The sequence below is a fragment of the Hemiscyllium ocellatum genome, chromosome 9, assembly GCF_020745735.1.
Source record: "Hemiscyllium ocellatum isolate sHemOce1 chromosome 9, sHemOce1.pat.X.cur, whole genome shotgun sequence".
Taxonomy (NCBI): Eukaryota; Metazoa; Chordata; class Chondrichthyes; order Orectolobiformes; family Hemiscylliidae; genus Hemiscyllium; species Hemiscyllium ocellatum.
This window is the reverse complement of record NC_083409.1, coordinates 54,781,897-54,916,477: the sequence shown is the minus strand read 5'-3', so window position 1 is coordinate 54,916,477 and position 134,581 is coordinate 54,781,897. Positions and strand designations below refer to the sequence as shown.

Sequence of the window (134,581 nt, the reverse complement as noted above, 5' to 3'; positions counted from 1 at the left end):
CATGCATCTTTTGTCATATTTATCTCGTTGGAAACCAGGCATCAAAAATAATCTATCTGGCTGCCATGCTAAATGTGTGAGACACGAACAGGAGAAGCATGAATTTATATCATATTAGCAATGTGTTTTTTTAAAAAATCAAATGCTGACAAACTTTTTTTTAAAAAAGGCAGGGACTATACAATACTTGTTAACATTTGCAAAGAACGATGAGAAGTTAACAAATGGGGTGAGTCCCCTTCATTGGAACAGTTGGCAATTGCAGCTCTGTATCATTCTTATGCTATTCCTTATTTATTAAACGTGTAATGAATACCTTTTCCAACGACAGAAAGAAAAACTTTCAGGATTCCGTATTGAGCATTAGACCAGCCTACGTTTTATTTTGTTAATTTAAACCATCCAGAGTAGATTTAATACTAATTGATTAAAGAATAATTACAATATATTAATCACTGGTTATCGTCTATACACATGCAAATACGGATTTTCTTTTATAAACACTTCATGAGCAGGCAGTGGACTATTTTATCCACACAAATCCACTTTCTCGTAACTAACTCTTATACATTTCTTCTCTCTCTCTCTCACTCTCTCTCTCTCTCGCACATATATACAGTATAATCTCTCCCTCCCACCAACGCTAGTAAAGTGCCCTGCAGACCAAGCTCTAATTAAGATAAGTGGTTATAGCAGAGTGCCACTAAAACCATAATTTATTATAAATGAGGGCAACGGAACAAAGTGGCGGTCAGGCGGTTCTTTAATAATCACAAGAGGTCATTGCCCAGCACTTCAACAGAAATGTTGCTGAAAATGTGCGTGTCAGACCCTGCAAAATGAAAAAAGAAGCTAGGATTTCAACTCAACTGTTGGTAAAACCCGTTTTATTCAAAACAAAACAAGTGGACCCAGTTATTTATTTTAGTCTCTAAAATGCTATCATTTCAACAACGGAAACCGCAAAAATCTACTGGAAACGTAGCCAAGCACTTTATTCACAAAAGTTTAAGGCTGGGTCCCATTCTTGTCTCAGAGTAGATATCAGATAGCTTTTTCCCCCGGAGGGGAAAAATTCCCACGAATTGGCTCGCCCCAAAACTCTTTGTCAGAAAGTCAGGCTAGCGGCAGACGGATTGGCACCACAGATTCTGCAACGAAATGATGGTCAGCACAATTTCACATCTGCAAAATATTGCTTTCTTTCTGAAGTTTAAACTTCTCAACCAGCTTATTGGAGACGCAAATCCATGCCAATAATTGGAGTGAACATTTAATATGACACAGAGCAAAACGAGGGATTACTCTTTGAAAATAACTGATAGTGGTTCTGTTCCAAAGAATAACTATTTGCCCTTTGAAAGATAAATGCACCAACAGATTATAGTTGATTGTTTTGGGCAAGTATCCCACGCCAGGTAAAAAAAAATCCTCTCAGTTTAAACTTTGAGCACTTTCAAAGTATCAGGAGCTACAACTGCACCCTGACCTTGATTTTCCAACCTTGACTTTCGTATACAGTATTCTTGTGAAATGTGAAAGGTAAAGCAGGAATGGAATTGACAGATTGGACAGGTTGGGTCCCAAATGATCTTTGAAATGGTCTCCTTAAATCAACCAAGTAGCAGTAATTAAAGATTTTTATTCCACGCGACTTCTCTGCAACTAACAACATAGGTAAAGTTAACGTAAGGCTTCGATAAGAAACGATTTATTTGATTTCCAAAGTGTGATTTTTGCTATAATCCACATAAAGGCAGTCGCGTTTTAACAGTACACTACATTTTAATTTTAAAATTCTGGGTAAGTGCCTCATCGGGGTTCAAATTAACTGGTTGGATAAGTCCACTTCTACACCAATTGTTAGAAACAATTTCAACATCAATACAGCATTGCTTTATACTCCGCATTCCCTCTTCCGTGATAGTTAGCGAATATGAATCAAGTATTTAAAACTATTACAATTAAATAACATAAAGTAATCATGTAATTTACAAACGCTGCAATCAATAGAAAACTTGATTAAAAGAGGTTGAGAACAGTGAACGAACTTTGTATTTAATAAAGCACTCTTGACTAGTTCCAAAAAATTCACTGTTTGGCTTCGACCGGCAAAGGGCGTGTTAACGTTTCATCGTTCAAGCTGCGCGGACTATCAGCTTTATCTTGTCGCGTGCCTAACCTGGACATGTGTGAGTGCGGTGTATTTCCCATTAACAAGTTGAATACGGTTATGTAGATCTCCCATTTGCCATCAAAATAATACACGTTAAATAACAGGCATGGTGCTAAACGTTAAAACAGTAAAGTCGAAATGCTACATTTTCTGTTCCTGAATGAGATAGATGTGGTTTGAATAGATTTTTTTATTGGAACCCGAAATATTCTAGGTTCATGTTAAAAATATTAATGTCTTGTTTTAAAATCCAGTTATTTATTTGAATACCGCTCGTTGAGGTTTTTTCCAACTCAATGATCCCATGGTTATTGAGGGGCAATGTGTCAGTGGATTGTGATCTAAACTATTCTCGACGAATACTATTCAATTTTAACTTCGCAAAAATGATTATAAATTTAATTTTATGGATGTACATTTTCCTGCATGACCTTCCTAGCGCGACTGAGCTATGTCAATTTGCTTTTCAACAAGATTATGTTTCACTTCCAGCAACATCTTAGTTATAAGGGACATCAGATGTAAAATGGTACATCTTTCAGTCATCTGTATTTCTGGACCATTCGCCAATCCCTTTTCTTTCGATTCTGTGAATCCAAAGGTCGCTGCCTATACCCATTGTATTCAGAGTTCACATTTGTACAGGGGCCTGCAGATTGCATTAAATATAGAGACTAAATGTATTGCAAATTATTATGCATCGGCTCCGATATATTTAATATTCAATTGCAGTAGATTTTTGAGGGGTGAATGTGCGAGATTTTGGTTTTACATGAAATTACCAAAAAAAAATACAATAGCTCAGGTGCCTCGCGCGTGACTAATCGTTACTTATTCAAATAACTTGTAATTCCTTTCACTGGAGTGAACACAGCGCCCATGTGTTATGCCGCATGGTTATGCGTGCATATGTGTAAATTACTTACATGCTTTGGCAAATAAATAAAACCCTTCAGCTGTGAGGATACCACAAAACAGTTTCAAATGATTTTTGAATCAAAGATATCACATTAAAGTGAATATTCCAACTGAAATGTCGGGTAGATGGTGTGATCAGGTTAGTCACGTGTCCAGCATTACCATCTGATTAATATCTCCACTGTCCCAGCCCAATATAAATGTCTCCCCTTCACGCCTCACTGATCAGTTCTTGGGCTTGTCTCACTCATAGTTTCAAACGCCTTTTTGGAATATATCTTCTGTGTAACCACACAGGATTATGACATTGTAATTCTTTTTAATAGTGATTCACAGAAACATCGTAATGGCAGGACACATATGAAATTGGCATGATACAAACGAATGGCAGTACCGAACATCAGATTGCTTAAGCACACATTAAAATAAGCGTAAACAGGTCGTTCAAACTCTGAGCTGCCATCTTGTAAATACATTATTTGTCAACGTTAAGGTATTAACAAACGTGCTTTTAATTGTTACCGTGCATGCCGAGGTGCTCAGAAATTCCAGAACTGTGGACTTACCAGCACATAACATGTAGATTTATTGATTTATCTTCCCTTCCTACGCATTTATTCAAGCTGATTTTAAATTATTTTATTGACTAGCGGGTTAAACTTAATTGATTTCTAAAACCAGGTTGTGTTCTTTTGTGACTTTTTTGATTGGCGCAGTGCATCATAGCATAGATTTGAATGTCAATAGGTAAAAAAAACACCAATCCCCTGCTGATATATGCCACATGAAATTGAGAATGAGTTTAGTTTGACGTGAGATCACACCTCCCTATTTAAATGGCGGTGTGCAGTGTCGATCATTGCATCAGGAAGAACAGATATGCACATGTGTGAACATTCGCATAGAACGAGTACACAATTACAATATCTTACATTTTTACTTCTCAAGTCTTATGACAGTCTTATGACACAAGCCGTAATTGTTTCCAATTAATACGTTTTTTTCCCGTCGTCTTAATACTTCGCAATGTGCTTTCCTGATGAATAATCTCGAGAGAAAGACAAGCCACAGATTGTTTAACCTGAAAGTATTTAAATTTTAACGCTGAAGAGTTTGGATGAAATAAAACTAAATTCACTTATAAAATGTTAGATGTGTAAGTTGTGCTTTTATATGTGAGCATGTAATATCTATACCTGCGTCAACATGCACACATATACATCTATCTCTGTGTAAAATATGTGTCAGCATCATTGTCTACATGTTCAAATGTGTGTCAATATAGCGATAGTATCCATGCTTCTATCGCCATAGGTATGTGGGGTGGTATAGGTATGGATGGGGATTATATTATCTGACTATATTATCATTCTTAAGTGTCTGACAATGATTTGACCCTGATAAAATTATTTATTTAAATTATTTATGCTTTAAAAATACATTTTTCTTTGCAAACCGTGAGACACTGACAGGAAACAAAGTGTTTCCAATTATACCGTGTCCTTCATAATTTTCGTGTAGTGCAAAGCAAGCCAAAAAGGTATACTTTTACTTTTATCAGGCTGGATCCAGCTCACCACCGCGGTTCTTGGGAATCCAGTCTAAAGAGAGTAGTTTATGGCCCTCGGTCGGCCGCCCAGATCAAAAACCGATAACAAATCAAGATGCCATCCTCACAAGGTCTTAGGAGTAACATTGTAATTTACTCCCAGATTGTACAAAGAAAACACTGAAGCCAATTAATGCCAAATGCAAGGAAATAATACGATGCCATAGGAATGTTGTGCTGCGCTTCTTTGCAATGCACAACTCTTACTAATATAGCCGTGGGATTTAATATTAAGTTGATGTATACAATAGTTAAGAACCTAAAATATCACAGTACTGCCAGAGGCAATGTTTCCAGAAGAAAGGTTGAACTCACTGTCCAGCCACTTCTCCGATTACATAATTCGTTCCAACTTGTCTGGAAAGACTGGCTCCAGAAAAATCGGAAGGACTTTTAAAGTAAGACTGTCTGAAGCACCAATAAATGTTGGGGGAAAGGTACCTAACTAATTTACTCTAGCTAAACCGTCCAACACTACTGTATTGGTCCATTACAGTAAAGTGCTTGAGGGTAATAGTGTCTATAGATAGAAATACAACACCACAATCCTTATGTTCATTGTCTCTCCCACGTGTTTAAAAAACACAGTTTGGATAAAGTGTGATTGTTTCACCCTCGAAGAGCTCGTCACTTGAAGAATGTATGGATTTGATTTAACCCAATGACGTTGCGCAGATTGGTAACAATGGGACTCTCCGAGAAACGGTGACTGGGAATCATTCACTTGAAGATGATGCTGATGTTCGGGGGAGGGGGGAATGTTATTTGCATCCATCTCCAGTTATTACCTGCATTTACACAGCATCTTTAAGATTTGCGACCTGAGTTACAAAGCTGAGTCTAACCTGGTAGAACTAGATTTTATGACTGCGCTGCCAAGCCACTTCTCACGATCGCTAAAGAATTCCGAGTTTCCATTCGCGCACACATCTTTCCTTTTCGCTTTTAGAACTTTGATATTTTGAGAGCGCCACTGATGGGCTAGCAAGCATTTTATATAATTCCGGGTGTGTTCCCAACGTCCCCAGTAGGTTCGGGGACTCCTGAACACTAGTGAAAGCCGGTTTGGCGCCGCTATATAATTTAAAGCCAGCTCGTACTTGCTGATTTATCTTCACTGGCGATTCGTGCTCTAGCCTGGAGTTTGCCTGTAGAAAACGTGGAACTTACCAAACTTTACCCTAGCTTTTTTTTGAGCTAGTACTGACATTTTATTGATATAGGCCCTAATATATATTTGGAAGGATGTTGACTCTTCCACTGCGAAGACCAATCATACCTCCTGTTAGTCTGATTGTCTGGTTACCATTACGCGCTCCTGAATCATGCATGGACTAAATAAACGCCCTATCGGCCTTGCATTACCGTGTTCACCCGTGCAAGATATTTTAAAATTTAAAAAATCCAAATCATATTTACTTTACAGTGGCTTCTTTAAATATGACAATAAATAGTACGGCCCAATTCTAAAGATTCACATGAAGTTACCTCGAAATTATTGCATTTTAGATATCCACTGAAATGCATCTTAGATGTGAACATCCCTTTTCTTTGGAGTTCTGAATAATTGATTATTTTATCATTTACAAGCACGCCATTTACTGTGTCGGTTAAAATCCTCAATTTTAATTTGGATTTAAAATGAAATGATTATAAACGTCCGGTTATGTAGAATTTGATTAGCAATAGACGGTAAATGGGCGGGATTGAACAAGATGTCATATGACGAAAGTAGATTTTAAACATCCAGTTTAGCCTGTATGTCATGCATTTGGCACAGATCATTTCAAAATTAAGTCTGGAAATTTATATTTCCCAATCACAGAAAATGTGATAGAGTTAAGTGTTCTAACGACGAAAATGAACGGAATCCCGAGCTGTTCGTTCACAAATTAACACCCACCATCTGTCGTGGTAGACTGATGTTCTCACTGGTGCTATATTGTTACTTTGCTAAAACCATTGAAATACCACCTTGTCTCATTACCCAGGACGACAACTGCTAATCTGCGATAAAAAAAATCTGATTCTGTACAAAATTCTTTAATCTGTTGCTTGACCAACCTGAAAGACATTTCAATGCAATCTCATTTACTAGTTCAAAATACTACATTAAAATAAAATCTAAAAATAAACGAAAGCAATCAGGACTCCTGACAATCGCTGAATCTCGACCCTTAAAATTAAGCAAAATTTCAAATTAGGGCTGAGGATTTATCAGAAGTATCCAGGTGACTTAAGGCGGAGACTTTATGGAATACAGCGATTCTTTGCAATTTTTTTTCGAGAAATACTTACATTGATTTTTGTTTGGTTGACATGAACTAAAGTCATTTTCCTCGTACAATGGAGACCGCTAGTCTCTCTCTGATGACTGATCTCTAATTCTCTGCAGGGTTAGCTGATGCGTAAAGTCAATTTGCACCTTGCTTAATTAGGGTGTGGAATGCATTTTATCTTGTGCTCGTGATCTTCGCCCTTTTCTCGGTTCACTCCATCATTAAGTCATTCCTTTTAACATTATTCCCCAGAACCATGAAACAAAATGTTGACAATCTCAGGTCAACTCACAAGCCTTTTAAAAGAAACAAAGAAATTGCCGGAGAAACTTAACAGATTTGGCACCATCTGTGAAGAGAGTTAATCTTTCGAATCCGATTTGAGTTTTTTTTAAGAACCCTGAATAAATCATATTGCAGCCGAATCATTAATTCTGTTTCTCTGTAGAATACCGCCAGACCTGCTGAGTTTCTCCAGCATTTTCTCTGCTTGCTTGAGATTTCCAACATCTTTGAGCTTCTTCCAAAAAAAAGTTCGACCCTTTCAACTCTGATATCTGAGTTTAAGTTCCGCCTAGATTGATATAGAAAGTCTCCTCTTTGCTCAACCTGAGTGAAACGACTTTTGAAGGGCACTTGGGAAGACTCATCATAGTCGCTTTGGAGTTGAGAGAAGTCCAACAAACCTTCCATAATTCTCTATTATTTGGTGGATCTCACGTAGAGTCTGAAAGGTCAGATGATGTATGGAATGGGGTATTCTTTTGAAATGTTTTAGTTATAGAATATTGCTGAAACAATTTATAGTTCAGAAGAGACAATGGCTGCCATGTTTATATCATGCCAAAAAAGTGGTCCAAAAAAGGACAGCAGGGCACATCTGTTTTATCCAAATGGTAAAAGACTTGTGGAATATACCAGTTTCTTCCCACACAAAAAAAAGGTAATTAGACTATAGGACATAGTAGGGGAAGTATGGCCATTCAGCACATCCACTCCCCTCCACCATGGCTGATGGGCATTTAAATGCCACTTATCCGCACTCTCCCCATTTCCCTTAATGCCTTGCGGGATTAATAATTTATCAATCTCTGCCTGGAGACATTTAACGTCCCGGCCTCCACCGCACTTCGTGACAATGAATTCCAAAGGCCCACCACTCTCTAGCTGAAGAAATGTCTCCTCATTTCTGCAATAAAATTGACCCCCTCTAATTCTAAGGCTGTGCCTACAGGCCCTCCTATCCCCACTTGACGGAAACAAATTCCTAGCACCCACTCTTTCTCAGACATGCTTTATCTTGTAAGTTTCTATTAGATCTCCCCTCAACCTTCTAAACTGTAATGAATACAATCCCAGGATCCTCAGGCATTCACAGTATGTTAGGCTTACCATTCCAAGGATCATCCATATGATATATATTTACAAAAATATTCACACACCCCACCACTGAAACATACACCAACATGTATCACCTGCAAAATGCATTGCAAGAACTCACCAAGGCTCCTTTGACCACATCTTCAAACCTTACAACCACTACTACCCAGAAGAACAAGGGGGCCAGATCATTGAAACACCATGACCTGCAATTTTATCTCCAAGCCACTCCCATTTTCAGTTGGAAATATATTGGTGTTCCTTCACTGTTGCTGGGTAGAAATCCTGGAACTCCCTTCCAAATGCATTGTAGATGTACCAACTCAAAAATGGACTGCAGCAGTTCAGGATAAAAGCTCAGTACCATCTTCTCAAGAGCAAGTGGGGATGGGCAATATATGCTGTTCTAGCCAGCCAAGCCTACATCCCACAAATATGAAAGAAAGAAAAAGTTCACTCAGTCAATGATGGAAAAGCAACATTTCCTGAGATTCATCATCAGGGAGTCCTTGAATCCTAATCTTGGTTTGATCCTGCTCCTATTTTTGATGTTTCTGTCAGCATAGAAAACAGATGAATAGTTGCATGAGGGAGGAAAATACAGTGCGCAGGACTCAGTTGAAATTACTCATGTTTTGTTGCTCAATATAGACACAAGATTCTCTGATTGTTTGACCCACAATGTGTCTCATCCAATGTATCCTTCAATGCAGATTCCTTTTTTCTCCCAAGAGTAATTTCTTATGCTGCCCAGCCATCCTGCATTTTTGTGCTGTAAAAGTTCCTTTTGATCATCATTTTCATAAAACTAATCTCAGTGGTTTTTTTTGTATGATTCCAGGACATAATGAGCAGCTTCCAGAACTGTTAGTTTGAGGGTCGATCATGCTGCTCCAACTTCATCATACAAGTTTTTTTCAGAGGAAAATGTACCTTAGGTTTGAGCCTGATTTGTCTGCAGTTCCTGTGGATACAGTTTCAACACAGCTAGCTTTCTTTAGATCCAATATACCAGCTCTCTGAGTGAGCATTATGGTTTAGTGCCATTCTCCTGCCTTTTCCCCATAATTCTGCATATTATTTCTACTCAAATAATCATCTCATGCCCTCATGATTGCCTCAATTGAACCTGTGCCCACCATACCTTTATAGAATGCATTCTAGACTCTAACTATTCATATCTATGAAAAAGTTTTTTTTTACATGGTAATAGGTTTATTTGAATATTAATTTAAACCTGTACCCCCTCATTTTTGATTCTTCAATGTGGGAAATTTGTTTTCTGTCCAGACATCTCACAACTTGAAAATTTCTATGAAATCTCCTCTTATCCTTCTTTCCTCCAAGACAAAGTGCTCCAACTTCTCCAATTTATGTTCATAACTGAAGATTCTCAACTCTGGAGCTATTCTCATAGTGTCGAAGATATCTATCTCTTATGTATTTACACTTTCCGAAATGAGGCATTCAGCACTATATACAATGCTCCAGTCGAGGTCTAACAAATGTCTGATACACACTCAGCATAACCTCCTTGCTGATATGCTCTATTCCCTTGTTAATAAAAGCCAAGCTAACTGTATGCATTATTAACTGCTCTCTCCACCAGCCCTGCCACTTTCAATAATTTGTGCAGAGATACATCCAGGTATCTTTCCCCCACACACTGATTATCACTCTTTATTTTCTACAGTATCACCATTTTCTTTCTAACCAAATATATCACTTGAGACCTCCCTGCATTTAAGTTCGTCTTCAACTTTACCAAAATGTTAACGTTCTTTTGACTTCTACACTGTCCTCCTCACAATTTACAATGTTTCCAAGTTTTGTACTGTCCACAAACTTTAATATTTCTTTTCATATACCACTGTCTAAGTCACTAATAGCTATCAGGAAAAGCAATGATTTCAATATCACTCCCTGGGTAACCCCACTCAAAAACTTACTCTAGCTCAAAAAAAATCCATTAACCATTTGTCTCCATTTCCTATGAAATAGAAACTTTTATCTTCGAACATAGCATCTGATGGTCTTTTGAACACTCGGTTGCTCCTATAAGTCTAGTGATCATAACACCTTTTATGTTGTATGCCAGGTGATAATAAAGTAAACCTTAGTCAAAGCCAGTGTCTAGATGGAGTGCATGCTGGAGCTTTTCACTTTGTCAATTACCGGATTCAGACCGAAAACATAGTCCAACAGATGCAAAGACTCAGAAGCATGCCAATGCTACTGTATTTTGTTGCACATTGATCCCCTATGATGTCATCTCAAGCCAGATAATCAGTTCCTGCTCTTGCAATGAGTCACATCAATACAAGCTAATCTACCAATGAAATAGTTGTAATAGTTATAATAGTTTTGTCCAGGTCTTCAGAATTTTGCGTTGACATCCTCAGGACTAACCATTGATGGAGCATATGGACTAATCTTCATCACCTACTTGCTGTTCACACGTGTTATGACCACAATCATGAGGCAATTGTTTATGCTCCTATGAAGAATATCCAGACTTTTTGCAGTCAAACTTGAGAACAAATCTGACACCTGTTTCTCACCTCCCACTCCCTAGCTTACCTGTCCAGAAGGATGTCTAGCCTGCTGTTTAGATTAGATTAGACTTACAGTGTGGAAACAGGCCCTTCGGCCCAACAAGTCCACACCGACCCGCCGAAGCGCAACCCACCCATACCCCTACATTTACCCCTTAGCTAACACTACGGGCAATTTTAGCTTGGCCAATTCACCTGACCCGCACATCTTTGGACTGTGGGAGGAAACCGGAGCACCCGGAGGAAACCCACGCAGACACGGGGAGAACGTGCAAACTCCACACAGTCAGTCGCCTGAGTCGGGAATTGAACCCGGGTCTACAAGCGCTGTGAGGCAGCAGTGCTAACCACCGTGCCACCGTGTTACCTGGCCTTCCACTGCTATGTGGATTTCACTTGAAGCATGAATGTTAATATTGCATTGTGATCTTTTTAACTGACATCCAGCACTACTGTCTTATCGATTAGAGTTTGTCCCTAAGAAGAAGCTAAGAAAAAAATAATCCAGTTTTTCTTTGATCTGTAGTACATTGCAGTGTGAGGAAGTAGTGCAGGAATGCATATTCTTTTTTAGGATAAACAAAGGATGCACTGAAGGACTCAGCATGCATATTTGGTGAACTCCATTCTCAGTCTTGCACATCTTCTTCTAGTGGTTTGGCATGCCAAAATGACGGCGATGTGTTTAACTGCAGTACCTTTTGCATTTATGCCGATTAACTTAACAGCTGTCCACACGGTTGTGATGCAAAGCCATTTCTTCTGCTTCTTCTTTCAAGTTAGTTTTTTAATACGCTTAATATATGGTGGTTGGAGATCAGCATTCTCACTCATATGCGTTCTGCATGCTACTCTTGCTTTGTCTGGCCTGCGTAATCAACAATTTCTAGTGTGTGGCCACTGCCTTGCTTAAGTAGCTATGTGGAGTGCCAGGTGAGAACTGGGAGACTGTCAAAAATGAAGTAATTATTCATCATTATGTAATAGTTCCTTCTAAGAGAATTAGCCATATCCTATCTCTGACAAACCCCATAGATCTCAAAAACTGCAATCTTGGTCTCTTTATTTGAGGGATGATGTAAATATATTGAAGGCAGTTAAGGGGTGGTTTAAATCTTAGGAGATTGAGGCATGATTTTACTGAAATGTACAAGATCCTAATTCTTTTGACAAGATCACAGAAAAAGGTTGTTTTCTGTGTAAATCAGAAAATTAGTGATCACCCTTTAAGGACAGAATTGTTTCTCCTACCAAGGATTGTGCAATTTTGGAACAAATTACTGCAGAAGGCAGAGCCTTTGAACATTTTTAAGACAGCATTGGATGGATTCTTGTCAGGCATGGAAATTAAGGGTTCTCAATAGACTGGAAGATAAACTTCAAAACAACAGCTTAGCCATGATTTTATTGAAAGGGGCAAAAGTAGATACAAGGTCATAAAGTGAACTCTCACAAAAGGTAAACACTGATTATGATTGTAAATACTTTCTTGTGTTTGCTTTTTCCAATCAAGCCATATTTAGATTAGTGGTCCTGGAGAACTGAATCAAATGTAAAGTATGGTGAGAACCAGATGACTTTAAGATGCAGACTGGAAGCCTGTGACTAGTGGAGTGCCACAAGGATCAGTACTGGATCCACTACTTTTCATCATTTATATTAATGATTTGGATGTAAACATAGCCGGTATAGTTTGTATGTTTGCAGATGACACCAAAATTGGAAGTGTAGTGAACAGAGAAGGTTACTTCAGATTACCACAGGATCTTGATCAGATGGGCCAATGGGCTGACTGACATTTTGATTAGATTACTTGCCCTTCGGCCCAACATATCCACACCGACCCGCCGAAGCGCAACCCACCCATACCCCTACACCTAACACTACGGGCAATTTAGCATGGCCAATTCACCTAACCTGCACATCTTTGGACTGTGGGAGGAAAACGGAGCATTCGGAGGAAACCCACGCAGACACAGGGATAATGTACAAACTCACACAGTCGCCTGAGACAGGAATTGATCCCGGGTCTCTGGCACTGTGAGGCAGCTGTGTTAATCACTTTGCCACCGTGCTGCCCACAGGCGGAGTTTAATTTAGATAAATGCGAGGTGCTGCATTTTGGGAAAGCAAATCTTAGCAGGACTTATACACTTAATGGTTAAGGTCCTAGGGAGTGTTGCTGAACAGAGAGACCCTGGAGTGTAGGTTCATAGCTCCTTGAAAATGGAGTTGCAGGTAGACAGGACAGTGAAGGCGGCATTTGGTATGCTTTCCTTTATTGGTCAGAGCATTGAATATAAGAGTTGGGAGGTCATTTGCGGTTGTACAGGATATTGGTTAGGCCATTTTTGGAATATTGCGGGCAATTCTAGTCTCCTTCCTATCGGAAGGATGTTGTGAAACTTGAAAGGGTTCAGAAAAGATTTACAAGGATGTTGCCAGGGTTGGAGGATTTGACCCGGAGGGAGAGGCTGAACAGGCTGGGCCTGTTTTCCCTGGAGCGCCGGAAGCTGAGGGGTGACCTTTAGAGGTTTAAAAAAATCATAAGAGGCATGGATAAGATAAATAGATAAAAGTCTTTTCCCTGGGGTAGGGGTACCAGAACTAGATGACATAGGTTTAGGGTGAGAGGGCAAAGATATAAAAGGGACCTAAGGGGCAATTTTTTCACGCAGAGGGTGGTGTGTGTATATGGAATGAGCTGCCAGAGGAAGAGGTGGGGAGGCTGGTACAATTGCATTATTTAAAAGGCATCTAGATGGGTTTATGAATAGGAAGGCTTTCGAGGGATATAGGCCAAGTGATGGCAAATGGACTAGATTAGGTTGGGATATCTGGTCGGCATGGACGAGTTGTACCGAAGGGTCCGTTCCCGTGCTGTACATCTCTATGACTCTATGACCTCAGTGAAATGCACCCCAGTACAAGTATAATCTAGAATTGTGGGTTTTAACTATAGAAAACCAATCAAATCAAAAAGGTTGTGTGAAAAATTAAGGGATGAAGAAAGGAAAAAAGATTTTTTCTTACCTATGAACAACCACTAATTGAATTGGCACTTGATTCCAGTTCAAACCGGAAAGGTATTCGCAACAGATTTTTGCTGGTCTTATTTCAATTTTACAGGACCCAGAATAGGCTCTTAAAGAAGGCAACTTTAACAGTTACAAATGTAATCAGTGTTGATTTTCATTTTAAAACAACAGAGTATTAACTTTGTAAAAAATATATAGAACTACTTCACATTTGCAGATCACGTTTTCTAATGCAGGCAATTTGTAACTGTGTCCTACCTGATTTTAAAAAAATACACCTCAGAACAGTTTAACTAAACTGAAAGAATAACTGGATTTTATAGAGACAACACAATTGACTTTCAGCTTCTCTCCAGACTTGGTAACTGGGCATGGGAAAAAAAACCATGCAATTGGGGTGCTGCTCCTGATTAAACACTGACTTCACTGGAAAACATACATTTGTATGGACATTTGATAAAACATTGTTTTGGAGGCTGTAAATTAGTAACCAGGTAACATGACATGGACTCCAACAATACCAAGGGATTGATTGCACTGGTGGTACTATATTCTAACCAGAATAATTCACTTCTGAGGAAGGAACAAAATTATGTAGGTGATGGGAGGGGGTACTGTATGGTTGGCAAGAAAATATTGTACGTGAATCCCAGAATAAGATACATTTTAAAATGCAAGAATCCAATACGACAATAATCTTTTCAGATTTAATTTCACAAAATCCACTTAGATGCATCAATCTTGAATCAATTAATCCACGGAGCAATGTATAAATACAAAAATACAGATTTAAAAGTGAAGCCATGAATTAACAAAGTGAATTCAAATCTAGTGTAAATCCATAATGTATACATTCTATAATCAATATTAGTGTTTGCTTCCATTGACACAATGGAAGTTAACAAGAAAATAAGGGTAGATGAACAAACAAATCAAAAATTTCTCTATGTTGATGCAGCAGTCAGTCAAAACAAACATAACATTTTTGTTAGATGTGTTGCCATTAAGAATACAGGAATGGGCTTAATGATCTGAAAAAACTTAAAGGATGTTGTTGTTATTATACTAAGGACACAATCTTTTTTGCACTTCTGTGAACCTAACTTATAGTATTTGCATGTCTGATTTCTGTATTAACTGATTTTTTAGCCCCCCATTTAATTTTGCTCCCTTTGGAGTTGGTTAATACCCAACTTTTCTAAATTTTACAATAAACATCTACAGCTCAAGTAAAAGCGAAGTTGGTATATTTGTACAAACAGAGGAAGCTTGAGAATCTCAGCAGGCAATGTCTGTAGTGAACATACAGTTAACATTTCAAGTCCAATATGACTCTTTTCAGAAGAGGTCATATTGGACTCAAAATGTTAACTCCATTTATCTCTGCACAGACCTGCTGAGCTCTCCAGCATTTTCTGTGTTTGTTTCTGATTCCCAGCATTCTCTGTATTTTGTTTTAAATTAGATGCAACTATTGCAGCAGGTTGACTGTAGCCTTGCTAACAAACTCAAAACAAAAAGATAGAGGTTAAAAAATTCAGAACTACACAAAAGATAAATTATTTCACCTTTAAATACTTAAGCCATGTGGTTCTATGAAAACGTTTACTTTGAAAACCACAAAGAAAGTCAAGCAGAAGTACAAACCTAAACATAGATTAATTAAAAATTTAAAGAAAATGCCAATGATATCTCATCATGCAAATATCTATAAAAATTGTTTGCCTAAAATTAGGCACTCTCAAAGGCAACATTTTGACTGGTCAAATGTTAAGACATCATGGGGAAAACAAACTATATGACACACATTATAATTTAAAGAAAGTTAAAGTTAGTGTGTTAGAAGAGTCGATTAAGTATAGGAACACTTATAAAAGTGCCTCAAGTAAAAACGTTTAATCATCAGGTCCAAAATACCTCAATTATATTGTGAGCTGGCTTTCACTCAACTTAAATTTTATCAATGGTTGAGAATGGTGTAGTGGTCTTGTTACTGGAACACTAATTCAGAGGCCCATGCTAATGTTTTGGAGATATGATAGTGAAATGTGAATTCAATTAATAAATCAGAACTAATAGCTACCCTAAAGGTGATCATGAAACCACTATCGATTGTCATACAAATCCATTCCCTCATGTCCTTTTTGGGAAGGATAATCTACCATCACCACCATAACAGCAGTCATTATCAAGATTCCAGAATTATAGCAATGTATTGACTTTTCAACTGCTAACAACCAATGTATACTAACCCACTAGAAACAAATTAAAGAAAAATCAAACAGATTAGTTGGGGGATCAACTAAGACACCAGAAATGACAATGGCACACAGTCATATTAACCTTGCAACATCCTTCACAGTAACACTGAGGAAGTTGTGCCAACATTGGGAGAGCCGTCTCACAAATTAGCTTAAAAAACAGCCTGACAGCTGTTCTCACAGAATCAAACCTTGCAGGTAATGTCCTAGATATCGCCAGTACCAAGTGTGGTTATCTCCTGATCCACCCACCTGTAGGAATGACCACCATACAAGTTTTTGTGGGAATGAAGAGCTGTTTTTACAGTAAACATATCCCCCTGTTGTGTAACACTCACATTATAATGAATACTGTTGATTTAGAACAGTTCTAACAATTCTACACTTGGTATCCATAAAACATGGAGGGTCAAAAAGTGAACTGTATTCCACTACAATCTGTAATCTCAGCCCAGTATATTGTCCACTCTGTCATTAGCACCAAAATCATGGGATCTACCCTTGTTCAAAGAAGAGTGCAGCAGAGCATTTCAGGATCATCAGATACTCCTAATGAGATGAAGCAACAGCAGAGGATGCCAAGCAGAGTTAAGGGATTCCACAACCTATGGATCAGATCCAAGATCTGCAGTCTTAACACATCCAGTCATGCATAACAACAGACAATTAAACATCTCACTGAAGCTCTGAAATATCCTCAATGATGGTTCAGTATATCAGAGCAAAAGATTATGCTAATCCATTTGCAACAATTGTCAGTCAGAAATGTCAAGTGGAAGATCCATGTTGGCCTCCTCTCAAGGTCCCTACGTATCAGATGTTAGCCCTCAGCCAATCCATTTCACTCAATGTGATATCAAGAAATGGGTGAAGGCACCAGACAGTGCAAAGGCTCTGGACTTTGACAACATTTAGGCATCAGTAGCGAAGATGTGGACTCTAGAAAAAGCCATTCTCCTCATCAAACTATTCTCAAACAATTACAAAAACGATAATTAGCCAGCAATTTGGAAACTTGCCCAGGTCATGTCCCATTCAACAAAAAGCAGAAATAGAACCTACCCAATTACCACCTTATCAGGTCTATTCACTATTTATGGAATGCATCATCAACGGTGCTATCAAGTGGCAGTTACTCAACATGAACTGAATGTCAGTGGGCAGGCTATGTTCTGCAAAGTTTACTCTGCACCTAACCTTATTACACCCTTGGTGCAAATATGGTCAAAAAAAAGGGGGTTGAACACAAAGGGAAGTGAAAGTGATTTCCCCAGACATCAAAACATTACTTAATTGAGGGTAGCATCAAGGAATCTTAGGAAAACTGAAGTCAATGGGAATTGAGGGAAACTCTTTAATGGGTAGAGTCATATCAAGCACAAAGGAGACAAGTTTTAATTGTCCACGGTCAATCACCTCAATCAGACTGGGTGAGCTCAGTTTTTGGTTATTGGGGGAGTGATGATTGACAACCAGAAACTGAACTGGAGTAGCATCATAAATACTGTAGCTACAGGTGCAGTATGGGGCTAAGTTTGCAACGGGTAACTCAGCGTTCGCTTCCTCCAAGTATGCCCACTATTTGGAAGGCACAGTGGGGGGGGGGGGAGAGAGAGAGAGAGAGAGAGAGAGAGAGAGAAAACACCATCTGCAATTTCCTGTACAAACCACATATCTTCCTAGGGAACTACATCATTATTCCTTCATCGTTGTTGGGTCAAAATCCAGAAACTCCTTTGCTGATAGTACTGGTGTACCTACACATGGACCGCAGCTCTTCAAGAGGGCAGCTCTCCACACCTTCTCAAGGTTAATTAGGGATAGGTAATAATTACTGGCTGAGCCATAAATACTCCATAAGAAAAATACAAAAACTTTAAAGATTTGGTTTTTTTTCAAAAAATAATTGGTAATGTGGATTAAGCTTAGGAACACTTAAATGATTTTATATTGGGAAAACAAAAGTCAATTTCATCTCAATTCATTTCTGAAGCACAAATATACACACTCAATTTGCAATCTTCTCTGATATTCTATGGTTTACATTCTCTGACTGAGATTTATTTTGGTCCTTTGAAACGTTTTCACCTGAGATCTGTTTTTCTTCAACCTGTTTAACCACATGATTCAGTTGGTCTGCTTGAACAGCTTGCTGTGTTGACTCATCACTTGTATTAACCTGATCAGTTCCCTGGAATATTGCCTGCTGCTTTAATAAATTGTCCACTTCAATCTCCAGTTCCAGCCGCTCCTCGTCGGTCTCCATCTCCAATTGCTGCATCAGCTCCTCCAGTTTATTAGCTTTGCGTAATTCATTCTGTTGAATTATGGTGCACAGATGCTCAGTCAGTTGTTCCTTCAATTCATTCTTCTTGTACAGATCTAGTTTTGCTGCAACATATTCCACTTCTGCCTGATCATACCTCTTTCTGAGAGCAAGGACAGGACATATAATGAGCAAGAAGAATTTTGTTCATGGTGCAGGCCATGTATGCAAACATCATTACAATTCATTAAAATTGTTCCTAATCAATATAATACACAACACAATTCTGAACAACTTCTCTGCACGGATCCCTTTCTGTTTTTGCAACTTAGGAGATAACAAAATGCACCTTTGTGTCACTGTCAACCAACAGCAGATACACAGTGATCTGCTGACTTACAATTTAATTTTTCTCCCAAACAAACTCATTCCTCTAACCCTTCACGTGGTGCACCCATGTTCAACTTTCACTGTGCTATACCAGGAGGGGAAAGTACCTCCAGTAGCTCTCCAGTAAGTTGGTAAGGAGCAGTGTTAGTGTGAGACTACAACAGAGGAGACAAAGGAAGAGTACGCTGACTGTACTATTTGAAATGTGGTTTGAAGTGAACATTTGATACAAGAGGGACAGAAGTGCACTCTTGCTACAGGGAACTATTCAAGAGAGTGGAGTGAAGTAGGAATATCATAGCAGTAGCGGACAATGTAATTAGTGGAATAACATTCTCTGCAGCCGTGAAGGGCTGTTAAGAAGGCTGTGTTGCCTGCCCGTTGCCAGACATTGGAACGGGAGAAGAACTTGGGCGAGGGAAGTGAGGGATACAGAAGTCATTGCTTACATTGGTACCAATAATCTCTGGATTGCCATTTAAACCAAGAACAACCTAGCATAGGATAAATAAAGTCAGGAAGTTAAATATATGGTTCAAAGATTGGAGTGGGTGGAATGAGTTTCAGTTCTTGGGTAGTGGTGCCAGTATAAGGGCAGGAAGATGTAGTTCTGATGGGATAGACTTCTCTTGAGCCATGCTGGGAGCAGTATCCTGGCAAATTGAATGATTAGGGCTGTAGAGAGGGCTTTAAACTAAGTGGAGAAAAGAAAGTGGGGAAAACATATGCTTACGAAACAAGATGATATGCAAGAATTACTGCACAGTTATTTGGTTAATGATACCAAGAGTGTGACAGGAAGGGACAAAGTAGATAAACAGATGAACAGCAGTAAATACTCAAATGTGCATGGTTTTCGGAACAAAACAGATGAACTAACAGCACAAATGCAGGCTAATAGGTATGAAACAGGGACGAAGATAGTGGTTGGCAGTGGAAGGCAGTAATATTCTAAGAATCCTCAATTCTTTAAAAGTCCCAGAGGATTGAAAAACTGCCATGATACCTTCTCTTAAAAAAATGAAAAGATACAAAAAAAAGTTAACTATAGGCCAGTTAGCATGATGTCAGTTATAGGTTAAAAAAATTAGAGTATATTAGAAATGATGTAACAGAAGAACATTTAGAAATACATAAAAATGATCAAGCAGAGCCAGCATTACTTCATGAAGAGACAGTCATGCCTCACAAAATTACTAGAATTCTTTGAGAAGGTAATGAGCAGGAAAGGCTAGCTCCGATTGTAACACATTCAGATTTTCAGAAGACAGTTGACGAGGCACTGCATATTTTTTATAGAGGGTGGTTCGTATTTGGAATTGACTGACAAAGGAAGTGGGAGATGCAAATACAATTACAATATTTAAAAGACATTTGGAAAGGTACATGAATAGGAAAGGTTTAGAGGAATATGGGCCAAACAGAAGCTAATTTAGTTTGGGAAACTCAGTCAACATGGACAGGTTGGGCTTGAAGAGTCTGTTTTTGTGCTGTATGACTCTCTGACACTCCTAGTAAAAAGTGAGCTCTGACACTCCTAGACTACTTAATAAAAGTAATAAAAGTGTTGGAGGTGGTATATTAACTGGGATAGAGGATTGGCTAACTAATACAAGACAGTTAAGATAAGGAGGGCACTTTCATGATGGCAACATGTAACTATGGAGGGCCACAGGGATCAAGGCTGGAGCAACAATTATGTACTATATATTAGGGATTTGAACGAGGAAAGTGAATGTTCTACAGCCAATTTTGCAGACAACACAAACATAGATGGGAAGGCAAGTGATGAAGGAGGTAGTCTGCAGAGGGATATAGAGAGATTAATAAGCAGACGAAAATTTGGCAGATGGAAAATAATGCAGGAAAATCTGAGATTAGGTACTTTGGCTTGGAGAATACTATTTAAATAGAGAAAGACTCTGGAAAGCTGCAGAATAGAGGGATTTGGGTGCTCTCACCCATGAATCACAAAAAGCAAGCATCCAAGTTCAGCAAGTACTAGGGAAAGCAAATTTCAAAGGGAATACAAAAGTAAAGAGGCTTTTAAAAAAAAGGTACTAGTCAGACCACAGCTGGAATACTTTGAACAATTTGATCCCCTTATCTAATGAAAGATAAACTGACATTAAAAGGCAATACAGAGAAGGTTCACTAGCCTAATACCAGATATTTGGGTGGGGGGTGGGGGTGGGGGGAAAGAGAGAGATTGTCTTATGAGGAGAGGTTTAGAAAGTTGAGTCTGTACTCACTGGGGTTGAGAAGAATGAGATGCAACATTATTGAAACATACAAGACTTTTGGGGAGGGGGCAAAAATTGACACTGTTGATATAAACAGGTGGTTTCCTTTAGTGAGTGTGTCTAGGACCAAAAGGCATAATCTCAGAATAAAGCAGTTGTATATTTAAGACAGATGAGGAGGATATTCTGCTGAGAATAGTGATCTGTGGAATTCTGTACCAGAGAGGGCTGTGAAGACTGGGTTGTTAAATATCTGTAAGTTTGAGATAGACAGATTTTTTAATCAGTAAGGGAATTGAGGGATCTAGGGAAAAGGCAGAAAAGTGGAGTTACGTATCATCAGATCATCCATGTCTATACATGAGCGGCAGAGCTGTTGGCCTGTATGGCTTAAATCTGCTCCTGAAACTTACTGGAAGAGGAGATTGGGGGGAAAAAACAGAGGTATAAAGAAGTATGATATGTTATAACCGATGCAAAACTTTGAATTCTAAAACATATTCAAATAAACAACCTTTTAAAACTTAAAATGATTTGGCATCATTCATTAGGGCAATATCCTATTTTACAAACAGAAGGCACAGTTATAAAGTTTATTAAATTTTCTTTTAGGACTGTAGCTTTAGGGTAAAGAAAGAATCATATGATGTGTTCTGGAGTCTGCTTGATAATAAGCTTGGATTGTTTTGTTGTTGAGAGGCAGAAGAAAACACTTGTGCTTGGAGACAATAAATACTTCCCAAGAACATCATGAATAGGTCGTGTGTTTCCCAAAGTCCCAGAAATGTGTTACAGATAGCAATTTATGTACTTTTCGTGGTAAACTATACTTCTCAAATAAAAATTAAAGTCATAAATGAGCATGTCTACTTACTGTGTTTCCTCTTGTCATGGACACAGGCATTTTAAGATCTGTTTTTTGGTTTCCCCATAAACATATGAATATCATAAAGGAATTTTGTCTTTTGTGGCTATCAGCCATCTGGGAAGTGGAGAGCAAGAAACAAGGTGCACTTCTTCTAAGCAAAGGGACTGCTAATTCTTGATTTATCACACAAAACATAGGTGGGTAATCATGCTTAGATTGAAGATCAAGTTCATGAGCATTTCAACTGTAAGGTTTGCCTAGATTGCAGCTGGGGGAAGAGATCTCGAAGGTATAATTTCCTTGAAAGGCAGCTCTTGCATGAAAGATCACCTGCCTAGGTTAGTAAAAGAAAAGCAAGTCAATGGTAGCCAAGAATAATTTTAGAGTGGTTTTTGAAGGATCAAGTTTCCACTTAAGGGGGAAGTTAAATGGGAACTCTCTTTTCTATACCTTAAAATAAGTTAAATATGAAAAGAAAATAATGTTTAGTCAATACTATTTTTGTTATTTATTACTGCAAAAGTTTAAAATTTGACATTCTTGTAAGTAAGTGCTAAAGTTCAAATTTCTTGTTAAAAGTTGAGTTCTACAGAGATCATAACAGCTCAAGGTATTTCTACATGATTTGTTCTCATATCTCACCAACAAAAATGTGATAATTAAGGCCAAGAGCATTGTATTGTATTTTTTACAAGTTTTAAGTCTGTGTCTTTAATAAAGCTGCCCATTCACATTACTGAAATGCAAAACTCTGTTCCAATTTCCATCAAAAAATGTTCTGAAATAAATGTGGGTCATGAATCTAAGTTTGAAGTCCAAATCAATTCAATAGACCTGGATTGGTGTGTTGCTGCCACCATAACTAGTTTGACAGCATATCACTTTGCTTAGTTTTTCATATTGTGTGGTACAGATCAGTAAGATCTGTGGATATTATCTGTGCAGTGTCTCTGAATCAGAAGCTATTACCTCAAGTCCCACTCCATGATGTGATAGCCACAAAAGGTGCACTGACAACTTGGCCAAACTGCAAATAACATCAAACTATAAATCCTCCCAAAGTGTCGACAGCAAGCAGTAAGAGAGGATGGGTCTCCTGGGCAGCCAAGCTTGATGCAAACTGGCACTCATCAAACTACGGTTTCTATTGACAGAACAGTTACCTGATGCAGAAAAACCCAAGAATGGAAACAAGGTGTAAGTGAATGCCTTGTCTGCCACGTATGCCATAAAGTGTGAGAACTAAATGATGATCACAAACAAACAGAAATGACAATCATCTTCTCACTTAATTAGATATTGCAGTCCAGCATAAAAAAAAACTTATTTTCATTAAAGTTTTAAAGATTCAACTTTATTTGTTGAATAATCTACAGCTGATTTTAGGTCACAAAAGATTGCATCAGTAACCAGGTGGACAGCACTGTAAATCCTTTTGAGCAATGAGAGGTGATCCCATGCACACCTACAAATATTTAAAAGCTGAAAATGTGTTGCTTGAAAAGCGCAGCAGGTCAGGCAGCATCCAATGAGCAGGAGAATCGATGTTTCTGGCATGAGCCTTTCTTCAGGAATGAGGAAAGTGTGTCCAGCAGGCTGAGATAAGAGGTAGGGAGGAGGGACTTGGGGGAGGGGCATTGGAAATGCGATAGGTGGAAGAAGGTCAAGGTGAGGGTGATAGGCCAGAGTGGGGGTGAGGGTGGAGAGGTTAGGAAGAAGATTGCAGGTTAGGAAGGTGATGTTGGAGGGTTGGGACTGAGACAAGGTGGGGGAGGGGAAATGAGGAAACTGGAGAAATCTGAGTTCATCCCTTGTGGTTGGAGGGTTCCTAGGCAGAAGATGAGGCGCTCTTCCTCCAACCGTCGTGTTCCTATGGTCTGGCGATAGAGGAGTCCAAGGACCTGCATGTCCTTGGTGGAGTGGGAGGGGGAGTTGAAGTGTTGAGCCATGGGGCGGTTGGGTTGGTTGGTCCGGGTGTCCCAGAGGTGTTCTCTGAAACGTTCCGCAAGTAGGCAGCCTGTCTCCCCAATATAGAGGAGGCCACATCGGGTGCAGCGGATGCAATAATGTGTGTGGAGGTGAAGGTGAATATGTGGTTGATATGGAAGGATCCCTTGGGGCCTTGGAAAGAGGTAAGGGGGGAGGTGTGGGCGCAAGTTTTGCATTTCTTGCGATTGCAGGGGAAGGTGCCGGGAGTGGAGGTGGGTTGGTTGGGGCGTGTGGACCTCACGAGCGAGTCACGGAGGTGTCCCCGAGCTGGCGTTTAGCCTCAGAGGTGTAAAGATCGGTGCGCCAAACTACTACCACGCCTCCCTTGTCTGCCGGTTTGATAGTGAGATTGGGGTTGGAATGGAGGGAGTGGAGAGCTGCACGTTCCAAGGGGGAGAGGTTGAAGTGGGTGAGAGAGGTGGAGAGGTTGAGGCGGTAGTTGATCTCTTCATAGCACCGATCTTTACACCGCTGAGGCTAAATGCCAGCTCGCAGACACCTCCTCCTACTGCCCCCTTGACCATGACCCCACCTCCCACCACCAAACCATCATCTGCCAGACCATCCATAACCTCATCACCTCAGGGGATCTCCTATCCACCGCCTCCAACCTCATAGTCCCACAACCCCGCACCAGCCATTTCTACTTCCTGCCCAAAATCCACAAACCTGACTGCCCCGGCCAACCCATTGTCTCAGCCTGCTCCTGCCCCACTGAACTCATCTCTGCATACCTCGACACGGTCCTGTCCCCCTTAGTCCAAGAACTCCCCACCCACATTCGGGACACTACCCACGTCCTCCACATCCTCCATGATTTCCGCTTCCCCAGTCCCCAATGCCTTATCTTCACCATGGACATCCAGTCCCTGTACACCTCCATCCCCCAGCACGAAGGACTCAAAGCGCTCCGCCTCTTCCTTTCCCACCGTACCAACCCATACCCTTCTAGTGACACCCTCCTTCAACTGACTGAACTGGTCCTCATTCTGAACAACTTCTCTTTCCAATCCTCCCACTTCCTCCAAACCAAAGTAATAGCCATGGGCACCCGTATGGGCCCCAGCTATGCCTGCCTCTTAAGATATGTGGAACAGTCTATCTTCCGCAGTTACACTGGCACCACCCCCCACCTTTTCCTCCGCTACATCGATGACTGTATCGGCGTTGCCTCGTGCTCCCACGAGGAGGATGAACAGTTCATCCACTTTACCAACATCTTCCACCCCGACCTCAAATTTACCTGGACCATCTCAGACTCCTCTCAGACTTCCCAGACCTCTCCATTTTTATCTCGGGCGTCCAAATCAACACGGACATTTACTATAAACTGACCAACTCCCACAGCTACCTAGACTACACCTCCTCCTACCCTGCCCCCTGTAAAAACGCCATCCCATATTCATAATTCCTTCGTCTCTGCCGCATCTGCTCCCAGGAGGACTAGTTCCAATACTGAACAACCCAGATGGCCTCCTTCTTCAAAGACCGGAATTTCCCCCCAGACGTGATTGACGATGCTCTCCACCGCATCTCCTCTAGTTCCCTCTCCTCCGCCCTTGAGCCCCGTCCCTCAAATCACCACCAGGACAGAACCCCACTGGTCCTCACCTACCACCCCACCAACCTCCATATACATCGTATTATCCGTCATCATTCCTGCCACCTCCAAACGGACCTCACCGCCAGGGATATATTTCCCTCCCCTCCCCTATCAGCGGTCCGAAAATACCACTCCCTCTGTGACTCCCTGGTCAGGTCCACATCCCCCACCAACCCAACCTCCACTACCAGCACCTTCCCCTGCAACCGCAAGAAATGCAAAAACTTGCGCCCACACCTCCCCCCTTACTTCCCTCCAAGGCCCCAAGGGATCCTTCCATATACACCACAAATCCACTTGTACCTCCACACACATCATTTACTGCATCAGTTGCACCCGACGTGGCCTCTTCTATACTGGGGAGACAGGCCGCCTACTTGCAGAACGTTTCAGAGAACACCTCTGGGATACCCGGACCAACCAACCCAACCACCCCATGGCTCAACACTTCAACTCCCTCTCCCACTCCATCAAGGACTCCTCCATCGCCAGACCATAGCAACACAACGGCTGGAGGAAGAGCGCCTCATCTTCTGCCTAGGAACCCTCCAACCGCAAGGGATGAATGCAGATTTCTCCAGTTTCCACATTTCCCCTCCCCCCACCTTGTCTCAGTCCCAACCCTCCAACTTAGCACCACCTTCCTAACCTGCAATCTTCTTCCTGACCTCTCCGCCCCACCCCCCACTCCAGCCTATCAACCTCACCTTAACCTCCTTCCACCTGTCGCATTTCCAACGTCCCTCCCCCAAGTCCCTCCTCCCTACCTTTTATCCTAGCCTGGCTGGACACACTTCCCTCATTCCTGAAGAAGGGCTTATGCCCGAAACGTTGATTCTCCTGCTCCTTTGATGCTGCCTGACCGTTGCGCTTTTCCAGTAACACATTTTCAGCTCTGATCTCCAGCATCTGCAGTCCTCACTTTCTCCTACAAATATTTAAAAGGCATATACAGGGTACAGAATTCCCTGGTTAGGGAGTCTAGAAACAAGGACACAATTTGAAAAGAAGGGAATGTCAGTTAGGTTTGAGGTGAAGACGTTTTAAAAAAAACTCATGAGGGTTGAGAATTCTTGGAGTACTCTACCTCAGAGGGCTGTGGAAACACAGTTTTTGAGTATGTTTAAGTTACAGATGATCAGATTTCTGATTACCAGTAGTGTACAATATTAATGGGATCAGTTGGGAAAAGACACTGAAATGTTTGATCAGTCAAAATTGTACTAAATGGTGGGGCAGGCTTGATGGGCTTAATGGCATATGCCTGCTCCTATGTTCTACTTCCCACTCAAACCCAATGTCTTCTGAATTGGAACGTGTTCAACTCTAACTTGATAACTTAACCTGCTAAAAAGTCTTCTGTCAGAGACTGAGAAACTGACAATTCCTGTCTGAACTATGTTCCACCAATGAATGTCAAATCAAGTTGGTTCAAAGACTATCAGTGACCTTATCATCTTGAAACTCTTCCCTCCAGTCTCCAGTGTTGGATTCTGTTAACCCTACTTCCACCTCCCTCCAAGATTTCATTAACAGGACTGTCCTGAGAGAACAATTGATTTTGCCTGTTCTTATCCCACAGACTTGCTTATCTCATTTTTTTCCATCCATGCATACAGTCTGTTTCTAACCCTTTTGCCATTTTAAGAGTTTCCACTTTCCTGGCTCTAACCAGCTCTTTCACCTGTACATCCAAAACCTCTACAACCTCATCTGACAGGGATTGTGTAAGAGCTTTCCATAACTCATCCTCGAACTGGAAAACTTCAGCTTGCAACTTCTCCCCTTCCTGTCAAATTGTCGATTTCAGTCCCCATTTTTTAAACAATAAATTGGATTTGCCTTTGTTAAAAAGGTACAAATTTTCCATAACTTCTTTTAAAACAATGGATTTAATTTTATCATTTAAAATCAAACTTTATTTGGTACAAAACTGATGTGATAACATTAGCTTTAGCTGCCAAATAATCATTTGATTCTTGTCAGAATCTACAGCCCAGCCAATGTACCTGCAAGTGGAAGCCTTGGAGTCTATTAAGATTGAATAAAAAGGATGACCTGACTCAGTTAAGCTTAATAGTTACCCGGGAACAGTTTGACAATTTAAAAAAAAACACTAATTGCTGCGCAACTCTTAAACTGACTACTCAAAATGCACCCCTCCCTGGACTCTGTAGCCTGACCCCACTTTAGGCCTGAAATCTCCAACTCCCAAATTTTTCCAAAGAAGTTTCTCTACCTGGTATGTCACACTCTCACTTATGTGACATAAGTTACCCTTCTACTGTCAATAGTGGCTGTGCTGCTGATTATTTAAAAAAAAATCACAGAACATGACACAATCACTGCTGCAAAATCAAAAAGCTGGGTGGTTTCTACATGCTTAATTTCTGGATTCCTGGATGGACTCTTAACAAGAAGGCCCCTGACCAGGAATCTCCAGTGCAGAATTCCTCTGAAGGAAAATGGATAACTTATAACAAATGATTCCTGAAAGTCACGACATTCTGATTCCCACAATCTTTCATGCTACCTGCCTGGTCTGTTAATTGTTCTTTCTGCATCTCCATGCCAATTACAGCCCAACCAATCAGCACCATCTTTCTATTCTGGATAAGTCATGTCTCTTGCATCCTTGTTCTGATGAGTGCAAGATGAAAAGCTTAAACATTACTCAAAAAGGAGACTAAAAGTGAAATTATACACTACCAAGCATGTGTTTGTATTCTTACTTAGCCTGATAATATTCCAAGCTGGTCTTTTCAATACGATTCCGTAAGATGTTAACATCATTTGATAACAAGCTATCCAAGGTCTGAAGTTCCTTTTGGATTTGCTTCAGTTTCACAGTTTCTTCCATGGTTCGCTTTGACCTGGGGTGATCAGTATAATGGATTAAAATTGAAGAAACATAACTACTAACAAATTGTCATAACATGCTTTAGTTAAAAAAAAAATTAACAGTCTAACAAACTTAGCAAAATATAATTACTGATTGTTAAAGTGGACATTATTCATTACAGTTTTGACTGCAAGAACTGGAAGGTTACATGGTTGACCCAAATTTTGCAAATGACGTTGATGAATAGTGCATGAGTTCTTTTGTTCACCTGGGATCCTTGGCAAAGTACTGAGCTTCAATTTTATCAAAATTAATGGCACAATTTAAAAAAAGAACACTCATTCTTGGATTATGGGGATTGTTGGCTTGGGCCAGTGTTTATTGTCCATCCTGAGTTGTTCTTAAGGAAGAAGTAGTGAACTACATTCTGCAGTATATTTGGCATACGAAGACCCACAATGCCATTCCAGGATTTTGACCGTGCAATACTGAAGAAATGGCAAAATATTCCCAAGTCAGAATGGGGAGTGGATTGGAGAGGAACTTGCAGGTGTTAGTGTTATCATGCATGTGCCGCCTTGTCCTTCTAGATGGATAGTCATGAGTTTGAAAGGCACTGTCTAAGGAGCCTTGGTGAATTTCTGCAGTGCATCTTTTAGATTGCTCACAACATTGACAATGTGGGGAAAAGCAATTAACCTTTGAATCCCTCAAAATTTGGTGAGAACATGAATTCTAACGATATACAGTAGCATAAAAACATGTTAGCGTGTGGGTGGGGGGATTTAGGTAGTCAGTTTATCTTCCTCTTCTGAAGATGTCCTACCTTTCTGCAACGGCCTTTGAGAGAAGAGCTTTCTTGCGTTTATTCTTCTCTTCCATTAATCGCTGCTCTAGCTGCAGTTGTTCCAGCCTTGATCTCTCGCGTCTACAAATAAAATTGACTTTATAATTTTACTTTTTGAGTGGAACTAGACAATGAAATTACCTTGTTGAATAGATTATGCTCTGATCAAAGAAATGTAAAAATACAATTGCCAAGTAAATTCAAGGAATGATTCTGACACCTACAGTCATAGAGTCGTAGAGATGTACAGCATGGAAACAGACCCTTTGGTCCAACCTGTCTATGCTGACCAGATATCCCAATCTAATCCAGTCCCACCTGCCAGCACCTGGCCGACATCCCTCCAAACCCTTTCTATTCATATACCCACCCAAATGACTCTTCAATGTTGCAATTGTAGCAGCCTCCACCACTTTCTCTTGCAGCTCATTCCAGACACGTACCACCCTCTGTGAAAAAGTTGCCCCATAGGTCTCTTTTATATCTTTCCCCTCTCACCATAAACCTATGCCCTCTAGTTCTGGACTCTGTGACCCCAGGGAAAAGACTTTGTCTATTTACCCTATCAATGCCCCTCATAATTTTGTAAACCTCTATAAGGTCACCCCTCAGCCTCTGACATTCCAGGGAAACAGCTCCAGCCTATTCAGCCTTTCCGTTTAGCTCAAATCCTCGAAGCCTGGCAACATCCTTATAAATCTTTTCTGAACCCTTTCAAGTTTTACAACATCTTTCTGATAGGAAGGAAACCAGAATTGCACGCAATATTTCAACAGAGGCCTAACCAATGTCCTGTACAGCTGCAACATGATGTCCCAACTCCTGTACTCAATACTCTGACCAATAAAAGAAAGCATACCAAACGCCTTCTTTACTATCCTACCTACCTGCGATTACACTTTCAAGGAGCCATGAACCTGCACTCCAAGATCTCTTTGTTAAGCAACACTCCCTAGGACCTTACCATGAAGGTGTATAAGTCCTGCTAAGATTTGCTTTCCCAAAATGCAGCACCTTGCATTTATCTAAATTAAACTCCATCTGCCACTTCTCAGCCCATTGGCTATCTAATCAAGATCCCATCAAGGACTATAGTGTGGGAATATGGTGTTGACGAAGATGATCAATCATGAATATGCCTGGCTGTCTTGTGTTCTAATCCCATGAAACTTGAATTAATTCAAAACTTTCCTTCTTATGTCTTAATTTACACTTAGTCCAACTCTGATATATTGGTTGTGCTCAATGACCTAAATGAACCCCAGTTAGGCAACGCTTCAATGGTCACTCTTGCTTTCAATTCTCCCATGCTCTGGCCTTAATCCACCCTACCTCTGAGCAAACTTCAGTGGTGTCTGTTCTGCTCCTACTCCCTTTTTACACTTTTAAGGATTCACTTGATCGATCCTGTCTATACCTGATATATGCCTCCTTCTTTTTCTTAACCACACCCTCAATTTCTTTCGTCATCCAGCATACCCTGTACCTACCAGCCTTTCCTTTCACCCTGACAGGAATATACTTTCTCTGGATTCTCATTAACTCATTTCTGAAGGCTTCCCATTTTCCAATTGTCCCTTTACCTGCGAACATCTGCCCCCAATCAGCTTTCCAAAGTTCTTGCCTAATACAGTCAAAATTGGCCTTTCTCCAATTTAGAACTTCAACTTTTAGATCTGGTCTATCCTTTTCCATCACTATTTTAAGTCTAATGCAATTATGGTCGCTGGCCCCAAAGTGCTTCCCCACTGACACCTCAGTCACCTGCCCTGCCTTATTTCCCAAGGGTAGGTCAAGTTTTGCACCTTCTCTAGTAGGTACATCCACATACTGAATCAGAAAATTGTCTTGTACACACTTAAGAAATTCCTCTCCATCTAAACCTTTAATACTATGACAGTCCCAGTCAATGTTTGGAAAGTTAAAATCCCCTACCATAACCACCCTATTATTCTTACAGATGGCGGAGATCTCCTTACAAGTTTGTTTTTTAATTTCCCTCTGATTATTAGGGGTCTATAATATAATCCCAATAAGGTGATCATCCCTTTCTTGTTTCTCAGTTCCACCCATGTATTTCTGGGAATATCCTCCCTCAGCACAGCTGTAATGCTATCCCTCATCAAAAATACCACTCCCCCTCCTCTTTTGCCTCCCTTTCTATCATTCCTATAGCACTTGTATCCTGGAACATTAAGCTGCCAGTCCTGCCTATCCCAGAGCCATGTTTCTGTAATTGCTATGATAGCCCAGTCCCATGTTTCTAACCATGTCCCGAGTTCATCTGCCTTCCCTGTTCGGCCCCTTGCATTGAAATAAATGCAGTTTAATTTATTAGTCCTACCTTGTCCCTGCCTTCCCTGCCTGTTTGAATCACTTCTGTTCTCAACTGTACCCGTCTCAGATCGATCTCTTTCCTCACTATCTCCCTGCCCCCCGCCTTACTAGTTTAGATCCTCCCAAGCAGTTCTAGCACATTTCCCTGCCAGTATATTAGTCCCCTTCCAATTTAGGTGCAATCCGTCCTTCTTGTACAGGTCACTTCTACCCCAAAAGAGATTCCAATGATCCAAAAAATGTGAATCCTTCTCCCATATACCAGCTCCTCAGCCATGCATTCATCTGCTCTATCCTCCTATTCCTGCCCTCACTAGCTCATAGCACTGGGAGTAATCCAGATATTACTACTCTCGAGAACCGTGTGGGCGGCACGGTGGCACAGTGGTTAGCACTGCTGCCTCACAGCGCCCGAGACCCGGGTTCAATTCCCGACTCAGGCGACTGACTGTGTGGAGTTTGCACGTTCTCCCCGTGTCTGCGTGGGTTTCCTCCGGGTTCTCCGGTTTCCTCCCACTGTCCAAAGATGTGCGGGTCAGGTGAATTGGCCATGCTAAATTGCCCGTAGTGTTAGGTAAGGGGTAAATGTATGGGTGGGTTGCGCTTTGGCGGGTCGGTGTGGACTTGTTGGGCCGAAGGGCCTGTTTCCACACTGTAAATCTAATCTAATCTAAAAAAACCGCCTTTTTAAACTTCTGCCTAACTACCTGTAATCTCCCTTCAGAATCTCATCCTCTTCCCTTCCTATGTCATTGGTTCCAATATGGACAATGACCTCCTGCTGGCCCCTCTCCCGCGTGAGAACATTCTGCACCCTCTCTGAGACACCCTTGATCCTGGCACCAGGGAAGCAACACACCATTCTGCTTTTTCGCTGCTGGCCACAGAAACGTGTGCATGTACCTCGGACTACAGAATCCCCGAACACAATTGATCTCTTGGAAGCCAATGTACCCCTCGTTGCATTAGAGCCAGTCTCAATACCAGAAACTTGGCTGTTCATGCTACATTCCCCTGAGAATCCATCACCCCCTTTTTTTCCAAAACAGCATACCTGTTTGAAATGGGTATAACCACAAAAGACTCCTGCACGAGGTGCCTACCTCTCTTACCTTTGCTGGAGTTAATCTATGTGACAGTATCTGAGACGTTCCTCCGTTTCTATAACTGCCATCCATCACATACTGTTACTGTTGCAAATTCCACATTGCTTCTAACCATCTCTCCAACCGATCCACTCGATCTGATAAGATTCGCATCCAACAGCATTTATGGCAGACATAATCCACAGTAATCCTTAAACTCTCTTTAAACTCCCACATCTGACAAGAAGTACAGATCACTGTACTAAAGGCCATTTTTGCTCCTTCACAATCTGCAGACCCAGAAAATAACACTGTCTTATTCCTCTACAAAACACTGCCCCAGGTTAAATTAATAGTTATGGCTTATATTTTAAGTTTAATCAAGAGACATATCTCCAAAAACATATAAATAAAAAAAACCCACTCTACTCACTACTGCAGCCTTTCTATCGGACAGACTTAAAACAATGATTAAATTATCTGATTCTGTGCTGTGAACTTCGCCCAAACACATTCCTCCAAGATTAGTTGTGAATTTCACTGTTAATTTTCCCAGACGCACTCTGATGTCCAGCAATACATGAATTCAAAACAGCAAAGGCAGTAACTGTGCAGGTTCTCTCTCTCTCTCACTCCTGCACTGTCCTCACCATGTGCTTCCTTTGTCTATTCTTCTCCCTTTTAAAACTGCTGTTGTTTTGACTTTTTTTTCTAAAGTTAGTTGACAGAGTATTTTTAACATTTATTTTTACTCAATACTGATCAATTACTCAAATAGAATTTTGTGCTATTTTATTCCCTAAAGTATTTAAATATTAGATTTCTCACTGCATTATCAACTAGTCAGTTACCTGTACTTGAATAATTTTGATTGATTCATCGGCAGTCAAAGTGCAGACTAATTAACAGACTGGTGTGTCTATGTATTATGTTAGAGTGGTATCATCAACTATTTCTGATAATTCAAAATCTATTTTTTGTGCACCAAAAGGGAATTATGCAGTAATTCAAATTAAGCAAAATTAAACAGGAAAATGGATGGAGTACTAAAAGTTTAATTAAGAATTTGCTGTAATGGCTATTTGTGAACCAGGGCAGAGTTCTATCATAGAAGGGGCAGGAATGTATTTTTAAATAGCACTGCCATTAGCTTTATTTTGCAAACTTTTGCTGGTTGACCAAGTGGAAAATGTTGACAAATAAAAAATTATTTCCATTTTGGCCAACCACAGTTTCCATCAATAAATCCAAATTCAATTATGCATAATCCAGCTCAGACCAAAGCTCCGATTGCTTACCCTAAGAATATGCCTTGAACCTAGAACCTATTAACCTTTGTTCCAAACCAAAGAAAGAAAAACGCTCTAAGTAATATTTACTTTTGGAACAAGCTTACAGTTGAATAAAAATAATGAAAGCATCTGCTTCTTCAGAAACATCTATCCATGTTTAAAAAGAGAAATGAAACGTACAAAAGAAATATTCATTCCATTTTATTATAATTACAAATAATTCCCTTGAAATTTTCACTAACTGGTTTATGTAACTGCAAATGTGTTGCTGGTCAAAGCACAGCAGGTCAGGCAGCATCTCAGGAATAGAGAATTCGACGTTTCGAGCATAAGCCCTTTTTACTAGGTTTATGTAACTATCAAGCTGAAAATTAAAAATACTTTTACTGAGCTTTCATCACACTGAGGCTTCAGACCAATTGATATCAAACAAACAATCTGCTCTGGAAACTTTTGTTTTGACTACTGTGGCAATTTACACCATGGGAGCTGAAGAAATCCACAATGTTCTTAACGAAAAAAAAAACAATGCGCCTAATCTCCCAAATTATGTGGATTATTTTTAAAATTTCCACGATAGGGACCACAAACAAACATTATTTCGGAGCATACTCGACTGAAAATGTTAGCCTTCTTCATCTCTGTGGATGCTGCCTAATCTGCTGGAATCTCCAGTATTTCTTGATTTTTAGAACAAATATTATTTATTAAGTTATGCAGTATCTTATTAAATTATAACATCAGTACTTTAGTTTAAGAATGATATATTGTTAGTTCATTTTTCTGTAAACAGAAAAAACCATTACCTCACCCACTTCCAATGGTGCCAAGTCAAAGTATACCTCATACATCTACTGATTGTTTCTTAATCTGACTTAGGGTGGAGTGAAAGCTGATGAAGAAGGGAGAATGATGGAAAGAGAAATAAGTGAGATGAAGTCATGCACTCTACAGCTTGCTTATCATGCACAAGTTGCTAAAACTGCATATCTCAAGTGAGGGACTAAGAGAGCATTGGATGGTTATTTGAATAAAAATAATGTGAAAGGGTATGGGGTGAATGCAGAAGATTGGTATTCAGTAATAATGCTCATTTTACAAGCTAGTGTATGCATGATGGACAGAATGGCTGCCTCCCATGCCATAACACTTGTGAATCTATGATTATCATTTTTTTTTGGATGTGGATGGAATTTGGAAAACTGCCTACGGTAACAATGGTCTCAGGAAGAAGCTGCCATATTTCTTAAACACAAGTGACGGTAATCTATTTTAGTTCAAATTTACCCAGTAGCTTTGCAAATGGTGGTGGTGTGATGGTGGTATGGTCATAAACAGTGACAGGTCATTGGGGAATGAGTACAAAGTGAGATTTGGCCACCAAGTAGCTGATTAACTGATTACAAATGCACAAACTAAAGATAAACGTTTTTCACCTGATAACAACTATAATGATTGGCACCAGGGTAGCGGAATAGCTTGTGGGTGCGAACCATATAGTGAGAAGCTCCCAGTCCTTTGGACATGGAGGTCCTGGATGTGTATCTCTCTGTTTACCTGATGCTAAGAAATTCAGTTGTTTCATCCCACCAGTTCCTGTAAACCGTTAGTCTTAAATCAATAAGTGAAAGTCTTTATAATTTGTCAACAATTATCCTGTGAAGAAGAGAAAGAACCTGATGGAAAAGACCAGGGAAACAAAAGGAGCATCCAATCCCAATGCTTTCTCAGTATCGTCTGTTGCACCATCATCCATTAACTCAATTTTTGTCCGTGTCTGTCAGTGTGTGGCAACATTTCAGAAAGGGGTTAAGAGTTTTAACTAGTAGACAGTTATACGTTGATGCCATAATTGCTTCTTTGTTTAGATTTGGTCACAGCATAGTGTATAGGAGTTGAGCTGTACAGGACATTGGTTAGGCCACTTTTGGAATACGGTGTGCAGTTCTGGTCTCCTTGCTTTCGGAAGGATGTTGTGAAATTTGAAAGGGTTCAGAAAGATTTACGAGATGCTGCCAGGGTTGGAGGGCTTTAGCTATAGGGAGAGGCTGAATAGGCTGGGGCTATTTTCCCTAGAGCGTCAGATGCTGAGGGGTGACCTTATTGAGGCTTATGAAATCATGAGAGGCGTGAAAAGGGTAAAGAAACATGGTCTTTTCCCTGGATTGGGGGAAGTCTGCAATTAGAGGATATAGGTTTAGGGTGAGAGGGGATAGATTTAAAAGGGACCTAAGGGGCGACTTTTTCACGCAAAACCTGGTGAGTATATGGAACAAACAGCCAGAGGAAGTGGTGGAGGCTGATACAATTGCAACATTTAAAAGCCACCTGGATGGTTATATGAATAGGAAGGGTTTAGAGGGATATGGACCAAGTGCTGGCAAATGGGACTAGATTAATTTAAGATATATGGTTGACATGGACGAGTTGAACTGAAGGGTCTGTTCTGGTGCTGTACATCTCTATGATGAATATATTTGTAACGGACAGTTCTTGTTAAGCACAGGAACCTGGTATGTGTTTTCTGTTAACCTAAGTCAATCAAGGTAAGTACATCAGTGACTTTGGGTAGTTTGACAACATTGAACTCGTGGCAACTCTAAGAGTAGCAAGGTTTGATTTCCAGCTTTATGCGATATAGTGTAATTTACTTTATTGTTTCAAGAGAAAGTACTATTAATCAAATCTTAATTGGGGACCAAGTTTACTGTCTATTGAAAAGATGGACTTAAAGTGCAATCTTGATTAGTTAGAATAGTATCCTATTGAATTTCTTGATTTCAGCACTATCATGCTCCTTGGCAGAAACCAAGGGGTGCAGACCAGCCTTCCCCAATTTTCCGTTCTCACATCAGCACACTACATTACATGGAAGAATCTTTTGGCTTGGCAAGGATTGAGCACAATTGTAGAATATCAGTAGGATTAAAATGAACAAGTTCTGAAAAACATTGCAGAATTTAGGCTTGAATCACAAAGGATGAAAGTTGAAGGGGCAATCATTAAGGATAGGATAGGTTAGTTAAATCAAGAATGCGAGAGACAATTTGGTAGAAGAATCTATAAATATAGGTGTAAGATTAATGTTGGAGCCAGGTTGCTCAATGAAGCCAGGAATCGTCTTTATGCAAAGGGCATAGAAATTTAATACATTCTCCTCCAAAAAGACATTCAAAATAGAAAAATTCAAGATTTCAAAACAAGTTTCTGAAAACTTTGGATAGGTATCGAGGCACATGAGACTACAAAAGTTAAACATAATCAAGTTATATAAATCATGAGTTAACTAAATGGCAGAACAGACTTCAGAATTTGAATGACTTACTCCTGTTACGTTAGGAAGTTAAACTTGTAACCATTTTACTTCGATGCAGTTAACTCCTCTTCCAATCAAAATGCTACATAGAAGATATTAATGTGACAGTTTAACTGACCTACCAGTAGTTCCAAAGATACTTTTACAATTATTTCTAGACTTACTAACAATTCCACCCCTTTCATCTGTTCTGTTGTTAAGTCTTGGACTGAGTAGTCTTGGAATGTTGATGATGCTTTGGCTCCGTTTGTGTCCATCTGATGGCTTACTCTAGTTTCACTTTGTTTTTCACTCTCATTCTGAGCCTCCTTTGGTTCTAGTTTGGGTGATGAAGGCTCTGCAGTTTCGGGTGGTCTCATTTTCAGTCTGGAAAATTGTTGACCTGGATCAATTTGATTATGCTCCATTGATCTGCGACTATGCAACTGATGTAACACTCGTTCTCTTTGAAGTTGCTGACGACTTTTGTTTGTGGAGGGTGTTTGTTTAAATCTTTCTGGTTTTTCGGAGATCAATGGACCTGAAAATAACGTTTTAAAAAGTTATTTTTATTGCACCCACCATCTAGCCATCTACAGTAATTTGTCTAACTACTTGCTATTCAGATTCTGTCTCTCCTTAAATCTGGTCTCATGGTACCTGTATATAGAAACATCGAAACAGATCTTAGAAAATATGTGATTAAACTGAGTGCATGTAAATAAAAGATAAGCAAGACACATTCTTGATCCCAAATTCAAATATTAAACAAATTCCATTTGCTCCTGTTGTACTGCAAGTAGTTTACACTCACTCATGGAACAGTTCACGAAGCATCTATGGGCTGCATGTTCCAATCAAGCCCACCTCCCAGTTGCGAGCCATTTCAATTCCCACTCCCACTTGCCTGACATGACCATCCTGGACCTCCTCCAATGTTAAAATAAGGTCACATGCAAACTGGAGGAAGAGCACATCATCTTCTGCATCAGACGCTTACAACCTTATGGCCTTAACATAAAATTCACTAGCTTCCAAATCTTCCCAATGCCACCCCCCACCCCACTTCATCCCAGGTTCAGCCTTCCCACTTCACCTCACCCCCTTGACCTGACCTAATCTGTCCTTCCCACCTATCTGCTTCACCCTTCCTGACCAATCACAATCACCTACCTGCATCCACCTATCACCATCCCACCTACCTTTCCCCCAGCCCCATCCCCCCATTTTTCCTCAGTCCCTTTCCCCTCCCCAGTCCTGATGAAAGATATAAACACCATCAATGGAGTGCAACGAAAGTTTACCAGAACCATTTCAGGTTGTCCTATGAAGAGATATAGGGCAACCCCAGCCTGCAGTCTCCAGAGTTTTGTAGAATGAGAGGTGATGCAAAAATCTACAATATAATTAGATGGTAAAAAGGGTAGATGCAGGTAAGAGATTTCTCTTGGTTAAGTCCAGACCAGGGCAGCACAATTTAAAAACAAAGTGAATGCCATTTAGGATTGAGATAAGGAAAAATCTTTTTACTCGGCGGGTGATGAATCTTTGGAATTAACTCACACAGAGAGCTACGGAAGCTCAGGCTTAGTACATTTAAAATAAAGTTAATACATTTTTGATCATCAATGGTGGAAAGTATTATGGAGATTGTGTGGGTAATTAGCGAAGCAGTCCATCAGCCATTGTCATACTAAATGGCATAGCAGACTTGATGGGTTACTCCTTTTCCTAAGATGATGATTATTTTTATCTGATTTGCAATGGGAGTTGGACCATACAATTGTAGTAAATGAGGTTATCAAAAGTTTACATCTTCAAAGCCCAAAATACCATAGGCCTTATAATAAGAAGTTGCAAAGGTCTAATACAATCAATCTTCAAATGATACAGCACAGAAAGAATCATTTGCCCCAGTGTGGCTCTTTTGTGGAACTATTCATCATGCTTTCTTCATCAGCTTGTAAATCGCTGCCCTCCTCAACTGTCTTTCGAAAGTTACTTTTGAACTTGTTTCCAACAACATTTCAAGCAAGGTATTCCAGATCACAACTTCTGTTGTGATAAGTTTGCCAAACACATTAAGCCTGGGTCCTCTGCTTAATGAGCCTCCAGTAAAGACAGATACAACATACTTGTTTCAGATCTCAGCCATGATCGCAGTTTCCACAAAAAGATCTCCTTTTCAGTCATTTATCAACATATCCTTCCTTTAATTATCCTTTCACGAGTTACATTTGAGACACACTTTTGGCTCTCTTTTACGTTACCCACTAATCTACTCATTTTTCTTCTTCAGATCTCCCCCGAACTTTCAATAATTGTTTTCGTCCTCCCCATATTCCATATCCATATGGCTGATTAACTTTTTCTGCACCTAGTAGCAGCTCCAATTTGCATCATCATATACAAATGTACGTCAAAGCAAAGATATTAATAAAATATTTGGTTTAATCCATATGTCAATAAATGCAATATCTGCATGCTCAAAATTGATTCTTATACTAAGTTGCAATCTGTGTTTGGAACCATTTACTGGTGTTCTTTGCACATTTATTTTAAAAAGAGAGGGGAACAGTTCTAGGATAATATCTTTGTGAATTAGGAAAAAGGTGAACAGTAGGAATCTATTTATTGGACAGATAGAAAAGCAATAAGATTCTTAGATCATGATATTTAAAAATGCTATCAATTTTTGCTGAAAGATGATCAGATATCTTGGATGGTAGAATGGAAAACTTCCCAGCTGTCATTATCTAAACAGTTGTGAAATGAGTCTGAGAGTGCCTTGAAAGTGTTGAAGCATGTCCTAACTATATCTAAATTCACAGTTCAATGATTTCATATTAGGACTGCGGTGGCACGAAAGACCAACAATCACAATGCATGGCACAAGTGTATGCAGAGGAACGAAGCTTTAGTGGAGTACCTGCAGCCTGTCAGTCTTCACAATCTTGTACTTTTTTTGTAGATGCAAATTTCCTGAAAATTCCCATTGATGTTAGAGATGAAATTGAGACATGGTACATACAATACCTCTCTAGTACTGGACTACTGATTCAATCGTTTATGCAAACTTAAAATTGGCCTTTCACAAAGAAAAACAGATTCTATTAGTAGTCACATCATATATCTGGAACAATACAAAATGTAATGCATGTTAAGAACTACCTAGCACCTGCAACAGCTTAATATCTAATGAAGTCAAGAGTGTTAAAAATTCAATGAATCAGCCTTAAAAATAATTACTTCTGCAATAAGCTTTTAAAAACAATGCATACTTTGATATCCCAAAAATATTTTGATTCATGGTGCAATCCACAATTCCAATTAAGCTTCTTAAATCAGTGTACTCTGATAGATAAGAGGCACAGGATTTCAAGCTTTTAGAATCATAGAGATGTAAAGCAACAGACCCTCCAGCCCAACTCGTCCATGCTGACCAGATAAACTTAGTCCCATTTCCAACACTTGGCCCACATTCCTCTAAACCCTTCTTACTAACATACCCATCCAGATGCCTTTTAAATGTTGTCATTCTACAAGCCTCCAACACTTCCTCTAGCAGCTCATTCTGTACATGTACCACTCTCTGTGTCAGAGATTTGCTCCCTAGGTCCCTTTAAAACCTTTCCCCTCTCACCTTAAACCTATTCCCTCTAGTTCTAGACTCCTCCAGCCCTATGTATTTACCCTATCCATGACCCTCATGATTTTATAAATCTCTACAAGATTATCCCTCAGCCTTTACCGTTCCAGGGAAAATAGATCCAACCCGAGCAACATCCTTGTAAATCTTTTTTGAATCGTTTCAAGTTTCACAATATCCTTCCCATAGGAATGGGACCAGAGTTGCACGCATATTCCAATAGTGCCTAATCAGGGTCTTGGACAGCCACACAACCTTCCAACTCCTATCCTCAATGCTCTGATCAATAAAGGAAAGCTTCCAAACGCCTTGTTCATTACCCTATCTACCTGCAACTCTACTTTCAAGAAGCTATGAACCTGCAGTCCAAGGTCTCTCTGTTCAGCAATACGCCCCAGGACCTTACCATTAAGTGTACAAGTTCTGCCCTGATATACCTTTCCAAAACACAGCTCTTTTCGTGTCCACTACACCTCCAATTTTGGTGTCACCTGCAAACCTATTGGCCATACCTCCTATTTGCACAACAAAATCATTTATATAAATGACAAAAAGCAGTGCACCCAGCACCAGTTCATGTGGCACGCCACTGATCACAGGCCTTTCAGTCTGAAGCTCAACACTTCACCACCACCCTCTGTCTTGTACCTTCCAGCTAGTTCTGTATCCAAATAGCTAGTTCTCCCTCTTTTCCATGTTATCTAACCTTGCTAACCAGTCTAGGAACCTTGTCGAGCGCCTTTCTGAAGTCAGTAATAGATCACATCTGTCCTCATCAAGCCTCTTTGTTACTTCTTCAAAGATTTCAATCAAGCTCGTGAGACATAATTTTGGCACGCACAAATTGTACCCCTCATCAGTCCTTACCATTTCAAATACATGTAAATCCTGTCCCTGAGGATCCACCCCAACAATTTACCCACCACCAATGTCAGGCTCACTGGTTGATAGTTCCCTGGCTTTGCCTTACCACCTTTCTTAAATAGAGACACCACAGTTGCTAATCGCCAGTCTTCTGGCGCTTTACTGTGGCTATTGATGATACAAATATGTCAGTAAGGGGCCCAGCAATCAGTTCCCTTCTAGGGTACACCTAATCAGGTCCTGGGGATTTATCTATCTTTATGCATGTAAAGATTGTGACTATGCTGCTCCTTTAGCAAGGTTACATTGTCCTTAGTTTTTTTCCCCACCAGAGAGGTCATAAAAGACATACTCTGAAAAGTCAAAGTTGAAGGGTTTTAGGGCCAATTTGATGATCGTTAACAGATACTGCCTCAGGCAGAAGGCCTTAAAAAAAACGTGTGCAATGAAAGGAGAGTAGCCAGTTCTCCTAGCTCAACTTTTCAGTGGTTTGATTTGTTTTTTTTTAGTAGTCTGGCTATTCGCTAAAAGCAGTCAGGCAGTTTTTAAACTGCTGGATCAAAGAAGCAGGTCCATGCTGATCCTCTCTGACGTCTCTCCTGTAAGACCCAGTGTTTGATTTTTTTCCTTTTGTGCCAAGGGGGATTGTTGCAAGTATTGGAAACAGCATCATTAAGTAGGGATAATCTGTTGGGTTTTCAGATAGGTTAAGTTATTCTATATTCTATTCTCTTGTGTGTTCCATTCAGTGATCTTGTAAATAAATTGTTTTGTTTAAAACTAAGTTGTTTGGCCAGCAGTATCTCTCCTGGAATATTCACTTTACACTTGCTCAAAACAACTAACAAATTTCGAGTCTGGGCTACTTTCTTGAAATGTCTTGAAGGAGCCTGGCCTGGTCCATAACAAGATGTCCTGTACTCCTCCTCTGTCATATGGACATTTTTCAAGACGTTGTTATTTATTTACTTCCCCACATTTTCTATCTTCCATATCTTTCTCCAGAGTAAACAATGATGCAAAATACTTGTTTAGTATCTCCCCCATCTCCTGTAGCTCCACACATAGGTGGCCTTGCTGACCTTGGAGGGACCCGATTCTCTCCTTTGTTATCCCTTTGTCCTCAATGTTTTTTTTTCAAAATCCCTTTGGATTCTCCTCAACCATATCCGCTACAGCTATTTCATGTCCCCTTTTTGCCCTCCAGATTTCCTACTTAGGTGTAGTCTTACTGCCATTATACTCTTCTACAAGTTCACTTGATCCCTGCTGTTTAATCCCTGACGCGTGCTTCCTGCGTATTCTTGACCAAAACCTTAATTTCTATCATCATCCAATATTCCCTCCACCTATCAGCCTAGCCCTTCAACCTACCAGGAACATACTATCTCATTTTTGAAAGCTTCCCATTTTCCAGCCATCCCTTTATCTGCAAACATCCACCACCAGCCCCCATCAACTTTTGAAAGTTCTTGCCTAATACCATCAAAATTTACCTTCCTCCAATTTAGAACTTCAACTTTTAGATTCGGTCTATCCTTTTCCATCACCATTTTAAAACTAATAGAATAATGATCGCTGGTCCCAAAATGCTCCCCCCGTCACCTGCCTTGCCTTATTTCTCAAGAGTAGGTCAAGTTTTGCACCTTATCAAATAGGTACATCCACATTCTGAATCAGAAAATTTTCTTGTACACACTTAAATTGCTCTCCATTTAAACCCTTAACACAATGGCAGTCCCAGTCTATGATTAGAGTAGTGCTGGAAAAGCACAGATCAGGCAGCATCCGAGGAGAAGGAAAATTGATGTTCTGGGCAAAAGCCCTTCATCAGGAATTCCTGATGAAGGGCTTTTGCCCAAAATGTCAATTTTCCTGCTCCTCCGATGCTGCCTGACCTGTGGTGCTTTTCCAGCACCACTCTAATCTTTACTATAATCTCCAGCATCTGCAGTACCCTCTTCTGCCCAGACCATGTTTGGAAGGTTAAATTCCCCTACCATTACCACCCTAGTATTCTTATAGATAACGGAGATCTCCTTACAAATGTGATTCTCAATTTCGTGCTGATTATTGGGATTGTATTATCGACCCCCCAACAAGGTGATCATCCCTTTCTTATTTCTTAGTTCCACCTAAGTACCTTCGCTGGATGTATTCCCAGGAATATCCTCCCTAAGTACAGTTGTAATGTGGTCCCTAATCAAAAACACCACTGACTCCTCCTCTCTTGCTCCCCTTTTTATCCTTATAAAGCATTCGTATCCTGGAACATTAAACTGCCAGTCCTGTCCATCCCGGAGTATCATGTTCCCAATCATGCACAGACTACATCTGTCTTTCATGTTAGGCCTCTTACATGGAAATAAATGCAGTTAAATTTATCAGTCCTACCTCATTCTCTGCAGTGTTCCTGCCTTCCCTGACTATTTGACTTATTCCCTTTCCTAACTGCACTAGACTGACCTCTTTCCTCACCATCTCCCTAGGTCCCACACCCTTCACCCACCTCCCCACCCTGCCCACTTTACTACTACAAATCCTCCCCAGCAGCTCAAGCAAATCTCCCCAAAGCAAAATCTCCCTGCCCGAATGTTGGTCTCCTTTCAGTTCAGTACAACCCGTCCTTCTTATGCAGGTCAATTCTGCCTCAGAAAAGATTCCAATGATCCAAAAATGTGAATCTTCCATCGCTGCAGCAGCTCCTCAGTCGCACATTCATCTGCTCTATCCTCCTATTGCTACCCTAACTCGTGGCATCAGGAGTAATCTAGATAATACTACCCTCAAAAACGTACTTGTTAATTTCCTGCCTAATGTCCAATATTCTCTCCTCTCTTGACATTTTATTTTCTTATGTTGTTAGTTCCAATATGTACAACAACCTCCTGCTGCTCCCTTTCTCCATCGAGAATATTCTGCACCTTCTCAGAGATATCCTTCATCCTGGCTCCAGGGAAGTAACACACCATTCTGATATCTTGCTGCCAGCTGCAGAAACATCTGACTCTGCTTCTGACTAGAGAATCCCCTACTACAATTGATCACTTGGAACCTGGCATACCAGTCTCAGTACCAGAAACCTGGCTGTCAATGCTACATTCCCTCGAGTGTCTATCAGCCCCTACATTTTCCAAAACAGCGTTGTTGCTGGAGATGGGAATAGCCACAGGACCCATTCCCCATCTCAGTTGAAGCAAAACGCTCAGAGACATAGTATGGTTTTACCTCCTTTATCTTTATTCCAGGCCCGGGAGAGAGAGAGAGAGAACAGTCACCAATGTGCACAGAGACATGAGTTCTCTGTCTTCTCTCTCAAACAGCAGTTTCGTAATGAATTATGTAGTCATTTTACAGGGAAGAGGATCCAGATAAGGCAACATGCGTATTGATTGGGTGACCATTACAATCGAGTGTCAATAGACTTTACGCCATCTGTTGTTACACAATGAATGTTCTTAACGTTAACTGCCTTCACATCATGAATACTTTTCATCTTGTTAAACTGACCTTACATACTGAATGCTTCCAATACTGTTAACTGGCTCTACATAATGAATGCTTTTCCACCTTGTTAATCTATTACCCTTGCCTCCAGCACCCCATTGTTAATTGCAGGTTCTTATCTGATCTGAGTCAAGCTCAGCTGAATCTTGTTTCACAAAACTCAACTTAAATCTTCCCTACCTGCTTATACCCTACACGCATTCTCAACATGAGACTCCTGCACTACCTGCATCCCTCGCCTACCTTTCATGGAGGTCACCCATCCACTTGATTGTATCTTGGGTTTATCTCCCTACCTGCAACTACCATCCATCACACCCCCTAACTCCTGTACATTCCTCAATGCCTCTAACTGCCATTCCTCCTGATCCACGTGATCCAATCAAATTCACAACCAAGCACATAGCCAACACATCTACAGACAATCATTATAACATGGAAACTCTCCCTAACATCCCACATCCGACAGGAAGAGCACACTCTACTGAAGACCATCTTTGCACCTTAATCTACAGACCCAGAAGATAGCAATCTTACTGTTCTAGGCTAGCTTAATATCCATGCTTTTATACTTCTGAAGTTTAATCAAGAGACAGATCTCAATAAAAACACCATCAAAAAATAACCCAATTTACTCACTATTGCAGGTTTACCAAAACAAAGTGAGGTTACACTTTAAAACTAGCCACATAACTGCTGCCCTGCTGTGAGCTCCACCACAGATTTTTCTCCAAGGTCAACTGCGAATTTTACTGTTTCCTTATTTTTTATAGAACAAACTCTTATGTCCAGACATACTTGAAACTAAACAACAAAAGTAGCAGCAGTGCAGGTTCACTGCTGGGTCAGACAGCAGTGTAAGTCTCTTTTTCAGTTTGAATCACTTCCCATGTGGTCACTACCTTTGTCCTCCTTTTACCTTTTTAAAATTGCCATTGTTTTGATTTTCTTCCCCGCCAAAGTTCCAAAACAATGCAACACCTTATAAAAGAGCAATTACTGCTCTTAGAATTCAAGGAAATTAGCTCCAATACTGAAAGTACCTCAAAAAAAATCTCTCAGCCACAATTTTTTCCGTTCTCCATCTTGGACTACCCAGAATCCTTGTGACTGAGGAATATTTCTGTACTGTTGTTGGATGCATGGCTTGATTGAAAAGCAATTCAACATTGAAACAGTTCATGCTTTTAATCAGAAGATTGCAGATTGATCACTTCTTATTCTACTGCAGTGCACAAAACTGCAGGTGACCAACAGGATATGATAGATAGATAAGATTCCCTGCAGTGTGCACCAACCCTCTAATGAGTAACCCACCCATTTCCCTCTGACTAATACACCTAACACTATGGGCAATTTAGCATGGCCAATTCACCTGACCTGCACATCTTTGAACTGTGGGTGGAAATCGGCATGCAGGAAACCCATGCAGACACTGGGAGAATATGCAAACTCCACACAGGCAGTGGCCTAAGGCTGGAATTGAACCCGGGTTCCTGGCGCTGTAAGGCAGCAGTGCTAACCACTAAGCCACCGTGCTGCCCAAAAATATGTAGATATATTTTTCATGGACATTCAGGAGATAACTAAGGTAATGACTATTTTAGCTAGATTTTTTCACAGAAACTTAAGATTCTCCAGGTCTTTGGACTTAATTATTAAAGTTTTTTAAAAAAAAGTATTAAATAAGCAAACTGGTGACATCTAGTGGCTGAAACAAGCCTGTCCATCAATATCTGCTCACAGATTAGATTTAAAATAATAATAATAATAAAATAATAATAATAATAAAATAGTTTAGAGAATTAAACTATAATCTGAAAAAGAGCAAAAATAAACCACTTAAAAGGTAGGATTATGATGTTTGATGTGCCACTTCATTTGAATCACAGTAACCCTATTAATTTGATGACGTCGAATTAAAAGAACAAGAATGCAATTATTCAACATGGACTAAGTGAAAGACTCAAATTTATTGTTACAATTCATGAAAAGCTTATCCAAATCCACAACAATAATCATCTAAATCTAACTCAACTAGAGTATTTGGTCAAGTGAACCAGTCTTTTGTCATAAATATGTCCAAGTGGATTTCTAACAGGTTGTATGTTACCCTGAAGTAAGGGGAAGAGGAGAGAGAGTAGTTGTTAAATTCTTACATAATTGGATATCAAATTGAAACACTGCAAATAAAACAGTGACTATCAATCAAATAAAGTCCAAGTACAACTAGTACAGTGTTGTTCTCTTTCAGTAAGAACACAAAGAATTCTAGCAAAATTTATAAAATTCATCACCATTGATAGGGTAAAATTGGTGTACAAATTATTCCAATATGAAAACTTCATGGCAACATTTCAATTTATTTTATAACTTACCTACTTTCGGGAAATAAGTTGGTTAAAAATCCAATGTAGAATGTCCTGATAATCAAGACAACAATGGACAGCCGATTCTACACTAGTCTTCAGTCAGAGCACAGTAAAAGTTTCAAAATTCATTCGAGATATTCCAACAGTTTTCTGTTCTCTCTACCTGGTTTGGCCATCAAATCAGAATACATGGCTTATTATCCATTTACCTACACATCAGGATAAGCCTTACAGGTATAATTTCCTTCAACGGAAATTTATTTTCGTCCAAAAAAAATTTAGTCAGACTACAGCTCATTCCTGTCAAGAGAACATTCAATTTTCATGAACCCAAAAGTCTTATATTAGTCCTTAAATATATTGAGGCATTGATGTTACAAATTGCTTGTAAATGTCATCACTTGTCACACAAACCTTCAATGTCTTTGGAAATTGAAGTTCTCGTTTATAATTAACTTTTCTCTTGTCCGCAATAAACTTTAGTACAATGAATGTTTTCTGTAGGTTTCACTGGAACAAATGCCTGAATAGAGAAGGTTTAACACTTCACATCATTCCCTCTTATTTGGGCACAGAACCCATTCAAAAGTGAATGAGGTATTGATAACTGTATTGAACAGTTTAAGTTATTATTTTTGGAGTGTATATAAAGAACATAGGAAGGGAGTATCCACAACATTGAAGGAATGGCAATACATTTCCAAGTCAAGATGATCTGTGGCTTAAAAGGGAACTTGCAAGTGGTGCTTCCAAGTATCTTCAGCTCTTTTGTTGCAGTGGTGGATGTTACAGGATTGAAAGTTCTTTTGGAGGAGGCTTGGTATATTGCTATAGTGCAACTTGTGGATGGTACAAGTTACTGACCCTCATCATTGATGCTGAACAAAATGAACATTTGAGGTAGTAGCTGGATGCCAGTCAGGCAGCCTGCATTGCCCTGGTTGGTAGCAGCTTGAGTGTTGTTGGAACATCACTCTTCCAGGCATATAGAGAGTATTTCATCACATACCTGACTGTGCTTTGTGGATAGAATTTGGGAAACAGGTGAGTTACTTGCCACAGAATTCCTAGACCAAAATAGAAACACACAAAGACACCTGAGCAATGATAACTCTGAGAATGTTAAGAGTGAGGACATTCAATGATGGCAATGCCATTGTATATCAAGGTGTGATGGTTAGGTTCTCTTTTGTTGGAGATAGTCATTGCCTGTAATTATGAATATTATTTGCCACTTACCAGCCTAAGCCTGAATATTATGCAGCCCCTGTTGCATTTGGATGTTGACTACTTCTGCCTCTAAGGAGTCGCAAATGGTGTTGGACATTGCGCAATCAGCAAATATTCACATTTCTGACTTTATGGAGTGGAGGTCTCGGATAGATTATATGAAGATAGTTGGGTTTCGGATGCTACCCTGAAAACCTTCTGCAGTGATATCCTGTGGCTGAGATGAAGAATCAACAACAACAATCTTTCGTAGTCCTAGTCCTAGATATCGCCCCAGATTCCCATTGACTATAATCCAGCCCGATCTAAGATCTTAAAGTTCAACTGTAATGATTAATTACTCAGCATTGTGCAGGAGACACATGGGCAACAAAAAAAACAACAAAGTGATTAGTGCGCACTCAGGACCAGGGTGTGCTTTGAAGAATAGGTTGAAAAACTGCATTTGCGTGACTACCAGACTTCTCAAACAGAGTCATCATGTCACAGAATCATAGAGATGTACAGCATGGAAACAGATCCTTCGGTCCAACTCATCCATGCTGACCAGACATCCCAACCCAATCTAGTCCCACCTGCCATCACCTGGTCCATTTCCCTCCAAACCCTTCCTATTCATATACCCATCCAAATGCCTTTTAAATGTTGCAATTGTACGAGCCTCCATCACTTCCTCTGGCACCTCATTCCATACATGTGCTGCCCTCTGTGAAAAGTTGTCCCTTAGGTCTCTTTTATATCTTTCCCTTCTCACCCAAAACCTATGCCCTCGAACTCTGGACTTCCCTACCCCAGAGAAAAAAATTCTCTCTATTTATTCTATCCCTGTCCCTCATAATTTTAGAAATCTCTGTAAGGTCACCCCTCAGCCTCTGATGCTCCAGGGAAAAAAGCCACAGGATGTTCAGCCTCTCCCTATAGCTCAAATCCTCCAACCCTGGCAACACCCTTGTAAATCTTTTCTGAAACATTTCAAGTTTCACAACATCCTTCTGATAGGAAGGAGACCAGAATTGCACGCAATATTCCAACAGTGGCCCAACCAATGTCCACCTGTACAGCTGCAACATGACCTCCCAACTCCTGTACTCAGTACTCTGACCCATAAAAGAAAGCATACCAAACACCTTCTTCAGTGGCCTATCTACCTGTGACTCCACTTTCAAGGAGCTATGAACCTGCACTCAAGGTCTCTTTGTTCAGCAACACTCCCTAGGACCTTACCATTAAGTGTATAAGTCCTGCTAAGATTTGCTTTCCCAAAATGCAGCACCTTGCATTTATCAGTATTAAACTCCATCTGCCACTTCTCAGCCCATTGGCCTATCTGATCAAGATCCTGTTGTAATCTGAAGTAACCTTCTTGGCTGTCCATTACACCTCCAATTTTGGTGTCATCTGTAAACTTACTAACTGTACCTCTTATCCTCGCATCCAAATCATTTATGTAAATGACAAAAAAATAGGAGACCCAGCACAGATCCTTATATACTCTACTGGTCACAGGCCTCCAGTCTGAAAAACAACCCTCCACCATCACCATCTGTCTTCTACCTTTCAACCAGTTCTGTATCCAAACAGCTAAATCTCCTTGTATTCCATGAGATCTAACCTTGCTAACCAGTCTACTAAGGGGAATCTTGTCGAATGTCTTTCTGAAGTCCATATAGATCATATCTACCGCTCTGCCCTCATCAATCCTCTTTGTTACTTCTTCAAAAAATTCAATCAAGTTTGTGAGACATGATTTCCCACGCACAAAGCCATGCTGACTATCCATAATAAGTCCTTGCATTTCCAAATACATGTACATCCAGTTCCTCAGAATTCCCTCCAACAGCTTGCCCACCGGTCTACAACTAGAGAAGTGATTGCTGGGCCCCTTGCTGAGACATCCGTATCATCGATAGCCACAGGTGAGGTGCTGGAACATTGGAGGTTGGCTAACGTGGTCCCACTATTTAACAAAGGTGGTAATGAAAAGCAAAGAAACTTTAGACCGGTCAGTCTGACATCGGTGGTGGACAAGTTAGAACATAGAACAATACAGCGCAGAACAGGCCCTTCAGCCCTCAATGTTGTGCCAACCTGTGAACTATTCTCAGCTTGTCCCACTACGCTATCCCAGCATCATCCATGTGCTTATCCAAGGATTATTTAAATCTCCCTAATGTGGCTGAGTTGACTACATTAGCAGGTAGGGCATTCCATGCCCTTACCATTCTGCATAAAGAACATACCTTTGTCTGTCTTAAATCTATCACCCCTCAATTTGTAGTTATGCCCCCTCGTACAAGCTGACATCATCATCCTCGGAAAAAGACGTTCACTGTCTAATTCTCTGATCATCTTGTATGTCTCTATCAAATCCCCTCTTTGCCTTCTTCTCTCCAATGAGAACAGACCCAAGTCTCTCAGCCTTTCCCCATAAGACCTTCCCTCCAGACCAGGCAACATCCTGGTAAATCTCCTCTGCACCTTTTCCAATGCTTCCACATCCTTCTCGAAATATGGCGACCAGAACTGTACACAATATTCCAAATGTGGCTGCACTAGCGTTTTGTACAGTTGCAGCATGATATTGCGGCTCCGGAACTTAATCCCTCTATGAATTAAACCTAACACACTGTATGCCTTCTTAACAGCACTATCAACCTGGATGGCAATTTTCAGAGATCGATGTACATGGACTCCAAGATCCCTCTGCACATCCACACTACCAAGAATCTTTCCATTGACCCAGTACTCTGCCTTCCTGTTATTCTTCCCAAAGTGCATCACTTCACATTTAGCTGCATTGAACTCCATTTGCCATATCTCAGCCCAATTCTACAGTTTATCTAAGCCCCCCTACAACCTGTAACATTCTTTCAAACTGTCCACTACTCCACCAACTTTAGTGTCGTTTGCAAATTTACTAATCCATCCACTTATGCCTGCGGGTAATTCATTTATGAAAATGACAAACAGTAGCAGTCTCAAAACAGATCCTTGTGGCACACCACTAGTAACCGGACTCCAGGCTGAATATTTTCCATCAACCACCACACGCTGCCTTCTTTCAGAAAGCCAATTTCTAATCCAAAATACTAAATCACCCTCAATTCCATGCCTCTGCATTTTCTCCAACAGCTTACCATGTTGTTCGAGGAAATCCTTAGGAACAGGATTTACACGTATCGGGAAAGGCAAGGACTGATTAGGGATAGTCAACATGGCTTTGAGAGTGGGAAATCACGTCTCACTAATTTGATTAAGTTTTTTGAAGTAGTAACAAAGATGAGAGCAGAACTGTGGATGCGATTTATATGGACTTCACTAAGGCACTCAACAAGGTTTCTCGTGATCTAACCTTGCTACCTAGTCTACCATATGAACTAGCCATATCGATACAGAATAGACTTAAAAGCTAGAAGACAGAGGGTCGTGGTGGAGGGTTGCTTTTCAGACTGGAGGCCTGTGACCAGTGATATGTCACATTGGTTGGTGCTGGGTTCACTACTTTATCATTTACATAAATGTTTTGGATTTGAACATCAGAAGTATAGTTAGCAAGTTTGCAGATGACATCAAAATTGTAAGTGTACTGGACAGTGAAGAACATTACCTCAGAGTACAACAGGATCTTGATAAGATAAGGTGAGGAATGGCCGATGAAGTTAATTTAGGTAAATTTGAGGTGCTGCATTTTGAAAAGTCAAATCAGGGTAGGACTTGTACAGTTCATGACAAGATCCTGGGGAGTGTTGCAAAACAAAAGATCTTGGAGTGTGGTTTCAAAGTTCCTTGAAAGTAGAGTCTCAGATAGATGGGAGAGTGAAGGCAACATTTGGTATGCTTTCCTTTATTGGTCAGTGCATTGAGGATAGGAGTTGGGAGGTCATGTTGCAGCTGTACAGGACACTGTTAGGCCACTACTGGAATACTGTGTGCAGTTCTGGTCTCCCTCCTGTAGGAAGGATGTTGTGGAACCTGAAAGGGTTCAGAAACGATTTACAAGAAGGTTGCCAGAGTTGGAGGGTTTAAGTAGGGAGGGGCTGATTAGGCTGGGGCTGTGTTCCCTGAATCAGAGGCTGAGGGATGACCTTATAGAGGCTAATAAAATCATGAGGGGCATAGATAAATAGACAAGGTATTTTCCCTGAGGTGGAGGAAGAATCCACAACTAGAGGATATTGGTTTAAAGTGAGAGGCAAGATTTAAAAGGGACCGAAGGGGCAACGTTTTCACGCAGAGGCTAATGCCTGCATGAAATGAACTGCCAAAGGAAGTGAGGGAGGGGGGTACAATTACAACAGCATTTAAAAGGCATCTGTATGGGTATAGGAATAAGAAGGGTTTAGAGGGGTATGGACCATGTGCTGGGAAATGGGACTAGATTAATTTAGGATATCATGGTTGGTATGGACAAGTTGGACTGAAAGGTGTGTTTCTGAGCTGTATATTTCTGACTCTATGATATGCTAAGGAATTAAAAGATGCAAAACTGACTCCTGGTTAAAAGGTTTCTATATAAAAGTGTGTATACTCACAAAGTAAGAACAGGAGGGAATTCTTTCATGGGACATGGGCATTGCTTGCAAGGCCAGCATGTGTCCCGAACTGTTATCCGAGAGAGTGGCTTACTTGGTGGTTAACCATACTGTCCTGAGTCTTCTGTCACATATAGGCCAAACCAAGGCAGGATAGCTGATTTCCTTCTCTAAAGTACCTTAGTGAACCAGATTTTTATTTTAAAGAAAACAAACAAACAATGATAGTACTCACATCCACGTTACTGAGACTAATTTTATATCCCAGACATACTAACTGAATTGAACATTTCACTAGTTACCTTGATGGGATTTGAACCGCGCAGTATTATCCTGGGCCTCCGGACTGTTAGTCCAGTGACATTACCATGATCTTAATATGACACTACAGTCTCCCCACATAAAGAATACAGGCAATATTTTGAAGGCAGCCAGGTGTTAGAATGTTTAAACATATCATAGGCAGTGTTCAAAGAGCAGAATGGCAGCAAAAGGTGGGATGGTGAGCGAGAAGAGTAGGGGCAGCAAAGCTTATCACACATCAATTTAAGTGTATTGTGTCTTGAAATTAAAAGCTTTTCTTAAATGCTATGATTTTATATTTAAACACAGCAGTAATTATTCAAGGGTATTGCTGAATTCTTCTAATTCTGTTTGTGAGAGTCTAAATATCCCACATGTTATCATGAATAGCACTTTCACTTTGACCCTATCTGGATACTCAGCGTATCTGCCTAGCATTGTCCTGCCTTGCCTTGCCTCCTCAGCCAGATAGGAGGGTCATATTACAAAGAAGGAAGCTCATCATTGTCGCTTCGTCAAGTCAAGGGGATGATCTTTACTCATGGGGTCTTGAGTAAGTCAAGGGCAGCCTTTGATATCAGGGTTTGGCAACTGTCAGTGAGGCACCTGGGTCAGTCAGAGTAAAGGTGCTCTCCACTTAAGGGACAAGGAGCAGAATGTTGGGTAGCCCACCAACCATCCTGAATCTTTGTGCCTGATTGAGGGTTGCTTTTCTCCTGGAATGAGGCACCAAACAGATATTAAAAGATATGCAAATGAGTAGCACAGCTGTATTAGTGGGGCAGTATCTCAAGCAGGTTGAGTAGGCAGAGCAGAGGGCATGTAGGGTTAGTGGTGTCAAGGGTTTGAGTGGGTGACAGTAAGTGAGGGAAGATAATGCAGAAATTATTGACAGTGGCACAAAAGCCTTGGTGGGAGGTGGATATAGTAACAGAGATACAAAAAGAGTATGAAGTATCAGTGAGGAGATAATTACATTGGTGGAGTGGAGAAGGTTGTTGACCTTCATCCTACACTGTATGGCAATTGCTCCAAACACCTAAGACTACCTTGGACCACCTGGTTGTGATGGTGTTGTGTTGTGATTTGTATTGCAGGTTTTGGGGAGGGAGCTATTGCCTCCGCACCATCCCATGTAACAGGACCTCCAGGCCTCTCCCTACACTAAGGTGCAGATTTTCTTCAATTTGCCACGTCCAGGAAAATATTAGGAATGATGCCCGATAGCCCCAGCCTGACATTACTTCCCAAAACGTAAAATGGGTTTTTAAAGATGGCGCAGAAGCAACAGGTGCTAGTCCTTTGATGGATATTCACTAAAATGACAAGGTGCTATGGGAACAGTGCATGCTAAGTTACACAAAAATTTAACACGAGGGATGCCAGAGGGATGGGGTAGGTAGCATAGAACATTGTAGTGCAGTATAGGCCTTTCAGCCCTTGATGCTGCGCTGACCCGTGGAACCAATCTGAAGGCCACCTAACCTACACTCTTCCATTATCATCCATATTTATCCAATGACCTTTTACATGCCCTTAAAGTTGGCGAGTCTACTACTGTTGCAGGCAGGGCATTCCAACCCTTTCTACTTCAGACTAAAGATCTACCATCTTTCAATTTAAAGCTATGCCCCCTTGTGCTAGCCATCACCATCCAAGAAAAAAGGCTCTTACCGTCCACCCTATTTAACCCTCTGATCATCTTGTTTGTCTCTATTAAGTCACCTCTCAATTTTCTTTTAACGAAAACATCCTCAAGTCCCTCACCCTTTCCTCATAAAACCTTCCCTCCATACCAGGCAGCATCCTAGTAAATCTCCTCTGAACCCTTTCCAAAGCTTTCATGTTCTTGCTACAATGTGGTGAGCAAAACTGTATGCAATACTGTAAGTGTGGATGCACCAGGGTTTTGTGCAGCTGCAACTTGACCTCATGGTGCCAAAACACAATCCCTTTACCAGTAAAACCTAATACACTCTGCAGCTTGACGGAAGTGAGTACTGCAGATACTGGAGATTAGAGTCAAGATTAGAGTGGTGCTGGAAAGGCACAGCAGGTCAGTCAGCATTTGAGGAGCAGGAAAAATCAACGTTTCGGGCAAAAGCCCATCATCAGGAAAACTCCTCGGATGCTGCCCGACCTGCTGTACTTTTCCGGCACCACTCTAATCTTGACACTGTACACTTGACAACCTTATCAACCTGGGTGGCAACTTTCAGGGATCTATGCACATGGACACAGATCTCTCACCTCATTCACACTACCAAGAATCTTACCAGTAACCCAGAACTCTGCATTTATCTTACTCCTCAAGTGAATCAGCTCACACTTTTCTGCATTAAAGTCGATTTGCCACCTCTCAGCCCAACTCTGCCGCTTATCTATGTCCCTCTGTAACCTGCAACATCCTTCCACATTGTCCACAACTCCACTGACCTTCGTGTCATTCACAAATTTACTAACCCATCCTTCTATGCCCTCATCCAGGTCATTTATAAAAATGATAAACAGCAGTGGTCCCAAAACAGATCCTCGATGAACATTTCCTATCAACCACCACCCATGTCTTCTTACAATGGCAAATTTCTGATCCAAACTGCTACATCACCCTCAATCCCATGCCTCTATTTTCTGCAATAGCCTACCCTGGGGAACCTAATCAAATGCTTTACTGAAATCCATATACATTACATCAACTGCTCTAGCCTCATTGGCTTGTTTGATCACCTTCTCAAAAGGACTCTAAGGTTGTGAGGTACAACCTACACTTCACAAAACCATGTTGACTATCCCTAATCAATTATTCCTTACTAGATACTTATAAACCCTATCTCGAATATTCCTTTCCAAAACTTTACCTACAACCCAAGTAAGGCTCACTGGTCCATAATTACTCTCTACTCCCCTTCTTGAACAAAGGGACAATATTTGCTACCTCCAGTCTTCTGGCATTACTTCTGTACACAATGATGATAAAGCTCAAAGTCAAAGGCTCTCTGCAATTTCCTCCCTAGCTTCCCAGAGAATCCTAGGATAAATCCCATCCAGCCCAGGGCTTATCTATTTTCACGCTTTCCAGAATTGCTAACACCTCCTTGTGAACCTCAATTGCGTCTAGACTAATAGCCTGTATCTCAATATTCGCCTCACCACTATTGTCTTTTTCTCATGTGAACACTGATGAAAAATATTCAGTTGCTAATGAAGCAAGCTTGGTAACGAAGAAAATGACTGACTGAGCCTCCTGGCATTCCCTCCAAAAGAAAAACTCAACTTGGACTTGGGCAACCCTGTGAAATTCAGCACTCTACATTTGTGCTGCTGTGGTCACTACTGCTTCAGAACTACTTCAGTTTTTTTTTCCCCCCTTCTTTGCCTACATTATAGTAATCCTTATATTTGAAGTACGCCATTTGCTGAGAAACATTTTGGAACAATGATTAAATAAATTGAAGAATATTCAATTCAATATTTCTTTTCCCGTACCTTTTAATTTCTTTACTTTTTCTCAGTGATTTTCAAGTTAAGAGCCAGTAGGGTATGGCAGTGAAAGAAGCCATGAATGAATGGGTGCAGATATTGTTCCAATATGGGAAGCATGAGGGAAAATGCAGGCCCTCAGTGACTCCTTTCTCAAACCAAATTTCAGTTATTCACATTTCCTTCTCTCACCTCTGTTTGCTAAGGTAATTAGACAAGGTCTTTTTCCTGGGGTGGTTGTGGAAAAGAGTCCAGAACTCGAGGGCATAGGTTTAGGGTAAGGGGGAAAAAGATTTCAAAAGAAAGGACACAAGGGGCAACTTTTTCCACATAAAGGGTGGTGCATGTATGCAATGAGCGGTTGTACAATTACAACATTTAAAAGACACCTGTATGTATTTGTGAATATGAAAGGTTTAGAAGAATATGAGCCAAGTGCTGGCAAATGGGACAAGGTTAATTTAGGATATCTGGCTGGCCTGGATGAGTTAGACCAAAGGGTCTATTTCCATGCTGTGCATCGGTCTGACTCAATGATTGTGACTCTGACTCGGTTGTTAGGGGTAGGAGGCCGTGGTCTTTAAATGTGCACTTTAGTTACCATGTAATAGAACATCTTGATTCCAATTCTAACTGACTACTTCACCTTTTAGACCACCTGCTCAATCCTTATACCATTCACATCTATCACTCTTTCTTGCTTGCACTTTGCTTAACTCTACTTTCATTCCCTTCAATTCCCCCAGTCAGTTTACAAGAGCCCAGATTTTCTTTTACGAAGCTTTCCTATCTACTTGCTTTTCAATTCCCTCAAAGCTGCTTTCCTTTCAAAGTTCAAATTATAGAAAAAAAGTGGCTAGCCCTCCTTTCTCACTAACAGCAAGATATGCAATGACATTCCATCACACATCAGAGAATTTACTCTGTCTGAGATGAAAGATACCAAAGTTCTTTATCACTCCCAAGAAAAGTACATTAATAAGAGCTGGTCTCAAGCCTCAGCTGTAGAAGTAATTTTTAAAAAAACTTTAAAATGCACCAATTTGAGTTATTTAAAACGCTTTCATATTTCCAACATGAGTAGGTGGCACTAGTATCTATTTGATACAATTTATGCAAAAGTTTAGTTTCAGTTCAGAGAAAATTATGGAACAGAGTGCAAAAAGTGAAAGGCATAAAAGAAACAATCTGCAGTGAATAAGTGACACCATTTGTGAATATTAAAACCAAAAGTTGTACCAACAAAGATATAAATAAGGATTTTAATGGTTTCCAAAACTGAATTAACGAGACATCTGCATAAATGAGCCTTTATTACAAAGGGTGTCAAACAAACTTTGTGCCGTGTAGTTGAACTCCAAAGAAGCTAAAGAGTACTAAATGTCGACATGAAATAAGGTAACAAAATTGCACAAAGAATAAGTGCTAACTAAATAAAATCATTCTTTGCCCCTGATTCTGCTACAGTAGCTTGAACTGAAATAATTGTTTTTTAATTCTGACAACTTAACATGAGAGCTAATAATTGAGAAATAAATCTGACAAAATTACATTTAACTTTTTTTGAAAATGAATGTTTTATTTATTATCACGTATATCTTGGGAGATAGTAGAAAGTGTTCTGCCGCCACAATCTGGTGCCAATTTGGAGGTACAAGAAGAATAAAAGAAAGTACTTTAATGGAGTTCATTTTTACATGCCAGGGGTCTAAAACACAGCTCTTGGACTTTTGCAAGGCCTCTGCTCCAGATCTACTGCAGCCAGGAGTCCCTGCACTGCCACCACTGCAGCCAATGCCCCACGTCACCTGCAGTAAAAGAATTTTCCAACCAATTTATAATGGGAAAAAAAACTGTAATGATTCAATTTGCATGACACAAAGAGGCAAGAAACTGCTAACAGTGGAAATCTGAATTAAAAACAGAAAACGCACATTTCTATCAGCATGTACGAGAAGATTTATGCCCAAAACATTAATCTTTCTCAAGATGCTGGAAAATATCCAAGTTCTTTTATGGGATTAAATAGAACAATCTGCTGCATACCTCTTCTGCTTTTAGTACATTCAATGATGTTATGAAGATTATGACTTTTCTGAAACGATTGTATTTCTACCCAAATTTGCAAATTTTCAGGAAAAGGCGGTCAGTAGTAGCAACTTTTGTTCTTCTGTCATTTTCAACTGTGTGAATGCAGAACATCAAGTAAAATACATGGTACAGTCTTTATGACTTGTAATTGAAGTTTTGTAAACATTTGCCAGCCAACTGACTTCTTTGTGCTATATTATTCATTTGGACAGGTATTTTTAAAGTATAGTATTATACAAAATATATGCAACATAGAGGCAGAGTGGTTGGCACTATTTCTAGATTTTTCTGAACCAAACCCCTTTATAATATTTATTACACGGTGGAGCCATGATGTCGCTAAGACCCCAAGAATTACTTAAATAATGGCACAGGTAGAATATGGGAGACAGACAGCCTGGCACCTTTTTTTACAATGATCTGATGCCAATCTTTCATTGTGCACTAACAGACTTAGTACAAGTCTGTATTTGTAGATTTACGGTCTATGAACCATTAACCCATACTGCACCATAAGGTCTTACCGCTGTAATGTGCAACCGCTCCTTGGGCAAAGAACTTCTCTCAAAGTACTTGAATAAATCTCCCCTTACATGCTGATAAACAGGCATTTTCTTTTTTTAAAACTCAGATTTCCACTGTTAGCAGTTTCGTGCCTCTTTCTGTCATGCAAATTGAATCATTACCAGTTCATTTTCTTTCTATTTTAAGTTTGCAATGTTGTATCTTCAACTGGTTGACAACAGTGCTTTTGTACTATTTTTCACCCATTGTGAAACCAGTCTTCTGTATTTTGGCCTGGTGTCAAAACTGAACTCACTGTAATGGCATCTCTTAATTGCAATTAAGGCAGGTATCACTTCTACATTCTAGTTTAGGCTCAACACAGCAACTGAGCTCTATATATTAGATATGAAGCACAAAATCAAGTGGTAGATAATGGTACAGTTACAGCATTTTAAAGATATTTGGAAAGTCGCATGAATAGGAAAGCTTTAGAGGGACATGGGCCAAACACAGGCAAAAGGGAATTGTTTAATTTGGGAAACCTGGTCAGTATGGACAAGTTCAAAGGATCTGTTTCCATGCTGTATGACTCTGACTCCTGTACAAAGTCCGCTGGTCATAAAGACTAACTTTTTTGCTTTCAGAATTGCTTTCTACTGTTGCATGTTAGCTTTCAGTGACTTTGAAATGAAGCACTTAGATTGCTTTGCCCGTCATTTTCTGGCCTCTCAAATCTTTAAAAAATATTACACTTCCACTTGTCTGGCCAAAGTAACCTCTTCCTTATCCGCATATTCCTTCTACTACGCTCCAGCCTACTCACTCAGATGCCCATTAATTTCTTTGCATCTTTCTCAATTTGTATCCCACCCAAGTTTTGAATTATGTGCAAGCTTGGAAATATTACAGTTGGCACCCACATCCAAATGTTGAAAGAGATTTTGAACAGCCGGGGCCCAAGCACTGACCCTTGGGTATATTTATTTCTACTATACTTTTTGCCTGTAAACCAAGCCTCAAACAATGCTGTTATGATCCCAATTGATAGTTATACTAGATATTTCAGATTCCAGAATGAAATCGGCTTTGACAGACCCATATTTTACTTTTGCAATTTGGTTCATGTTGAGTCACAATGTACATCAGCTGTCAATGTACTTTTTTTAAACAAGGGTAAAAAGCAAAGCTTTATATCTTATTATAAAGTATTCAAAAGAATTATTTACCCTTTTCCTTTTTCAGCAATAACCTTCACTATGACTGAGGGCCTGTTAAGTACTTTCTTTAAAATTTCATTCGAATTGGAGACGTTGCTGACATTTTCTTTCTGTGACTTTCTGCACATTGATCAGATAAATTATTTTCATTACTATCTCTCCCTGAGACCACTTCCTCTGGTATTTCATTCCACATATAAATCACTGATAAAAAGGGCCTGAGGAACAAGTTTAAGTTCTTCTCCTCTCACCTTAAACATGTGTCCCCTAGTTTTGAACTCCCCCATCCTCCAGAAAAGACCTTTGCTATTCACCTTACCTATGCTCTCATGATTCTATTAGTAAAGAAATCTTACTTCATTTGTGCAGAACAGAGACTGCATCTGGAGTATTGTGAGTAGTTCTGGTTTCCCATGTCAAAAGGAGAATGTACTTGGTGGGAATGCAGACAGTGTGCAATAGAAGTTTACCAAACTGTTTCCTCCAATAGTGGACTTTCTTTTTAGAAGGTATTGGGGAAACTGGACCTGTCTTCAAGAATTTAAAATGAGAGGCAACCTCCTAGAAAGTGCCTAAATTCCTGAAAGGGATAGACAACAGATGCAGAAAAGATGTTTAATGACAGGGGATCTTGAACCGAGGGGCACAATATCAGAATAAAAGCAAAGCCACTTGCAGGCCAAGATCATCAGTTCTTCACTCAAAGGATAGTGAAACTTTGTGGGAGCACAGTTATTAACTAAGTTCAAGACATATTTAGGGATTTCCAATACTTATGACAGTCATGAGATGTATGCACGGTTACAGACCCTTCAGTCAAAATCGTCCATGCCGACCAGATATTCTAACCCACTGGCCAGCACCCGGCCCATATCCCTACAAATCCTTCCTATTCATATACGCATCCAGATGCCTTTTAAAACGTTGCAATTGTACTAGCCTCCACCACTTCCTCTAGCAGCCCATTCTACACTTGCACCAGCCTCTGCATGAAAAAGCTGCCCCTTAGATCCCTTTTACATCTTTCTCCTTTCACCCTAAACCTATGCCCTCTAGTTCTGGACTTCGCGATCCCAGGGAAAAGACCATGCCTATTTACCCTATCCTTGACCCTCATGATTTGTAAACCTTTATGGAGGTCTTCCCTCAGCCTCTGATGCTCTAGGGAAAACAGTCTTAGTCTATTCAACCTCTGAGGAGAAAGTGAGGACTGCAGATGTGGGAGATCAGAGCTGAAAATGCGCAGGTCAGGCAGCATCCAAGGAACAGGAGAATTGATGTTTCGGGCATAAGCCCTTCTTCAGGAAGCTCAAACCCTCCAACCCTGGCAACATTCTTGCAAATCTTTTCTGAACCCTTTCAAGTTTCACAACATCCTTTCTACAGGAGGGAGATTAGAATCGCACATAATATTCCAAAAGTGGCCAAACTAACATCCTGTACAGATGCAACATGACCTCCCAACTCCTATACTCAATGTACTGACCAATAAAGGAAAGCATACCCAACACCTCCTTCACTATCCTATCTACCTGTGATTCCACTTTCAAGGAGCTAGGAGCCTGCACTCCAAGGTCTCTTTGTTTAGCAACCTTACCATTAAGTGTACAAGTCCTGCTAAGACTTGTTTTCCCATAATACAGCACTTCGCATTTGTCTAAGTTAAACTCCATCTGCCACTTCTTGGCCCATTGGCCCATCTAATCAAGATCCCATCAAGGACTATAGTGAGAGAATATGGTGTTGATGAAGATGATCAACCATGAATATGCCTGGCTGTCTTGTGTTCTAATCCCTGGAAACTTTAATTAATTCAAAATTTCCTTCTTATGTCTTAATTTACACTTAGTACAACTCTGGTATATTGATTGTGCTCAATGACCTAAACGAACACCAGTTAAGCAACGCTTCAATGGTCACTCTTGCTTTCAATTCTCCCATGCTCTGGCCTTAATCCACCCTACCTCTGAGCAAACTTCAATGGTGTCTGTTCTGCCAATTCTTGTATTCAGGATTCAAAGTTTAGTGAGGCCAGAGGCTGCCAAAATCTCCTTTCTTCTCCTCCTGCTTTTACATTACTTTTCCCAAAACCTACTTTTGGTGACCAAGCTTTTGGTCACCTTGCATGTAATCACTACATCTGGTGTGGTATCAAACCATTTCTGACAAACCTAAAACAGCTTGAGCTATCCTTTATGAAACTTGGAGAAGGTTTGTAGCTCAGGTTGTAAGATTGCTCAGTTTGTTGTGGCTGATGATATTATTTCCGGTTCTGTTTGAGGGGTTGGTAAATGGGCTCCAAATCTATATGTTTGTTAACAGAGTTCTGGTTTGAATGCCAGGCCTCAAGAAATTCCCGTGTGTCTTTGTTTAGCCTCTCCCAAGATGGATATATTGCCCCAGTCAAACTAGTGTCCTTCTTCATCTGTGTGAATGGATACCAGTGATAGTTGGTCACGTCTTTTGGTAGCTAGTTGGTGCTCATGCATCTTGGTGGCTAGTTTCCTGCCCATTTGTCCAATGTAATGTTTGTTGCAGTCCTTGCAGTCATTTTGTATATGATGTTCATTCTGCTGGTTGTTGGTATGGAGTCCTTTAAATTCATCAGGAGCTGTTTCAGTGTGGTGGTAGGTTTGTGCGCTACCATGATGCCTAGGTCATCATCTGAGATGTCTTTGATGTATGGCAGGGTGGCTACAGTCTCTGGGCGTGTTGTGTCTTCTTGTTTAAGTCTCTTTTGTCAGGTTCCTGTTGCATAAGTGTTTTTCTTCACCTTCTCATAGCTCCTGGGTGCTGCAGTGTGTTGTGGCTCGTTTAAATCACGTCCTGATGTAGCTTAGTTTGTGGGTGTTGGAATGATTGGTCTGCAGCTCTATTGACTGCAGAGTAATCCACCCAGACCCATTTCCCTCTGCCTAATGCACCTAATACATTGGCAATTTAGCAAGGCCAATTCACCTAACCTGCACATCTTTGGGCTGTGTGAGGAAACCGGAGCACCTGGAGGAAACTCATGCAGACACAGGGAGAATGTGCAAACTCCACACTGACAGTTACCGGAGGCTGGAATTGAACTTGGGACCTTGGTGCTGTGAAGCTGCAGTGCTGACTGCTGAGCCACCGTGCCACCCCTCATTTAGCTGATCTAAATGCAGTGCCATACATATCAAAAGCAAGTGAGATAGTACCTATGCTGATACAGCCAGGTTTCTTTGGAAAAGTTATTATGCAAATAAAAGGATAGATAAATAATGGAAATTCTTTACATTGAAAATCTACTCAGCTGAGTGATCACACTTGCTTTGCATTCAGAAGGTTTAGGTTAAATCATCACTACAGCAACACATTGGCAAGATTGATATCTCAATACAGCTCTGTAGAATTGCTTGACTCAGATCCCAATGAATTAAATTGCTAACTCAGTCACAAAGATCAGTGTAGGATCTCTGATTTTGAGTTACATTCCTTTCTCAAACAATGTCAGACAAATTGTTTGTTCTTTCACCCACGCATCTCTTCCTTGCATTATCTTAAGCACAAAAAAGGTTTTTGATTCACTCCAAGATAATGTTTCATCCACTGTATGTAAAACGATTTGGGATGTGCAATGACACAAAAGGACAACTAAAATACAAATTTGTTTGCCCTTGTACTTCAGGTTTTGTAGAAAATATCAGTGGGATGAAAACTGTATCCACAGTCTGTAATTGCATCTCTTCAATTGGGGTTTGCCGCTTTTAAAAGTTAGGTGGTGCAAAGTCAATGGCAGCTAATTTTAAAATCAGGTTTCAAAGCTTGCAGTCTCATTCTGAAAAGTTTCAGACTCTCAGACAACATAGAAACATTTGTTATTCTGCTCAACATGATTCAAGAACATCAACTGCTGCTGAATCATGTCTGGTATTTCTCAACCTACACCAGCAAAAAGTATTTTCAAATCTTTGTATACAAAAGTGATGCTGTACTTGTTGTTATAACTTGCATTTCAAAAGTATAATTTAAGCCATAAAAAGAGGCTTAAAGGTGAAGAATTTAAATCCCATTCCAGGATTTTAATACATCATTTCATTACTAGAACAGCACAGAATATTTCAAACATTTCATCATTTGGAAACTAGGTTAAAACATGCCTGTCCTTTTACTATTGTTTAAGTAGGGGCAGTTGTTAATAAGCTGAAAATGTGTTGCTGGAAAAGCACAGCAGGTCAGGTAGCATTCAAGGAACAGGAAATTCGACGTTTCGGGCATAAGCCCTTCATCAGGCTTATGCCCGAAATGTTGAATTTCCTGTTCCTTGGATGCTGCCTGACCTGCTGCGCTTTTCCAGCAACACATTTTTAGCTCTGATACTCCAGCATCTGCAGACCTCACTTTCTCCTCCTAGTTGTTAATAAAGCAGAAATACTCTCTGATCAATGTCTGCACTTCAGAAGTACTTCATTGCCTCTAATTGGTTTGGTATACACTGCAGTCATGAAGAGTTCCATACAAATGGGAAATATTGCAAGTTTTCCCTTTGTTACACTGTCATATTACTAAGCATCATCTACTTAACCGTAAGTAGGTCAACAATAGCAAATACCTCTCTGAAAGATATTAATGATGCAGGTGAACGTCTAAAATTTGAACAATTTTTCTCTGGTGCTATTGCAAATTCAGATTTATTGAGGTTAATTTTACAAATGTACCCATTAGGACACCATAATCATTCCTGCACCATGTCTTGTGATGCTATTCAAAGATGAGTGAGAGAATTCTAGCCAATGATATAGCATGGCAAGCCCACACCAAAACTTTAACTTGTGATTCATCTCAGGGTGGACTGTGAACCCTTGCTTGCATACACTGCTATGTCCTGTTTACATGACTTAATGACCATACTATAAAACTCTATAACCCTTTTAGGCTTGTCCTTCACGGAACACACAATATAAATACATGTTCTTTCTTCCCAATAATCAATAAATGAAGGCTGTCACCTGTTGAGGACTTCAGTGATGCCAGAACATCAGAGTTATATATACCAATCATATTTACAGATTGTTTTGTTCATTGTGGAACAATAGAAGAATGGTAAATCACCCTAAAACACAGTAGGCAACCTCTGCCAGAATGGCAGCCAGAAAGATCCAGGAGGAAAACTCTAACAATAGTGGAGGAATATCAGAACAGTTACAGGACAGGTGGCTTTTGGCATGTTACATCTGTGCTGGGCCTCTGAAGGAACAACTTACTTCATGACACTCCCCTGCCTTTTCCCTTAGCCCTGTAAGTTTTTCTATTTCAAATATGGGATAAATATAGGCCAAGCGCAGACAGGTGGAATTAGTTTAGTTCAGTTTGGGATTACGGTTGGCCGGACCCATTGGACTGAAGTGTCTGTTTGTGTGCTGTAAGACTATGATTCTGTAACTATCTTCAGAACATCCCAGGCTCGTTGGTCTAGGCGTATGATTCTCGCTTTGGGTGCTTTACAGTGATGACTTGCGAGAGGTCCCGGGTTCAAGTCCCGGACGAGCCCGAGTTAGCGGGCGGCACGGTGGCACAGTGGTTAGCACTGCTGCCTCACAGCGCCAGAGACCCGGGTTCAGTTCCCGACTCAGGCGACCGACTGTGTGGAGTTTGCACGTTCTCCCCGTGTCTGCGTGGGTTTCCTCCGGGTGCTCTGGTTTCCTCCCACAGTCAAAGATGTGCGGGTCAGGTGAATTGGCCATGCTAACTTGCCCGTAGTGTTAGGTAAGGGGTAAATGTAGGGGTATGGGTGGGTTGCGCTTCGGCGGGTCGGTGTGGACTTGTTGGGCCGAAGGGCCTGTTTCCACACTGTAAGTAATCTAATCTAATCTAAGGTATTTCACAGCCACAGGATTAAAGTTTTTCTCATGTCACCAAATGTTGCTTTCACCAGTAACCTTAAATCTCTGCTGTTTCTCTCAATCTTTCCAATGGGAATAGTTTCTCATCTACACTGTAGACAGATCTTATGATTTTGAATATCAAATATGAAATCTCCTCTCCAAGAACATTTCTAATTTCTCCACTTAATGTATCTGACATTCCTCACCCCCAGATCCATTCTCGTGAATCTTCTACACCCTATCCTCATGTCCTTAAAGTAAAGTGGACACAATCCTGTAATTGAGGGCAAATTGATATTTTATACAATTTAACATAACCTCCTGCTTTTGTACCATGCCCTTATTGATAAACCTAAGATAGCACATATTTTCTCATCAACCTATTCATGTTATTTCAAAAATATACTTTATTCATAAAAATTATGTACATAGTCACCAGAGCACTTCAATTCTATACAGTCTTTACATGTGTAGTAAACAAACTCAAGGCATTTACTTCTTCAAGACTATATTTAACAGCATCAGGCGGGTCCAATAACTGAACGGACCCACATTGTACTTTGGCAGAAAGATCTTACATGATAGTCTTTCCCCACTGTGCCTTGGCTGCAGCTGCCCCAAACTTTAATGCATCCCTCAGCATATAGTCCTGGACCTTGAAATGTGCCAGTCTGCAACACTCCTTGCTCTGGAAGACCAAGAGGTTTCCGGCAGACCAAGAAGAGTCTTTCACAGAGTGGATGGTCCTCCAGTTGTAGTTGATCTCTGTCTCAGTGTGTGTCCTGGCAAACACACCATAGAGCACAGAGTCCTGAGTCACAGATCTGCTCAGGATGAACGTTGACAAAAACTCTCTCCAGACTTCCTCTGCAAAAGCACATTTCATTACGTGTAAGACACACAGTCTCTTACACCCCCCACTTTGAGGGTAGGGTACCGTGGCAGTGTCCAGGTGTACATGAAGAATCTGACAGTTAGCATTCTTAGATACCTCTTGAACATTGGCTTCCTGGCTCAGGGGTAAGGACACTAGTAATGCACTACAAGTGCGCTTTAAGATGTTATGGGCTTAATCAATGAACAACTTTCTCAACCTACTCTGTCACCTTCCATGATTTATGTACATAAACACAACATCATCCTGCTCCTACACCTCATTGAGAACAGTACTTGTATCATCACTCTACAGTTTTCCCAAAGTGAACTGCATTATAATTCTTGCATTAAATTACAACTGCTGCATGCCTGTCATGAAGTTATAAACCATGACAAGATTAGTGCAAAATCATGTAACTGATCATGACCGACTTCAGTCATCAAAAAGGACAATACAGTACAGGTACAGGCTCTTCAGCCCTCAAGCCCACACTGAGGCATTTTCATTACAGCACCAGTCTAGACTGAGCATGAGATAGTCTTAGATTCTACATAAAATAGCTGCTTTTGCTAATCTAAATTCAGATGGTAAATAAGAAAATTTGCATACAACCATATTCTAAGATACTTCAGATCAGTACCTCAATGACCATTTAGTTTTAAGCACAAGATCAAGTCTACACCATTCATCGTCATTCTAAGATGTGTATCATCTGCACAATTTGCATTTGTGTTCTGTAATCACACAGTGCATCATTAATGTATCAGGAAGATTATGAAATCCTAACAACCCACGGCAGAATTGCACTCTAAATTCTTCTCTAGTTTTAAACAAACCATTCGCCATTAATACACATTTTATTTGCCATTAAGCTAATTTTGCAGCCATAACGAAACACTCTCAAGCTATAAATGTGTTTACTTTTGACGAGAAGCACATCATCAAAACCACTTTGGATATTCAAAGTTAAAAATCACAACACCAAGTTATAGTCCAACAGGTTTAATTGGAAGCACACTTGCTTTCGGAGCAACGCTCCTTCATCAGGTGATAGTGGAGGGCTCGATCGTAACACAGAATTTATAGCAAAATTTCCAGTGTGATGTAACTGAAATTATACATCGAAAAATTGATTGTCTGTTAAGCCTTTCATCTGTTAGAACACAGAGATAGTTTCACTTCTTTCATGTGTAAATCATCACTGTATTCTAACAGATGAAAGGCTTAACAATCAATTTTTCAATGTATAATTTCAGTTACATCACACTGTAAAGGTTTGCTATAAATTCTGTGTTACGATCGAGCCCTCCACAATCACCTGATGAAGGAGCGTCGCTCCGAAAGTTAGTGTGCTTCCAATTAAACCTGTTGGACCATAACCTGATGTTATGTGATTTTTAACTTTGTACACCCCAGTCCAACACCGGCATCTCCAAATCTGGATATTCAAGCACACGACAGCGATATTACCCTCGATCTTCTTTGCATCTCTTCAAAAATAAACTAAGTTAGTTAAACAAGACTGAGCCTTGAGAAATCCATGCTGGCTTTTAATTAGCGCACACTTATTCAGGTGATTAGCAATTTTGGCCAGCATTACTGTTTCTAAAAAGTTTCCTGTCACCATATTTAAATTGACTCGCCTAGTGTTGTAGCACTTGGGAATCACCCAAAACCAGATTCAGCATTCAATTCTTACACCACGATTCTTTCATTTACCTTTTAGCTGTTTTATTCGTGTTAATTCCTCATCCGAAAATCCTGCCCAGCCAGCCATATTTCACACAAAATAAATAAATCCCTAACAGAAACACAGGCTACGATACAGAACCAAGGCCTACTCGCGATGAGCTATAACATCACTGAAGCACTACGCATGCCCATAGATGACACGTGGCACCCGAACTAGTGCGCTTGCGCAATACTGGCGCCACGTCCTGGAAACCGCCTCAAGTCGTAAATATAGGCGGAGTTTCTGAGCGAATGTGGGAACCGAGGTGCTGGAAAAGCACGGCATGTCGGGCAGCATCCTCGGACCGGGAGAATTGACCAGTTTCGGGCAAAAGCCCTTCATCAAGGAGTTTCTGGGTGGCCAGTCCTGCACGTGACACCAGCTGGCAACTTGCAGCACGCGAGAGAGCAGTTGGTGGAGGTTTGGGTCACACCTGCCACCTTCGATAAGCCCAACAGGGAGCTGGGAAAGCGAGAGGCCACGGCTGTACTGCAGTGTCAGAGTCTGGCCGAACAAACGATATAGTTAACATTGAGAATCAAGTAAGGCTGGAATAAATTGAATCAGAAAGTGCTGGAGAAGTTCTGATTTGGAGATGCTGATGTTGGACTGAGGTGTACAAAGTGAAAAATCACACAATACCAGGTTATAGTCCCACAGGTTTAATTGGAAACATTAGCTTTTGTAGCACTGCTCCTCCATCCGGTGGTTGCCACCTAGAGTCATAGAGATGTACAGCATGGAAACAGACCCTTCGGTCCAACCTGTCCATGCCGACCAGATATCCCAACCTAATCTAGTCCCACCTGCTAGCACCCGGCCCATATCCCTCCAAACCCTTCCTATTCATATACCCATCCAGATGCCATTTAAATGTTGCAATTGTACCAGCCTCCACCACGTCCTCTGGCAGCTCATTCCATACACGTACCACTCTCTTCGTGAAGAAGTTGCCCCTTAGGTCTCTTTTACATCTTTCCCCTCTCACCCTAAACCTATGCCCTCTAGTTCTGGAGTCCCCGACCCCAGGGAAAAGACTTTGTCTATTTATCCTATCCATGCCCCTCATAATTTTGTAAACCTCAATAAGGTCACCCCTCAGCCTCTGACGCTGCAGGGAAAACAGCCCCAGCCTGTTCAGCCTCACCCTGTAGCTCAGATCCTCTAACCATGGCAACACCTTGTAAATTTTTTCTGAACCCTTTCAAGTTTCACAACATCTTTCCAATAGGAAGGAGACCAGAATATTCCAACAGCTGCAACATGACCTCCTAACTTCTGTACTCAATACTCTGACCAATAAAGGAAAGCATACCAAATGCTGCCTTCACTATCCTATCTACTGTGACTCCACTTTCAAGGAGCTATGAAACTGACTCTTTGTTCAGCAACACTCCCTAGGACCTTACCATTAAGTGTTTAAGTCCTGCAAAGATTTGTTTTCCCAAAATGCAGCACGTCGCATTTATCTGAATTAAACTCCATCTGCCACTTCTCAGATCTGTTGTAATCTGAGGTAACCCTCTTCGCTGTCCACTGCACCTCCACTTTTGGTGTCATCTGCAAACTTACTAACTGTACCTCTTATGCTCGCATCCAAATCACTTATGTAAATGACAAACAATAGAGGGTCCAGTACTGATCCTTGTGGAACTCCACTGGTCTCAGGCCTCCAGTCTGAAAAACAACCTTCCACCAGCACCCTCTGTCTTCTACCTTTGAGCCAGTTCTGTATCCAATGGCTAGTTCTCCCTGTATTCCATGAAATCTAACCTTGCTAATCAGTCTCCCATGGGGAACCTTGTTGAATGCCTTACTGAAGTCCATATAGATCGCATCTATTGCTCTGCCCTCATCAATCTTCTTTGTTACTTCAAAAAACTCAACCAAGTTTGTGAAACATGATTTCCCACACACAAAGCCATGTGGACTATCCCTAATCAGTCCTTGCCTTTCTAAATACATGTACATTCTGTCCCTCAGGGTTCCCTCCAACAACCTGCCCACCACCGAGTTCAGGCTCACCGGTCTATAGTTCCCTGGTTTGTCTTTACCACTCTTCTTAAACAGTGGCACCACATTTGCCAACCTCCGGTCTTCCGGCACCTCACCTGTGACCATTGATGATACAAATATCTCAGCAAGAGGCCCAGCAATCACTTTTCTAGCTTCCCATAGAGTTCTTGGGTACACCTGATCAGGGCCTGGGGATTTTTCCACCTTTAACTGTTTCAAGACATCCAGCACTTCCTCCTCTGTAATCTGGACGTTTTCCCTACAGTCTATATCTCCCATATCCTTTTCCACAGTAAATACTGATGCAAAATATTCAATTAGTATAAGGAGCAGCGTTCCAAAAGCTAGTGCTTCCAATTAAACCTGTTGGACTATAACCTGGTGTTGTGATTTCTAACTCTGGAGAAGCACAGCATCATCTCTGGGGAGAGAGAAACAGAGTTAGCATGTGAAGTACAATTTCTAGCATCCGCAATATTTGGCGTTTGTTTTAGAAAACTGATTGAATTGGCCCAGAGGCTATCAATTTCAGCTAGTAAAGAGGCAAATCTAAGGTTGTGAACTACTTTGCTGAGTGATCAGTCCAACAATTTAAAAACTTAAAGCATGTATAACTCTGTCAAATATAATGATGGAACAGAATAGAACTGAAGATGCCATTGTGCTGCCCCTGGGCTAATGTGAAGTAGCAAAGGTGTCCACATTGTTGTGAACATTTTTTTAGAAAGTTACTTGTGCATATAATATCAGTGTTACTGTTATTATCATAGAATCCCCACAGTGGAAGTAGGCCATCACTTCCACATGGACCCTCCGAAGAGCATCCCATCCTATCCATGTAACCCTACATTTTCCATGGCTCATTCACCTATGCAACACATCTCTGGACACTGGGCAATTTGGCATAGCCAATCCACAATACTGCATATTTTTGGACTGTGGGAGGATACCAAAGCATACAGAGGAAACCCACACTGTTTCACATAGACAGTCATCTGAGGCGAGAATCAAACCCAGGTCTCTGCTGCTTTGAAGGAGCAATGCAGACCACTGAGTCACTATGCCAACCATTCTATTGCTCATCCTCTTCTTTCTTGGTCTCCCGAGAGGCCTGCATGCTCTGATCTTCCCTTGAATAAGACCATTTGGATATTCTTGCTCTGGAATGGCCACCCATTCTGGCAAGATCATAAAGGAATTGCTAGACAAAGTGACTGTGAGGTACAAAAAGGCTTTAACAGTTTGGTGGTGCTGGTCATCATGGCTCAACACGTCATAAAAATCTGACTACTAATCCTTCCATGTCACGTGAATAGTGACACTGTTCCAAGGTCCTGAGAGTCATATATCACAGAACAGATCCTTTAGTCCAACTCCTCCATGCCGACCAGGTAACCGAACCTAATCTAGTCCCATTTACCAGCACTTGGCCCATATCCCTCTAAACCCTTTCTATTCACATACCTATCCAGATGCCTTTTAAATGTTGTATTTGTACTGTCTCCATGCCGTACGTTTCTATGATTCAAAAACAACAGTCATATTAACCTGTACCAAGTTAGTTAAATGTTCCACTGACCATATCTGGTAAGGTTTAGACTGAGCAATATGTTAGGCATATTCCATACCTAGAAAGATCATATTGATGAGATTCAACCCTGGATAGGTTATGCTAGGTCAAACTGCTCATCCATAAACTGAAATGTCAGCAAACAAACAACAGTACTCATGTAAAGAGCAGTCACAGTCACCACACTTCTATACTGCAATGAGACATTTAAGTGACATATAAAACTCCACAAACAGTGCCTGCACAGTTCTCTGGATTCAATGAGAATATCATTGGCCAAAACATCTTGTCATTCTTGATGCCAACTCCATAAACATGCAGTCAACCACATGCAGAATCGACTACAGTGGGCTGGACATGGTGTTTGGATGGTTGAAAAGTTCTGTTTCTTGAACTCTCAAATGGCCAACATTCCATGAGAGGACAAAGAAAATGCTTCAAATACGTTCGCTAGCATAGTACCTTAAATACCACTTGTATAACACTCATACAAGAGTCCTTGCATCTAAAATCTCAATAGGTTTAAATCATAGATTCATTAGAGATGTACAGCATGGAAACAGACCCTTCGGTCCAACTCATCCATGCCAACCAGATATCCCAACCCAATCTAGTTCCACCTGCCAGCACCCAGCCCGTATCCCTCTAAACCCTTCCTATACATATACCCATCCAGATGCCTTTTAAGTGTTGCAATTGTACTAGTCTCCACCACTTTCTCAGGCAGCTCATTCCATACACACACCACCCTCTGCGTGAAAATGTTGCCCCTTAGGTCTCTTCTATATCTTTCCCCTCACCCTACATCTATGCCCTTGAGTTCTGAACTCCCCCACCCTAGGGAAAAGACTTTGTCCATTTATCTTATCCATTCCCCTCATGATTTTATAAACCTCTATAATATTACTCCTCAGCCTCTGACACTTCAGGGAAAACAGCCCCAGCCTATTCACCCTCTCCCTATAGGTCAAATCCTCCAACCCTGGCAACATCCTTGTAAATCTTTTCTGAACCCTTTCAAGTTTCACAACTTCTTCTGATAGGAAGGAGACCAGAATTGCATGTAATATTCTAACAGTGGCCTAACCAATGTCCTGTACAGCCGCAACATGACCTCCCAACTCCTGTACTCAATATTCTGACCAGTAAAGGAAAGCTTAGCAAACACCTTCTTTATTATCCTATCTACCTGGGACTCTATTTTCAAGGAGCTATGAATCTGCACTCCAAGGTCTCTTTGTTCAGCAACACTCCACAGGACCTTACCATTAAGTGCATAAGTCCTGTTCAGATTTGCTTTCCCAAAATGCAGCACTTCGCATTTATCTGAATTAAACTCCATCTGCCACTTCTCAGCCCATTGGCCCATCTGATCAAGATCCTGTTGTAATCTGAGGTGAGGTAACCTTCTTTGCTGTCCACTACACCTCCAATTTTGGTGTCATCTGCAAACTATACCTCTTATGCTCGCATCCAAATCATTTATATAACTGATGAAAAGTGGAGGACCCAGCACTGTGGTGCTCCACTGGTCACAGGTCTCCAGTCTGAAAAACAACCCTCCACCATCACCGTCTGTCTTCTACCTTTGAACCAGTTCTGTATCCAAATGGCTAGTTCTCCCTGTATTCCGTGAGTTCTAACCTTGATAGGGCGGCACGGTGGTACAGTGGTTAGCACTGCTGCCTCACAGCGCCAGGGACCTGGGTTCAATTCCCACCTCAGGCGACTGACTGTGTGGAGTTTGCACGTTCTCCCCGTGTCTGCATGGGTTTCCTCCGGGTGCTCCGGTTTCCTCCCACAGTCACAAAGATGTGTGGGTCAGGTGAATTGGCCATGCTAAATTGCCCGTAGTGTTAGGTAAGGGGTATATGTAGGGGTATGGGTGGTTTGCGCTTCGGCGGGTCGGTGTGGACTTGTTGGGCCGAAAGGCCTGTTTCCACACTGTAAGTAATCTAATCTTGATAACCAGTCTACCATGGGGGAACCTTGCAGAACACCTTATTGGAGTCCATATAGATCACATCTGCCACTCTGCCCTCATCAATCCTGTTAGGCCGGAATCTCGGGATTCCGGTCTTTGCGAGTTCTTTGGAAGGAGAGACCGCACCAGCTTCTTTGGTTTGAAGCAGAGCACCGTTTATTTTACAGAATCACAACTGGCAAACTATACAACGAATTCTACAGCATGCAATTCGTTGGAGAAGGCGTTCTGTCTTCCCCTTTGGACCTGGCTCAATTATACTTCGCGCCGCCAGGAGTTCCCGGTCAGTTCTCCCTCGCTCGTCCCCCTCATTGGTTGGTACACCTGAGAGCGAGGGGGTCTGCACCTCCATTGGCCGTATCGAGGTGCCTGTCTAGCTCCTGCTGTGCCGGACAATGGTACAGCCATCCTGGGGTCGGCAGTTCCGACCCTGCAATCAATGGTCCATTGTTCAGAGTATCGATCTCATTACTATGTGTCTGACAGAGTCAATGGTCTTCCGCAAGCGAATTAACAAACATTATCATTTATCATGGGTTTTGATGGGAATCTATTCTGATAGGTACATTAACAGATGCTTTAGTAATCATGTACTCCAACAGCGCAATTCACACCGTTCGACAGTTACCGGTTCCTTTATTAGTTATGAGTTCTCAATGGGGCAGTCTGATACTGGCTGACATGATCTAATCAGCGAGGTATGTTACTTCAGACAGGTAGCCCTGCAGTTGCCAGGTTCTCCCCCATGGCTGTGATTAACTGTTTGGGGACTGGAACTGGTAATGTCTGGTGTAGCAATAGTGCTACTCTCCCTAGCCCCACTCTTAGGCAATCTGATGGTTATTCTCCCCAACAATCCACTGATGTCAGACTCACTGGTCTATAGTTGCCTGGCTTGACCTTACCACCCTTCTTAAACAGTGGCATCACGTTAGCCAACCTCCAGTCTTCCAGCACTTCACCTGTGACTCAGCATGAGGCTGAACAATCACTTCCCTAGCTTCCCACAGAGTTCTAGGGTATACCTGATCAGGTCCTGGGGATTTATCCACCTTTGTGCATTTCAAGATATCCAGCACATCCTCCTCTGAAATATGGACATTTTTCAAGATGTCACCATCTATTTCCCTACAGTCGATATCTTCCATGACCTTTTTCACAGTAAATACTGATGCAAAATATCCGTTTAGTATTACCCCCATTTTCTGCCGCTCCACTCAAAGGCCACCTTGCTGATCTTTGAGGAGCCTATTCTCTCCCTAGTTACCCTTTTGTCCTGAATGTATTTGTAAAAACCCTTTGGATTTTCCTTAATTCTATTTGCCAAAGCTATCTTATGTCCTTTTTTTGCCTTCCTAATTTCCCTCTTAAGTATACTCCTACTGCCTTTATACTCTTCTAAGGATTCGCTCGATCTCTCCTGTCTATACCTGACATATGCTTCCTTCTTTTTCTTAATGAAACTCTCAAATTCTTTAGTCATCCAGCATTCCCTATAACTACCAACCTTTCCTTTTACCCTAGCAGGAATATACTTTCTCTGGATTCTTGTTATCTCATTTCTGAAGGCTTCGCATTTTCCAGCCGTCCCTTTACCTGCGAACATCTGCCCCCAATCTACTTTTGAAATTTCTTGTCTCACACCATCAAAATTAGCCTTTCTCCAATTTAGTATTTCAACCTTTAGGTCTGGTCTATCGTTTTCCATCATTGTTTTAAAATAATAGAATTATGTTCACTGGCCCCAAAGTGCTCCTGTGACTTCAACCTTTAGACTAGAACTGCAAATGGATCCATGAGGAAGTCATTATGTGCATGAGCTTCAGTGTACTCCACTTTAAGTAACTTCTGCGGTTTTGTCTTAACATGTCTGATCTGGGACTAACAGTTCACTCTAAGGTATCCTAGTTTGCTATTTCTCTTTCCCTTCTCAGGAGTCTGTTCAACTGTCTTATTCAAATGATTGCACAGAACTGCTCAATACTGGAACCAAAAGTATCCATCTCTAAGGTATGGGTGCTTTGGTTAAGCTTTCAAAGAAACAAATTCTCGAAGTTTATAACAAACCTTGAGGCCAATGTTCCTTCCAAACTGTGTAACTGCACATCGACCTTCGAGTCCCACACAGCTGAGAAGAGAATTAGAGGGAACACTGCTTTGAGGCCCCATTATTTACCTTGCTGGGTCACTAAACCAGATAAATTTGAAAAACTCATTCTTGGTGCACACAAACATATTCACTCTAAAAACAGACCTTAAAAAAATTAAAAGAAAGCACAGCTACAGAAGTTGTTGCATGATAATTATTAACTTCAGATGCTCAGAAAGCCCACAGGTTATTAACTCAAAAGCCAGAACCCCAAACTTGCAACAAATGGGATTGAATATTTACATCTCACAGTTTATATTATCAGCCATATATGTGTGGGTTGAGAATCATCTTATTCAGTCACATGAAGACCAGAGCAGGAACTTATGCCTCTGATTAGGTGTTATCCCTGAATCAAGAAATTACTGATGGCTGTCTCTCATGGTTTTTTTTAATGAAGGTAGCAGTAAAGTGCTTCTTAAACTTCCTCATTCCACATCATGTAGGTGTATACCTAGGGCTGCCGATAGAGAGGGAGTTTTAGTGTATTGACCAATGTCTGTTCTTTTATTGTGAGGTTTGAAGCTACACTGAATTTGGGATTGATGTAGCCCTGGAGAAGGGAAAGACAAAAACTGTCTTAAGGCTGTCACTGTACTTTTAATGCTAAATATTGTAGTAAAGGATAATTGTAGATACATCAGACTCTGACTTAGATTATTCATTACCTCTTTGATATATGTTCCTATATATACGTATCCATGCGCTTATGGATTCTCTAGTTTAGGTTGCTGTAATGTTCTTCCAGAGTGTTCATCCACACCATCCAGACTGTGCTATTTATATTCAGTGATGTGTAGCTGCGTGACATCCCTGCAAGTTTGCTCCATAGCCTGAAGCCATTACACAACAATGAAAAAATTGTGACCGATTTCACAAGTCAAAATGATATGGGAGTTGGAAGGGAACTTGCATATGTTCCCATGTATCTTTCTTTTTCAAATGGTGGAGGCTTTGAGTTTGGAAGCTGCTGAGGAGGGGGGTTTCATGAGTTGCTGAAGTGCATTTTTTTGATAGTAGACACTGCTGTTATTGTGTTGGTACTAATCAAGTTGGCTGTTTATGTTGAGCGTCTTGAGTGTTGGAGCTGCAGTCATTTGTAAATGGAGAGCATTCCATTAAACTCCTAACTTGTAACTTCTAGCTGTTGGACAGGTTTTAAATGGTGAGTGACTTGTTGCAGAATTCCCAGCCTCTGACTTGCTCTTGCAATCTTTGTATGTTTATTGGATTATTATTGTGTAGGTACACTTCAAGTTTACTCTTAACAATCAAGTAGTGGAGGAACAGGTGGGGGATGGTGCCAGTGTAACTGCAGAAGATAGACTGTTCCACATATCTGACGAAGAGGCAGACATAGCTGGGGCCGGTGTGGGTGCCCATGGCTATCCCTTGAGTCTGAAGGAAGTGGGATGATTTGTAGCAGGTGAGGACTAGTTCTGCCATTCGAATGAGTGTGTTGGTGGAGAGGTACTAGTTGGATCAGCGGGAGAGGAAAAAATGGAGAGCTTGGAGGCCTTTGCCATGGCGGATGGACGTGATTAGGGACTGGATGTCCATAGTGAAGATGAGGCATTGGGGGCTGGGGAAACAAAAGTCATGGAGGAGGCAGAGGGTGTCCCAAATGTATGTGGGAGTTCTTGACCAAGGGGGACAGGACAGTGTCAAAATAAAAGGAGATAAGTTCAATGGTGCAGGCGCAGGCAGAGATGATGAATTGACCAGGGCAGACAGGTTTGTGAATTCTGGGTAAGAGATAGAACCAGGCGGTGTGGGGTTCCAGGTTGGAGGTTGTGGATGGTCTGGGAGATGATGGTTTGGTGATGAGAGGTGAGGTGGCGTTTGAGGGAGTAGTAGGAGGAGGTGTCCGTGAGTTGGCGCCTGACTGCATCAGTGTCCCCTCTGTCTGCTGGTTTAATGGCGAGGCTCAGGTTAGAGGGGAGGAAGTAGAGGGCTGCGCTTTGTGAGGGTCAGAGGTTGAAGTGGGTGAGAGGGGTGGACAGGTTGAAGCAGTCAATATCCTGGCGAGATAAAGAGGTTGAGGGCGGGTAACAGACCAGGACAGGGTGTCCATGTGGATGGAATATGTTGGAGGTGGGAGAAGGGGTCCTCGGAGGGTGGGTGGGTGTTCTTTTAGATTAGATTAGATTAGATTACTTACAGTGTGGAAACAGGCCCTTCGGCCCAACCAGTCCACACCGACCCGCCGAAGCGCAACCCACCCATTCCCCTAACTCTAACCCTACATTTACCCCTTACCTAACACTATGGGCAATTTAGCATGGCCAATTTACCTGACCCGCACATCTTTAGACTATGGGAGGAAACCGGAGCACCCGGAGGAAACCCGGGCAGACACAGGGAGAACGTGCAAACTCCACACAGTCAGTCGCCTGAGTCGGGAATTGAACCTGGGTCTCAGACGCTGTGAGGCAGCAGTGCTAACCACTGTGCCACCATGCCGCCCACTAAGTTCTGGATGGAAAAAGTAAGTGCGGAGGCGGCAGAACAAAGGTTCGTTGTCACAATGCTTCTTGAATTTGTTGATCTGGGGGCATAGGGGGATGAAGGTGAAATCTTTACCGAGGACTGTATTTATTACACAATTACTACAATTTTTTTCAAGTTGCTATTTATTACCCTTTCATTAGATTGCTCATATTACTTGAATGCAGACAGATTCTGTCAGGAAATTTGAAGGCAAGCAAAGTGAATGGTAGTTCGGGATAATTTTATATGAACTGGTTCTCAAAGTTGCCCCTTGTGACTTTCCATTTTCCGTGAACAGCATTTTTATTTTTCAGGCACTTTGTGTGCTCCAATTGCTCCCTTTCAGACAACTTTAGGTAGGAGGTGTTACTGCCTAAGACAAGCAATCCCAAGGTCCTATCTTCAGTAGTTTGAAAGAAAATGCAACAGATTTGAAAGCCCTAATTGGATTAGACTGCAGGACTATTTCATGAATACTGTTACTTTGCAGAAACAGTACCTTTATATTTTGCATATACAAGAAGTGCATTTACTTTTTAATTGCTTGAAGGATTGCTTTACGTTTTGCTGCACTTCTTTCTGATTCTGCCTTTGTGGCTCACCTACTGCATGTAGTTAGCAAAATGAAGAGGTTTCTATCGGTTTGTTTCAGGATTTAGCTAACCTGCTGACTGCAAGTGCAAGATTAGTGGGCAAGCTTAAAACATAAGACTGAGCAGCAGAAATTAGGCTATTCAGCCCATCGAGTCTGCTCTGCTGCAACTGCTTGCCCATACTAAGGTATATTGGACCCAAGTTCCCTGATCAACCTGCAAAATTAGGTATGATTATTATGAAGTATAACAGCAGCCAGCAGGGAGTTTCAATTTCTGTTGACATCAATTTTACCGAGATTCCTTGGTGCTTTACTTATATTGCTTTGACGTTAGGAGCAGTTGCACTCAAATCAGCTCATCTCACGAATTCAGGTCTTCTGCCCAAATTTGAACCACAGCTGCAATGAGAGATGATGCCAAGTGGCCCTGGTCAACATCAAACTGAGCATGGTAAGCTTATTGCTGTGTAATCAATAAGAATAAAGATTTACTATTTACATCACATTGCATCACTTTGATGATTTAGAGTAAACAGAAGAAGTGGCAATTGCCTGGAATGTATTTATCTGACTTTTTATACACAGGACAGTTTTCTGTTGGCTAGATGCAATGTTGTTGCTGTACTGAAACCAGGATCCAGAAGACAGCGTTGCAGATGATGTTAATCACCAGGGCCAATGGTAGTTTAGACTCACTGGGTGACTAGGCCTGCCCTTGAGGAGCATTATTTCACAGAGGCTTTGTCTCATCGTCTTCCATTTGAAGAGCTCACAGGCAGTTACCAGAAGAATTAGCTCAAGTCTTTCATACTCCAGTTATGATTGATCAGGCCGTTTCCTAAAAGTGTGGAATGTCTGATGATAAACCTTTGGTAATAACCAGTATACACTTACAGTAGCTCATTTTGATACCTCATAGTTAGTGGCACTTTCCTCTGGTGAGATTTCCTTGAAATTTAATCTGCAGTAATAGGAACGAAAAATTGTACAGGTTGCTTTGCCTGGTGAGCATTGCCAACATTTTCTGTTTTATTTCAGATGTCCAGAAATATTTTGCTTTTGTTATTTTGTTATAATCTGCTCTTGCCCATCCTATAGTGCTAAGCCCACGAAACAACTGCACAAAGGCCAGGTGCTGTCACCAAGTCACCCTTTATTTACTATTACACAGTACATTGGCTTTGGCCAGTCAACTCAGACTTTGTGCTCAACTGAGGAGATTGTAATCTTCTGGTTGTATTTTTTTTCCTGTTTATAATATTTTATTAAACAATACATAGTTTAGAAAACAATTAACATTAACAGCCGTATACAAAGAAATAGCAATTTTATAAGGGAGAGGAATGGCAAAGCCAAGCCCCAAACCCTATCGTTCAACTGGTTTTCAAGGAAATGAGGACAAACCTCAAATCCCAGTTTCAATCATTACAAAACAGTAACAATGACATTTGTACATATACGACAGTCCAATTACATTTTAAAAAAAGTACATATCGTACCGACCTCAAGCAACCCAGCAAGCCCCTCCATCCCTCCCACCTTCCGGCCACTCTAAGGCAGCCCGTCCCTACGCACTTTGCAGCTCTCGGTCCACCCCATGCTCCTTCCAGTTCTCGGTGTGCCCTGTCACACCTTTCGACCACCTCTAGGACAGACCGCCCAGGATGACAGCATTGAGGACCGGCCTACCTGCCTTCCAGCACATGGTCTGCCCCTACGTACCATTGGCTCTCTCCCACCCCGATGCGCCATCTGGCCTGAGGATCACCCTGACACACCTTCCGGCCACCTCTAGGACAGCCTGTCCCTGATCTTCTGGTTATTTTTTTTTATCAAAGGGCATCTTCTGGTTATATTGGTCAGCCAAGCTTTTATGATTGGCCCAGGTTAACAACTCCAGTCAAGAACCTTTTAGTCAACGAGGTCTGCCTGGTCCCAATCACTACATCACAGTAGGGAAATTATTCCATGTTCTCCTTCCAGTGGCATCACAATTGAGTTTGAACTAATCTTTGAACATACACTTTCAATGCTGAACAATGAATGAGTATCTTGGTGAATTCAGTCTCCAGTATACAGGCACTGACAAAAATTATGGAACTGCTACCAATGCCCTGGCTGAGATCAGATTTGTTAGTACAGAACAGAGATTGAACTTGGAACTTTTCTCGTTTATATAGCCCAGCAGCTAAATAGCAGTTCATTAATATTTTCCACACAGAAATACTGTTTTACAGCTTAAAACAGGTCTGTGCTCTACATAATTGGCTGCCACTTGCAAATGTTCCCATTACAAAAGTTTGTTATTCTAACTAACAGAAACATAAGAGCTTAATCAAGGTCAAAATTCACATTGCATTGGAATGCCAAATATTTACCATACAGTAATTACTCTGGAACAAAATATTTTCATGAACAGCTGATCTACATTAATTCATATTCATAATTATCTATGTAACATACTAAATCTATCAACACAGAACTATTGAATAAATATAATAACACAGCAATCATAAGTCAACTGATGTAAACCTTGAGTTTTGGGCACCACTAATTATAAAATGATCTGCCTTGGCAGGCTGACATAAAAATGTTTATATTTCAAGCAAACTACTGGTCTAAGAGATCCAATGAAATGAGATCATCTTAAAAAAATTAACTATTGTTTAAAAGAGCAGTATGCCTGGGGCAGGACTTGTTAGGACAGAACAGCTAATGTTATGTTTGACCACTAGCAAATTGCCAGATGATCTTTAACATTCTGCTTTGTTTTAAATTATATTTATATTTTAGAAAAAGTGAAGCATTAGCTGCTTGCTAGATTGTTGGCTGGGAATACAAGAAGCAGATGTATTGCCAATTGAAAAAAAGGACATTCCTATTTTGAGAAGAGTGTGGCATTCCCTTTTTAAAATATTTCCATTGGATACTGGTTTCTGATGTGAAGCCCATATTGTTACAATGTGTAATTATTGCAAGAACATTTCTCACTTTTAGTTTGCTGCAAGACAAAATCAATCTGACATCAAATCTGTAGACTCCTTTGGGTCCTGCTGTTTACATTAATGCTTAGAAAAGCTTACTGTGAATCTGCAGCTGCTTTCAATCTTCTAATGTAAAAGTACCTTCTAATGTTGCTATCCTTTATCCTTTACAGGCCGCCTACTTGCGGAACGTTTCAGAGAACACCTCTGGGACACCCGGACCAACCAACCCAACTACCCTATGGTTCAACACTTCAACTCCCCCTCCCACTCCACCAAGGGCATGCAAGTCCTTGGACTCCTCCATCGCCAGACCATAGCAATACAACGGCTGGAGGAAGAGCGCCTCATTTTACGCCTAGAAACCGTCCAACCACAAGGGATGAACTCAGATTTCTCCAGTTTCCTCATTTCCCCTCCCCCCACCTTGTCTCAGTCCCAACCCTCCAACTCAGCACCACCTTCCTAACCTGCAATCTTCTTCCTGACCTCTCCGCCCCCACACCCACTCCGGCCTATCACCCTCACCTTAATCTCCTTCCACCTATCGCATTTCCAGCGCCCCTCCCCCAAGTCCCTCCTCCCTACCTTTTATCTTAGCCTGCTTGGCACACTCTCCTCATTCCTGAAGATGGGCTCATGCCCGAAACGTCGATTTTCCTGCTCCTTGGATGCTGCCTGACCTGCTGCGCTTTTCCAGCAACACATTTTCAGCTCTGATCTCCAGCAACTGCAGTCCTCACTTTCTCCTATCCTTTACCTCCACCAACCTGACCATCTTCCTTGCTAACGTAGCATTTGAATAAAATTGGGTTGCATCAAATAAGAAGAGAATATTAAGGGAAGTTGGATTGAAGGTCTTATGTTATCATCAAAGACTTATTTAAAATGATATATCCTTAAAGATCCTTAACAACCCGTATCCATGAACACCAACTGGCCACAAAACGGCACGACCAGCTATCCCTAGTAGCCATACACTTGGATGACAAACAACATGAATTCGATTGGGACAACACCACCATTATAGGACAGGCCAAACAGAGAACAGCCAGGGAATTCCTAGAAGCATGGCACTCATCCACGAATTCGATCAACAGACACATCGACCTAGACCCTTTATACCGGCCACTGCAGCGGACAGCTACTGACAACCGGAAGCGGCAGATTCAAACCAGTATAAATGCTGGAGGAATCAGCACAGAAGCGCTTTACAGGAGGCTCCCATGCACTGACGATGTCACCTAGAAAGGGGACGAAACGTTTGCAAGAAAAACTCCCAGCTCGGCGAACAGAACTACAACAACGAGCACCCGAGCTACAAATCTTCTCACAAATTTTGAAATCCTTAAAGATCAGTATCCTTAGGAAGAAAAATATACAGTATTTAATATATCACTGCTACTTTAATTGGAGTCTTGATGAGATTATAGTTAGCGTATTCTTTGTGTTTTGAATAAACATTCAGAATGTTATTTCGGTCGATATTGCTGAGGGACTGATTTTGTTGGAAATAACAATGGGCTATGCAAATGTTAAGATGCTTTATCTTTCCTACGATCAAATTAAGCTTGATACTTTATTGGATATTCCTTAGCGACTCCTTGAAGTATAACTTTATCCTTCCCAGTCTCTCCAGATTAATGAAATCCCACTGATTTGCAAATCTACTTGGCTAAATTGATGTTTTATTGTGTAATATAATGAAATTGATGTTGAAGCAGGAATAGAAAAGCAATTTATTGTGATAATGGCAAAATAAGATGATGTGAAGTCAGCAAAAAACATTTTTGGTGTAAATACGTGAAAAGGGATTATTAACAACATTAACAGAAAGAAAGCAAAATGAACTCCTAATGGACCACCAGTCTCTTACAATGTGTTCATTAAAGACTAGTTTTAATGTGGAGACAAGGCAAAGGGCAGGGCAAGACTCATTGTAAATTTGTACTGAGAACATTTATACACAATCGCAGATATAAACAGCTGACACTTTAGTAACAATGAGCAACATGAGTACTTAATGAGAAGAACAGCAGGAAATCCTTCAGATTCTTACAGCAAAAAGATTAAAGTCTTAAGTGAAGGCATATTTCAAGAGTCATTTTGAATTCGTTTGGTCATGATTGATACAGAATTTACTGGGATAAATAGACAACCAAAACTATGTATTGTTATGGGTTAGCAATAATCCGGTGATAGTTTCCCATAAAATAGTGAGAGATGCCAACTGTTATGTGCTATGATGCAAACCATTACCAATTTTTGAGTAAGTAGGCATTTGTTGCTGCCATCCATTTTCCTTGAGTGGATCTAAAGGCCCTCCTGATATAAAGTAGTTGAGGAAAATTGCTAGTGCATCTTAATGAGAAGAGGGCCCTGTATTAAACAACATGTGCCTGATTGCCTCATGCAACAAAACGGTGTTATGTTTATAAGTTAGACCTTGTTAAGGCCTCAGTTATAGGTCTGCACACTACAAGGTCTTGGGATGTTCTGCTTTTTCCCTACCCAAGTCTGTATAACATAACCAGATTAGTCTAATTTAACGCAGTGTCCAATATTAACCCTTTCAGAATCATGACTATATAAACATCATTTTCCTCAAAACTCTAATCCCCAAAATATATACATGGATGTATAAATATTAACCACATTTGCTACTACCCTATCTTTGCCATTCCATGGTCCCTGACTTCACAATTTCAGACAGTCTAGAGGTTTTATAGTTTTTCCAGAATGGGTTTTCTTAGGACTTGTAAGATTGATAAATCTTTGGATTGAGGACTGTGGATCTTGATTCTATGAGCCCATGTGGTTACTAAAGTCTCTCCACACTGGAAGATCATTGTCCCAAGACCTTTAATTCCATGAATTCCCTCATGGGAGATGGCTGCTCTGTCGAAACAAGTATTTTCGTTTTACAGTATTTTAGATTTCTGAAAGAAGTTTTTTTTCTTGTCAACATCCTAGATCTCTGTCTCAGAGATCTACTTACTTCTTGACAATGTCCTGAATTTGTAGATGTTGATAGTTCAATCTCAGTGTGGCTTCCCTGGAATCATATGTAACCTGCAGAATCTCTAATGTCTAAATTGCAAATTTAAGATTCCACTTGGTAATTCCAATCTCTCAAAGGGTCTGTTTCCATGCTGTACATCTCTATGACTAATGCATTCAAATCCAAGAATTCTTGAGGTCGTGGTGGCAGTGAGTGGTGGAATGTGTTGTAAGTAAATTGTCTGTATTTTTCGGAATAACCATCAAAAACTAAGTCTAACCCCTGGTTAACTATTAAACCTGCCTCCAGCCAATCCCCAATCCTGGGACTCAAAAACACCCCTCAAGGACCTGACAGCACACTCACCATCAGACGATTTGATACCTCCTGCCTGCACTGAATATTCTATCACTTGTCTTGACCCTGGAACTCTAATTCTCACACATCTAATGTACTTATTACACATCTTGTACAGGAGCTATCAAGCTGGCTGTAATGATAGACGTTACAATTGCAGAGTAGCAAATGAGTGCTGTGAAGGGGAGCATGGTTTTCCTTCCTCCAACTCTCCTGCACAATGAGGGATCTGTCACATTTTAATTATAGCTCAGTATTTTTGCTGAAGTCCTGATCTTAGTGTAAAAAAGTAGAGGGGTGGCAACCTGGGTATGATTGCCACTCCTTGGAAAATCCAGCACATGATGGAGACCTAGGGTATAAGTCTTTACACCATTCTAAGCTGTTCTGTCTTTCCCCACCTAGGTCTGCATGAATCATCATCAGATTGTGTGGAATTTAATGCAGACTTCAAAATTTATCTTTTATGAACCTCATACAACACCAAGGAGTAGGAGGGATATGGATAAACAAAAAAAAAATCTTCTCATTTAGATCAGTAATAAAATGGACAGAATTCTATTGGCTTATTACTCCTGAGTATATCCATAAATTTAATAAAACATTACTGACTGTAAGTCAGAAATGATGGTGACATTATCATGCTGAGAATGTGTCATGCATTCAACAAAACAAAATGCAACATTTGATTTTTCTTGACCTCCTTTCCTGCCATCGATTCTGATTTCTCATTACATTATAATTGCTTAGCATAACTTGAAAATAGCATAAAAGCTGCCAGTGTGTATTGGTGCACTTTTAACCAGAGAACATTTTTTCTGAATACACTGAAGACCCTTGAACAAGATTATTTCAGAAGTGATGAAACTTAAGATGTTTAGAAAATGGATACATTTCCTTTGACATGAGTGAGGCTTGGAACATTTGCTGGTTTATAAACAAAACTGAAATGATCAAGGGTGAGGAAGAAAATAAGGACTACACAGAGTTTGGTGCCAAACATAAAACAAAAGCAAGTCAAAAACTGTAAAACGTTATAGATGGTTACTTAAATTACAATGTAAGTTCACTTTGTAACTGATATTTAAAAAGGTTCACTGGAATTCAAAGCTAGCAGTCCAAATTGCTTGTTCATATTCTAAATATGCAATAAATATAAAACCAGCTAGGATATTTTTCAATGTTTTATGGTAGACTATTTTTAAAGAAGGTTATCTGTAATCTTAGATGTATTTAGATAACATTATTATCCTATCTGCAAACAAAAGACGCTTGACAGTCATTTTAAACTGAAGAGACTACATTGAGAAAGTAAACGCACTGCTTGCAGATAGTGACACTTATCAACAGGTAGCGATGGACCTGATCTCACAAGAAAAGAATCGAATCATATCCCTACTCAAAAAACTTCAGAAATGTGGTGAACTAAATGTGATCTGTAGGGACTTCAGTAAGGCGTTCGTCAAGGTTCCTCATTGGACACTGGTTAGTAAAGTTTAGATCTCACAGAATACAGGGAGAACTAGCCATTTGGATACAGAACTGGCTCAAAGGTAGAAGATAGAGGGTGGTGGGGGAGGTTGCTTTTCAGACTGGAGGCCTTTGACCAGTGGAGTGCCACAAGGATCGGTGCTGAGTTCCACTACTTTTTGTCATTTACATAAATAGTTTGGATGTGAGCATAAGAGGTAGAGTTAGTAAGTTTGCAGATGACACTAAACTGGTAGTGTAGTGGACAGCAAAGAAGGTTACTTCAGATTACAATGGGATCTTGATCAGATTCGCTAATGGGCTGAGGAGAGGCCGATGGAGTTTAATTTAGATAAATGCAAGCTGCTGTATTTTGATAAAGCAAACCTTAGCAGGACTTATACATCTAATGGTAAGGTATTGGCGAATGTTGCTGAACAATGAGACCTTGGAGTGCAGGTTCATAGCTCCTTGAAAGTGGAGTCGCAGGTAGGTAGCATAGTGAAGAAAGTGTTTGGTATGCTTTCTTTTGTTGGCCAGAGAATTGAGTACAGGATTTGGGAGGTAATGTTGCAGCTATACAGGACATTGGTTAGGCCACTTTTAGTATATTTCTTGCAATTCTGGTCTCCTTGCTTTCGGAAGGATATTGTGAAACATGAAAGGATTCAGAAAAGATTTACATGAATGTTGCCAGTTTGAGCTATGGAGAGGGTGAATAGTCTTGGGCTGTTTTCTCCTGGAGCATTGGAGGCTGAGGGGTGACATTATAGAAGTTTATAAAATCATGAGGGACATGGTGGGATACATAGACAAAGTACTGTCCTGGAGTGTGAGAGTCCAGAACTCAAGCGCATAGGTTTAGGTTGAGAGGGGCAAAATATAAAAGTGACCTAAGGGGCAACCTTTTCATGCAGAGGGTTGTGCGTATATGGAATGAGCTGCCAGAGAAAGTGGTGGAGGCTAGTACAATTGCAGCATTTAAAAGACATTTGGATGGGTATATGATTGGAAGGGTTTGGAGGGATATGGGTGGGGTGCTGGCAGGTGAGACTAGATTGGTTAGGATATCTGGTTGTCATAGATGAGTTGGACTGAAAGGTTTGTTTCCGTGCTGTACATCTCTATAACTCTAAGACAGACTTCCAAAAAATGAAACCAGACGGATCCAACACACCATGCTTTTACAGATTATCCAAAATTCACAAACCAGGAGTGCCCCTCAGACCCATAGTCTCACTACCTGGAACACTAATGTACTGATTGGCCAAGGAGCTACATCAAAGACTAAAACACTTAGTGGAAGAATCACACGACTCTATCCGGCTCATGCAAGAATTCCTGAACACCATCAAAGACACCAAGATAGAAGAGGATGAAATAATGATCTCCTTTGATGTAACAGTCCTATTCATATCCATCAACATCAACCTGGCCAAGGAAACACTGAGTACACTATTAGAAGAACCAAAGACACACATACATCAAACACCACCAACGTCATCAACAAGAACAACATCAAGCTAGTGGACCTATGCCTGACCACCCACTTCACTTTCAATAACAAAACCGACAGACAAGCTAATGGAACATCATGGGATCTCCGATATCAGACGCAGAAATGCTCTGCCAACCATCCAACCCAAACTTTGTCTTCGCTATGTGGATGGCATCTTTGTCATCACTAAACAAAATAAATTAATGGAAACCTTCAAGACCATCAAGAATATCCTTCCTGGCATAAAATTGACGAAAGAGGAGGATAACAACAACAAGCTGCCATTCCAAGATTTCACAGTTGAGCGAACAGCCAATGGGGAACTTCAAGCCAGCGTTTACAGGAAAACAACATATACGGACCAAATATTGAACTACAGAAAATGGTGAAGATTTAAAGAAGGGGAAAACTTGTTCTCTGTTTTACAAAAAATAAATCACTGCTTCCTTGACAGTTGCATAAACACATGGACTAGAACAATATCATATTCCACATTCTCATCAATACTTAATTAGCTGCTCTCAGCCTTATGATCCTCACATTTTGCCTCAGCACTCCGAGGCTGGATTGTGTAAAGAGTAACTAGGATTTCAACTCCTCATTGTTATTCAACAACCTTTCTGCAATTTCAAGTGTTCAGACTTACAGAAGATGGAAACAGACTTCAAAGTGACACTGTTGAATAGCCTGTCAACAATCACTATCAAGGAATTCAACTGAATGTTATATACTCAGACAAAACAGCCTAATTTCATGTCACCTAAAGAAGTTAATGCCTTTAGGAGCAAAATGAGAAATGAATATATGAAAAAAAAACTTTTTTTTATTTTGCAAAGTATTACAGCCTGAGATTACTCCCCAGCATCTCACTGTGTTAACTGGACTGCCAGAAACTCTCCTCTATTTCCAATGTTAGGCACAGCTGGGATTGCTTCTTTGAAGGACCTCCAAAAATGTACCATCGGTATTAGTGGGTGTACACATCGAATACATCTGTAATTATTTTTTTAAATGGCTGTTAAATATTGTTAATATAATGCTTCAGATTATGAACTTTCCTCCATTTTAACTTCAGATTTAAACTTAATTGAAAGTTAAAGCTGTCATCCCATTCAATGTTGCATTTCCTCGCCTGCAAAAACTCCTGTTTTCTGAAAAGCTGTAATGTTTAGTGAATATATCGAAATATACTTGGGTCTTATCTTAGACAGGTACCGAAGTGACCTGCATGTTGTTAACCAGAATTTGATGTATGTTGGGTAATGATTTCAGAGTTGTCACCCCACCAAATTTCTCCTATGCTTCCTCAAACCTTAATGCGGTAAGCTATTGTGAATTAGGATTTCTGCTTTGTGCCTGCTCATTGGACCAGATTTTGCTGTGAATTGTGACACCTGCTGTTTGCTCAATCTGCTGTATACTAAAGACATTCCATGGAGTTTTCACCAAATTGTTACAACATGACGGGTAGCTCTTTGGCCAATCATTGTCTTTCCAATGAGCATTATGACATTGTGCCTTTGCCCATACCTTAGCACATTGGATAATTATTTAATTAGAAATAATGTCATCTTGAATGTCTCAATTAACACTGCTTCTTCCAGGCAATGCAAACCACTCATTGTGACCTCTGTCACCATGGCCTGGATAGCACCTACCTCCTTGATAAAGACAACTGTAATGTGTTCATCTAACACTGCATACATGCCTCTTGTCTCCATGTATAAATTTCCTTTTATGGTCCCTAATTGGCAGTATCTTCCAAACACTACCCTTTTATTACTAATGTACCTGCAGAAGACTTTGGGATTCCCCATTATGTTTGCCACCAGTGATTTGTCAAAATCACTCTTTGCTACTTTCAGATGCTTTTTCATAAATTCATAGAGTCAAACAGCATGAAACAGACCCTTCGGTATAACCAGTCCATGCCAAACATTATCCCAAGTTAAACGAGTCCCACCTGCTAGCTCCTGGCCCATATTCCTCCAAATCTTCCCTATTCATGTAGTTATCCAAATGTCTATAAACGTTGTACTTGCACCCACATCCACCATTTCCTCAGGAAGTTCATTCCACATGTGAACCACCCCCATGTAAAGAATTTGCCCCTAATGTCTTTTTAAAATCTTCCTTCTCTCACTTTAAAAATATGTCTCCTAGTGTTGAAATCATCCATTCTATGAAAAGGACAATTACCATTAACTCTATCTATACCCCTCATTATTTTATTAACTTCTATAAATTCGCCTCTCAACCTCCTATGCTCCAGTGAAAAAGGTCCCAGCCAAGCAGCCTTTCTTAATCACTCAAACCTTCCATACCTGGCAATATCGTGGTAAATCTCTTCTGAACCCTCTCCAACTTAATAATTTCCTTCCTGTAACTAGGCGACCAGAAATGGATGCAATATTCCAGAAGAGGCCTCATCAACATCCTGTACAACCTCAACATGACTTCCTAGTTCCTATACTCAAAGGACTGAGCAATGAAGGCAATGTGCTGAAGGCCTTTTTAACCAGACTGTCTATATTTACACAGACTTCAAAGAGTTATGTTCCATTACCCCTAGATCCCTCTGTTCTACAACACTACTCAAAGCCCTACCATTAATTGTCTAAGCCCTATCCTTGTTTTTCTATCAAAATGCAATACCTCGCATTTATCAAGTTTGAACTCCATTTGCCATTTTTCATCCCATTGATCAAGATCCCTTTGTAATCTCAGAAAACCTTCTTCACTGTTTCTGAACCTTCAGTACTTCTCTTGGTTCTCAATTGTATTTTATTCCAAAACCCCGTCATAAGCACTTCTTTAAAATTTTAGTTTTGATTCCCTTTTTCATTCATGGAGCTCTAGTTTTATTTTTCCTCTTTCTCTTTTGAGGGAATAGACCTTGACTGTACCCAAATCACATTCTCTTTGAATGTATTCCACAGTGCACCTACTGTTCTTCCAACCCACTTTTTTATTCTAGTCTTACTGCCCCTCAATTCTTGCCCAGTTGAAGTCAGCTCTCCCCTAGTTAATTATTCTCACTTTAGATTGCCTGTTATTCTTTTCTATTATCATCCTAACCTTTACGATTCAATGAATACAGTCCTCAACATGTTCCCCACTGACACTTGATCTATTTGGCCAACCTCAATTATAAGAACCAGGTCCAACATAAAGACTGGATACATGTTGAAGCAGGAAATTATTTTGAACATAACCTAGGAACATCTGGCCTTCTCAGCCCTGAATACTACCACAGTCCCAGTCTAAATTACGATAGTTAAAGTCTTCAATTATAACCACGCTACAATGTAAACATCCCTCTCTGATTTGTCCCTCTACCTTCTTCCAACTAATTGATGATCAAGAGATTATGCTGAGCAATATAATTGCACTCTTTTTGGTCCTTACCTCTTATGAAATTGATTTTGTCCTTAAAACCTCTGTGACATCCTCTGTTATTCCAGCAATACAATGCCCTCCTCAACTAATTCCACTACATCTCCTTTCCTACCTTTTTTGAACAACTTTTACTCAAGAATATTTAACACTCTGTCTGTCTTTCCATGAACCAAGTCACTTGTTTTTACAGGATATAATGCTTTCCATGGGCATGGAAATGGAGTGGTACCCTTTACAAAGACTCAGTGACGTCAGTGAACAAGGCAAACAACTGTATGTCTCCTGAATCAATCAATTTGAAGAACTGTTGATGTGCAGTGTGGAACCTGAACCAGGAAGTATAAGTTCAAATGCTGAATTCAATGCCAAATGAACAAAATACAAAACAAAGTGAATGAAAGAACAAGTTATTTAAGAAACAGCTGAAAGACAAAGGACAAAAAAGATTTTATTGAAAAAATTAAAGTCTAACCGAATGAAATATCATATTCATAAAAGTTAATTTCCAGTGTCAGATTGATTGGCGGTAACACTTGACATACCATTGAAAAAGTACTTAAACTGAATGATTAATCCTAACTTTTGCAACAATTTTATTCCATATTCATGACGTCAATATAGGAATATCATGCCATTCAATGCAAAATGCCATTTACAAGCAACGTATGGAGTTGTGGTACATTTTGGGCAGCAATTTTCAGAGTTTTGAGTTAGACTTTGCATCCTGACATGCTGGGAGTGTGTAGCTTGTGCATAAATAACAATGAAAGACATCAACCCTTCTATTATTTTCATAGCAATATAAGGGCCAATGCTATGAATTCTCCAGAACCTGAATGTTTCTAGGTATACCTTTAGCAGGGTGGGCATCATTTCAAATATTTAATTTTGTACAGACAATCCACAGATTTGAATTAACAAGTACAGCAAGACACAGCTCAATTTTGAACATCAACTTAAATTACTCTGTACCAAGCAAACAGTTTTAGATCCAATCTAAAAGTTAATTCTTCTTGACATTTTACATTGGAAAGGGGACTTTAATCAACGAAGTTTCAACCTACTAGAGTGATTATCCAGCCAACAACAGATGATTCTTGATCTGACCCAAGGAGACCTGACATGATTATAGTTCACATTATTTTTTTCAGGCATTGAACTGAATTCTCCTGAGTCACTTTGTGTTTTGGGGCAATAAGCAGAACAGACCTTAAAACTTCCTGCTTTAAAATGACCAGAAAAAAAAAGTGCCTGAATTTTCCTTGCAAAAAAAGCCCCTGAATCTCCAGTTTCTTAATGGCCAGACACAAGTTATACTCTCAAATTTTATTGGGGTCAAAAGGAAGGTAGTTAATTTCTCCTATCCTATTCCTCACTATTTTCACCAATAGTTACTACTGCTGTTTCATGTGCTGCTTCAAACTATCCCTGAGACAAAAGGGGTAGTTTTGAGTGTTGCTACTGAAGCTTTATATTTCTTTGGATGTACGGATTTTAAAGTTTTATGAGTTGTCAGTATGCTTACTATTACTGTAATGTGCTTAGATTCCAAACTTTACAAATTCTTACCAGAACATTTTCATTTTGTTTCATTTGTTGTTATAAAGAAGAGAAGACCAAACACATGGGAGAGGTAAAATTGGAGCATTGTGAAAGCAGGTATCAGATATATCTCTTTCCTCATTTGGTAATACTCATCAAGCCTGTTTTTGGTATTCTAAATATGAAAAAAGAAACAGAAATGGAATAGGAGAGCTAGCAGTATAGTTGGAATAGTCGTATTCAATCTGTTTTGGACTGTACTGATTGTAATAGGGTCAGCCAGGTATACCTCATAGAATATGAGTTCCTTGATTGGAGCTGTTAATCTGATCCAGTCATGGAGCCCTGACTGACAGAAGAACAGAAGTGTTGGTGGTTCTACTCATTCTGAGAGCTGGCTCTGAGGGAGCTGGATCAGTGGCAAGGACTTCCCACTTATTAATAAATGATGACTTGGTGATGGGATGCTGGCCTCTGTGAAGTTATTACAGGAACCCAATAAAGAATTGTGAAAGATCAACTTTCTCCCCTTCTTACCTATGAAGTAGAAATGCAAAATAAAACCCAATTGAACAAAAATGGTGAGAATAATTATTTTTTAAATATTCAAGAGGAGTATATCTCAAAAAATTATAAAAATAAGTTTCAGTATGAAATCTGAGATTGATGACTTTACATATTTCTTTGATTCTTGGATAAATTGTGGATAGGCAGTCTCGCATTTCTTCTTTAACAAATAGAAGCTTTTTTTCTCTTAATTTTGATGTTGATAAGAGTAGAAAATTTGAGTTTGGATAAATATGTTATTGGAAATTGCAGCAAAATTCTTGGAGCCCTCTTTATAAGTTTGTTGTACTTAGCTTTGATACTTATCAAAATGAACACAGAAATGATTCATAGGTACTTTAATTTCAGTGTTTGATCATTTTTGGTTATCTGTCAACTTTTATGATTGACCTGTTCTCTATGGCATTTCCATTAATATACTTCAAATCTAATTTCAAAGGACAACGAAGAAAATTAGCAGCTGATACTTGTAATTATCTAAAATATGCAGGAGACTTTCTTCACATATTATTCTGAGCACCAAAGGGAACATCCAGATTTTTATCTGAGATATTCATTTCCCACTTCCTAATTATATTTTGAACTGTATAAATTTTGCCAGTTGAACTCAGGAAATTTTCTTTTCCTTCCCACATGTTCGTGTTCACTTTGTTCTAATGCTGAAAAGTATCAGCTAAATCTGCCAACTTTGAATACCCTCCTAAGCAAATTAGAAAGCTCAGCTAGATTTTTTTGATATAAAGGGAAACAACAGTTATAAAAGTGATTTCCACTTTTTGGAAAATCCAGCCCATTGTCTTTGCTAGTGCTTGAGAAATGGGTGAAATCAAAAAGTCAACAATTGTGTGTACAGTACTTTTATTTCTCCTGTAACCAGCTCTGCCACCAGACAACTTGCCTCTTGGTGTTTGTCACTTATTTTGTCTTCCTTTTCAAAACTTAAAGATATTATTTTTGGTGTGTTCAAAAATAACTTAAAATAAGTCATGTTTTTATTTGGTAAACAGCTTTAATTTGTAGAACAAGACTGTTTCAGATTGTCAGGTGCCATGCCAACTTTTGCCCACAAATAATGCATTCAGGTAAAAGACAATTTATAACTCCAGTCCAAATGAAGGCTGTGCCTAAATAGATAACATTATACCTGCAACTGTTGTTAAATTCTGCTGCTTGTATTTGATTTCACTTCATGTGAATGATTTGCAACACTTGTGATGTTATTGTCAATACTTTTTCCATATTTCCAAAGGTTGGTGATCACATTTTAAGAAATGTATCCATATGCTAACTACATTTTACAAAAATCCTGCTGTAATTTTTAAATCAATTTACTCACCTCACAGATTAAAAAAAAAATCTTGATCAAACTGAAGGTTGTGGAATTAGTAACAATACTAAATAAGCCAATACATTCAGATGTCTAAGGAGCAAGAACAGATTTGAATACATTTGCCATGTATTAGAAATTGCTGAATCTCATCTGTAAAAAGCCAGCCAATGCAAAATTAAGTTGTATATATTTTATGTATTCTCTATGGATAATTGACTAGTCATTCATATCATGACTACTGTTAAAAAAAAGAAGCTGCAAAACCTTTTTTGTCTAGCACTCATCAGAACAGTTGCAAGAATGCCAAATTTCAAGGCTACCATTTTTACTGCATGAGAAATGGGTGTTGATTTGTTTGCAAATTGACTCTGATTGGTTGAGACACTGTCATAGAAACTGCACCAGGGAATTATTGTCTTTGAGGTTGAAAAGCAAAGCAGTAGTGTATCCATGATTTTGATGGACTAATAATCTAGAACAACAGGCTAAAGTTCTGAAGACGTAAGTTAAATCCCACCACTGTAGATGGTGAAATCTGAATTCACTTAAAACCTCTAATAAAGAGTTGGTCTAATAACGACCCTAATGTCCCTTAGGGAAAGAAATCTGCTGTCCTTACCTGATCTGGTCTATATGTGACTCCAAACTTTCAGCAATGCTGTTACTCTCAAGATAATTAAGGTTAGGCAAAAAGTGTCACCAGCAATACCTATATCTCATAGAAACAATTGGTATTCTTGCAACTAGTGCAAACATTTTTTTCTTTTTTGTGATGGCTCACCTTGACAGCCTCTTCTAGATCTTGGAAACTACTTTTTTATCCTCACTAACCCTTTTATTAAGTGAGCTGCAAATGTGTTGCTGGTCAAAGCACAGCAGGCCAGGCAGCATCTCAGGAATAGAGAATTCGACGTTTCGAGCATAAGCGAAGGGCTTATGCTCGAAACGTCGAATTCTCTATTCCTGAGATGCTGCCTGGCCTGCTGTGCTTTGACCAGCAACACATTTGCAGCTGTGATCTCCAGCATCTGCAGACCTCATTTTTTACTTTTATTAAGTGATGCAGTCACACAGTATAATTTTCTTTTGTACCTTTATTGATGCAAAGGGGTATTTGGACTTATGCGTAATAAGAATTAGAAATATATATCAATATTCCCATTAGTTATCAACCCTATTAAACCGAAAACCCCAATACACAAGGGAAATGTTCGTTTCCTAGATGCCACAGTATTATATTTAATCAGATAACCATCGCATATTAGCAATTGTTTTTCCAAAATAACTGACACATATTTTGCCATACTAACCCCATTATCCTAAACAAGCTTCTGCAGACAGGTGTGGTCACAGCTGGTGCATTTCCATTGCACATTCTCAAAGTTAGAACATTTGAAATATGCAATTATTATCCTTTTCATTTCACTGCATTTCAGGTGTCAATCTCAAATTTAAATTTAACAATTCTCATAACAGGTTAACATCACAGTTTTTAATCTTTAGATACGAACATTGCTAACAATGTCAGCACATGTCTTTCCTCCCAAATGTTCCTTGAGAAGGTGGTGGTGAATACCTTCATAAGCCATCGCAATCCATGTGGTATAGGAGTTTAAATTATCACCCAGTAACAGAAGTAATAGCAATATGATTCCAATTTAATATGGTGTTCGCCTTGGAAAGGAACTAGCTGATAGTAGAATTATGTTGCGTTTCCTGCTGTTATTCTTCTAAGTGATAAAAGTTGCAAGTTTTGAAGAAGCTTTGGCAAGTTGCTATAATGAATTTTTATGGCAGAGAAAAAAAGAAACGCCAAAGAGCTGCGGATGCTGGAAATCAGAAACAAAAGCTGAGCAAATCTGGCAGCATTTGTGAACAAATATGCTGAAGAAGATGCACTGGACCCAAAATGTAAACTCTGCTTTCTCTCCACAAATGCTGTCAAGTCTGCTGAGTTTACCAGCAATTTATGTGTTTCTTTATGGTAGATACTTTGTCACTGTTTCCAGGTAATTGTGAAAGTAAATTTTTAAATGTTTTGGAGAGGGTGCCAATCAAGTTTGCTGCTTTCAACTGGATGATGTCAAGCTTCTTGAGTACTGTTGTAGCTGGAGTGCTCCAGGCAAATGGAGAGTATTCCATTACACTCCTGACTTGTCCCTTGTAGATGGTGGACAGCCATTACAGAGTGAGGAGATGGAATTACTAATTGCAAAATTTTTCGCCACTGATCTGCTCTTACAGTTACAGTATTTATGTTTCAGGGTCAGTTATAATCAATATTATGTGTTATGACAACTGATCATGGGCTTAGTTCCAAAAGTGTGTTCTCTAAAAGAGCGCTACTACAGAGACAAAGGACTGAATCGTATGCCTTTTTGGTTAAGTTTGAAATGAAGGAAATTCAGAGGGCGCTTAGGTATCAGCCTCATTCCTATGAGTTTTGAAAAACACCTTTCAATGTATCACAGATGTGAATGACAGACTCTATCATTTATCCTTACATGGAATGCAAGCATTCCTGACAAGGCTGATGACTCTTCCAACTCTAATTGCCCTTTTACTGATTGACTAACTGATTAACCGTCTAGGGTATTTCAGAGAAAGGTTAAAAGCTAACCACATTTTTGTGGATCTGGAGTTACATATAGACCTTTCTTCAATGTCCATCATCTCAAGCTGAAAACTTTCTGTAATGGCTCCATCTAAATATCATACTCTGCAAATTATTGTTCTGTGAAAATTTGAACTCCTAATATTCGTGCTCCTGAGCTCTTCCACAAAGGGAAATTATTTCTGTTTTTCTTCCACAGAGAAACATCTGTTCCCTCTAATCCTGCCACTGTCCCACTGCTACTCAATGATTCATCTGGTGAAAATCCTTGAATCTAATGAAATATTTTTTATGTGTGCTAGTCTATGCTGATGTTTGTGGATTTAAGATGCCAACTTGTAAGACTATAAGAAATGGGTGCATGCATAAGCCATTTAGCCTTTTAAGCATGTTTCCCCATTCAGTAATAGCTTTCACTAAAGCTGCAAAGGCCTACACAATCCCCATGTGCCTAGATTCCTTTATTGTCCAAACATCTATTGATGTCTGATTTGAATATACTTCACAACTGAGCATTACAAATGAGCATCCACAGCACTCTGAATTATTAAATTCTGGGCTCGCTGTTAACGGTGACATTTTTCTACATTATAGCAATGATCAACTTCAACTGAGGTTAATTGGCTGTAAAATTCTTTTGGATGTCCTGAGAGATATAGTATACAAATGCAAGTTAGTCAGTTAATCCTTCTATATATCCTTCCTTCCTTCCTTTTCCTTTTCTTCCTGTGATTGGAGATTCTCTTCTGAGAGAGAAAAATGTGTAAGTAACGGGTTGAATTCAGCTTCTAAGCTGTCCTGAATGCATAATGATGCCCAGGGCATGTACTTAATTTCATTCAATCTCTTTGAGCATAGTGTAGCATTTCTTGATATAGTGAAATGAGCACTTTTCCAACATTTTCTTATTGTTGCTTCAGCCCTCGATGCTTATCAGGTAACCTTCTGATCCTTATTTATATTATTAGCTCCTCCACTGATTCATTGAAAAATCTATTTACCCTTCTAATTGATTTGAGTCTTCTGCTCCTTTTGCAGCTCTGGTAGTCAATAATGCCTGTTAATTTGCCTCCAATCCATTGAAAGCTGCCCAGATTGTAGTTTCTTCTCTACCAGTAGTGATAAACCAATAAAAGAAGACTTCCTGAGATCCAAAGCACTCTGAGTTTTAGTTATCTATTGATTAATGGTAGTTTCAAATTGATAGGTACTCAGACCACCTTACCACAAACACATTAATGGAAAGAGATAAAATGTTCCTGACATATTTGGGAGGGAGTAGGTCACTGCTGTTGTGGAACCAAAGCCCAAAAATTCCAGGAATATAGAAGTCTTCCCAAATTTAATGCTTTTTATTTTGCCGGGTAGCCTGTTTGACAGGCTAGCCATCTCTCAAGTGGGTATGTCAATGGTTGCAACTGTGAGCCGTTGGAATGTTCCCCGTCAACTCAGAATGAATGAGGGTGCTTGCACCAGTAATCAGGAGAGACAGGACTGGGATAGGTTATGGGAATGAGGGGAGGTGGAGATGTGGAAGTTCAGGGAGGAGGAGGAGGAGAAGGTTAGTTGGTGGGAAAGGGTGTGGTCAGATTGTCAGTTAAGAGTGGCAGAGTAAAGATTGAATGGCTGGTATAGAGAATATGGAATCAACAAATTCTGGCTGAAGAATACTTATGGGGAACAATCCAGCCCCTATTTGCCCACAAGCACTGCCAGAACATGTTCTTACCTGCTGTATATGACTGTTTTCTCTTCCTTTAGCTTCTGGGTTTATTGAGACCTGGAAACCCAACCAGTGCTAAATTTTAAATCCGGCTTTCTGCTGAACTTTGAGATCCTATTTCTAATTTTATTAGAACAGGAGTAAATGATGCAGATGCTGGACATCTAAAATAAAACCATACTCAACATTTCTGACAAAAATTACAAAAAAACAAAGTTCATATTTGACATTGTGACATATAAAGAACTGAGTCAGTTGGGTTCTTTGAGCGAAGTAAGAAATAGTTTACAAAATAAAATTAACTTGGGTGAAGGTAGAGAAAATATTTCAAGATAAAATATGTCCCAACTTCCATAACATATATTCAAAAACAAAAATGCAAGCTGCAGGATAGATTGATAAATGCTAAAGTGATAAGTAAAATGAATTCACGATCAAATGTTCCTTTGATGATTTGTTGTACTAGTTTAATCATATGGCTTTTGTTCTCCTGGAGATGCTGAGTGGCACCTTTCTTTTGAAGCTGTCTGCAGCACGTATCCTTCCATTCGGTTACAACATACTGCAGGTTTTAATATCTATTTCAGGGAGAAGGGGTAAGGCTATTGTTCCTAATTGATCTCCTATTATTTCAGGATGGATCTGAGAAAGTCCTGTGGCCTACTGTCAGTAGCAGCTGGACCTGCTTTTGTACATTGGTAGTCATAATAGCTAATGTTAAGTGACTTTAAATTGAAAAGTCATTGTCTCAAAAAGGAGATAATTCCATGATAATCCCATCAAGCAGTTGATTCTCTCCTGATAACAGTTGAAATTTTCTGTTCCTTAACTAGATAGATTCACTTTCTATTATGATGAAAGTGTTAGTGGAGTTTTGTTCACTTCATTTCTGAAAAACATTGAGTCAAATCAGAAACATGTTCTCAGGGTTCATTGAATATTCCATGATGTTACAAAATATAAAATTTATCAGTGTTGTCTTGTTATGTCCCTTTATAGTCCATTTTGGAAACCTCAAGTGGCTTGGTAAGGTTGAAATTGCAAAATAAATCTCACAACCATTTTAGAATTCACAATCCTCAATCTAAAAGATAGTTTAATGTATTAAAGATGCTGGAAAGTTAAAGATATAGAATTTGATACAACACACCTTCATAATACAGGCAAAGAGATAATTAGAGACAGCCACTACAGAAGAGGCTATGCATGCCAGTACTCTATAACATTATTCAGACTATAGCAATTATGAAATGAAGTCAAATTGAGGATGACAAGTTAGTGAACGTTTTGAATAATTACTGCAAAAATTGTTCAGATAGGAACGCATGAGTAACATGCCCAATTTGATCAGGATTACTAAAGTAAAATCAACATTGCTTTTATAAACAGAATAAATGTCCAAGATAGGCAAGAAAACTCAAAATAAAACAAATACCCAATCAATGATACTTAATCAGAGTGCTTGGATAGACTAAGGAGGAGATTTGAGTACTAGCCACCATTGTAAGCGTAGACATTGGAGAGAAACAAGTAGATTGGAAATAGGCTAATAAAATGCCTACATTTCAAACAGGGGCTAAAAAGTGGAGGAACTGCAGAATAATTTTTTTTTCTGTTCCATGCATAGTTAAGGGATTGAGTATCAAGAAGCAATTATAATAGTATCTGCACAATAATAACTTGCAATCATGAATTCAGAAGAGGAAAATCATTTTCTTCAAGAAAAGGATTAGATTAGATTAGACTTACAGTGTGGAAACAGGCCCTTCGGCCCAACAAGTCCACACCGACCCGCCGAAGCGTAACCCACCCATACCCCTACATTACCCCTTACCTAACACTATGGGCAATTTAGCATGGCCAATTCACCTGACCCGCACATCTTTGTGACTGTGGGAGGAAACCGGAGCACCCGGAGGAAACCCACGCAGACACGGGGAGAACGTGCAAACTCCACACAGTCAGTCGCCTGAGTCGGGAATTGAACCCGGGTCTACAGGCGCTGTGAGGCAGCAGTGCTAACCACTGTGCCACCGTGCCGCCCTCTAAAGTAGGCCATATTCCAGTTAGTGTGAAAAGTCCTATGTTATGGTTTATCAAAGTTTCCAAAAGGTATTTAACAATATCCTCATGAAAGCTAATTGTAAGACTTGACGATACAGGGAGAAATGATAAGTTCTGAGAATGGGTACGAAACTGACTTAAGTGTAGAAAGCAATGGGTATTTGTTAGAGTTATGTTGGAGGGGTTGGGGAGTACCGAAGAGTATTCAATGAGATGTCTCTCAAGCTCTCCATTGGGACAAGTACCATTTACAGAAATAATTGGAAGCTTGACTCTTATGGTTCTGGATATTGAGTTACAATGGCTTGAGAGGGTCACCTTCATCTGTAATTATTTTGTGGTTAACAAATGATGCATTCTGGCCCATCAACCTCAATATTATACTGGACCATCAGTACATTGCCATTTTACTAATCCAGAAATGGATGGTATTTTTAAAATCCCAGGACATCAAAGAAAATCAGTATATATTCCAATTAGTCTGACTGTAGTTTCCTGTAGGAATTGATAATTGTTGCCAGTGCCCTTGCTATTTCCTCCCTTGCCCCACTCAGCAGCCTGGGATATATTTCATCCAGTCTTGGAGTTTTCTTTACTTCTAAACCTGTCAGTACATAGATGCACACTTCACTTGTTCACATACTGAGGCTCAGCTCCAAATCATTATAATTTCATCCATAAAAGTGCATAAGAGAATATTGTTTACTAGTCTTTTTTTGCTAGATAACACTATCATCCCTTCAGGCTGCAATGTTTACTACAGAGAAATGCAATGTGTGAAGATGATAAAGAAACTTGACTTTATACTGCCTCCAACCCCAGAAGAAATGAAATGCTGTTTCAAAAGTATATTTTATGGTACACAGTGGTAATTCACAAACAGAATTTAAATCCATCCATATTTCCTCCTCATATATACAATCTTTCAGCATTTCTTGAACTCTTACTTTATCCTATCAGTTTGCACTCCAGCCTATGTGTTACATCAATATCTTTTCCAGTGATGTGAATAATCTTTATGTGAAATGGCGACTCCATCTGAATAATCTCACATATTGAGTTTTAAGTTTTGAAGTGAATGTGAGTGGATTATGGAGCACTTAGAGAAATGATATTTTTTCATTGTGTTGGACCTCAAGTGTTAAAGAACCAACAATAATCACAGAATCTTTTTCCTATGTTAGAGCACTCCCTCTGGTGCTGGCTTAGTTTCATAGAAAGGTACCCAAATGGAGACCACTTCTGGAATACTTGACCAGTTCTGGCCATCCTGTTAGAGGAAGGATACTATTAAGCTGGAGAGAGTTCAGAAGAATGTTACCAGGATGTTGCTGGGAATGGAGGGTTTGAGTTATAAGGAGAGGCTGGATAGGTTGGGGCATTTTCCATGGGGTGTAGGAGGTTGAGGGGGCAGCATTCTAGAGATTTATAAAGTCATAGCGTCAGAGAGATGTACAGTGTGTCCAACCCCTATATGCCGACCAGATATCCCAACCCAATGTAGTCCCACCTGCCAGCACCCGGCCCATATCCCTCCAAACCCTTCCTATTCATATACCCATCCAAATGCCTCTTAAATGTTGCAATTGTACCCTCTGTGTGAAAAAACTTGTCCCCAAGGTCTCTTTTATATCTTTCCCCTCTCACCCTAAACCTATGCCCTGTAGTTCTGGACTCCCCGACCCCAGGGTAAAGACTTTGTCTATTTATCGTATCCATGTCCCTCATAATTTTGTAAACCTCTACAAGGTCACTCCTCAGCCTCCGACACTCCAGGGAAAACAGCCCCAGCTTGTTCTGCCTCTCCCTGTAGCTCAGGTCCTCCAACCCTGCCAACATCCTTGTAAATATTTTCTGAACCCTTTCAAAGTTACACAACGTCTTTCCGATAGAAAGGAGATCAGAATTGCACACAATATTCTACCAGTGGCCTAACCAACATCCTATACAGCCACAACATGACCTCGCAACTCCTGTACTCAATACTCTGACCAATAAAGGAAAGTATACCAAACGCCTTCTTCACTATCCTATCTACCTGCGACTCCACTTTCAAGGAGCTGTGAACCTGCACTCCAAGATCTCTTTATTTAGCAACACTCCCTAGGACCTTACCATGAAGGTGTATAAGTCCTGCTAAGATTTGTGTTCCCAAAATGCAGCACCTCGCATTTATCTGAATTAAGCTCCATCAGCCACTTCTCAGCCCATTGGCCCATCTGGTCCAGATCCTGTTGTAATCTGAGGTAACCTTCTTTGCTGTCCACTACACCTCCAATTTTGGTGTCATCTGCAAACTTATTAACTGTACCTCTTATGCTCGCATCCAAATCATTTATGTAAATGACGAAAAGTAGAGGGTCCAGCAATGATCCTTGTGGCACTCCATTGGTCACAGGCCTCCAGTCTGAAAAACAACCCTCCACCAGCACCCTCTGTCTTCTACCTTTGAGCCAGTTCTGTATCCAAATGGCTAGTTCTCCCTATATTCCATGAGATCTAACCTTGCTAATCAGTCTCCCATGGGGAACCTTGTTGAACGCCTTACTGAAATCCATATAGATTGCATCTATTATTCTGCCCTCATCAATCTTTGTTACTTCTTCAAAAAAACTCAGCCAAGTTTGTGAGACATCATTTCCCATACACAAAGCCATGTTGACTATCCCAAATCAGTCCTTGCCTTTCCAAATACATGTACATCCTGTCCCTTCCCTCCAACAACTTGCCCACCACCGAGGTAAGGTTCACCGGTCTATAGTTCCCTGGCTTGTCTTTACCACGCTTCTTAAACAGTGGCACTACGTTAGCCAACCTCCAGTCTTCCGGCACCTCACCTGTGACTATCAATGATACGATCAGCAAGAGGCCCAGCAATCACTTCTCTAGCTTCCCAAAGAGTTCTTGGGTACACCTGATCAGGGCCTGGGGATTTATCTACTTTTAACCGTTTCAAGACATCCAGCACTTCCTCCTCTGTAATCTGGACATTTAGCAAGATGTCACCATCTATTTCCCTACAGTCTATATCTTTCATATCCTTTTCCACAGTAAATACTGATGCAAAATATTCATTTAGTATCTCCCCATTTTTTGTGACTCCACACAAAGGCCACCTTGCTGATCTTTGAGGGGCCCTATTCTCTCCCGAGTTACCCTTTTGTCCTTAATGTATTTGTAAAAACCCTTTGGATTCTCCTTAATTCTATTTGCCACAGCTATCTCATGTCCCCGTTTTGCCCTCCTGATTTCCCTCTTAAGTATACTCCTACTTCCTTTATACTCTTCTAAGGATTCACTCGATCTATCCTGTCTGTATCTGACATATGCTTCCTTCTTTTTCTTACCAAACCCTCAATTTCTTTAGTCATCTAGCATTCTGTATGCCTACCAGCCTTCCCTTTCACACTGACAGGAATATACTTTCTCTGGATTCTTGTTATCTAATTTCTGAAGGCTTCCCATTTACCAGCCGTCCCTTTACCTGCAAACATCGGCCTCCAATCAGCTTTCGAAAGTTCTTGCCTAAGACCGTCAAAATTGGCCTTCCTCCAATTTAGAACTTCAACTTTTAGATCTGGTCTATCCTTTTCCATCACTATTTTAAAACAAATAGAATTATGGTCGCTGGCCCCAAAGTGCTCCCCCATTGACACCTGCCCTACCTTATTTCCTAAGAGTAGGTCAAGTTTTGCACCTTCTCTCGTAGGTACATCCACATACTGAATCAGAAAATTGTCTTGTACACACTTAAGAAATTCCTCTCCATCTAAACCTTTAACACTATGACAGTCCTAGTTGATGTTTGGAAAGTTAAAATCCCCTACCATAACTACCCTATTATTCTTACAGATAGCTGACAAGTTCGTTTCTCAATTTCTCTCTGACTATTGGCCGGGTCTATAATACAATCCCAATAAGATCATCCCTTTCTTATTTCTCAGTTCCATCCAAATAACTTCCCTGTAATGCTATCCCTTATCAAAAATGCCACTTCCCCCTCCTCTCTCGCCTCCCTTCCTATCCTTCCTACAGCATTTGTATCCTGGAACATTAAGCTGCCAGTCCTGCCCATCCGTGAGCCATGTTTCTGTAATTGCTATGATATCCCAGTCCCATGTTACTAACCATGCCCTGAGTTCATCTGCCTTCCCTGTTAGGCCCCTTGCAATGAAATAAATGCAGTTTAATTTATTAGTCCTACCTTGTCCCTGCCTGCCCTGACTGTTTGACTCACTTCTGTTCTCAGCTGTACCCATCTCAGATTGATCTCTTTCCTCACTATCTCCCTGGGTCCAACCCCCCCCCCTTAGTAGTTTAAATCCTCCCAAGCAGTTCTAGCAAATTTCCCTGCCAGTATATTAGACCCCTTCCAAGTTAGGTGCAATCCATCCTTCTTGTACAGGTCATTTCTACCCCAAAAGAGATTCCAATGATCCAAGATTGTGAATCCTTCTCCCATACACCAGCTCCTCAGCCATGCATTCATCTGCTCTATCCTCCTATTCCTGCCCTCACTAGCTCGTAGCATTGGGAATAATCCAAATATTACTACCCTTAAGGACCTCCTTTTAACTTTCTGCCTAACGCTCTGTAATCTCCCTTCAGAGTCTCAACCTTTTCCCTTCCAATGTTGTTGGTTCCAATGTGGACAATGACCTCCTGCTGGCCCCTCTCCCCTGTGAGAACATTCTGCACCCTCTCTGAGACATCCTTGACCCTGGCACCAGGGAATCAACACACCATTCTGCTTTTTCTCTGCTGGCCACAGAAATGTGTGTGTGTACCTCGGACTACAGAATCCCCTAACACTATTGGAAACCGATGTACCCCTTGTTGCATTAGAGCCAGTCTCAATACCAGAAATTTGGCTGTTCATGCTACGTTCCCCTGAGAATCCATCACCCCCTACATTTTCCAAAACAGCATACCTTTTTGAAATGAGTATATCCACAAAAGACTCCTGCCCTCGGTGCCAACCTCTCACCCTTCCTGGAATTAACCCATCTATGTGACTGAACCTGGGACTTGCCCCCCTTCTGATAACTGCCATCCATCACATGCTATTACAAATTCCTCATTGCTTCTATCTGTCTCTCCAACCGATCCACTCGATCGGATAAGATTCGCATCCAACAACATTTATGGCAGATATAATCCACAGTAACCCTTAAACTCTCTTTAAAACTCCCACATCTGACAAGAAATACATATCACTGCAAAGTCCATTTTTGCTCCTTCACAATCTACAGACCCAGAAAATAACACTGTCTTATTCCTCTACAAACACTGCCCCAGGTTAAATTAATAGCAATGGCTGATATTTTAAGTTTAATCAAGAGACTTATCTCCAAAAACATATAATCAAGAAAGAATCTACTATACTCACTACTGCAGCCTTTCTCTTGGACAGACTTAAAACAACAATTAACTTATCTGATTCTGTGCTGTGAACTTCGCCCAAAGTTCCTCCAAGATTAGTTGTGAATTTCACTGTTCGTTAATTTTTCCAGATGCACTCCGATGTCCAGCGATACACGAAATCAAACAGCAAAGGCGGTAACTGTGCAGGTTCTCTCTCTCTCTCTCTCACTCCTGCACTGTCCTCACCATGTGCTTCCTTTGTCTGCTCTTCTCCCTTTTAAATTGTTGTTGTTTTGACTTTCTTTTTCCAAAGTTCCGAAACAATGCAACAGCATAGGAGACAGTAATTGCTGCTCCTGGAATTCGAGGAAATCACCTTCAACACCTAAAATACCTCAAAAAAAGGAGCAGCTCTTACAGCCAGAAATTTTTCCCGTCCTTCATCTTGGATTACCTGATAAAGTGAATAGCAGGTATCTTTTTCCTAGGGTGGGGAATTTCAAGACTAGGGGCATTTTAAGGTGAGAGGAGAAGGATTTAAAAAGAAGCATTGGGATATACAAGGTATTCGCCAAAAACGGATACCCACGCAACTTTATCACCAGATGCCTAAGAGGTAGACCACGGAACGAAGACATGCCACAACCAAAAGGACTAGCCACACTACCATACGCCAGGAGCGTCTCAGAACTGACAGCCAGACTACTGCGACCCTTAGGACTCATAACAGCACACAAGCCAACTTCCACACTCAGACAACAACTCACTAGAACAAAGGACCCAATAGCCAGCACGAGCCAAACTAACGTAGTTTACAAAATACCATGCAAGGACTGCACAAAACACTATATAGGACAAACAGGAAGACAGCTAACAATCCGCATCCATGAACATCAGCTAGCCACAAAACGACACGACCAGCTATCCCTAGTAGCCATACACTCAGACAACCAGGAACATGAATTTGACTGGGAAAACACTACCATCATAGGACAAGCCAGACAGAGAACAGCCAGGGAATTCCTAGAGGCATGGCACTCATCCACAAACTCCATTAACAGACACATAGACCTGGACCCCACATACAAACTACTACAGCTGAAACTGACACCCAGAAGCGGCAAGAACAAACCACTATAAATACCGGAAGAAACATCAAAGCAGCGCTTCACAGGAGGCTCCAATAGCACTGATGATGTTCCCTAGTCAGGGAACGAAACGTTTGCAGCAAAAACTTCCAGCTCGGCGAACAGAACCACAACAACGGACACCCGAGCTACAAATCTTCAACCAGACTTTAAGCATTGGGACAGTATTTTTTACACAGGGAGAGATTTGTGTGTGGAATGAACTTCCAGAGGAAATGGTGGATGCAAGTACAGTTGCAATGTTTAAAAGATATTTGGATATGCACATGACTAGGAAAGGTTTAGAGGGATATGGGCCAGGAGCAGGCAAATGGGACTAGTTTTCGTTTGGGATTATGATTGGCATGGACTGTTTGGACCGAAGGGTCTGTTTCCGTGCTGTATGACTCTATGACTCTGAATGTTTGATGCGATTTTCCTCTCCCAGGTTCAGACTATAGTAAAATATGTACCATCTGAGATTTGTAGGAATACAAAGAAAAGGAAAAAGACAGGGACCAAATCATCAAACTCTTAAACGCATCCCACTATTACTGTAACAGTCCCATTTACTGCATTCAGCTGTATTTTGCAAGTCTCTACTATTATTGATTCTGCCAAAATTTTAACATGGATTCCAGAAGTATTGTCCAGTCTCTGCTTTAAATCTAAAAGAATGCAAGTTTTAAAATTTTAATTCCTACATAATATTCTTAAGACTCGAGATTGATTGGTTTTTATTACATTTCTCTCTATTTCTCTACTGCTTTTTTTTAAATGGCAGGATTAAACACTACTCCAACAGTGCTTTAACAAATGCACTTTAAAACTCCAGCAGAGTATCTGGATACCTCTGTACTCTTTGGTTGTAGAATTTGGCATTATTTTTATCTCTTAAATTATGTTACCTCATCCTCTAATTTTTAAATGTGATGAGTTTAGTATAATTCCTGTTCAACCTCCCACTGTGAGTTCAATGCACTCTTATATGTTGTTTGCAAATTTTAGATCGAGTTATAACACAGTTAATAAAGCAAGTGTGATTTCAGACCATCTTCCACCTGTTGCATTTAATTAAGAATTCACTTTTTTCTTTGTTTTCCTATGTTTTTAATGTCATTTAATAGATAAGTTGCTTTTGATTGTCAACCATTGCAAGTGTTGTGGAAATTAAAATAATCAGAAAACTCTATTTGTGAAAAAGAATTAGGAATCTTTAGTGCGTTAAAAAACTTTGTGTAGGTAAATAGTATCAGCAACACAATGGGATTCATGTTTTCAAAGAGTAACTCATGCAGCATTAAAGTTGATGTAATTTTCTCCATCATCCCAGCACTATAAACGCGAATGTTGATTTCGTGATAAACATGATATGCTCATTTAACTCTAACAATTCAAATCCTTGGGTGTTGATTCATGGTCAACTTGTTAAATCTTGTTGAGGGCATGAACACATAATTTTCAGAGGATGTATACTAAAGGGAATACATCAATTTTACTAGATTTCAGTGGATTTTCAAACAAAAGGAATTGGCCCAATGCCCATTGGAAGTGAAAAAATTATATTCCTCGGGAGCAGGCACTACCAACAACAATTTGGTTGTTCATAGCTGTATTTGAGAGTTTCAGATTTATATGGGCATTTTCCTCTTATTAAGAATATTTTAGGAGATTACCAAGATCCAAAAATTAGCAAGTGTTCTAAAAACACCATCTGTGAATATTTTATGGTGTGAATGGATTTCAGTAAGACTAGTTATGCCATTATGTTTTTTGTTTATAAAACGTTACACCACACTGAGTCTGGTCTGTTACAATATGCATATTTAAATACATTTTCCATTAGATTTCCAAATGTTGAGATCAGATTCTTGCTAGTGAGTTGTGAGAAGCCTATAATGGAAAATACTGCTGATTATCACCATCATTACTACCTAATCTCACCTCATTAATATGCAGGTGCCTATTTTCCTATCTATTGGATTGAAACAAGATGCTGAGACATCCCAACATGAAAGTCAGAGTAAGTACCTGATGACTCCAGGCTTGCCCAGTGCTCCTTCAGACCTTCTTCTTGGACCTACCTCTATGTGTCAGCTCAGATCTGTGTTACACAGCTGGGGTTGGTCCTTATATTGAAGCCTGTTGGTCTTATAAGTTTGGTTGGGCAACCCCGGGTTTGTTTTTGTCTAGAAGGTCCAGACATGCTGAGTGTTTCCTGCCCAGAGGCAGATGCACCCTCCTTGGCTTGAACTTCCACTGAGCTGAGGGTGGCAGGTAGGAGGAAGTGGGAGACCTGGCCACCTCTGGATTGTCCTGAGAGGAGACATCTGGGGGACCTCTGTGAGGTTTCTCCTCTAGCTGGGTGTGTACTGTCATGATCCTTTATCCTCAGAAAAAGGCATCTGGTGGGAAGTCAAGGTCCCTTGTCTTCAGTTGCCTTGGCTATTAGAAAATCAATGGCTAGAATGATAGAGTGCAGGTCAATGCACATATCCAGCAGAATCTGAAAGCGCTGGACCTGATATTCCATGACCATCGCTAACTTGTCTGTGAAAGGAGCGAGATGTTCGCATGCCTGAGGCAGTAATGTCGCAACCACAATGCTGCAGTCTTGAAGCCCTTATGTTAGGTTGCCCAGTACACCTTCCAAACTTGCCTTCTGCTGTGTATCATTTCCATGAAGTGACTGCCTGGGGCTGAGCAAAAGCCTGATTTGGAACAGTCCTCAGCATGCTTGCAACTTGGCATGTTTCTTGCTTGACAAACCAGGCTGATGTTGCAGTGAAGTGCCAACCAGCAGGTTCTCCCAAATTTAATCTGATTGACATACCCATCTGGTATCAGAATCTAAGCTGGTGGAGGATGCAGGAAGCAGCCTTGCCCTTGCTTTCATTTAGGCATCTATATTCTTCTCCTCAAAGGTGGAGGAGGTATCTCTCACCTGGCAGTCCTCTTCATCACTTTAGAAGACTGTTTGTTCCTGTAAGATACAAGAGAATGACATGAGCAAGAGACAGAGGTTTTGGCATAGAAACACAGACAATAGAAGGAAGAGTAGGTTACTTGGCCTTTTGAGCCTGCTCCACCATTCAATTTGATCATAACTAATCAAGAAGCTCAATATCCTGCACCTGCTGTTTTCTGATACCCTTTCAATTCTTTAGCACAAACAAACATATCTAACACCTTCTTAAAAACGTTCAATGTTTTGGCCGAACTGCTTTCTGTGGTAGACAGTTCCACAGGCTCACCACTCTCTTGGGGAAGAAGTTTCTCCTCATCTCAGCCCTAAATATCCCACCCAATATCCTTAAACTATAACCCCTGGTCCTTGTCATTGGGGAACTTCTTTCCTGCGTCTACCCCTGTTAGAGTTTTTCAACTGAGGCTCCCCCATCCCCACTCCCATTCTTCTAAACTTCCGTGAATTTAGTCCTAACTGGTCCTGTCTTTCTTCATAATTCAGTTCTGCCATCCCAAGAATCAATCCAGGGAACTTTCATTTCACTCCCTCCAGAGCTAGAACATTATTGTTAACATGTTAACATGCATATTGAGAGGAAATGGAAGAGTCACAAAATATTGAACAATACTTTTTACTTGGTTGCTAAGACATGAACATTTACCCATCTCCATAAGACAACTCCCAGTCTTTGCCTGCCAGGGCAAAGATCCTCTCCTCATAGGAAGTGAATGCACAAATATTGACCACCTCACCTGGAGCTTTTGGTCCTGGAATCAGAGAAGTGGAGGGATTGAACAAGATGAAAGTGGATGGCACAGCTGTTAGGGCTGTAGTAAGTCGGGGGGGGGTAAGTGGTGAGTTGCCCTTCCTGAGTAAGTAGGCACTGCGGAGGACATACAGTGTTAGCACTGAAGGAAGTTGGAATGGGCATAAGGGAGTGAAGGAAGATGTTGAATTAACAAGCGAGCATGGTAGAGCACTATTATTCAACATTAAAAATGATTTTCTGAATTAAATAGGTCTTTTCTGTTGTGTTAGTTGAGCTTGGAGCATTTTCAATTGTGGCCCCAATTAGCCAGCGTCATGAGTAATCATGCAATCCCTACAGTGTGGAAGCAGGCCATTCGGCCCATCAAGTCCACACTGACCTTCCTAAAAGCATCTCAGCCAGCACCCTGTTCCTGTAACCCTGCATTTCCCATGTCTAATCCACCCAGCCTGCACATCCCTAGATATGATGTGCAATTTAGCATGGCCAAAACATCTTTGGACAGTGGGAAGAAATTGGAGAACCTGGAGGAAACCCATGCAGACACGGGAGAATGTGCAAACCCCCAACAGACAGTTACCCCAGGGTGGAATCAAACTCAGATTCCTGGCATTGTGAGGCAGCAGTGCTAACCACTAAGCCATTATGCATCCCCTGTTCTGCTGAGTTAATAGTTTTCCAGGTGGGAATTTTGTGGGTCCCTTATGTCTGCATTGGCTTCTGGGGAATCCACAAGATCTAAAACTCTGAATATCAGTAAAGCAAGAGTTCCTCAATTCCACCCTCAGAACCATCTTCTATGATGGCATTATACAGATTCCACCTGAACAATTTTCACCCCCTTTAAGATTTATATGGAGTTACAGAAACAAAAAAATTGAAATGCTAAACAATAATTAAAAGACTACTGTTGTTTCGTTCAATCTTTGTATAAATAAACAACAATGGAAATAGAAATTTCTTTAAAAAATTAGGACTTGGTATATGTGGGAATATATAATATTGGATAGGGATCATACAGAGAGAAAAATCTAAAAATACTGCTTAAGATAAATGTAGAGCTTTAAACTCAAAGTTTAAAGCAAAGTTCTTTTGACTAAGGTTTATGTATGCGAGTAAGAAAAACTGACACAGCTTTGTCTAGACAGGGTTTTAATGGGACAGGAAATTCTCATTAGTACACATAACCTAATGAAAAACGTACTTTCATTGTTCTATATTCATTAAGTAAAGGTTAGATACCTTTTGTCTTTGTTTTTTTTAATTCTTTTTGATTGGTGCAACTCATCAAAATAGCTCATTTTATCACATTCTCAGACTCCCTCAGGGTTAACTGCTTTTTCTGGCGCCAGCCTTAGTCTTACATTAACCCTTGATCTTCGCAGCCTCAAGGTCAGAGGTCAGGTGTTAAAACTAGTAGCAGTGTAATAACTGTTATCGTTTTTGTTATCCCCACAGGATTGCATATCTCATGCTGGAATGGTGAAAACTTTATTTTCTTAAGTAAGAGGTTCATTTACAGTTCTAATATTTAATGTGTTTGGAAAAAAGAAGGAATGTGGTGGGTTAAGTGGTATCAATGTGTCTGAGGCCACTTATTAATGTAAATGACCTTAATTAATTGCTGTTTCTAACATAATATGCATGATAGTTTCTTTACCTTAGGCAGTCCCTTGAGATTGAGGACAACTTACTTCCACTCTCGTTTGATGAGTTCAGAGGTAGTTACTAAGTCTGATATGCAATCTGCAGACTCTGTCATATGCAGGGCTTGAAGGGTCATGTAAATGAGTTGTTGAGAGGTTAGTGTACTCTCTTCAATACCTTGACTCCACTTTTGTACACTCTCAAAGAAGTGACTCAAATGTGTTTGGTGTCATTCTGAATGAAATTTCTCCATTTTAATCAGTCGTAGGTCAGGGATTCACATTAGTTAGCAGGGATGTTTGACTTCATCAGTGCTGCTCTGAAGAGATCCATAAAGTGTTCTGCCATCAGATTGGGAGACGTCTTACTTGACTGAATTCTGGATGAAATAATTTTAAGAGTATTATGACAGGCTAATAAAAGGAATTTCTACTTAGTGAAGCTGGCTTGTCAGACATAACACCTTCACTCTGGGCACATTAGCTTGGGAGAGGATGTTGGTGTTGGACCCCCTTTCTTGCCACTGGATTTGGAGGATCTGGTGAAGGCACTGTTCAAATGCTTCTCTGAGGCGACTGCTATCGATTATCTAAATGAAGTATTTCTATTTATGGCAAGAATGGAATATGAGAAGGGGAGTGAGGTAGCCGGTTAGCTTGCCCAGCTGCTGGGATATCACGCAGACATTTCATTACCATGCTGGATAACATCATCAGTGTGATTTCATGAAGTGCTGTTGTTCTGTTCCACCTGGTTATTATGTGGTCCGGTCTGTTGCGGTGAGTGTCACTTCTGATCTTTTCTGCAACAGTTTGTACACTGGGTCTATTGCTATATATTTCTTGATGGTCATTTTGGTAGAAGACCAAGCTTCCAAGAACTGTCTTGTGTGTCTCTTGTTGACCTGTCCTAGAATGGTTACTTTGTCATAGTTGAATTGATGGCCCTCTAACCTGCGACCTGCCTCCTGGAGTTGCCCTCTGTTGGTCTGCTCCCAATCCAGGCTTCAACCATAACCCACTTCCTGTGCTGGCCTAGTCTCCGACTCATCTCCTGCACCAGGCTGGTCTTGGACTCTGTCCTCCATTCCAGGTAGGGTGGTTAAGAAGTCAAAAGTTGGGGGAGGGATGGAATAAAAAATGCAGCAAAGAGGGAAAAGAGAATGAAAAAGGAAAAGGGACTGGCGAGCCGAAGAACTCCGGTTGCAGCATTCTACTCTGCTGTCAACTTGCAACACATGGGCAGAATGGTCAACTTGTGCTCCTACATCTTATGATTTTACGTGGAATTCTCTTTTCCAGAAAACATCGACAGTTGAATCAATTTATTAAAGGTAGAGTTGGACAAATTTTTGATGGACCTTGGAGTAACTGGTTGTGGGCTGGGATGGTGGTGGGGAAAGGGGAGTGGTGGCAATTACAGGCAATTTAGCATGGCCAATTCACCTGACCTGCACATCTTTGGACTGTGGGAGGAAACCGGAGCACCCGGAGGAAACCCACGCAGACACGGGGAGAACGTGCAAACTCCACACAGTCAGTCGCCTGAGTCGGGAAATGAACCCGGGTCTCAGACGCTGTGAGACAGCAGTGCTAACCACTGTGGTAGAAAGTAACTTGGAATTCAGATCACTATCTGGTCAACCATTATCTTATTAAATGGCAGCATAAGATAGATGGGCCAAAAAGCCTACTCTTGCTGCTAAGTTCCTCAGTCTCCTAAGGATATAAGAGCATATAGTGCACTACAGCAATAGTATTGCGTACTATATGTCATCTTCATGAACTTTACAGTTTTTTCATGGAGAACCCCTTGAAGCACTTAGTAATTCACACTATCCAAATTTGTTCAATTACTTTAAAGTACTGAATAGTATACAAAATTAATTACATATGGTACTTGTGACAGACACAAGTCTGGCTTTAGAAGGTAAACTGCATAAACTTCACTGGGAACAGATGTATAATAACCATTGTCTGATATTACCTATAAAAATATAATGAGAAAAGAAGGCAACCACAATCCCAGTTGGTACATAGTCTAATAATTAATTGAGTTCCTTTGAACATTGTGCATGTGGAAAAGTCTTACATACAACACGGGGACTAAATGATACAGTTAGTTCAGCAGTAGCCTTTCATCCTGGTACATAATACAGGCCAGACTAATGAATGAACATTCTTGTTACTGACAGTTTCAGTCCAGTTCCCAAAAAGTATGAGACAACAGTATAAAATTGGCACTTACTGTCAACAAATCAACGGTTGCACCTAGAAAAGCCGGATGATAGTGGAATACTCTGTATTTAAATGTGGGAAGACTTGTGTAATCATTTTCAGGTCAAGAACATGATTTGCTAATTGGTGGCTTAACTCAAGTTCTTTCCACTTTATTGACATCACATTTCTGGTTTCCTTCACCATTCAGAGTGTGGGTAGGCCATTATTAGATTAGATTAGATTACTTACAGTGTGGAAACAGGCCCTTCGGCCCAACAAGTCCACACCGACCCACCGAAGCGCAACCCACCCATACCCCTACATTTACCCCTTACCTAACATTACAGGCAATTTAGCGTGGCCAATTCACCTGACCTGCACATCTTTGGACTGTGGGAGGAAACCGGAGCACCCGGAGGAAACCCACGCAGACACGGGGAGAACGTGCAAACTCCACACAGTCAGTCGCCTGAGTCGGGAAATGAACCCGGGTCTCAGACGCTGTGAGACAGCAGTGCTAACCACTGTGCCACCGTGCTGCCCACAAGCATTATGGCTATTTTGCTAAAGGAAAGAATTCTAATTGGGTTACAAAGACTCACTAATTCTAGGAGATCTGAAAATGCTGCACACCAGTTCTCTCACTCTTCACTAGAGATCCTGCTGAGGGGCTGAGTGTGTTGACTCTCTGAAGGATTGGAGAAGGAAGACAACCTTTCTCATCAAATCTAACCTCTAGACTGATTGGATGTAGCCAAGGAAATCCGCAATACAAGTGTGGTTCCCTATCCTAAGGAGTGATGTGTAAAAAGGGATTCAGAACCTTAGGGAAGTGGAAAAGATGAGTGATATGATTTCAGATGTGAAGCCCCACAATCTGACTTGCCGAGCATTGTCCATTTATGTTATTCACAACGCTCTGCTGAACAACATACTTTACACTGCCACCAGTTTCGCTCTGTCACTCTCCAGGAATGTAACCTCCACTTCTGTGTACCTAACAGTCACAATCACCTTTAGCCTGTTGCCCTCGCATGCCCATATCTAACAATTACCATCCAGAAATATTGTCCGCCTCTCCTCTCCACATAAATCTTCAGAACACACAATGCTCCACTTTTCTCCTCATAGAAGAAAAGACATGACTTGGTATGAGACAATGACAAGGGGCATAGGTGGGTAGTAGTGATAGACCCATTGTCACCGTCTGCAATACATATCCATTCAGAAGGTGGTGCTGTTCCAGGACACTGCCGATGTAAGCAGTGACCTGCCATCAGCTTCTAAGCCTTCTGCAGCACCAAAGCTCAGACATGTTGAGAGAACTGATCCTCCGAATGTAGATTCTGTTTGATGGTACATGCCTGCTTCTTGATGTCCCTCCTACTCTTTGGAGGAATATAAGGCTGAATACAAGGCATTTTGTGATGTTGTTGCTGCTACTTTTAGTTCTGTTGGTTTGTTGTGCAATCACATCCTTCTGATAGTGCAGTGACCTGAACAGCACATAGTATTCGATCTGTGGTCTACCTAAGTTTTGTATAGCTCCATCAGAATCTCCCTGCTCTTGTAATCTATGGCATTACTGATAAAGACAAGTGCCCCTATGCCTCCTTAACTAGCCTGTTAACCTATCCCACTGCCATCGTGGATCTGTGGACAAGTACCACAAGATTTCTCTGAGCTTCCTAGTGTTATATCATTCATTGAGTCCTCCCTCACCTTGTTACTTCTTTAAAAATGCATCATCTCACATTTTTCAGGATTAAGTTCAATTTATCACTGATCCCCCCATCTGACTAAGCCATCTATATCCTCCTGTAATCTAAGATCTTGTTCTTCAGTCAAATCTTCATGTCATTCACAAACTCATTTTTCATCCTCCCTACATTTTCTTTAATATTATTTATATGTATCATCCACAATAAGGGACCTAGCACCAAACCGTTTGTAACACCACTGGACACCTGGTTCCAGTCACGCAAAGAGGCTTCTACCACCACCTTCTGTCTCACATCTCAAAGCCAATTTTGGATTCAAATTGCCAAATTACCCTTGTTCCCATGTTACTTTTACCTTCTTTAACAATCTCTCATGTGGGATCTTGTCAAAGGCTTTGCTGAAATCCATATAAACTATATCAACCACACTAACCTCACATACATAACTGGTCACCTCCTTAAGAAGTTCAATCAAATTTGTTAGGCATGACCTCCCTCTGAAAAGGCCACGTTAACTATTGCTGATTAAACTTTGCCTCTCCAAGTGGAGGTTAATTCTCTCCTTCAGAGTTTTCTCCAATAGTTTCTGTACTACTTTTGTGAGTCTCACTGGTCTGTAATTCACTGGTTTATTTCTATCACCTTTTTGGAAAAATGGAACCATATTAGCTGCCCTCCTGTGTTCTGGCACCTCCCCATGACCTGAGCTGAAATAAAAATTTGGGTCAAAGCTCCTAAAATTTCCTTTCCATCTTCCACAGCAGTCTATAACTCATCCAGACTGGGAATTTTGTCTACTTTAAAGTCCTCCAAAACTCCTCATTCCTTATGTTAAACTGCTCAAGAACCTTACATTGTCTCTTCCCAGATTCTGTGCCTACATCTTCCTTCTTCAAAGACAGATATGAAGTATTAACTTAACACCCTACCAATGTTCTTTGTATCCATGCACAGATTTCCCCTTTGGTCCCGAATGGGCCTTACTGTTTCCCTGGTTTTCCTCTTACCCTTGATATACTTATCGAGTATCTTGGGATTCTCCCTGATTTTGCTTGCTCAAGTGTTTTAATGCCTCTTCATTGCTCTTTTAATGGCTTTCTTAAGTTTCTATACCCCACTAGGATATAAAGGGTATAGGGTATTTCCTTTCTGCTCTGCCATAGGAATTTCACATGCTACTTGCACTATCTCCTTGCCATATCTGGGCAATCCACAATTTCAAGAAAATGTATTGTCTATTCTTCAACCACAGGTCTGTGAGGATGTCTCCATTTCATCAACAGATATCCTGGATTCTTTGGGAATCTAGGGAGGAGATTGCAGAGCCTTTGGCTTCAATCTTTATGTCATCATTATCGACAGAGATACTGCCAGAAGACTGGAGGATAGCACATGTTGCTTCCTTATTTAAGAAAGGGAGTCGGGGACAACCCTGGTAATTATAGGCCAGTGAGCCTTACTTCGGTTGTGGTTAAGGTGTTGGAAAAGGTTATATGAGATAGGACTTATAATCATCTGGAAAGGAATAATCTGATTAAGGATAGTCAACACAGTTTTGTGAAGGGTAGGTTGTGCCTCACAAACCTTATTGAGTTCTTTGACAAGGTCACTAAACAGGTGGATGAAGGGAAGGCGGTTGATGTGGTGTATGTGGACTTCAGTAAGGTGTTTGATAAGGTTCCACATGGTAGGCTATTGCAGAAAGTATGGAGTTTCAGGATTGAAGGTGATTTAACAGTTTGGATCAGAAATTGGCTAGCTGAGAGAAGACAGAAGGTAATGGTTGATGAGAAATATTCAAACTGGAGCTCAGTTACCAGTGGTGTGCCATAGGATCTGTTTTGGGGCTATTTGTCATTTTTATAAATGATATGGAGGTGGATGTAAAATGATGGGTTAGTAAATTTGCAGATGACCATAAGGTAGGCAGGCTTAATTTTATCTCTCCACCCTGGAGACTCCCTGCCCCCATTCCTGATGAAGGGCTTTTGCCCTAATCATCGATTTTCCTGCTCCTCGGATGTTGCCTGACCTCCTGTGCTTTTCCAGCACTCTAATCTAGGTTTGTGGATAGTGCCGAAGGATGATGTGTATTACAGAGGGTCATAAATAAGATGCAGAACTGGGCTGAGAAGCATCAAATGGAGTTTAATGCAGAAAAGTGTGAAGTAGTTCACTTCAGAAGAAGTAACAGGAATGCAGAGTACTGGGCTAATGGTAAAATTCTTGGCAGTGTAAATGAACAGAGAGGTCTCCATGTCCAAGTGCATAAATCCATGAAAGTTGCCAACCAGGTTGATGAGAAATGTTCATACTGGAGGTCAGTTACCAGTGGTGTGTCACAAGGATCTGTTTTGGGGTTGTTTGTCATTTTTATAAATGACCTGGAGATGGGTGTAGAAGGATGGGTTTGTAAATTTGCAGATGACACTAAGGTAGGCAGAGTTGTGGATAGTGCCGAAGGATGTTGTGGGTTACAGAAGGACATAGATAAGATACAGAGCTGAGCTGAGAAGTGGCAAATGGAGTTTAATGCGGAAAAGTGTAAGATAGTTCACTTCAGAAGAAGAAACAGGAATGCAGAGTACTAATGGTAAAATTCTTGGCAGTGTAAATGAACAGAGAGATCTCGGTGTCCAGGTGCATAAATCCCTGAAAGTTGCCACAAAGATTGATAGAGTTGTTAAGAAGGCATATGGTGTTGGCTTTATTAGTAGGGGGATTGAGTTCTGGAGGCACAAAGTCATGCTTCAGCTGTACAAGACACTGGTAAGGACGCACCTGGTGTATTACGTGTAGTTCTGGTCACCGCATTATAAGAAGGATGTGGAAGCTTTGGAAAGGGTTCAAAGGAGATTTACTAGGATGTTGCCTGGTATGGAAGGAAGGTCTTATGAGGAAAGACTGAGGGAACTGAGAGTGTTTTCGTTGTAGAGAAGAAGGTTGAGGGGTGACTTAATCGAGACGTATAAGATAATTAGAGGGTTAGGTAGGGTGGACCTTTTTCCTCAGATGGCGAAGGCTAACACAAGGGGACATAGCTTTAAATTGAGGGGTTATAAGTTTAGGGTAGATATCAGAGATAGTTTCTTTACTCAGAAAGTAGTAGGGGCATGGAATGGCCTGCCTGCAACAGTAGTAGACTCGCCAACATTAAGGGCATTTAAATGGACATTGGCCGTACATATGGATAATAATGTAATGGTATTGGTCAGATGGGCATCAGATTAATTTTGCAGGTCGGCACAACATCGAGGGCCGAAGGGCCTGTACTGCTATGTAGCATTCTATGTTCTTTGTTCAATGTAGAACTCAGTTTTAATATAATAACAGAGTCATGGAAGTGTTACAGTTCAGAAAGATGCTATTAGCTCATTGTTTGTGTACCAGAACTCATTTGCTCCTAACATTCTGGAATTCCTTCTCACCCAGCTTCAATGTGAACTCTTTGTGCTAACTTACTTAACTCTGGATCTACTTCCTAATCTTCAATTAATGAAAACATGTCAAATACTTCTTTTGAACTATCCTTATTCTTAAATAGAATTTCAGCCAACCTACCACCTCCCTGTGGCATTACTGTGATCTATTTGATGGACTTAATTTGGCCATTGCTCCAGTCATTACACACAATGGGAAAAATGCCTGAACCCTGTTCTTGCAACTGTTCCATCTCTTTACCCTCAACAGGATTTCCCATGATTTTAGGTGAAACTATATCTTTTATTCCAAACAAATCATTTCCCAGGAGTAAATCAACTCTATCCACAGTGTTTCTGAACCACCTTAAGTACCATAGTTCCAGAACAATTCATACTCCAACTGGACTTTGTAAAATGGAACTGTGATACACTTCCCTGCCTATCCGACTTACTAACACTTTGGCTTTCATTGAACTCACTGGAGGGAAAACTGCATCATTCTATCCCAAGAGTGTTTGAGTATCCTCTTTATGTCTTAGTATAGTTATGGGCTTGGATTCTGCATTTGAAGAAAAAGGGGTTATCTTCAATTCAGAAAAGAACCCTTTGTGTTTCATATCGACCTTGTATACTTCTTCTACACTCACAGCAATGTTGCCCTCTGGTTTCTTAGTTGTAATTAAAGCAACAATCTGATCTATGGCCTTATCCTTCTGAGTTTTGTTTTCAGACTCATTCTTACAATCTCTGATAAGTCTCATGGGGTTCCCTCTACACTTTCAACATTCTGAATGAACATATCCCACCTTGTTAGAATGGTAGCAGCTCAGGGTCCAAACCTCACCTACACTCTCAGAACTTTCTCTTCTTATCTGAGAGTGGGTATTAACAGCTATTTGTTCTTTACCTTGGTACTTACCTTCACTTCGTTCTAAATTACCTTCATTTCCCATCCCTTTTGAATTTATGAGGATTATGGAAAATGTTTAGTTTTATGTATACATAATTGTCAGACATATTACTGACCTTTGCAAACTTTTGATCCTCACAGTGGATTCTCATGATGGAAAGTAGTGAGTTTTTAAATTCTTTGAGAATAATCTCTTTAAGAGCTTCATGTGTGGTTTCAGTTGCGAATGCTCATTTCCATCTGTCAAAATTACTTATTTAACCTTCTCTACTTCAATTTAGCTTTGCCTTTTTTTTACTTAAATTCCAGAACCTTTGCTGACAGGTAAAAGTAAAGTTGCTGTTGTCTTATTAGACCATAGGTCTGCTCTCTCATTAGAGAGAGAGGGGATTTTGGTAGCTTAATTTGAGGGTCACCACGCCTCAGGCAAGGGAAGAAATTGAGAAAGAGAGTCCTTTGTGGTAATGTCAGATGGTGTGGGAATATGAACACTGTTACCATTACACTGCATTGTAAAACAGCCATCCAGCCAACTCAGCTAACTGACCCCCATGATCTAAGACACTAACACATATGAAGTCATAATCCCTAGAAATCCCCTCCGACAATAAAGCATAAAATTTCTTGTGCTTTACTGGTAGACTTACTCTGCATGAATAATTTCCTGTCCTCTTTTGCTCAATACATTTTTCAAGACATTTTTTTCAAATGACATCGAGAGTGCCTCTATATCTTGTTTCTCAAGTAAGGCCTGTGCAAACTTAAAAACTTCTTTTCTGGATTTCAAATTATGATCAATATTCTCTCTAACAAGGGTTGCATCAATGTCTGACATCTGCTGTTTTAAGCTGATTTCATGTTCACTTTTATCTGATTTTGCAATTCTAATTCTACTTTATTCATTTCCATTCCTTTTTCCTGCTTTTCCTTTCATTTTTCTGCTCCACCTTCGAGTTTTTCTGCTATCTCTCGTTTTTCATGTGAACACCACCACCCGCAAGTTCCCATCCAAGCCACTCACCATCATGAGTTGGAAATATACCACTATTCATTCACTATCGCCAGGTCAAAATCCTGGAATTTGCTCCCTAAGGATATTGTGAATTTATCAACATGGACTGCAGCGGTTCAAGAAGGCAGCTCATTCACCACCTTTTCAAAGGTAACTAGGGATGGACAATAAACGCTGGCGCAGCCAGCAATACCCATGTTCCATTCTCTCCTCATTCTCAGGCTGTTTTTTAAAAAATATATTTTTATTCAAAAAAAGAAAATTTTTTTCTTTTGAATATTACAACAAATACAAAACCAAACAATTCAAACCAATATTAAAAAACAAACCCGCTAATGACATAAATAAATAATAATTAATAACTAAGCTAAAAAATGAAAATCTTAACGATAATAATAATGATAATAACCATAACACAGCTCAGCAAAACAAGATAATAGCTATTGATCATCGAACGCATTAGTTTATACATATTCATATGTTTGAAGTTCCTCCCATCTGGATTCATTATATAGAATTGCCATGGCTAGATAAAAGCTCTTATTAGTATGGCGGACACATCTGTACCCAGTTGGTCCAAAAAGGGCTGCCATTATAGAAATTCTCAGTTTTACGGTGCAGAAAGAAAGTCTGAAGGGGATGTGCTCCATGACTAGCTTACGCCAGGCCCCAGCTTCGGGGGATTTTCTGACACCCACCATAATAGAATGTTCTTTCTTGCCCAAAAAGTGAGGATACTGACAAGCCTTTTTTGTGTGCATCTAATGAAAGTGAATTAACAAAACCAAGAAGAAGAGATATCAGGTCCATCTCCACCTCCGTCCCCAAGGCCTTCTCTGTTTCACCTACCACAGCATTCCAGTATGCCCGCAGTTTGTGGCAGGACCAAAGACAATGAGTAAGTGTGCCCATACTCACTTTACATTTAGGACACATTGGAGATTCTCCCATTTTAAATTTAGCGAGGCGGTCTGGGCCAGATGGACCCTGTGGAGAATCTTCAATTGTAAGGCGTGGGTCCTGTTGCAAATCAAAATCCTTCTTGCATTTTCCCAGATATCCTCCCATATTTCAGAAGAGCTCTCAATGTCCAACTCCCTCTCCCATACCTTAAAGAGCCATTCGGTCTTGTCTGAGGGATGCTTTCCCAATAAATGATAGGAGTTGCTAACAGATAATGTACCCTTAGCACTCAACACCCTCTTCTCCATGTTGGACCTATAAAGGCCAAAAAGAGACCTACAGAATCTCTTTTTGTATGAAGATTCTAACTTGAAAGAAATGAAGGAGGTCTCTACTGGGCAATTCATGTTTCTGAGCCAACTGGTCAAAAAACATCAATATGTCCCCTTCGAATAATCACCCAGGCAAGACATGCCCCTAGCTGTCCATTTTAAACCCAGAGTCTTTCATCCCTGGCTGAAAGCCCAGCATACCAGCCATGGATGTCAAAAATGATGATTTGGCAATATTGTCCTCACCCTGATGCATTGCCCTCCACGCTTTGACAATATTGATGACTATTGAGCTATGGCAATATTCCTTAACTATTCTCATTTTTTCCTTAGAACGGCAGGCTACCAAGGGGACATCTTGCCCGAACAGCTTTGATGTCCAACCAAAGTGAGTCAGGGTTTCCCTGGGCCCAATCATTCACGTAAGATAGCAACGAGTTTAACTGATAGCTTTTGATACCTGGGACGCCCAGTCCTCCCAGTCAATGTAATTAGGGGCCGTTTGTGATACCAGATAAAATAACTCAACTAACTGTTCGGTCTTCAAAATATTTGCTTCGTAAAAATCAGAGGAAGCATTCATATAGAATACAGCAGCCAGGGCAGAATGTTCATTTTAATGAGGGCTATCTGACCTAACTAAGAGATCAGAAGCGCCTCCCATCTATGAAGGTCCAGCTCGATTCTGTCGAATAAATGGGCAAAATTGGCTTTAAATAGCTGAACAAAAATGGGAATAATTAATATACCTATGGAAGGAAAACCCTCCTGTGACCATCTAAAGGAGAAGTGAGATCCGCCCTCAGGATCAGGCACTCTCGAGAGACCACCCATGGGCATGGCAAAATTGATCTTATAACCTGAGAAGCCACCAAATAGATTGATGCATTGTATCAGCTGTGGCACTGAGACTGTGGGTTTGATAAGAAGTCAAGAATGTCATCCACATACAGTGCGATCTTATGTGACTTTGTCCCAACTTCTGGAGCGGTTATATCAGGAGCCCAGCATATTGCCTCCGTCAGGTTCAATCACCAATGTGAAAAGCAATGGTGACAAGGGACAGCCCTGTTGACTACCACTACAAATATTAAAATTGCTTGACTCTACACATTGGTGAGGAACGCAGCAAGAAGATCACTATACAAAACCACCACCCACCTGATGAAGATCTCTTCCAGGCCGAACTGCTTCAAAGTATGAAAAAGATACAGCCCCTCAACCCTGTCTAAGGAGATGACTAATCCCTGTACTGATTGTTGTTGACATACTTGGATCATGTTGCATTATCTTCCGACATTATCCATCAATCTATGACCTTTTATGAAACCTGTCTGGTCCTCTTTAATGATGGAGGGCAGTACTGTTTTTAGCCTTAATTCCAGAGTCTTGGGTAGGATTTTGAAGTTGACATTCAGGAGTGAAATGGGTCTATAGGAAGCACAGTCCTCTGGGGCCTTCTCTTTTTAAAGAATGAGAGAGATGCTTGCATCTCTTAGAGATGGTGGGAGGAGGCCATGACTATGTGAGTCATTAAACATACTAAACATTGGCCCTGACATTATACTTATAAATTCCTTACAGAACTCACTGGCGAGCCCATCAGAACCTGGTGCCTTCCCATTGTGGAGCTGCCACACAGTCTCCTGCACCTCCTGCTCTGACAATGGAGCATTGAGGAGAAACTTTTGTTCAGGGGTCACTCCCAGAAAGTCCAAATTCTTAAAAGAAAAGCCTCCATCCTAACCCTCCCACTCTCACAGCTTTCAGATTGGTATAATTCAGAGTGAAATTTTTGGAATGCTGCATTAATCCTTTCAGAATCGTAGCTCAAATTTCCAGTGTCTTCTCTGATCGAGGTAATGGCTGGGGTGGGGAGCACTCCTTTTCATAGCAAGGTACACTAGGTACCTTCTGGGCTTATCCACATGCTCGAACAACCTTTGACTTACAAATGTAAGCGCCCTCTTGGCTGTCCGTGTGAGCATGGAGTTCATGTTGACCGAAGTGCTGTGATCCTCTGCAGTTTTAACCAGCGAGGGCCTGTCAAAATATGCCTTTTTAGCTACTTCCAGATGCGTCGTGAGCAAGCGTTGCTGCTCACTCATCTGTCGCTTCTTACTGGCTGAATAGGAAATAACCAACCCCCTAGAATAGGCTTTAGCTGTTTCCCAAAGATGGATGGGCTACTGGCTAAGTCTGAATTAATATATTGAAAAGCCCTAAACTCAGTAGAAAAGAATTCAATAAACTTGCTATCCTTGAAGATGAAGGGGTCCAGTCACCAGTGCCTCGAGCCTGCTACGGTATCCTGACTCTAAACCATTAAATATACTGGGTCGTGATCGGAAATAGGACATTGCCAATTGTACATGACGCCACCCAGCCCAGATGTGCTGAGGGGGGTCAGAAAAAGATCAAAGCTGGCATTTATGTGGGTTCAAAAAAATGTGAAGACCCTGCCAGTAGGATGAAGGTCCCTCCAAACATCTATCAACCCCAACTCAGCACACAAATCCCTTAATTGTTTAGATCGCAAAGAAGATATCAGCGGCTCTTTGGGCAGTCTGTCTACTGTAGGGACTATAGACAATTGAAATCCCTTCCCATGATAATATGTTGAGATGAAAGGTTAACCAGTGTAGAAAGTGCATCTGTCAAGAGTTTAAGGGGGTGAACTGGAGGACAGGAAACATTTAAGATCCCATATTCTTCCCCATGTATCAAAGCTTTAAGGATTACAAATCTCCCAAGTGTGTCTTTAATGCATTCTACTAACTTAAATGGAAGATTATTTCTAACTAAAATAGCCACCCCTCTAGTCCTCGGATTGAATGATGAAAATGGACCCAAGTCATAACCATTCTATTGCAGCTTCAAAAGCTCTGCATCATCCAAGTGTGCTTCTTGTAATAATGCAACATCCACCCTCTCCCTTTTGAGGCTGGAAAGTACTTTCTCCTTGACAGGTGAATGACACCCTTTAATATTCCAGATTCACCACTTAAACACATTCTTAGCCATAATCTTCTATAGCACCATTTAGACTCCAGAGAGGAAGAAGCCAAACTACAGATCGCTGAGCTTTAATGCAAAAGAATCCACAAAACCCAAAAACTATACAGATTAAAATAACTACAATCAACAAATCTACAAAACTTACAAAAAACTATACAGAGCAAAAACAGAAAAACAAAAAATTGTCAAAGGCACTGATTGGAGGAATTTACCCCCAATTTAAATGGGGTATCTGCACGACCTATAACTCTACTAATCATCCCAACCACCCTCTCAACTCCTACCAGCTAGGATCGTGCCACATACACTGACTATCCGGTCGAGAAAAAAAAATGTCCAAGAGCCGGGTTAGTACTATAGATAAGTAAACCTAAACTAAATATGTCACCCACTCCTTTAACATAACTTAGAGATTAAAGATAAATACTCTATCTATCCCTGACATCATTTCACGCAACTTATTACCAGAAAGGAGACTGCACTAAGTCCTTTTGAAAGAAAAGCAAACCTGAAACAGCTCTGTCCTCTACGCCTATTCAGCTATTCACCTTAAGTCGCTTTCTCTGGTGAATCAAACAAATGTCTGGATCCATTATGATTGATCTGAAGCACTGTGGGATATCTTAAAGAATACTGGATCCCAAGCTCTCTCAATCTCCTCTTGACGCCATTGTAGGACTTCCTTTTCCAGATCATTGAGACCGAGAAGTCTAAAAAAACCATGACCCTGGAGCTGCCACACACCAAAGCCCTTGAATCCCTCCCCTGGGCTCTTGAGGCTTCCATGACCCTCTGTTTGTCTTTATAATGATGGAACCTCACCAGGACAGGGTGTGGACACTGATCCGCACCTGGCTTTCGTGCCACAATCCAGTGGGCTCTTTCAATTGTTATCCTTCCTTTCTCAACCTCCAAACTAAGGAATTCTGGGAACCACTTCTTGAAGAACTCCACTGGCCGCTTACCTTCTGTCCTCTCTGATGTGTCAACAACGCGCAGGTTCTTTCTTCTGCCCCTGTTTTCAAGATTGTCGAGCAGATCCAACAGATCATAGACCTGTCTTTACAGGGCTTCAATCTGGCTCTTAGAGGAGTCAGAGTCTGCCTCTGCCCCTGCAGCCCGGCGCTCGAGCTCATCGGTTCTTTTACCCAAGTCTTGCAGCATTGCAGACACAGGAGCCAGCTTCTCTTTGATTTTTTCCTGGATCTGCTTCCCCAGGACCTCACAGGATTTGGCCAGCTGGTGAGTGAGCAAGTCTGCTGCTTCAGAGGGCTGGGCTGTGGACCTGGCCCTGGACGAGCTTCCTCCTTTGTCCGGTATTCTCCAGCTGCAAGGACAAAGGTAAGTAGATTTTCATATTTTTAGCTCCTTTACTGTGTTTTTACTCACAGTGAAGTATTTAGAATGGGTTCTGGCTCTGTCGGGTCAGTGTTGCAGTGTGGAGCCCAGCAAACGCGATCCTAATAGGATGTTGCCATCTTGGAACCCCTGCTCAGGCTGTTTTAACAATAACTGAATATCAACTGAATCTGGTGTTTCACTACTTGGATACTTGGTCTATCTTGTATTTCCTTTAAACTCATGCACTGTGCCAGTACTTCAATTTTCTTTGTCTTTTTACCTCTGACAATGCAATGCTGCTTCTAGTTTAACCACCAACTCAAGCAACCTGGTCTTTGTAAGTTCCCTTAAGACTGCCAGGGACAAGTCTGCCATCTGGAAGAAATTCTTTGCTATCCATATCATGTCTTGAACAAAGTACAGAACCTGTGTTATTTGCTAATGCCATACGCAAATCCTTCTTCCCTCCATTTCAAATCGATCATAGATGAAACCCAAAATCTGGTATGTCTTTCTGGGGTAACACACTGGACATCAAGTCTTGCAATTCATGGAATTTTCACAAAATTAAAGCTTTTTAAAAGTATGCAGAATTCCCCAATTTCCGATTTTTAGATCCAGGTTGACAGAAAGGGCATAACAGATTTCTCTACTCAACAAGAATGAATATTCATTACAAATGAATAGGTTCTAACTCCAACAAACTAATATGAACCGCTGGTATAATGTTTTACTGGTTAAAATTCTAATCTCTTGCAACACACATACTTTCAGAAAAAAGATGAGTACTATGGGTGGAGTCTGTGAAGACAGTTCCCTGGTCCCTACCCAAAGGGTTTGCTCAGATGATTCTTGTGCTGATCAGAGCACTGCTTCTAAATCACCTTTCCCGTATAGTAGTGCTTGTTTGCAAGAGTCATAAGTTGATTGGTTCCCACTTACGAACATCTTTAACTCAATAATTAAAAGTAAGTGCTTACAGTAACTTGGATGTGTGTGGGGGAGAGAAATTGGCTATCTTCAGGCAGAACAAAAATAGACCCTTTTCCTCCTGGTTTCTGCCAAATCATTCATAAGATCCCCCCAATGTGTGCAACAACCTTGGAGCCAATCACATCATTGTTGGCAAGGAGAAGGCCTTTGTTATTGGTCTATGGACTGATGACCAGTGAGCAATCAACCAGCTGTTGCCAGCTGAAGTTCCATTTATATATCTCCCTTGGCTCCAAAAAGTCATCAAACTAGGCTTCATTATTGATTGGATAAGCAGCTCCATAAACTATACTTACAATGAGTGTCAGATACCTTGTTTTAAAAAATGCAACAATCCTTCAGAAATTTTTGGCTTTTAAAACAGTCTTTTTCTGTTCAGTCCACAGAAGTATAAAAAGATACTATCTTTACACATGTAAGTAGTCCTGAGTTGTAGCTTCACTGGTTTGATACCCCATATTTAGGCATGCCTGGTGATGCCCCTGACATATTGTCTCACATGCTACCCTGCCCATCAATTTTACTGAGGAAGCTTTTACTATTGCTACTCACTTTATCTCGTGAGTTGTTGACATATTGATAAACCAGTGCTCTTGCTGGGAAAGTCAAAATTCAGAACTAAGAAAGCTCTTATTGCCTTTTGAATTGTCTTTATTAGTTTTCGGTCAGGTCTAAGGAGGGCTCCTGCTGACGTTGGAAACTACCACAGGGAAGTCCAGAAAGGGCAGAATGACATCACATTCCGTACTGAGTTCAAATTCAGGGGCTAAAGTCTCTGCAAGTATGCAAACCTGCCTGACCTTGATGGGGAAAATCACATCTGTCGTATTTGCTTTAACAATTTTGGGCGTACGTGATACTTACACTGGCCACCTGAAGCAGAAATCATTCAGTTTTGCAATAATAATGCCCTCATATTGATGAGTGCAAATTACCAAAAATGCAGTTTTTCACAAGTAAAACAATTGACCCTTTTGTGCTTAAAAACATCTATGGTTACAGTTCTTTGAAGCATAAAACTTTTAATACCTTTGATGTTTTCAAGTATTGTCAATTCAACCTAGTTTGATTTAATTGAAGACTATCTTCTTTGGAATTATGGAATTAAAACTTCTGGTGAGTCAAAAAATTGAAGTGATTAATATTTGTATTATAACATCAAAAGCTCATCCACAAAGACGTCAATCATTTATTAACAAGTTGATTGTTTTTGTTGGTGTTGAAAACTAGAGAAAGCATTTGTAAGGTATTTCCACAACGGCTGCAAGATAATTTTCTTTATTGACTTAAGAAACAGATAATTTTCCTTAGCAACTACTATTATGTAAATATCACACTGACAAAACTAAATTTCCATATGTAACATGAAGAATACAGCTCTCCACCTTGAGCTTCTACCTGTTTCAAGTTGTGGATCATTATGGGGAATGTTAGAAATGTATCAAACTTAAGAAAAGATAAAACATTTAGAATCTAGCCATCTTTACCAAATATGTTTGTTTTAGTACTTACATCAGGAATTTCTTGAGGGCTCTTTTGATCAGTTGTCTTATCGTTGGAAACTTCATTTTTGTGATTTTGTGATACTTCTGTTGTCAACGATCTGTGGTCTGGGTTCTGCAAAAGTGCAGGACTGGCTTTTTTCTCCCCAGTATTAGTTCCAGCCACTCCAATCTATGATGCAAAGCTGCTGGAGTTACAGTGATCATCATGTAATGCCTTTGATCTTAGAAAACTTGTTGTCGACAGCCACCCTGTGGCATCTGGTCAAGCTATAGCAGACAAAGATAAATTGATCTGAAATAAAGTTTCATCAAGTAATGGTAAGTATACAATTGCAGCACACAAAAATACTGATTGCTGAAACACATTGTTTTAATGAATGTCTAAACATGGACTTCAAAGCTTGTTTTTCATAATTTTGCCTAGTCATTAACTTTATTGCTTGATAAATTATTTCAAAACAACTAGTAGAGAATTTGAAGTCAATGTTATAAGAATTTCTTCTGAGTGCATTTGAAAATTTTCAGAAAGTTTATAACTTCTGAATATTTGGTTCCTTCTTATAGGGGTCCAAACATTTTTTGTTTTGTGCTGGACAATTTTTAAAAATAGTTTGGTATTTTAAAATTGTCTTTACAGAATATTTACCAACTTAAACTAAGACAATGACGTTTGTGAAAATCATGTTACTTTAAAATCGTAAAATACTTTTGATTTCAAACTGTGGTGATGAATCTTGACAGTTTCTTGTGTGATAACACCTCTAATAGAGAAATAAATCTACAGCATATATTTCACTCTAACATGGAAACTGTTAACCCTAGTTTCAATATATATGTTCAGTGTACAAAAGAATAGGCAAAAAATAGGTTTAATTTGATTAAAAGCTGAAGGCCTATAAAAGTGTAGGAGTGAAAATAAAAAGATAATTAGGAAAGCACAAAGAGGACATGAAAAACATATTGAATAATAAAATCAATGAAAGGCTAAAGTTTTTGTATAAATATTTCAAAAGCAAATAATTTGTTTGTGGAGATGGCAGACATTCCTATGGCTCTTAGAGTCATAGAGTCATCAATATGTACAGATTGGAAGCAGTCCCTTCAGTCCAACTCATCATGCTACCCAGATATCCCAAATGAATCCAGTCCCTTTTGTCAGCACTTGGCCCATATCCCTCTAAACCCTTCCTATTCATATACCCATCCAGATGCTTTTTAAATGTTGTAATTTTATCAGCCTCCACCACTTCCTCTGGCAGCTCATTCCATACGAGCACCACTTTCTGCATGTAAAAGGGGCCCCTTTGGTCACTTTAAAATTTTTCCCCTCTCACCCTAAACCTATGCCCTCTAGTTCTGGACTCCCTCAAACCAGGGCAATACATTGTCTATTTATCCTATCCAGGCCCCTCGTAATTTTATAAACCTCTATAAGGTCACCACTCAGCCTCCAATAGTCCAGCGAAAACAGCCCCAATCTATTCAGCCTCTCCTATAGCTGAAATTCTACAACCCTGGCAAATCCTTTCTGAATGCTTTCAATTTTCACAACATCCTTCCTATAAGTGGGAGACCAGAATTTAATGAATGCTTTGATCTGCTTTAATAAAAAGAGATTATTGCAAACATTCCAATCTGGAAGGACAGAATTAACATTGTGGAAAAGGAAATATTAACTTCTAAAGAAGTGGGAAAGGGGTTAACATCTTTGAAAGTGGAGAAATCCCTGGTCCGGGACAAATTATTTGCTTGGCTGTTAACTGAAATGAGCAAGGAAATGGATGAGTTTCTGACCATCATTTTCCATCTTGCTTATATAAAACAAAGAATTGCAAGTGCTGGAAATCTGAAACTTAAACAGAAATTGCTGGAGAAACTCAGCAGGTCTTTGAGGAGAAAACAGTTAATGTTTTGAATCCAGTGACCCTTCAGAAGTGAACTCAGTTCTGAAGAAGGATCACTGGACCCACAATGTTAAATTTGTTTTGTCTTCACAGATGCTGCTAGACCTGTTGATTTCCATTTCTCTCTGACTACTGTTGGCAGAGCACTGAAGAGCAGTTAACATTGGACCATTGTTTAAAAAAGGACAGATATGTTAATCAAGAAATTTCAGTCTTACTTCAGTGGTGGGAAAATTATTAGAAACATTTCTGAAGAGCAGGATATATCTTAATTTCAACTCTAGAGGATTACAGGCAGGCGAGGAAGGAGCTCAACAATAGTCTGAGGAGAGCCAGGAGGGGGCACAAAAAAGACTTGGCAGGAAGGATTAGGGAGAATCCAAAGGCATTTTACACATATGTGAGGAATAAGAGAATGATCAAAGAAAGAGTAGGGCCGATCAGGGATAGCATAGGGAACTTGTGTATTGAGTCTGAGGAGGTAGGGGAAGCCCTAAATGAGTTTTTTGCTTCTGTCTTTTCTAAAGAAAAGGACCTTGTAGTGAATGAAACCATTGAGGAGCAGGTAAGAATACTGGAACAGA

The 134,581-nt window shown here is 40.4% G+C and overlaps 1 protein-coding gene and 1 long non-coding RNA gene across 2 annotated transcripts; one reads left to right on the top strand and one right to left on the bottom strand.

The window, feature by feature from the left end:
- Positions 1 to 15,715: 15,715 nt before the first annotated feature.
- gorab (golgin, rab6-interacting) lies at positions 15,716 to 69,640 on the bottom strand. Its single transcript, XM_060830324.1, has 5 exons — positions 69,477 to 69,640; positions 37,463 to 37,814; positions 29,244 to 29,345; positions 28,308 to 28,448; positions 15,716 to 18,645 (listed from the first exon to the last, which is right to left on the bottom strand). Exons 1-5 carry the CDS (start codon positions 69,532 to 69,534, stop codon positions 18,225 to 18,227), a joined length of 1,074 nt encoding a protein of 357 aa, XP_060686307.1. The 5' UTR covers positions 69,535 to 69,640; the 3' UTR covers positions 15,716 to 18,224.
- Positions 69,641 to 69,749: 109 nt separating this feature from the next.
- Positions 69,750 to 84,823, top strand: LOC132818718 (uncharacterized). The gene is made up of 3 exons (XR_009645015.1): positions 69,750 to 70,031; positions 76,994 to 77,069; positions 83,451 to 84,823. It is a non-coding gene; the product is annotated as an uncharacterized LOC132818718 (long non-coding RNA).
- The last annotated feature ends 49,758 nt before the right edge of the window (positions 84,824 to 134,581 follow it).

What these genes read in the sequence shown, in the direction of transcription:
- gorab (XM_060830324.1), bottom strand. Translation starts at nt 69,534, where the DNA reads ATGGCTGGCTGGGCAGGATTTTCGGATGAGGAATTAACACGAATAAAA. An exon ending in ACGAATAAAACAGCTAAAAG is followed by an intron (nt 37,815 to 69,476) that starts GTAAATGAAAGA and finishes CGTTATTTTCAG; the next exon opens with GTCCATTGATCTCCGAAAAA. An exon ending in CAGATGAAAGGGGTGGAATT is followed by an intron (nt 29,346 to 37,462) that starts GTTAGTAAGTCT and finishes TTTTATTTGTAG; the next exon opens with ACGCGAGAGATCAAGGCTGG.